The following is a 144,179-nucleotide window of genomic DNA, read 5'->3' as shown; positions in this document are numbered from 1 at the left end:
AGTCTACAATAATGCATGTCACTCTTGTGGGTAACATTTCATTATAAATCTAAGCGTGCAAATATTTGTGTCAAAGCTGTCTACGCATGCAACCAGTTGAAATGCCTTCAAGTTATGTAGCAACTGTTTTCGTTTTCTCTCAAATGGCGTTTCTGCAATTTTCTAATCTCTGCATTCTTTTGTTGTCTTTATTCTGCCCTAAAGCTTGAGCGCCTTTCTCTTCTTTGTGTAACTTCTGAGCAGTGAGAAGGATGTGTAGGAGCCATCTCTGAATTTTAATACAGATAACTAAAATTCCAATGAGTATCAAAACAGACCCTTGCAGAGCTGCTCAGCATTCCTTTTGCCTGCACAAACCCTCTCAGAGAAGCCATAATGCAGCTCTAAGAAACCATCAGTGATCCTGTAATAAGCACTCTCCTTCTAATATGTCGAGGACACAATTTGTTGTAAATGTGACAGAAGGATTGAGTTGAATTGAAGTTTGTTCTACAGCAATAGATGCAGTGTAGCTGTGTATAAAGGCTGTGCCTGGGCACTCCCACAGTGCACTTAGTGCCTGGGTGGCCAGAGCCTTCCCAGCAGAGATGGGAACAATGGGCTGATGGGAGACTATGGCCAGGCTGGAGACACAGTGGTTAAATGAACTTCTTCCTGGCCACCTCCTCCATAAAGTACTTCCAGAAGCACTTCAGAAGTCCTAAAATCCTCCCAGGCAGCCCGTGCTGGAGAACCTGGGCATTAAAGAGGCTCTCTCCAGCCATTCCTGCACCAGAAGTGACCAAACTGTGCATAGACAAGATTGTTATGAACAGTAGAATCTATAGCTGTAGAAATGGTCACAAAGGACAGTCTTTTGTACAAAGAATCACAGAATCATAGAATCACCAGGTTGGAAAAGACCCACCGGATCATCAAGTCCAACCGTTCCCATCAACCACTAACCCATGTCCCTCAGCACCTCGTCCACCCGTCCCTTAAACCCCTCCAGGGAAGGTGACTCAACCCCCTCCCTGAGCAGCCTCGGACAGGGACCAATGACCCTTTCCATGAAAATATTTACCTTTTGTCCAGCCTGAACCTCCCCTGGCGGAGCTTGAGGCCATTCCCTCTCGTCCTGTCCCCTGTCACCTGGAGAAGAGCCCAGCTCCCTCCTCTCCACAACCTCCTTTCAGGTAGTTGTAGAGAGCAATGAGGTCTCCCCTCAGCCTCCTCTTCTCCAGGCTAAACACCCCCAGCTCTCTCAGCCGCTCCTCATAAGGCCTGTTCTCCAGCCCCTTCACCAGCTTTGTTGCTCTTCCCTGGACTCGCTCCAGAGCCTCAACATCCTTCTTGTGGTGAGGGGCCCAGAACTGAACACAGGATTCGAGGAGCGGTCTCACCAGTGCCGAGTACAGAGGGAGAAGAACCTCCCTGGACCTGCTGGCCACGCCATGTCTGATCCAAGCCCAGATGCCATTGGCCTTCTTGGCCACCTGGGCCACTGCTGGCTCATGTTCAGTCGCTGTCAACCAACACCCCCAGGTCCCTCTCCTCCAGGCAGTTAAAGTAATAAGATGGTTTGCAAGTACTTTAGGATAATCAATACTAATAAATCATGGACGTGCTGGAGTGGTCACCTAGGACCACAGCCCTCCCAGTTTGGGAAGTCTCACTTGATCCAGCTAAAGATGCCATTGCAGGGTGTCTTGCAATGCAGACCAAAATTGCCATCTAGACATTTTGTTTGAGAAAGCCGGTTCCCCACATGAGTACTACTGCATACAGATAACCTAAAATATTTGGGGTTTTTGGTTGGGTGTTTTTTGCTCTTTTTAAAAACCAAACAAACCATCTATGAGCCAGTATGTAACACTACTTAAACACAGGAAGTCTGAAAAGGAGATAGCGGAAAGGAAAGCTTCTGCTAAGCATCCCTACATGAAGAAACAAATGGAAAATGTGGACTATGCTGGAATACAGGGAAAATAAATACAATATTGGCAGGACTCAAAATAAGTCCACCTGTCTAAAGATGACTTCAACTGTAAACACTTCGGGGAGCTCAGACAGTTACCACCCACAGTGAAGAGAACTGAATGAACCAAGATTAACTCATCAAAACAGACCTGACCCTGACTTACCCTTGTCCTAGCACTCCCTTTGCTTATTCTATCTTAATCCACTTACCAGTTCTTCTGGTCAGTGGCCTAAAAGGCCGTGTGACTATGGCTCATCCAACTTAACACTATTTACCCAAACACAAAGGAATAACAACAACAATAATAATAATCAGTCTTTTTTAACAAGGATCAACAGCATTCAATTACCTGAATGTTCATGTAAGATTTTTTTCTGCATGTTAAGGGAGCTTATCCAGAATAGATGACCATTGAAGGCAGAATTCTCGTCTTCTTTTTACTGGCATAAATTTGAAGGAACTCCACATACCTCCAAGGAATTAAGCCAAGTTTAGTGTTTCGAGAACAAGGTAAGAATTTGTCCCATACCATATGTAGTAACAGAAAACAAACTGACATTAAGAGGATCTGGAGCAGATATACAAAAATAAGTAAAGCATGGTCCTTAAGTGAAGATCAGTAGTTAAAGAAAGGGTCTTCTGTGATCCCACAGGAGTAGATTTGCATTCATAAATCCTTCTGTTTTGCAAAGCGATGGGCCAAATTGTATTTAGCTGCATCAGCAGCAAAGACTCACATAAGGAACAGCAGGAGCAATAAAATTCATGTGGCTAGCTTTCATACATATAAAGGTTTCTTGTAACACGTGTCACATATTCAGTTTGTAGGAATAAATATATTAACTATGTTTTTCTAACTGAAAACATTTTCCACATGCGAACAGACTTAAAAGAGCGTTTAAAAAGAAGATGCAATAATCAGATTTTAAACTTTGACTTTAAATTCAAAACAGAACTTGAAGTAAGCCTTTGGGGACATTCCTCTTTTTCAAGGAATATACAGTTCTTGTTACCTACTGCAAGCAATGATTGGCAAGACTCAGTCACAAAAATGCAACAGAACTTCTTTGGAGTGGGAAGCTATATAAAACACATTTAAATACCACGATTGTAATAGCCAGCAAGATTTGGAAAAGACTAAGGAAAAAGTGGACTTGAAATTTTAAATAATATTCTCAAATCTTTCCTTATCTACCATTACTTTTTTCCAGAGAAAATCGTATCAGTTCCCATTCTCCAGCTACCAAACAGATGGGATAGCTATTGCTGAAAATTATTTCTCTCAGAAATATAGGATCAGTTCTTTTCACCAAAGATGCAGGCAATTAGGCAACATACAGAATGAATGTTGTTGATTGGATCTCTTTGTAAGGACTGGCAGAAAACAGTATACAGTAATGGCTAAGCTGTGATCAGACAGTAAAAGAAAATAGTGGTTGTTTGTCGGTGGTGTGTCCCCAGTTTTTATTTGAGTATGTGCCCACATGGGCAAGAGAGCCAGGCAAACTGCATGAGGAAAGAATGGGAAGAAATGAAGCAAGGAGCCTTGGTGATGAGCTGCACAGCACATCTGGTTCTCCAGAGAATGCCCATACAGCCCCATCCATGCATCCCTGCTCATTTTCCTTTCATTGGGCTTACACCTTGCCAGTTTTGCTGAAATGCAGGATTTTTCAGGAAAAATCAACCTCTGCTCATAGATACATCGTGTAAAAAATATAGAGCGTGCTTTGAAGAGCAACAGATGTTAGAGAAGTAGTTACTACTGCTAGAGTAGTTCCCACTTGTAAGTAACATTTTGTTCTCCTTTGATGTGGTCTGTGTATATCCCCTGCTGCAGAAGCCGAGCTAGCAATAAAATACCCGCAGAGGTAGGTCCACGAACTGCAAAAAGACAGTAAAGGTACAAACTGAAAGGAGGTGAATGAAATCTTTTCCATCACTAGACTGTCTCGACTGGTGCCGCAGAAAGTTTAACTGCCTAGAAGTTCGAGAGGCCGTGGTATGTCTTACCTAGGAAAATGGGATGGAAGAATGAAGAGCAAACATTTCAAGGACCTTATTGTTGAGCTACCAATCAAAGCCTGCCAGCGTGCATCGATTTGCCTCTCTCTTCTCTTTACACTAAAGCAATCATGTGCTATTGGCACTTGGGAACAGTTACACACCACCTCTCACCAGTAGTGCCGGGAAGAAGAGCATCTTCTTCTCTCCTGTACCTGTATAAGAATAGTAGAAATTTCTCACACAACATTCTTCTTAGATGATATCATTAAGGGATTCTTGAGGCAGAGTTTTTATCTTCATATTGCATAGCCCTTGCTGGACTCTTTTTCCCTGAATGAACTATTCTTGATTTTTAACCTGTGTAAAATTTTTGTATTCTATGGAAATGAATCTCATGGACTGATGGTAAAGTGTTACTTTTTTCACTGATCCAACACAGTGGAAATGTTATGTCATTTATTCTGCCTTTTTTTGTCTGACAGTCATTAAAGGTGTGTTCCTGTTCATTAACCTCTAAGATAATTCAGGTTATAGGTCGAGAATTTTTAATAGGACACTCAGAAGTATTACAAGCCTTGTGGTTTCTATTTCTTCTACGCCTTTCCAAACAATACTAAAGTGAGTGAGAAAAATATCATACAGGCTTTTCATAACATAATGGAATACAAAATGTTATTATATTCTCTATCACTTCTAAAATCAGCATTAAAATAGTTTTTGCATCTTTGTTTTGTTATAACTAAACCAAACTATCGTTACAGTGGTGGGTGGTTTTGTTGGTGTTGGTTGAGGGTTTTTTTTAGCTTTTTGCTTTTTGTTTGTTATCATTATTAGATGTAGGTAATAAGCCACAACAAAAATTGCAGCTAACATTTTCTTAATGCAATTATTCGTCTTGACTTTTGAGACACTTCTTTTCAAAACCCTCTTGAACTGCATTAGCCTTAAATGCACAAAACAGGCAACCTGAATGAATACATAACGGGGGTATAGTGAAAATTAAAATAAAGAAAATGCCCTTTGGGAATACATTAATACATTCACATCACAAATAACAGCTGGCACTGGTTAATCTGGCTTTTGGCAGTCTCTTTAGCAATGTCAAAGACACAAAGTTTCAGAAACAAGGGATGAGTCAGCTGCAAAAGGTTGAGAGATTTTAGTTCAGAGAAACCTGTTTATTATATAATTAAATATTTCTGTAACATCTCATATTTGACATCCCCTAAGAACACCAGTTAACAGGCTGAGCTAATAATACCACCTATTATTTAAACTGCTGTAACATATCGCAATATCTGACCCTCTTGCCGGCTGCTTACAGGCTTGTAAATCTTTAACCATTTGGCGCTGTAATTTTCCATTTTCTGCTTTCCAATGACCCGTTTTGGGGGTTTTGGTTTCAAACTTTAAAAAGTACTGTACTTCTTTCCAAGAAAAGCTCTTTGGAGGAAAAACATTGTTTTGTTCCTGTGAAATAAGTCTTGATGAACTCTTGTTAAGGATCTCTCAATCATTGGTATTTAGAAATAGGAATTTGAAAATTGGGCTGTAGGAAAGCTTTAAGGAGGGGTTTTTGCAGCTTTCATTAATGTTTTTTCATAATAGATCCATTAAGTTTTTTGAACTTCCAGAACCAGTTTCTGACACCTGCAAGGCTTTCTTCAGCTTCACACAGACAGAAAAATATACTTGAAAGAATACAATACATTTAAAAAATATCCTCTCCTCTGAGTTTTGGAAAACAAATAAACGTAACAGTCTATGGATGGTAAAACACTCACCTGCAAAGGATTTAATAACAAAAGGGAGAAACATTGTTTCACTTTCATTATCTCTACAATAAAAATGGAAACATTTTTGGTCACATATCACATAGTAGATGCTTCATGGGCATGTTTCCTAGTCTTAGATGCTATGCCCTCTGAAAGCCATGATGCACTCTATTGCTCTGACCTCTCTACTTTGCAGCATTTTCACTGGCTAGACATTTTCAGCCCTGTTCCTAAGCTGGCAATTAAACTCTCATTTTCAGCTGTGGTTGTGAAGTTGAAGCTTCCAATGTATCATTTTTGAAAACCTGGGATTTATTTGATCTATGGAATTGTAAAATTCTGCTTTGGAGAGCGTAACAAGTACATAAAATATGAAAAATGTGTAGAAATAATTATGATCCTGTGATGAAAACTATTGCCCCACAGCAAGATGATGAAGACAAACAGTAAACATAAAGAGAGGAAGGAAAGCAGTAGTAGATTTTCCTTTTCTGGAAAGTCTGTCTCGCTAGTTCTGAGGGCATAAAATGAATTGCAGGGAAAAATTAAACTAGAGCATAAGTAAAGCTGAGAGATGAGATCATCCCCCCAAACAATCCTTCAAATTCATAGACACTTCTGGATTCATGAGGTGAAAATAACAAGCACTGAGAACTGTAAAAGTCATTTGTAGCATTTGAATTTGCTAACATGCATTTGCAAAGCTGCCTCCTTCTAGAAGAGGGAGCAGGAGATGCCCTGGAAACAAAAGGCAGAGAAAAGTAACATAGAAGACATCGCCCTGAATTGTCAGACCTCTGAATCTTAGTGAGAGTTTTCCACTAACCTCAAGCAGTTTTGGCCATCACGTTGACCCTTAAGAGCCTTTGCTGTTCTCCACTTCCTTTCTGTCTTTTCCTTAATTTTCTAGGTGGCTAATATTTGTTCTTCCTATCTGGCACCACATTTGAAAACCAGAAAACCCAAAATAAAGTAGTATTGGGACATTAAAATTCATTTGCCTTTTACACTATTGTGAAATTTTGTATGTGGAAGTTTAGGCTTTAACTTTCAGTTCTGTCACCTTGCTTTGTGAAGTAATGCTGTTTGCAAAAATGGATTTAACCACATATTGGTTGCAGAGTGTTGATATTCTCATCCTGAAGTATGAGGGATTTGTTTGTTTTCTGGTTTTGTTTTGTTTTTTTGTTTGAAAGGGAACCTTAAGCAGATTTTCATGAAACACTAATTATTTTTATGTTTTGGCATAATGCCTACAAGCATTTATAACTTGTGCAAGGAGGTTATCTATCTTAACCAGTGTAGGTCAAACATATTTACGGTGTTAATAAGATGTATTGGATCTGATATGACAGTGACAATCCTTTATCTTAATCAGCAAAGAGAGGGCTCTTTAATCTACATAATGAAGGTATAGCTTCTCCCAAATTAAATGTTACAAGTCTGGAAATTATAAAATCACAAGCACTTGTTCCAAGGCCCTAGAGATGCTGGACACTGGCTTTCTCCATAGGCTCGCACTTGTGGTAATAGGACACTGGAATTCTCCACTGTGATTATCACTAAATTATAATTGCAGTAATGGATGTGTTAAGTCACTATAGCTATACTCGTCGCCTGAATATAATCACCTAAAAAGGATATATAGTTATTTTCACTTTGACCCGATGGAAATGTTCAAAATATCCCCATGACTTTTGAAGCAGTTACATGCAATTTTTGGTACTTTCCAGAACAGTGCTGATTAACCCAGTAATAACCAGAAGTTTTTTTACATCATGTGCTTTCGGAATATGCCTCTGTGCACTGTAGTCTCTACTTATTTGCTGCCAGATGAAGGGGATTGTTTTTTTAAATATATTTTTAGAAGTAAATTCCCAGTGTTATGACAGCTGTTCTGAAATGTGTTGTGACAAAAATATCCACACTTTTTTTTAAAATAAATCTTCCAGTTATCAGGGAATAACTACTGGAGTAATTTCTTTGGGACCTGCACATTTCACGTATTAATATACATTTATTACATTTTGGTATATGCATGTTTACACTCATTAGCCCTTTGGGATAGGAAATAAACACTGCTCTCAAAAGCTCCTATCACAGCATAATCCTCTCCCAGCTTTTCCAAGATAGTCAAGAAAGCATCACAGCAAAAATCTCCCAATCACTTTTAAATGAGACATCACTCATTAAAAGGAGATGGAGACAATGGGGATTACATTAAGCCACTCCAGATGCAGACAGGTCTTCTCTTGGTCCTTCACACCTAGAGGTCCAATTCCCTGATGCCTTTGACTTGAGTTGCTTACTGCTATTACTGTTAACTTCTCTTAGTTCTACTTTATACTAGCGTGAGCCTAAAGGAGCCAGAGAAGCTGAATAGTGTTACCAAGGGCAGAAAACCATTCAACAGATGGGAAAATTATTCCACTTGGCAAGAGGCAATGTTTGGTACTTAAAAAAAGGAAAAACTGTTTGGATTTCCGCCACCAAATGCAGTCCCCAATCTTGTGCTGTGCAGAGTAATTCCCAGAGCTCAAAAATGCAATGTACTGCTGTGGATCATCCATTAAACTGTCTTTTGAAAGAGGTATAATGCTAAACAGGCTGAGGAGAGTCTATCATTCAGCCTAATGCACCTCCAATTCACAAAAACTTCAGAAATGGTTTTTGTAGGCAAGAATACTTGATGCTAAAGGAGTTTGTTTGCTGTGAGAGCCAAGATGTTAGAGCATTATAAACCCAGAAGAATATGACTATTTCTAGAGGCTGAGTCATGACACAAGTATGCAACAAAATGGAAACAGAGTAAACACTAAGAAACAAGGAAAACTTCATGAATTTCTACCTCTATAATAAAACCTTAGCAACAACATACAAAGTCTTAAAAGTGCCACAGGTTCTTGCTTTGAAGGCAGTTCTTAAAGAGGCATTTTAGTCCAGTCAGTGGCCCTCTAAGGAGCCCACTCTGGTTCTGTGAATCCTTTTGCAATCGTGTGAAATGTGTCGTCTTCAGCTGCTGTCTGGGTGCAGTTTTAAGCAGCCGCTGAATGTCTCTCTGGTGTTGTCATCACAGTAGGAACCACAATACATACAGTATCATAAAAAGTATCCCAGATGATTTTGGAGAATGTGGACTAACTTAAAAATCAAGAAAAATATCATGTAACTCAAGCTTCTTAAACATTTAGACACTGGAACTGTTTATAGAAAAACAGCCTAGCACATTGAAAAGAATATTTTTCTTCCAAAGGACTTGAACTCACTATGGTTGGAATAAAACACCATTATTCTGCTCATGCTTCAGTTTCTATATGCCATAAGTATACAAAGGATAAAACATTCATGACATGAAACAATGAATCAAGAGCTGCATTTTTCTATTATTTGCATTGCTTATGCCCCCAGAATAAAAATGTCTTAATTACTAGGTGAGTCATTTTAAATTTAAGTTTTATAGTTAAAATTTGCATATAAATACACAAAAATAATTTTGTACTTACTCTTAAGTGTTGACAGCTTGTAGGCAGGGAGCAGAGAGGAGGAGGAAGAAGGAAGGAGAATACACAGAACTCTTTATATGATGTATTTGCAGTTGCTTTTTGTTGAAAACTCAATTCTGTTCTTCTTGGTCCACAACCATGATCTGTGACCCTGTAACAGCACCGTCTTACTCCTCCATGACTTAATTACTCAATCCCTCAATGTCTTGTTGTGTCTAAAGCAGAATGGACACTGGAACATATGCCTTAAAGACTTAGACCACTTCTCTGTAGTGGACTACATCACTATAATTTATTAGAATATTATTTTATGGTTATGTTTTGAAGTGACAAACATGGGACCCAACAGTTGTGTGCATATTAATTCAACTTTTTTCTTGCTGATATTTTAGAGATACAACCAGATATGGACATATAGAGTAGCTTCCTCAGTCTCTTTGTACCTCATGAGTTTCATTCTGTTTTAGTACAAACTGAGATATCTGGATATTGGTTGTTTGTAAAATATTGAGAACAAGTGTACAGTAAGTGAACATTCTGGCCTTAGATTCCTCCCTTGAAAAACAAAATTGTTCTTTTTGGAAGATGCTGAGAAGCATTGAGACAAAAATTAGAAGAACTTTGTACCTTTGCCCTGGTTGAAGAAAATACTAACAAGACAACCTGAACCAAACATGGACATAAGCAGCCTCAGCCCCCAGTGGAGATTCACATCAAGGTCATCTGTCAAATAAGCAACAGTGAAGGGCATGTGCAGACTGTTTCTTGTGACATATGCCCTTTTCTGGCACTGAAAGCAAGTAGTCTTCATCAGATTGTGGGACAATTTGTTTTAAATTGCAGCTAAAATAGATACATTGAATTTAAAGTGAGAGGTCAAAAACAGAAAGAAAAGGTCTTACAAATATGATTTGTAGGCTTAGCGTAGTGAAAGGCTAATAGAAAGTCTTTTTCTCGACCAGCATGTGGAATCATTTACTAAGTCATTTGCTTGCAATGGTAAGTACTATCCCTCAGCTTTCTGAATTACACTCAAATAGAAAAAAAAATCCATAGAGAAAGCAACAGACAATAAATGTATAAAACATACATCTCTTCTTTCATCAACATTTAAATGCACACACCAGTGCAACAAAACAATTCCACCATTAGAGATCCAAACCAGAGCGCAAAGGTAACAAGGAATCTTTCCTGAAGCAAAGAGTTTTGCCAAAAAAACCTCATGCAGTAAGTGTAAACCAGTAATTAAAGGGCCATTTGCTTTTATACGACAATCTCCTGAAAACTGTGACTACACCCTTCTGATTCACACTCCTATCAGGCACATAACTTACCCAGCCCTGTAGGAGACACTGAGAAAAACATTCAGGTTTTGTGGTAGCATATTTCTTTCTGTAATATTACAATGATACGAACTTTAATATCGATATTTTGTCGTTGTTTCTAAATATTACATTATGAGAAACAGATCTCCAGGACTTTAACCAAGGAAGACTGAAGGAACTTTAATTTCCACTAGGAAAAAGCTTGCATAATGAAATATTTTATTATGTCTATAGAGATGTTCTTTTTATAGTGCTGCTTCTTAAGAATCTTCCTCCCAAAGACTTCAGGATTTGAAATTATTTAAACAACATTAAAGTAGTCCTTGAATTTGTAGTTCACTGGGTTCAGGCTGCATAAAGATTGCTAGTAGCTCTCCAAACAAAACAATTACCTTCTGTCTTCATTCAACACTGAGGGAAAAATTCTGATTGCTAAAAATAGGTGCCTACTGCCAGCTTAACCCTAAGATATCAAAGATATCCACACTGCAATAGCCTAGGTAGTTGAAATGTCATTAGATACCTTTGTTTAGGTACATGAATCGCTCTCCGTGTACCCAAGATCTTATCTCTACTGAAGATCCATGAAGGACACGGTATTCATAATCTGTTTATGTGTGTAGGAGACTCTGAATGGATGCCTTTCAGGGACAGAGAATTTGGGTCTGCCAAAGCAAGATGCTCCCAGAAGACTTGGGTTCACCGGTGTGAAGCAGCCACTCCTGGATCCCCATCAGAAGACAGTGTAGGAGCAACACTTCATGTCCTCCACTACATCTTCACAGAAATAGCCGGTGCTGATGGTTTGAAGTAGCACAAAGGACGTTGCCTTGGCTAGGGAGAAATCCCAGTAAAGCCTTGCAGAGCTATAGGGACAAAGGGTCTTCAGTAATATGCTGGTAAGGAACAGCTGGGGGTAGTAATATCTTAAACTGACGCAGCTTCCCGCAAAGTGTACGGTCTACAGCCTACACATCCAGTACAATAAATGGAACAAAGTAGATACCCTTTGGATGACATAAAAATGTGGTCCTTACTAGTAGATATTCTCTTAAATCTTACAAATCCTTAAGTATTTCTTGCATTGCAAATCTACAAGCTGTCATCTGCCTACTTTGTGTCATGATTCTCTGTCAAATAGGAATGGTTGGACTCGATGATCCGGTGGGTCTCTTCCAACCTGGTTATTCTATGATTCTATGGTTCAATGAAATCAAAGAGAAACAAAGGAGACGTAGAAACTCTACAGAGCCACTTGTACAGGATGTTACTTGGTAGGGATTAACACCGTTAGTGATACTGAGACACACACATATATATGGAGATATATCTTCAAGTAAGTGCTCTTAAAACTTAGCAGCCTGTGTTGTGCTGCAAAATGAAATAAACAAAGTAAATTGAATGGCTTGCTCACTTCCTAACCTTGAATTGTGGCAAGAGTTTGTGACATTAAGCTGGTGGAAAAATTCTCAAATAGTGTCATAGGCCAAGAAAAAATATCTATAAAATCAGTAGCATCTTTTGATGAATTCCACTAGGCATGACTATACTTACGATGCACAAAATTTCTGCTCCTGCAACAACACTGTGTGACCCTGTTACTGTGTGACCTCTAAGATTAATACTAGGAACTAGGCTGATTCCTTCATACAGACCCTTAGTATTATTTACAAATAATGCCTTTTGGTAGATGTTCATTAGAACTGGGGATGAAAAGGCAAAATATTTGAATATCTGATTATCAATCCCTGAATCATTGAGTATTTAAAGGATGGGTGGATGAGGTGCTGAGGGACATGGTTTAGTGATTGATGGGAATGGTTGGACTCGATGATCCTGTGGGTCTTTTCCAACCTCGTGTTTCTGTGATTCTGTGATTGCATAATAACTAATATGCAATTTTTAAGCTATTACTTCTCAGTATCATTATAACAACACCTGCCAATAAGATTTCTGTCAGAGCAATCCGTACACATTAGCCCTCACAAGAACATTGTGAAATGGTTCTTTATGGCAGACCTGGACAAAACTCCCTCATTGAAGACAGAGTTGCATGAGTTTGTGCTGCAATCAGTTAACACACAGCAAAGGTGCATCCTTCTCTCACTACCTTAACCAGTCCCATAATGTAAAGGTGCCTCTTCATTTGTCTCCTGTGATGGCAAAAGGACAACAGTTAGACAGCTTCTGTCTTTCAGACTCTTGCACACCAAACGCAGAGTGACTAAAGTCTCCTCAGCCTTCTTGATGAGGTTATGCCTCTACTAGAAGACTATAAAAGCCATTAAATATGCTCACTTAATATAATCTAATGCCAATGCATCATTATGTTAAACAGGGTGTTTAAGCTTCCTGGCACTTTGCTGAGATATGGAAAATCTAGCCTTGTATTAAAGCTGGGAACTGAAGATTGAGACAGATAGTGACCTCCTTTCAGATCGTTCAGAAAAACACTGGTGAAGCAAAAAATTACACCAGGACATCCTGTGCGCAGGTCCATTTTCTTATGCATCAAGATGTGTCAGACCAGAAGTTAGAATTGAGATCTGAAAGGTCCAAAAGCCCAAGTTCACAGGACTAGCTGCTGCTCAGAGAGAGAAATAGGTTGGTTCCATGTTTCTGATGTGTGTTATTTCTCCTGTCCTAACATGTACAAGGAGCGTTTTTCCCACTGGAGAGTATGACAGTGAAGGCACTACAGAAATGCACAGACAGCTGGTTGTGTGGCTGTGTTCTCTGAGGGGCTGTGTGTTTCTGAGCTGCAAGATAGTCTTCCTTAAAGACTCTATTAAGCTCTGATGCAGAGCAGGTTCCATGCATTTTGTCAGGATGTCTCAGTTTTATGACCCTTACTGGGTTTGTCCCACTGACTTGAGCTGGCAGAGAAGCTTTTTGTTGTGTCTTCATCTCCCAGACTCCTACCTGTCAGGGCTTTCTACTTTTCGGGGATATAAGCTCTTCAAGACTGCCCATCAGGGTCTGTGGAAAATTGGCTGAGCTCAGTCAGAGAAAGCTGCTGTCACTGCTCTGTTGTCATCTTTTCCCTGCAATGTTGCCCTTCAGAAGGGAGTGCTGTGCACTGGGAGCTTTGCTCACTATGATTTTCTTACAGAAATATCCAGCTCTCTCAAAAAATATTCAGTCATATCCTTCAGCATTACAGCTTTTTGGTTTTGTTTCACATTATTCATTGGGTATTCAGAAGGCTGAGACCACCATGAAGTTGTTTACGCTTTTGCAGAAGAAAAATCTCATAGCATGTAGTTTCTTCAGTTTGAGTTCCTGTCAACCTTGACAGGCAGGTATGGAAATAGACCTGAAGTTTGAGAGCTCTAGGGGAATTCTTGCAACTCCCTGAGCATCGTCTGAGGTTCAGGCAGCTACTCCATACAAATTTTGCTAAACCATGCAGCAGGTGCCTCCTGCAATAAATTTTTGGCTTTAGCAGTCAAAACCTGCATCCTTAGCTGACCTCCAAGGTCAGCCTTGCAGCACGGCCAGAATCAGCCTGTACAGTAAACCATGAGGAGAAGAGGGAGTGTTTGCACTGGAGAGTAAAACAGAACTGGGAAATCTATGTTTTCAAAAACAGCACTTTGGGACAAGTTACTTTGTTCCTTGCTCTTGCGTATCCCTGTGAGAAAAGTAAGGAGAAAAATTGCTTTCCCCGCAGAATACTGTGAGGTGAGGAACAAAGTCCATTATATAGTTTATGAGACGTGGACCAATAGACTTAAACCTAGGTCGATTTTAGAATAGGACTCATCCTGAAAAAGTCCCATGGGCTGGGGTCAGGAGGCCAATTCCTGGCAGGATCAAACTAAGACATTTTTCAAGGGAATCTATACTCTCTGTAAAGAAAGGCTTCAAGTACCACTGGCTTTCCTGTCAATTAATATCTGCTACACACTTCCTATGCCTTGAGGAGCCCTGCAGGGCACTGCCTTGAAAACATAAGAAATACAGAACAAAAGTTGTTATAATTCATCTCAGAAGTGACTGAACAAATCTATGCCAGGCTTTTTGTTTGAGCTCTGCAGTGACAGTTTCTTACTTGTACCATTTGGAGGAACACGTCATCAAGACCAAACCTTGTGAGGCATATCAGGATAGTGACTGGCAATTTTCTACGATAAACACCATATGATTTCTTTTTATTAGCTATGACATGAGTGTATATTAAAAAGCAAGGGCTATGGAACCACTTTGCTCTGTGTTTCCAGTCCTGTTATAGAGAAATTGTTAAACAGCTGGACCATTTTCCATCCCATATTACCCCTGCCTTATCTGTGCAGTATAACTGTCTCCAAACCTGAGACCTCCCACTGCTCATTTTTCCCCTTTTTTAAAAGTAAAAGAGACCGTCTCCTCTAGCTTCTGAGCAGACAGAATAAAAAGAAATGTTAAAAAGCCCAAAACAAACAAACAAAAATAACCCACAAGTGCTCCTGTATGGGTAGATGACAGCATAAGGAAGAAGATAGAAGTTGGCTGAATCCAGATATCAAGGTATGTTATTGTCCAGTGCTTTAGGATTTTTACTTTAAATATAATATTATGGCTGGCTGTAATGGTATTAGATAAAGATCTAAAAGGTCAGTAGGTGAAGAAAATGTTAAGTAGAGACCCTGTAAGTTTCTTTTCAGAAACACAAATATACAATGGCTCAGCATGCCACATTTTTGTCCTATTTTTTATTTGGATAATTTAGCTATTGAGGAAAACTAGTAAGTTAAGCATTTTTACCACCAAAACCCAGTATTTGTTGCGTGATAAATGTTAGCCATTGCCTAAGTTTGTTTCCCTATTTTGCACTTCAATAGTATTGACTAAGCACAGTGAGAGAACAAGCTTTGACTACCAGCCCAAGTTGTCTGAAAGTCGTTCTTGGTTTCCTAAGCATGAATTCCACAGCATTCGTTATAAAGAAAAATATTACAAGCCAGGTGGTAGGAGACACCTGGGTGGAGTGAAATTGATAGTGGGAATAGAAGTCTAACTCAACTGTAGTTGGAGTGAAAAGCTTGCCCAGAAAATACAAATGATAAGGCATTATTAGAAACTGCTCTTGAGATTCATTCCATGCGTGTGATAGTGCAGCAAGGGAGCAGCATCAGCAATGCCAACTGGCAGCAAAACAGAAAAACAGGGTATTAGAAACTGATCTGGGGAAAAAAAAAATAAGCCATTTGCAGGTGAGATAGATTAGGTGAGATTTGTACTGTGACTGCAGCTTTTCTCTGCAGGGAAAAAGACCCGAGTAGTGAAAAGAGCCTCTGAAAGCTCCAGATGCAACCGAAGGAGGATTTCCCCCGGCAACTGTGAGGAAGGGTTTTGGCTGTCTCTCTAAAAGTCGCCGGTGACCCCTGGCATCAAATAGACCCCCAGTTGAGGTGAGGACTGCAGAGGCAAACCACATGTATTACAGGCACATTGTGCAACACCGTCACCAGCTGAGCAGACAAAGCCTCTGGGCTGTGTAAATACTGCAAAAATATGAATACTACCTCGATGCTTGCAGCAGCCTGAGCTAGGGAGGGGGCAGGAATGGTCTAAACCAGCCTTTACTTTTCCCTCTCACGAGGTTAGGAGTCCTGTGCTCCTTGGCAGGAGATCCAGGCTGTCACCCCTTACCTTTTCTCACTGACACTGAGATCCATAAAGTTACCTTTAAACTTAAAGGCCGGCGTACTTTAAGAAAAGAAATGAGAATAACAAATCCAGAAGTTGCACCACAGGAGATTTATGTGAGCACATGCTTTGGTATCCCACAGGAATGTTGTAGAGTCCACCATGCATCTCCCTGCATCCCCATAAGGAGCCAAGCCACGAGAAAATGCTCCTGTTGGGGCAGGTCCTAGCACAAAGCATTCTTCTACATCGGCCATCGTCGGGACAGCACAGCCTCATGGACCTCAGAGCCTTTGGCCATAAAAAAGAAAAAGGAAAAATTTATCCACTACCTTAAAATCTCATATTTTAATACTCAGTTCATGTCAAGTCACTTCCCATGACCATAAAACAAAGCTTAAATGGAACAAGGAGAAAGAGAAATAGAGGGAAATTCCGATTCTAATGAAAAATTAGTAGGTGCATAAACCTAAAGGGGCACACGGGAAGATGTCATAAGCATTTCTTTGTTCTGATTAAATGTTTTAGCCGTAAGAGCATCAGTGAAGAAGCTGTCAGTGGATAAAAACCAAAAATCCCCGAAGTGGCCACAGCATTCAAGAAAGTATCCAAGCCTGAGTCAGCTCTTAGGTAGCTTCAAATGGGAGAAACAATTTAAAGGAAGCCCTGATTCTAGAAAAAAACATCCCATGTACTCCATTTGGCATTATGACAGATCAGCAAATATTAGATAGAAGAGAGAGAAAGAAATTAAGCAAAAGCTTTAACAGTGGTTGCCGTTGGTTTGCAGCTCATCTGGATGCTTTGGATTAATTGGTGGGATGGGTCACTCGTCAAGATGAATAAACTCTGTCCACCAAAAAAGTGGAAGGTGACAAATAAAATGGTTACCTTAATGACCATAACAATCACTGCCCCAGTGTTGCAGGAGCAGGACACAGAATCAGAGGCTATGATGGGCAATTTTGTGGTGTCAATATCATTTGAAACAAAAGTTAATAGCGAGAATGATTCTGCAGTCGTCTGATTTCCAATTCACTGCTGCTGGTGTGATCTTGGCATTCAAGTTACTGGATCAGGCAGATAAACTCCCCTGAAATACAGCTGATTTGATGGGCTCTTGCCTTCTGTGGGTTTGTATCTAATTTATTTTATTCCCATTCAATTTGTAGAACAGACTCTTGCAAGTATTTCCCAATAACTTTTAGATTTCTACAATTGCTGTGATAGTGTCTCAGACAAAGACTTATAAGGCTGAAATAAAAATAGTGAAGAGTCCAAGATGACATCATGTTTTATCAACACAAGACGTGACCACAAATAACCTACAATAACCTTTAAAATTAGTTTTTTCCTGACTTCATAAAACAATATTTTATTTGGCAGGCCCTTATTGGCAAGCACTTTGAACAGTTCTATTTGTTTTCTGTAACCAGGAAGACACAACCAGTGTTTTCACATAGGTTTCCTCAGTACTGTGGTTTTGCCATTTTCTGCCTCTTTATTACTGCCTGCTGCTGTTGAATATTTTTCTGTGGGATGTTTATTAAGAACAAGGATATGAAATAAAAAAAAAAAAACCCAAACTTTCCTTATAACTGCACTGGTGAGTTTCTCTCACTGTAATATTGCTGTATCTAAAACACAGAAATAGATCACGGTATCTAGAATGATCTGGTTGCTTTAAGTCTAAAGTTAGGTAATAACATACAGCTGGCTACATGTATATTATGGGAAACTGAAGGAAATCAGCCCATATGTCCTTTGATGCATTAACCAAGACCAAGAAATAACCATAACTTGTAACACCATATGAAATGGAGGAAGGGGCTTAGCCAGTCACTGATCTGAATGTCAAATTAAAATCTAAGTGTTCCAGTTAAATTAAATAAGAAATTAATATCACAGAGTGCAAGAAACGCTCCTGGTTTCTTAGAGGGCTTTACCTGAGATAAGTCGCTATTTTGTGTCTCTCTAACCAATTCTCCTGGTTGTGTGAGCCACAGTGAAGTGTGTTTTTCACTAGTGCCACCTGTGACCAGACGGGATTGTTCTCTGCATTTGACGCTGCTCAGGACTTTGCTGTTTCAAGTTGTGCTCTCATGGAAAAATGGATCATTTTCTCACCACATCCATAGGAGCAGTTGTGCTGCTCTGGTGCCTTAAATATGTAATTTTGGGGGTTAGTTTTTTTCAATATTCTTTTAAAAGAATCTCCATAAGATTTTTACTCAGCACCTTTTGAACTAAGAAATTTAGAATCATAGAATCATAGAATAACCAGGCTGGAAAGGACCCACCGGATCAACAAGAAACCATTCCCATCAATCACTAACCCATGTCCCTCAGCACCTCGTCCACCCGTCCCTTAAACCCCTCCAGGGAAGGGGACTCAACTACTTGGACTACAGTCCAAGTTTCACCATTCCACAAATCTCATCCACCCCAAAATGTTTTCTATGTTTGAGCGGGGGCCATGCAATTAAGATGACTTTTCAGCTTCTGTACACAGTTTAGGCTTCCCAGCAATCCTTCTTTCTTCTGTACAGTATGAAGCTTGAGTGAATAAGGAAAGTTCCAATAATTAAACTTGCTCTATTGACCTAACCAAAATTAACTGGCTCTACAACAATGTAGCTGTCCGTGTAAAAACAGGAAGGCAGATTTCCCCAAGTAACCCTTTTTCACCATGAGAAAAACAGCTGGTGCTCTCCCTTTCCATGCAAGTGTGTGGGGCATGGATAAAAGATGTATGCTTCTGATATCCTCTCTTTTAAAAGGGTGGCTGTTTTGGTTTGGTTTTTTTTTTTCAGTGGAAGTTTTCCAGCTCTCAGTTCCTGAGAGGTAGGGCCCCAAGACAGTCTGGTCAAAATAGTTAGAATTGTATCTTTGTAAGGAGAAGTCTGTGAAAATGAACAGAGAAGCCACATTAGTATAACATGAATAATCCTCCCTGACCTCCGAAGAGAAAAATAATAAAGGATTTATTACACTTTTTTTTTCTCTCCCAAAGAAAGAGAGAGGGTAGTAACAATCCTAAGAAAGAGTAATAAGATAAACCTTCTTACAACAACAATAACCACTGTTTCAGAGTCAGAGTTTTTGTGTCACTGTTTCCCAGTAGTTATGCTACATTTCTCCCAGTACACTGCTGGGATTTTTTATTTTCTATTTTGCTACGCATGCTCGCACATCTGCTCCACACGTGTGATCGGCAACTGGATTTTCTGAGCTGAATGTCCTGTTAAATGGACAGAGTGGGCAGATCATTCCTTAGAGAGCAGAGAATCTGCCTCTGGTGGATTGTCGCCAAATGCAGTGGTGTAATAAAGGAAAGAAAGCTGCTCATTCGGATTGCTCTGAAATGAACTGTGTCCTCTCCTAAAATACCATCTGGTTGGGATCCCTGGAGGCGCGGTCCAACACACCTAGGTCTGGCAGCCTGTTGGTTGTAAATGTCTCTGCGTAGGTCGGCTGGGGGAAAGCAGGATCATTAATAATTACAAGAGGCGAAACAATTGTACTCTCATTCCCTTTCACCCACCCAGACAAAACTGCACATGAGGGCTGTGGAGGTGATTGCACTCTCTGTTGCTGAAGCTGACAGCTAATCTTTTAAATAGCTGTCTTAGACTTCAACTTTCTTTGTATTGTCTAAAAGCTTTGTTTTCAGCTGGTGAAACCAGCAGCACTCTGGGCTGATCATCATTCTTCAGATTTGGCCCTCGGTACATTAATCAAGGGTTTTATAGTAAAACTGTATAAAGGAGATTGAAGTGAGCCTTGTGGTATGTGTGCAAGGAAATCCAGCTCCTAAAAATCAAATCACACCAGGGACTGATAACAGATGTACAAAGTAAGAGGAGAAATTAACAGATGCTTCCCAGTTTGGGCCATTATCACCAACGAAACCCAACTCATAGAATCTATAGGTCACTTTAAAGAGTCTATTGCAAATGAATGTGGTTCTTTCTTGATGCTGGCAAATTCATTATTGTGACTGCACAGTGCTGGATCTACCCTGAATATGAGTTGATTTTCTAAAGAACTATCAGTGCTGCTAAAAGGATCCCTCTGTGACTTTAGTAGTTAGTTCTGTAACAAGACAAACAAATACTATGACACTGGTTTAATCCATCTTTATAATGGATGTCCTGTAAAGCAGTAAACATGACGGTTCCATTCTCAACAAACCAAATATTTCATTTTTAATTTTCTTCTCAGTCTACATCTATCCTGGTGAATTAAACAGGGCTTGGGAACATTCCTGGGCACTAGAATATGATCATCTATGGTGCTAAAAAGCTAGGGAAGTCCCTAGCACCCCTAAGGATACTGCCAACTACCCTTCAAACTGCTCCCAGGCACAAATCAGAACCAGGGAGTTTCCAGAACCATTCCCAGTAGGCAATTTGCAAGCAGCCACCCAGTTTTGAAGGTTAAGAGTGTTTACTAGAGCCGAGTTGGCTGCTCTCTGCTTGTTGGCCTTGGTTCCTGGGAACACTCTGGGAATGTCTCAGCTGTCCATCCATAACCCTGGGCAATTCTCACCAGTGAGACTTTATTTTAAGCAGAGACAGAGCCTACCAATTTTTGAGGAAAAGGGATTTTTTTTCTTCTGCCTGGGGAGTACATTTGCTCTGTAAACAAGCCCAAACTATAAAACTCTGGAGCTGTTTTCAGGGCTTCCCTCTGTAGCTACCACTTGACAGGATTTTTTCTGCAATTGCCCTGAAAGCTGTTGGGCAACCAAGCCCTTCAGCAGAGTCACTGATGGGGGATCTCGCAGGCTCTCACTAATGCAATTGCTGTATCCCATTGAAACCAAGTTTTGTTTTGTTTCTCTTTTTCCAGAGGTGTTTTAAAATGGCTAGCTATTGGTTATATAGTGAGTCCCTATTGTTCTTGTTTATCCATCTGTTTGTAATTGTGCTGGGTTTGGTTCAAGACAGTTTTTTAACTAATTTGAAATCATTAATTTGATCGTTGCTTACCACCCAGCAAAGAAATGGCTAAAAAAAAAAAATGTAAGATTCTGCCTTTGCAGGACTTTTCAAGAACTTAGAATTAGCTCAAATAAAAATTAATATGCTTCAAATTTCTTTTCAGCCAGACATTTTTAAAAAATTGCATTAGAAACGATTACAGAGGGTGTATCTTAAAGAAATTACTCCTTTGACTCAAGCTGTTATTTCAGCAACTATAAAACTGAGAAAAATATCACTTTCACTAACAGCTGCACTGGCTTATCGGGTCTCAGACCAGGTATTCCAGGGAAAGTCTCTTGTTCAACTGGTACATTCTGGACTTCCCTGCATGAGGCTGCAACCTCGCAGGAATTCCTGAATGGGCCAGTTTCCAGTCCCAGGAAGGGCTTTGTCTGAGCCCAGAACTTCCAGGCTCCAAGTACCAGCTACAGGGGCACCAGGTGCAAAGAGCAGGATTAAGGGCTGGGACTGAGAGACCTTCCAGTCAGATGGAAGGAAGCCCTGATGCACAAACCTGGGAAACCAGTGGTATTCAACCTTGACTTTCCACTTCAGAGTTTCAGACTCTGACTCCACGTTCAGAGTTTCAGAAATGCAAGGCTTTTGGTGCTCAGCATTCTAGAGTCACACGAATCAGGTTTCTTCATTTAGCAGTTCCTGATATACCATTCCATTAGAAATTTCTGATAGAAATTAGCGAAGTAAACATAGGGTAGAAAAGAAAGCAGTGAATGGAGCTGTTTATTAACTAATCAATACGATTAATTAATAGAATATTTAAAAAGCTGAACTCTTAAACCCAGGTAAGGATTTTCAGTTTGGGAGTTGGAGATGTCTGGGGAGGGGGTTTAAATGTTTTCAGCCAAACATTACATGAGGTTCAGAATAAGTCAGGATGCATCCAAGGAAGTCATACTTGCAAAATAACGCTATTTAAGTAATATAAAGAGCCGTCCCAGTGCTTCAAATGCAGATCCTGTCTTGATCAGTCACTGTGTACAAAAAGATGAGTTAGTAAATAGCTAGTTGAAATGGGACAGGAGCACTTGCACTTTGTAAGACTGAAGAACTGAACACCAATGACTGCCTGTACAAAACCAGTTAATCTTAGTCTGATCATCTCACCCACCCTGGGAACTGCTCTCCTGCCCTTTGAAGACCTGGAAAGTCTTCCTGCTGCCTCAGGTGGGGGTTTGGATTTGGTTTTCCATATACCAAGCAAATAAAGCTTCATGGAATCAGACTATTCTATACTATGTAGTTCTGCTGTAATGCATTTAATAATAATTCAAATCTTAGCCACTTTATAGCATCATGTAAAGGTTGGAGAGGTATATAAAGGAAGACACAGTGCGGGGCATAGTCCTGAATGATAAGTAAGCTAGTTTAGCACATACTGTGCTACAAAGGCAGAGCTCTTCAGAGCTGTGAAATACACCATTGCAGGTATCTTCTACTCTACCAGGTATATGGCTTTCTAGATCTCACAAAGCTTAAGAAAAACAGTCAGTAACACAATTCTGTGTCATACCACACCACACCTCCTCCTTTAAGAAATACTATGACAGCATTGTGGATCGGTGAGGTAAAAAGACAACTACTGGGAAAAATTTGTTGGCCAACTTTGCCTGTTCAGTGTTTTCAAAACACTTTTTAATTGCCTCAGCAAGTTGTTGTTAGGTGAAAGATAAGAGCCTGCCAAGTCTAGAGAGTAAACATTTTGTGTTGGTCCACCCACAAAGCATTCAAAAAGGAACTGGAATTCATTCAGCGTAACTCAGGTTTAACTATCTCATTTTCAACATAGTTCACTGTTCATGGCCCTACAAATCCTGGTCTCTTCATGTTTGTTCTCAGCCCCTTGAACCTTCCTGGCTGCTTTTTCATGTTCAACATCTGGCTTGAGCAGGCTTCGGTTATCATTATATTTGTGAACACATCTGATGAAGATGCCTCTTTTATTACTCACTTGCAGTCTGGTTTTAAACGATCACATCTTAAATGTTGATAGGTTTTATTCTCATTCCCCAAACTGCATATTGTTTACACGTGTTTCTCCTAGGCATATCATGTAGATATTAAAATGCAAACAAGCATGCATATGCATATTTTTGCATCCACACAACATACATTTTATATATAGAAAGATTTATAAGTGCATACTGTATATACTGTATGTGATCTTTCTGTATGTATGTTTTAATGAGATTTGTCTCTAAAATTGAATGTTTCTTCAATTTTAAAAGCAGCTATTGATTTATCTGTAAATTTACTTATCATTATGGACTAGTGTCAACAGTAAAGCAACCCAGGAGCTCACAGCACCATGTAATTGAGGGCCCTTTCCACATGTAATTGGTAAATAAGCTGTACCAGGTGGAAGACTCTATAAAGAAAAAAAAAAAGAAGAAAATGTTTGTCTCAGATACTACAGAGCAGAGAAGGAAAAAAATTAAGAGCGTAGACAATGTTGTTCTAGGAAATAGAAGATGGAGTTTCCAGGGAAGGTTTCTGGTCTTCCATGGAAACTGAGGTTAATGAGATTTTTCAAGTCAAAGAAGATGAGGAAAAGGTAATCAGGGGTAGAAATGAGTCCTTGCATGGGGAAAGCACACCTGAAGCTCATGAAAGTATGGGGGTGGAGAAGATGTATTTGAGGCTGACAGTAGCTACCTGTGAAGGGAAGAGGAATTATGTAGCTGGTAAAGCAGAAGGTTGTTTGTCCAGCAGGATGTGCAGCTAAATCTGAGATACAATCTGGAAAGGCGAGCAGGCAACCAGGAGTCTGCAGAAGGTTTTCACCATTCTAAGAAATGTGCGTAGCTTAAGTGCTGGCAGTGGGCTCCCTGTTCTCTCCCTCCCTCATGCGTATCCCTGAAGATACTGGTCATATTTACTCCTGGATTGTGTGCAGATCTCTCAAGCATGGACATCTCTACAGTGTGGTAAGTCAAACAAAACAACCCATAAGCCTTTATCTTAAGACTTTTGCTCTTCTTATAGTGACCTGCTTAGAGATTACCGTAGCTTAGTACATGAGACTTCAATCCTGTTCCACTTTAGAAGACTGGAGTGCAATGTTTATAACAGCCACTGTGGAGCTGTACAGTTTCTTGGTCTCTCTTCTTCAGGAGAAATCTGATAAAGTATCTTGAACAATCTGTAAGAACTTCAGTTCTTGTTATCCTTTTGGATCTGAAGAACTAGCTAGAATTCAAGGGTTCTGGGCTGTTCAAAAAATCAGAAACTGGTACAGAAACCAATACTTCTCTAAAATAATTTTATACATTTACAAGAAAAGGACTGACCCTCTTTTTCTGAGGAGAAAAGCTGCAGTTATTCACCGCGTTCGCTTCTGTTGCCTACCCATGAGGACACTCTCCACATTTTCAGGGTTTTGCAACAAACTGTTGTTTTCTGCTCCTTTTCCTTCTATACCATGCAAAAGAACATTTTGCAGAGGGATCACAGGTAATAGAAGCCAGACTAATAGAAGAATCAAATTAATACAGTCATGTCAGACCTATGTAGCATGTGATCTAATAAGTTCTGCTTAAGGTAGTGCTTATAAGCACTAGCCCAGTAGAATATACAGGAAGGTAATTTGCTTTAGGGATGTTGTTTATAATTGCCACAAGACCATACCTTGCATGTCATAACCACTGTGTTACTGTGGGGATATCTAAGCACGTCTTCTTTTTACTTCCATTCATTTCTCTCATATACAACTATTAATTTGAAAAATACCTTTATCAATCCTACACTCAGACAGCTGAGATTCCTCAGTTGCTTTCAGTACGTCCTTGTGTTAGTGTGGAGACCAGTGCTGCTCCATGAACCATTCGTTTGCTTGAGTCCAGGTATTCAAAACTGCCCACTTTAGGGAGCTTCACTGGACCATCTGTGATGGAAAGTACTGGAAGGAGTTCATAGAATCATAGAATAGAGTCATAGAATCACCAGATTGGAAAAGACCCACTGGATCATCAAGTCCAACCATTCCTATCAAACACTAAACCATGTCCCTCAGTGCTTCGTCCACCTATCCCTTAAACACCTCCAGCTGCAACTTCAGCAGCTATATTCTCTTTCTCTGAATAGTAAATACAAAAAGGTAGGTATACCTTGCAGTGCTTTACCTCTATGGATTCCATGAATACTATGGATTTTAGTTGGAGTACCTGGGATCTGAACTCAGTCTTTTGTTTTTAATGCAACAGCTCACCAAATTCTTTAAATCAGAAGTCACAGACTTCTGCAGGAAAAAAGCCAATAAGCTATTATAGAGAGAAGAGGTCACAGGAGCTAATTATTGTACAGAAAAATGAGCCCAGAGGTAGCAGCAATTCTTGAGTGTATGCTCCTGTCCTGCAGGAGAGGTGTAATTGAATCATCTTGCTGTCGAGGCTGTGGGTAAATGGATGCTAAGCAATGATGCTCTCAGCAAAACTGGAGCAGCTCTCCCTATCCATTACAGGTTGCTTGCTGTCACTGTTAATGAATGTTTATAAAGTACTTGGGGATCTTCCAATGAAAAGTGTTACATATGAACCACTTATTATGCACTTGTTCAAACCGATGCTAACTGTTACTAATGGAAAACTTCAGTCTCTGTCTCAAAAAGGTCAGAATAGTTGGAAAGAGCTGACAGTCTGGGTAAAACATGTGAAATCTCAAAAAAAGCCTGTCTGAAGAGCGTGGTGTGTTTTCACAAATGGGTGGAGAAAGGGAATCTTTTTAAGTTATCAGCACTTGTACTTCATCTAATATGAGATCAAGAATACAGCAAGCTGATATGGCCAGAATATTTTCTGTGTATGTTGCACTGACAGCAGTTAGCACTTAAACTGGATGAAGTGTTTGAAAGGATCCAGTATCTACATGATATTCAAACATACTGCCTGTAAGTGGTCATTAGGGAACTTCGATTTACAGCAAAAGAGTTCAATCAACTTAATAAGAGCTATGAATCTTCTTCAAACCTGGGTGAGGCACTTGTTATCCATCCCTCTAGTACTAGGGCTTAAAACATGCGAATGCAAGAGTACAACAGAATGAAGAGGTTGGTGAAAAGTGAGAATAACACTGGCTGCAGCTTTAACATGGGACTTATATATTAACACATGCGCAGGTGCAGTCCTGAACGTGCCTTTACACACATTCAGTGTCTGCCAGACAGAGATCACAGGAGATATTGCAGTCTCTGCTGGGCCCTGGCAGCAGCTGAGTAGCTGGTAATTGTTCCCCTAAACTACGCACCAGGTGCAGCTCCCTTGGCCCTAGATCATCATCCCCAACACTCCACGGCACCCACTTGGGAAGAGCTCAAACCTGCTCACGCTATCAGAGAAAAAGGAGATAAGTGAGAACCAGAGAATAATAAATTGTGGTATTATTGTAATAGTATAATATAGTATAATATAATTGTAGTATTATTATGTAGAAAAATAAATTGTAGTATAGTATTGAATTTGTTCAATAGTATTGAACAAATAGTATTGAACAAATTGAACAATAGTATTGAACAAATACATATCCACAGCCCTTGCTGGCTCAATCTCCCGCCTCTAATATGTGATTGTATGACTTCATTTTTAAGATAATTTATTGTAAATGTAATTTTTTAAAAAAAAATCCAGGTAGGATTGGCTGAACAATATACCTACTTGTTTCAGCACACTTTAAGCCTCATGCAGCTACCTGTGAGCCTGAGCCTGACTGACCACAGCATCAGGCAGGGGTTTTAGGCTCACATTCCTCAGCTGGAACTCCGCACCCTGAACCTCGCTACATGCCAGGAGGCTGCCTTCCTTCCCCCCACTCCTATACATTCACTTCATAATATCATAAGCTACTTCACATTAGCTAAACCCATTAACTAACCTTCATCATAGACAGCATATATATCATACCTAATAGGGTTAAGCTGCTAAACAGTTCAGTGGATGAAAATGTGTGCCTTACAAATGGGAGCAAGGAGCCCCATCCCCACATTCCCGGTGTTAGACTCCCCCTGCAGGGCGAGACCGTGCCCCTTATACTCATATTTTAAAAAGTTTTATCCCTTTTCTTCAGGGATCTTGGGTGCTTCCATGGATTCTTTTCCTTCCCACCCTTTCTGTATGTCTTGGGGCAGACCCCCCTCCTCCTGCCCTCGAGCTCACGTCTCCATCGTGCCCTCTCATACTGCTCTGCCAAAAGAGCTGAAGGACAGACATAATTTTTGTTCTAGAATCATAGAATAACCAGGTTGGAAGAGACCCACCGGGTCATCGAGTCCAACCATTCCCATCAACCACTAACCCATGTCCCTCAGCACCTCGTCCACCTGTCCCTTAAACCCCTCCAGGGAAGGTGACTCAACCCCCTCCCTGGGCAGCCTCTGCCAGGGACCAATGACCCTTTCTGTGAAAAATATTTTCCTAATGTCCAGCCTAAACCTCCCCTGGCGGAGCTTGAGGCCATTCCCTCTCGTCCTGTCCCCTGTCCCTTGGGAGAAGAGCCCAGCTCCCTCCTCTCCACAACCTCCTTTCAGGGAGTTGCAGAGAGCAATGAGGTCTCCCCTCAGCCTCTTCTCCAGGCTGAACACCCCCAGAGTTTTGTTACCCGCACCCTTCACTCGCAGCTTGCTTAGAGGAGAGTCTATGCTGCATTGAATGGTTGGACTCGATGATCCGGTGGGTCTCTTCCAACCTGGTGATTCTATGATTGTGGAAGATGGTGCCCAGCTGGGTACAGCCACAGGAACAGGGATGAGGGTCTGAGCATGTTCCTTTTAGGTCTGCGTAGCCGTAAAGAAATGCAAGGCAGTGGCTTTGGTGGATTGATTTAATCCCGCATGTTTTAAGTCAGCTAAACCCCCTGAAATATTCTGATTTGATTCCATGGATCATTTCAACCTTATAGACACTGTGTTTTCTTCCAAAAAAGAAATATTTCAGGTGGAAGATCCCCAAGGGTTTTCTCCTCCAGGCAGAGTGCAGGCAGCAGTGAGGAGCGGTGTGGGGACCCTTCCCCGCCGAGAGTCATAACCGGCAGGGTTGCACGCACCCAGACAGCCCTTGCTCCCTTTGCACTGAACACAGAAGCTAGAAGGCCAGTTTCCTCTTTGAAACGCTTTCAAAAACCCACAGAACTTAATAGCATAGTATTATGTGTAAGTGACAATCCGAGGTCTGTCCAAGAGGGATTTCAGTTCAGCTCACGTTCTTGATGCTGAAGATAAAAAGGGATGAGCATTTGTAAATCTCTTGCACACGTTCAAATGAGAAACGTAGCTGGATAATTTTAATGCACTGATCAATTCTGCAATCCAAGGTCTTTGCCTGTATTTCAGGTACATGAGTAATGCCACATATTATCTCTAAAGGCACTGAAAAACGAATGCAGGCAGAGATTTCCATGGTTTGACTGGTTCCTCAAGGCTTCCCTGATACACAGAGTTATTTTCAGCTCTAATGTATCATCTCAGCAGTAATAAATTTTAAAAGGCAGCACTTTTAAGCTTATACAGTTTTCAGTTTACAAAAGGCTTCATAAATATGAATACAACCACTGTAACAAATACTGCTGTGAATTAGCCATTAGTCACATTGCACAGAAGGAGATGCTAAAATATACAGATGTTTACTAACTTCACAGTTATCATCTCTCCCTGAGCAGAACTAGTGCCCAGCTCTTCTGACTCTCTGGTTTGTAGTTTAAACCTGCAACTATGTCTCTGGTGAGAAAACAGAGCAGTGAGATATAGTAGGACCCTAAGGGGTCTCTGCAGTCTAGGATTATATTAGTTTCTTCAGAAAATATCTCAATTAGAGCAGCATCTGAGTTCAGGTGTTGTACCTACCACTGAGCATCTGCAGCAGTGGCAGCCGCAGCCCAGAGAGCTTACAGGAGGTGTTATTGTTATAATTACAGATATATTTTTTTACATATATGCCTAAATATTTTACCAGAGGAGGACCTACAAGAAAGCAATTTATGGTCCTTATTTTGATCTGAGTGACCATTTCCTCTTTCATCCAACAAAATTTTTTATGTGTTCTTGCATGTTTTTCTTCAAGTGTGAACAGGAGGGGTATGATTCACTGTAAAGTTTTGATATGTCCAACATTTAGATGTCTATTTAAAATTAGTTGTATGTAAGTGAGGTACAATCAATGGAAATAAGAGCCTTTCTCTCACCTGTTTTTATAAGCATTTTTTTGTGGGATTAATCACTTCCTAAGTTTCTATACATAAATGTGATAAGCACTCTCTGAAAATGATGCAAGAAAAAAAAGTTTTAAAGTAGTTTTGCAAGGTCATCTGTATATAACTTCCACCTGTGAGCAAAAATGCATGAAGATCCAAACCTGCATAGAGAGGGATGCATGTACTGAAGTCTAGGGTGGACCAGCAAAGGTCTCTTACAGGAATGCATTCAGCTTACTGTTTACTTCTGAGCATTCAGCTCTTGTTGATCATCTGCTTTACTGTAGCGCTTGCTAGATATGAGTTGAGTGATAAAAGCCACAACCTAGCCTACAGGCAACCCCCCTAAAATTCCAACAGTATTTACAGTTCTACAGTTTTTCATTAACCCTGGGTACTACATTCCATAATCAGGAAAAGCAGTCTGACTGCACAGACACAAAGCAGCATTTTAACTGCAGAGGGCAGGAAAGAGCTACTGAAAGAGCACAGTGTTTTACTTACAAGGCGTTATTACTTGCAACATAATTTTCTACAACTTTGATTTCTTCCAGACTATCTACAATACCACATTTTAGACCTGAAAGATCCTCTGAGGATCCATCTCATTGCTTTCTGGGGGGAAAATACAATCCTAAAGAACAAAAATTATCAGATTCGTTCTAGAGGCTATTTCTTTATGGTAATCATAGACTAGAAATCATTCTGTTGTGTTTAATGAACGTCACTTCTCAGTGCGATTTTATTTCTCATTTTACTTCATTCTCAAAACCACTTTTTTTTTTTAATTTGTATACAAGCCTGCTCATATAGGACAAGATGACATTTACCTGCTGGTCACTCAATGCCACTTTGAAAATCCTCAGCTATAAATTAATGCTTGGTGGAGGCACCGACTGCAGTGTAGTGCAGTGCAGCTATTTTATAAAACTTATCTGGTGCTTGCAAGACTTTCATCAAATTGGGCTACAGGTTCAAAAAATTAATATTAAAAAAAAAATCTGTGAGTTTCACTCAAGCACAAATTATTCAAAAAAAGCAGTTGAAGAGTGTTAATTTGAACACAGAACCTGCCCATTTGCGCTGTATTTTAGGGTTTTCCGGCAACCTGAAACAGATCTTGCTCAGGGTGTGTTTTCAGAGGAATGAAAAAGGTCTGCAAGAACCACTACCCGGAATGCAGCCTGGGGCAGGTGCCTCTTGGCAGGAGCAGCCCCAGCCGGTAACAAAGGCTTTGCTGTTCTCCACCCACACAACCCAATTAGTATGAATCCCCATTTTTCCATTAACCCGCATGCTTATCGTGTTTTCCAGCCCCCTCTTTAGGCTCGTCACATCTTTGTTATGCTCTTTGCAGTCCCTGGGGCTCCTGTGGGGCTGGTGGCTCTACAGCCCATCCTGCTCTGTATTTTCAGCCCATCTCAGCATCCCAGGTTGTCGCAGTGAGGATGGAGAGCGAAGCAGCGGCTCCAGCATCAGCAGTGCCTGGCTTTAGTCAGCTTGGGAGAGATTTTTGGTAAAATATTGAGGGACACCAGCAGAGGGTGCCTTGCTGCCACCGTAATGCCCTTTCTTACTCTCAGTGACCATCCTGGGATGGAGAAAAGCTTGGGACAAACCCCGCACCTTCCATCTCCATGGAGCTGCCTCTCAAAGGTGTGCGGTGGGTTAAATGCTGAAATCAGTGAAGCCAATTGCTCTAAAGAAAAAAGAATGGGGAAAAGAAACAACAGGGAGGAGTAACACTCCTCTGCTGTGCGCTCAAGGCATTTTGCAGCTTTTCTTGATGTGTCCATCATAGTATTTTTTTGATGTGCTGCTAGCAGACACTCCCAGAAGAGTGAGACACCTCGTTTCCTTCTTTCCTTTCCTTGTCCTGACCTACTGGTCTGGAATGCAGTTCACTTTTGAGCATTTTCAGATGTGTCATTTTCAGAGAGGCCAGAGCATGCAGCCAGGGCTTGCTTGCTTATTTATTTCACTGCTTACAAAGCCTGCGCGTGACCACCAGACAGAGGAGGCGCTTAGAATCATAGAACCATCATCAGGTTGGAAAGGACCCACTGGATCATCGTGTCCAACCATTCCCATCAACCACTAACCCATGTCCCTCAGCACCTCATCCACCCGTCCCTTAAACCCCTCCAGGGAAGGTGACTCAACCCCCTCCCTGGGCAGCCTCTGCCAGGGACCAATGACCTTTTCCATGAAAATACTTACCTTATGTCCAGCCTGACCCTCCCCTGGTGGAGCTTGAGGCCATTCCCTCTTGTCCTGTCACTTGGGAGAAGAGCCCAGCACCCTCCTCTCCACAACCTCCTTTCAGGTAGTTGGAGAGAGCAATGAGGTCTCCCCTCAGCCTCCTCTTCTCTGGGCTGCATTTGACCCTCCTGCTCTTCCCCAGCATATAAGCCCTTATCTGCAGAAGGAACATGACGATGTTAGAATAACAACCATTAACCTTGCCCTCAGCATAGCCAGGACCCAAGACTGCAAAGTTAAAAAAACTAGAATCCCAAGGGTGCAGTTGAACATCAGTTCAGGCTGCTCTGTGCCTGCATTCATAGAATCACCAGGTTGGAAGAGACCCACTGGATCATCGAGTCCAACCATTCCTATCAAACTCTAAACCATGCCCCTTAGCAGCAGCCCTACAGGCTCCAGCACATCCCTTTGCAACAGGAATCATGACGTACCCCAAAATCATCCCACCTGGTGACTCTGGTGAAAGCTTATCACTCCTTCCAGGGTTAGTTTCCAGCCAGGTAACGGTTGGTTAGATTTTCAGCTTCCTCAACTGAATCTCAGCACAGCAGCACAACCCTCAACGCTAGCGTACGGGAGAGAGGGGAACAAACACAGCATCCAGGAGATGTCAGGACTTTTTTAGCCATTTAAACCAGTTTAAACCAAGCACAAAATCGTCCTTTTGGCTCCCTGTGTTGTCACTAGATTCAGGGTGAATCCTCAAGGAGAGATTTTAAACTTTGCAAGTGCCCCTCTCACCCCACACACCGCAGGCCTTTGGGTGCTCGGGCTGGAGTCACAACTAAACTCCAGAGACACAATCGGCGTTAATCAGGACCATAATGTTTCCCCACCAAATGGCAAGGGAGCTGAGCACAGCGTAACTACACACTTTAAACTGCAGCGCAATAAAAATAATAACAATAATAATAATGAAATCCCAGCATAACCGGCATGGTTTTGTGTGAGTTAGCTGAAGACGGCTGGAGGGAGGAGATGCCGTGTGGTCTTGAGCTTGCTGCAAGGAACCTTGAGTCCCATTGGCTTCAGTGGGGATTCAACCAGGCTGTGGAAAGCTACTGCCTAACATAGCATCGCGGGGCTCCTGGGTTTTTGTCTCTGATCAATTCCTGGCAAAGCCACTGGTTAGTAAGTGAAAACACACTTTTTCCAGTTGCAAGACATACCTGGATTTGACTTTTCTTTCACTTTTTTGTTGTTTGCTGCAATTCTGACTGGGTGCTGACTCTACAAACCCAGGTCTGGGTACTGAGGGGGGTGAGAGGGAGCTGGCGCAGGAGCAGATTGTTTCCCCTTCAGTGGGATGGCTCTGTTGCAGCTTAACTGCAGCTAACAAGCATCATTCAGCCCAGCAGCTGCCGTGCAGGAGGTCTGTCCCTTCGGGCAGCGGCCGCTCAGCTGCCTGCAGCTGGCACTGACATCTGTGCTCCGTCCCAGCTGTGAGCAACGCGGAGATGCCAAAGCCCAAACGCCTCAGTTCTCGATCCAGGAGCGAGGAAGAGGTTCTGGAGCCAGACCACGGCCTGGCTTGCAGGGGAAGGGAGGGAGGGATTGTCTCCTTCAACCGCAGAGGGCTGGGAGGGATGGAGAGAGAGTGACAAATAGGGAGAGGAAGAACGAGTAACAGAGGTTGGGGAGAGGGTGGGAGAAGAGAGCAGGAGAAGCCTTTGGAACAGGCTGCCCAGGGAGGGGGTTGAGTCCCCTTCCCTGGAGGGGTTTAAAAGAGGGGTGGATGAGGTGCTCAGGGACAGGGTTCAGTGGTTGGACTCGATGATCCTGGAGGTTGTTTCCAACCTGGTGATTCTGTGAAGGCAGGAGTGGCTGAAACGGAAAGGAAACATAGAATCATAGAATAACCAGGTTGGAAGAGACCCACCGGATCATCGAGTCCAACCGTTCCTATCAAACACTGAACCATGTCCCTCAGCACCTCGTCCACCCGTGCCTTAAACAACTCCAGGGAAGGTGAATCAATCACCTCCCTTGCATTTGAAGTGACAGGGCCAGTTAGACGCAAAAAAATGTGAAAATAAAATGAAAGAGATGCAGAAGCAGCAACAAATAACTGTCTAATGGAGGTGATTATCTAAAAAGGCTGCCGAAGAGGGACAAGCCTTATTGAGCTACTACCTCAGGTGCTACTGAGCCTGGAAGGTTTTTCTGCCTGCAGCCCTTAGCACATCATGCCATTCAAAGTATCCCTCCTGAAGATTTTGCCGTCTGGAGGAGCTCTGGTATATTTTCTCTTGCCTCCTTGCTTCTACAACTTATTTAAATTCACATCACTTTTTGCTTGTCCAAGTCTCTTATTCTCTCATATATCTTTGCAACAGCTTTATAATTCAATGTTGTGGCATTTTTAACTGAGCTATAATTTTAGTTTTTGAGACAGGTATATGTGCAATCTAAAGATTGAAAAGCATTTTAAATTAACCTGGGAATAAATATATTAAGAAATACCACTTTTCTCCCTAGGTTGGTGTATGACAGACAAGTATATTCTATCATAAACATATTTTCACCGTTGGGACTGTTTCCTTGGCACAGGTACTGAAATTGTTTTCAGATCATAAAAACTTACCAGTCTGAAGCTGAAAGGGCAGGCACCAGGGCACACGCACTTGAACTCATGTTGATATTTTGCCTTGATATCTTAGTGTAGGCACCCAGAGCAGGGCATTAGTCTTCTCTCTGGGCACCATTGCAGATTATTTGAAACCAGGTGTGAAAGGTTGGATTGATGGAGCTGGGCAGGAATGATGCAAGCAGTTTCTGTTTCTCAGAATTCAGTTTTTCAAGACTGGCTTTAAATAATGTAGTTATCATTGAACTTTCTACATCAAAATTATTATTCCTATAAGATACAGAGAAGGTATGTATTTATAACTCAATATTTCATAACAGATTTTCCCAAGGGAAGCACCTAGATACTATTCTTTTTACAATTCTCAGCAGCTCTCCCTGATTCGGTGAGAATTAGTTGTGTTTCTAACAAGTGATCCTTGAAACAAACAAGAGGAAACTCCTCTGAATACCATTCTTTCAGTACCTACACAAAGAGAAAAATCTAATATCTAGTCATCTATGCATCTGAACTAATCAATCTAATATCTAAATAGGTTTTTTTCCAGTTAGACTGTGCTTAGACTGTTGGATCTATCATATAGACTAGAGAGAACAATCAAAAACCTTAAAAACGTAAGGTCAAGGGACTTCTAATACTCTGAAAAGCACAATTCATCCCATAACACAGAATTTTATCAGCTACCAGCCTTTTGTATGTCCCAGTCATCAGAGCAGTCACCCTGGGCCAAGTCATAGGTAGCTCTTGACCAGAACTCCAGCTCCTGTAGGAATCCCAAACCTTGACTGGAACAAAGGGAAGCATGCATTGTCTGCAGATCTTTGTGGATGCTTCATAAGATGAACCAGTATTTTTCAGATAGGAATTACGGATGAAGTGGAAGGAGATGTGTGATTAAGTTTTTGCATACCTGTAAGTAAATGTGCTTTTCTTCAGAAATAAACCCTGAAGAAAATGCAATGACTAGTAGCAAGCGTCTGAGACAGGGAGAGCAAAGCAAACAATGACCCTTTCTCCTCTGGTGCAGTGACCTACCAACAGGAGAAGCTGCTGTTATCATCAGAAACTGCCAGGCAGTAATTGGGAACTGTACGTGTCTTCAAAAGCTTCTGTTTGGATGGCACCTAAAGCAGCACCAGGCAGGTGATGCAGTCTGGTGTCACAGAAATACAAATCTAAATGCACCAAAAGCTTTAAGGCATCCAGACACACTTTTTGTTCTGCAGCCTAGCATGAATTATCAAGATGATCTAAAAGCTTCACCAGGATACTTTAAAGTCAACTAGAGTTATGCCACTGATAACAAGAGGGTCACAGCTCACTTAGTTTCTCTTTGCTTTTTGCTTTGGTTTTGAGGGTTTTTTGTTTTATTTTTTAGTTCCACCATCTTCTATCCATTTCATTCTTTCAGCCTTTTTAGAGGACCATCAAACCACCTCAAGCTTGATACCCTGAGAGCTAAAGAAAAAAAGTGTAACTAGAAATTCTTCTGCCAACTGCTCTAAGACAAATCAAGTAATTAATTCTCAGATTTTGCATGAAGTGGGCTGGTTTCAACATACAAATTTAATTCGTTAAAGTTAGCAGTTATGAAAAGCATTTCTAGGGCCATATTCTGTATATTCTTTTCTGATGAATGCTACGCAAGGAATAGTAATTAGAGTGCTTGAGGAGTAAGGTAAGCAAGGCTGGCAGAGTCTGAGCTTTATTTACTCGGTGTTATCTCTGTCCAAATGTTCAAAGCAGTATGGGTGGTGACTGATTCACTGGTTAAATTCAAAACAGCATGTGTGTGCAAAAGGCTGCCAAGTATCTTATGTATATTGCTGTTTGTGAGAAGCTATGCACAGACAAAAAACAATCAACCGGTTTCTTAATTTCACTTTATATCTTTATTCCCATTGTAAGTAGTAACAATTAATCGAAAGACCATTTAAATTTGGTTTGGATACACAATAGCATTAATCACAGTCCAGTTTCTTTTTTTTTTTTAACTACATTTCTAGTATTTCACAATTTGCTTTAGTAATTCTGTTGTTGGTGTATTTGCTCACAGCAAAATAGTTTTTTCAGTGGTTTTAGTTTATTCAAAAATACCGTTAAAGATAAAACAATCCATAATGCAATGACTCACAGTATGTTAATAACACTTACTAGCTTTCAGCAGAAAAAGACCTGAATTAATTGATCAACAGTTGCTGTTGGTCAACAGTCAGCTGACCGTGAGCCAGAGTGTGCACAGGTGGCCAAGGTGGCCAGCAGCATCCTGGTTCTATCAGAAATGGGGTGGCCAGCAGGACTTGGGGAAGGATTGCCCACCTGTACTGTGCTGGTGAGGCCACACCTCAAATACTGGGTTCAGTTTCGAGCCTCTCACTATTAGATGGACACTGACGTGCTGGAGCATGTACAGAGAAGGGCAACAAAGCTGGTGAAGGGGATGGAGCAAAAGTCTTGAGAGGACTAGCTGAGGAAACCGGGGCTGTTTAGGCTGGAGGAGACCTTAAAGCTCTCTACAACTACCTGAAAGGAGGCTGGAGTGAGGAGGGTGCTGGTCTCCTCTCCCAAGTGACTAGCGATAAGACAAGAGAAAGTAGACTCAAGTTGCACCAGAGGAGGTTTAGATTGGATATTAGGAATGATTTCTTTACTGAACGAGTGGTGAAGCATTAGAACAGACTGCAGGGCTGTTTCCCTAATACCCTGTTCCAGCCATGACAAGCACATAAGATATTAATGTATCCCCTTCAAAAGGTGCAGGAAGGATGGAATTCCTGAGTCTGATGTGTAGGGGAGGGACAGGTGCCTTCAGGGACAGTCCTTCCCTTGTATTGCTTTTAGCGTTTCAGATACCTGGAGATACTCCACATAATAACCATTCACCATTTTACTCTCCTGTCCCAACCTTCCACACTTGAATGTACCATATAGTTGAACTCATAACATCTATTCCTCTTCACTGCTCTTTAATACATACGTATGGTAACCAGCAAGAAATGAAAATTGTATTCTTGTACATGAGCTAAGAGAATCTCCCTATTTCTCCATTACCTATAGATAGGGTTGCAAAACATTTTTTTCAGTCTTAATCCTTTCCCCTTCCTTTCAGCATGCATATGCACATCATGCATATAGAACACAAACATGCAAACACAAAGAGCACGTGTAATACAAGGACTCAGCAGACCTACTGGAGCTGATTCAGGATGATGGCACATAGGTACTGGAAGAAGCGCAGCGCTATGGAGTGCTACAGCCAGGTACAGCAGCAATTTTTAAATAATTTCATACCAAGAAGATGAGTTGTGCTTTCGGATTATTTTATCTGAAATAAAATTAATTATAACATACACACATGGGTTAAAGATAGCTCCGCATGAATGCTTTGGTGTGTTCTAGGTACCTTTTTAAACAATCAGTACCTCACAAAAATATGTTTCAGTATCATTCCTCACAGTATGTACTCAGTGTATCTCAGAATAATTTGTATTTCATTTTACACCTTATATATAATATCAGACTTGCATTTTTTAAGTATAAAAAAAATACATTGTTAAAAAGATCTTAATAGTAAATACCATAAATCCAGAGTTTTCACCAAAGGGTAAAATTACTCAAGACCTTTTGTGACTGTATGATGAAACTGAAACACTTCCAAAAGCTACACAAAATCCATACTCTTATGCTACCAGCAGCTGGCCGACCATCTCTGGGTTTCTGTCCTTTATTAATGCCATGATAAGAGCAGCAGCAGAATTTACTCTCTCCTGAAGCAGCAAATGGTCCTGGGGGGAAAGAAAAAAAAGGAGCAGGGAAAACAATATGTTAACAAAAATGGAAAAAGTAAATATTTAAAATCAATTTTCAAGTATGCAAATTACCACATGACTGTTGAAAAAACTCCAAATATTTATTTGCATTTATTAGAAGAACTACTAAAACTTATATTTTAAAGAAAAACAATTTCATAGTAATATCCATTTTCCAATCTACATGACAATTTAAAAAGCAGAACTCTTCTTTAAAATGGAATTTATTTTCACTGCTAGAATTAATGCCACCTACCCAGAGACTGCCAAAACAAAAGCTTCAACATATCAGCTCCTTCCTAACTGATTTTTAAAGTCTAAAATATAGTCAGAATGTTGGGCTCAAAAAACTCTGGAACAAAAGGGAAGATTTAATAGAGTAGCACAGTTAAAGACCTGTAAACCTAAGCACCTGCTGAATCCCATCTATAGTCTACAAGCTAATTCAACTCTTGAAGGCATTTAAGCACTGGGACTTCATAGGCTGATCTCTGTATCAAAATTACTTTAAAAAGCAGTCTGGCTTTGATAGGCAAATATAAAGACCAACACAGGGAGAAGAAACAAAATGAGATTTTGATTCTGTGGTTCTAACAGAGCTCTCCAACTCACAACTGAGAGTCTGACTGCCAAGTTCTCATAACTGTATCGACCATAAAAAGTTAGCCTCTTACTAGCAGTAATATTTTCATTTGCATCCTGGGAAAGTATCAATAGGTATAGCCAGGCACAGACACTTCTGAAAGTGGAAGGAAAGAGGAAGGAAGAATTTCTGTGAAGCAACAGAGAAAAAGTAAGGTCTAAAAAACTCTAGGGAGAATCTAGAAAAGTTTCAAATACAGAAGAGAAGATACAAAGAGAAAGCAAGACCTGTTCTCTGTATCCCCAAGGGATAAAACTGGAAGCAACAGGCTTAATGGAACTTAAGCTGGGATATAAAGTCACAGAAGTGTTTTAACAGTAAGGACTGGTGTTCAATGGAACAGATTATTGGATAGATCACGGAAACTCCATCATTAGGGTCCTGTGACATGAGACCCACATATGTGAAAAATAGGATGCAGGCACAGGTTCCTGCCTAGAGCAGGCAGATGGGGCAGTTTGATTCCATATCTTTTCACCGCTACTTTTCTGAGACGCCACATCAAGGAATAATTTGTAGATGGTATGTTTAAGACACTCAGATTAATAGAGAAAGAGGAAACAGTTTCAACAACTTATACAATAGCATGTTAATCACTCCTTTCTAAGGAATAAGGCAACTGCTGAGGGGACCTACCTGTTCAACTACTACAAAGGAGAGCTGGAGACTAAGAAGTCGGAGTTGAAGGAAAAATTGATGAGAAAACACTGGGACACTCTAAAACATAGAATCATAGAATAACCAGGTTGGAAGAGACCCACCGGATCATCGAGTCCAACCATTCCTATCAAACACTAAACCATGTCCCTTAGCACCTCATCCACCCACACAGCATTATATTTTATAATGCTCTTTTTAACTTTGTGCTTTATGTAAATAAAAGGAAAAAATACTTCAGAAGTAAATGGATAGAATTAAAAATAGATAGTGTACACCTAATTCTTTTGTCATTCCTGGAAAAATTATATTAGCATGTGACTGGATTCTTATCCTAAAAAACTATCAAATGAGTTAAGTTCTTACCACTGGTAAACTCCCAAAAGATCGCACTCCTCTAATGTTCATGTTATACACTCTAATATGAAGCAAAATTATTCATTAGTCGTTTAAAAAAATTGTCTCAGAGTAAAAATGTTCCTGACAGCTGCGTCTTACTGCTTACTGAGTGATACCTCCCATTCGGTTAAGCAAGGAGTGGAGGAGAGACCTCGGAGGTCCTGCTCCTCCAGTACCTTTTGTCATCAGACTGAGGATGTAAAAAGGAACTTGAGTCTGGCAGGGGTTTCACTCCCTCATTTCCCACGGGTATAAATTGCTGCATAATGCAGAAGGAGAGCGGAAGTCATATGCACACACCCACGCAGACGGCAAACACTGCACTTGCTTTCAAGATCTCGCAACGCATTTCTTGATATTCAGCAGTGCCAATCTCTTTGTGCTCCTCATCGCTTTTTTTGTTCAGTTTGTCTCGCAAAGCACTTCACAATCACAGACATTGTTTCCCAATGGGCTTCCAGCCACATCTGAAGTTGGCAGGAGGTGGATATCAATTTTTTCCAATTTCACAAAAAGAAGAAAAAAAATACACCTGGCCAGGAATGCTCTTAACGTTTCTCTCAATAAATCTTTCCACATCCTCTGTTGGTTACTGGATTCAGTACACATTCCTTCGCAGTAATAAATTATTCAAGTTTTTGAACACAAAAGGAAGCAAGAGAAAGAAATTTAACTTTCACAGAAGAGATTGGAAGTGACACTGTAAGATTCCTTTAGACTGAAAAAAAATCCTTTTTTCTAAAGCTAAACCTAAGGCTTTAGTCATATTCTGAAGGAAAGACTTGTTGCAAATTATGAGTATTTGTAACACAGGCAATGTGGTACAGTAACGTGCACAGAAACCTGCATGCAGAAGCAGCCTACAAACCACAATGAAATCGACTCATGAATTGCAATTTGTTCAAAAAGAGAAACACAAAAATTAAGCAGCACAAATTAAAATGCTTTTGTCAGCTATACAATTACTTGACTTCTAATAATCTGATTATTAATACTATTATAATAAATACTCAGGAAACCTACTGGTTCCTTTCTGTCTTAGAATCAATCAACACAATGGCAGGAACAACAAACTGTCAGACAGGATCGGTCCTTGTGAGTCTGTTTTTTGGAGAATAACCAGAACTGTATTCTTTAAGTGAATATAAGTTATCTTACTTAAGATAACAAAGGTAATAGAAAATATTTTCTTAATTTTATACAGTTACTATTGATGGTTGAATGACATCATAAAGCATGTGCATGAAGCATTCAACAGCGCAATCCTTCAAAGCATTTATCATAAGGGTTACTAATTTTTAGATTGATGCTGTTAATCCTTCCTGGTAACACTGTCCTACTCTGATCTCAGGGTCACCCACTCATTGAACAGCATCCAGCAACTGGCCCCATGAGCCAGCCTCTGGCTGTAGGAGAAATCAGAGCCACAAAGGTCAAGTGTGTGCTGATTTTAGCTTGCTTTATTCCCACAGCCACAGTCTTACTGGAAAGAGATAGTAAATAATGCAAAATACTGGACTCTTCCAGGAATTTCAAAATTGCTGTATACTCCGTGTCTTACAGAGAATGGAAACTCACTCTGATGCTAAGAACCATTATTGCAATATGCAATGATCGTAGCTAATGCACAATTTATAACTTTTGTCGATCCTTTCTAGTCCTTATTATCAGAAAAAGAAATTTTAACAATTGAAAGAGAACACATTGTTCAAAGTGTAGGCATAACACTGACTGACACAATAGTTCAGTCGCATATTAAGTATAGTTTCCTCTCCTCTCATTCCTGCTGGGAATTTATTTCATTTGAGGCCACTACTGTGCACATACGTGGATATATTCAATGTGCCACAATGATACTTAACTTTTTCCTAAGTAGTTATAGGTAACTTGGATGTCAGCAGCGTTTATGACTAATTATACAAAGAATTTAAATGACAGAATTCAACAACAACTCAGGAAAGAAAAAGAATCTTGTGGGTCTTTATTAATTTAAAGTTAAACAAATAAGTGAATACGTCAAGTCCCCCGGCTATATCCTTAAAACACCCAAGTTTCTGACACTGTATTGTTATTTCTGGCAACAGCACTGATTACAGCTGATAATGCCTACAGGGAGGCTCCAACAAGGATGCCAGGACAAATGTAGTCTACCACACCTAACTCCATTGCACATACAGGTCTCTGATCCTCTTTTATATTCAATAGCATAGCACTAAATCTTTCAAAAATCTCATTATTAGCTGCAGGAAGTCAAATAATCAAGCAGAACCAGGTCTTCACATGTCTAATTGCCTGGCATGTTTGCATATATTGTAACCACGATAAAAAACAGGATTTAAGAACAGAGCAATCAATACAAATCCTTATGGAGCCCACAAGAGCTCTTGCACGTTATTGCCCACCCACTGCTCAGTGCTGCAAATTCCAAGCAGAGAACAAACTTCAGCACGCTAGTCAGGGAGAGCATATCCATGCACGCACTGGATGGATCAAACACAAATAGTTCTTCCCCTCATCCACAAAGTCCTTAAAAAAGACTGTGACCTTTAAATAAGACTCGGAGGCATTAACGACTGAGGTTCCACATGATCGACTGGTGTGCCACGATCCCCTCCAAACCATTGTGATACGCACTGTCTATTCATTCCATGCAGTTGACTTAAATGAGTCTCTTGTAAAAAAGAAAAACGAAAACCCCTAACATATCTTGGCCTTTAATAAATAGAATTTTTTATTGTTTGAACAGATGATTAACTACATTTATAAGCTAAACCCAAAACTTTTACCACTTTATATTTATGTACTTTGGAAAAGAAAGTACTCAGAAACACTGCCAACCTTATAAACCATAAATCCACAGCACTTTGATTCCAAAATAAAATATCCACTTTGTCTGTTATTAAATAGTAAAAATATTCCAACATAACCATATTGTGTTGTAACTCATATTCAGAGTTTATTTGATGCAGAGTTACTGACTGTAGGGGTTTTCTGGTCCACAGAATAAGACTGGGAATGGATACAGGGACAGAGTTAAAGTTGTGTTTGGAATATGCAATCTGATATTTAACAAATGTGCATTTATTTAAGAAATAGTGAGGATATCTGAATATTTACTGACATTCCCCTAATGATTCATATCCTTGCTTCAATCTGCTTAGGATTTTTTTTTTTTTTCCCCCCAGCTGGAACTACACATACATGCATTTCAATTTAGATATGTACTAGTTCAGTTTCAGCATAGTTTGAAAAACACATACTACAATTCTCAGATCAAAAAAAAATCAAAAAACAAAACCAAAAGCCTCTACAGGGAGGGGGTTGAGTCCCCTTCCCTGGAGGAGTTTAAGGGATAGATGGACGAGGTGCTGAGGGTCATGGTTTAGTGTTTGATGGGAATGGTTGGACTTGATGATCTGGTGGGTCTCTTCCAACCTGGTTATTCTATGATTCTATGATTCTACAGGTATTATCTCTGCCTTTTACTGCATCCCTCCAAAAGAATAAAACAGCCATAATCCATTCTCTGCACTCTCTTTTGATGTAATAGTGTGTGACTTTCCATTTAATACAGTTTTTAAAAATTATAGGACTTTAACATTAGCCCAGAGTAAAAGGCTGACGGGAAAACTCTAAACATGATTTAAAGACGCTGCTAAACTTAGGGAACATCGTTATTGATACAGTTGTGTTTGTACCAGGAGCAGAAGGAGGCTGTGCTGGGATGCCCCTGCCCTCCCTGCTCCATTGTCAGCCCGCTCCCTGGCACAGATTTGGCTCCTGCCAGCTAACTGGTTCCCAGACAATAGCTTGGCACGGCTCAGGGGGCAGCACAGGCCAGGGGCTCCTCCCAGGGGACACGCCAAATGAGGCCACCCTCTTTTGGGAAAGCGAGAACGTAGCCATATGGACGGGAGGCACGCTGTGCCTTTCAGCCCCAGGACAAGAGAAACATCCCCGGCTTGGTTTACTTGCCAGCATAGAGCCTGAGTGGTGCTGGGAACTGACCGTTGTGCCTTTCTCTCGCTGTCCAAATGCACTAAGAGTATACAGAGCAGAAAGCAAATAATCTCCCAAGAATTAGGCACAAATCCCACATAGCTACCACATAAACATAGTCATTTAAAAAAAAGATTAACTGGTGTATGGAGAGCTTTTTGACTAAAACAGAGGAGAAGAGAGGGACGAACCACACCACAAGGCAGCACTCCCGCTGTATTGCCCGTTCCTGCCACCTTACAGAGAAAAACAGGAGCACCACAAGGCACGAGTGTAAGAGAAAAAGGCTGAAAGAGCCTGCTTGTGTGCATCTTGCAAAAGACTATGTTGGCAATACAAGGGGAGCTGTTGTTAATTTAAAACTCCATGGGATGCTGCAACCTATACTAAGGCCAGACCAGGTGTCTCCAAAACTTACCTGATGTCACGTACTGACAGCGTTTTATTTGCATTCGAGAGAAACTGAGAATCTAGCCTCAAAAACTTCAATACCTGAAATTTTAATCTTCAAATGTTTCAGGTTTTTTTTTTTTTAATTTAAAAATATTATCTGTGGAGGGACTGAGGTTCTTCCAGGACTAAAAAATCAATCGTATAACACGGTTTGCTGGTTATTCTAACCTTATGATGAGGAATTCTCTCGTAGATTAATGAAGAAGCATTTTTTTCCCACTCAAGGTATGTAGTGGCATGCATTTACATATTAAAGCAACCTCCATTAATGTAACAGTACAAATTAAGCTGTCTCCTTTCTTCTTAAAATCCTTCCATACCACATTTTTTAAATCTATGTGCCAATGTATCCATTGATAAGCGACATCTCATACATAATATAATGCAGTAAGTTACCTCTATAAGAAGATAGCTATGCAGATCATGCTAAACGATAAGAAAACTATTTCTCTGAATATTTTAGCTTCCCTTTCAAGTAATACAGAAATAATTAAGGTAGCATTTGAGTTCAGACAGGTAGCTGGGTTCAAAATTACTCCAGCAGGTTCACAACTGAACCTCTGTACAAGCAGCCCCGAGTGCTCTCTGAACTAAGAAAATGCAATCAATTCCTCATTAGCGGATATTCCTCGAAAGAGAAATAATTTAGAAATTTAAGTATTCAGGATTCAATGAAGAATAAAGAAAAGAGATGAATGGTACTGGAAGAACCAAACTGTCCCTGCGTTAATGGAGCCTAGCAGATCTCCTAGCTAATGACTGATCCAAGTTAATTACCTGCAGTTAAATGGTTGTACATCCATGCTACAGTCAACCCAAACTCAGATAAATTGTGCATAAATATATGGTACTGTATCTCTCTCTCCTGTGCCATTGTTCAACCATGCCTTAAGAAAACAGAGAGCCATCAACATTGCAAATGACTGTGTGGATACACTGAGGACACACAAGCACCTTAAATCTCCTGCAGTCTGTAAGGATTATGTCCCTAATGCTATAGGGTCTATATTTTCACCTAAGATTCACAGATTTTAAACTGAAGGTAAACATCACTCTTAAAAAAAACAAACAAACAAACAAAAAAACCCAACCAAAAACCCCAAACCACAACAAAAGAGCACAAACACCAAAACAGGATTAATTCCTAAGAACAAAACAGATCGAATTTGCCTATATTAACAGTTTTAAAACTGCACCATCATCTACATATTCTGCAATATGTAAGTGACCAGGGTTTAGTTTCCTTCTTTGTGTGAGGTGGTTAATCCAGCCCCCAAGCTCACACTTTTTTGAGATTAGGTTTAAATTTCCTGTGGAGAAATACCCATTCTACACCCAGTCACTGTATCACAACAGAAAGATTACATGACTCCAGCCTAAACACTAGCCCAGATGCCTGGGGGGCAAGTGAAAGCTCTGTTCTGTAATAATTTTTGCTCCAAAAGTTTGTTCTTTTGATGTAAAACAGACAAACAGTGTTTGGAACAGACGTGAGCTCGGTGCCACTGCCTCTGACATCCTTGTTCTTTTCCTCTCCAAGTCTTTTTTGCTTTAATCCGTAAGAAACATCATTAGTGTAATCATACTGAATGATCAATAAAAATTCCTGGACCAAAAAAACTGTCTAAAGAGTTTGTTATAAAGAGCATTTTCAGTGAATTCAGTCATTGCAGCTTAAGCAAGAGTTTTCATTCAGCACTTCCCACTATCTGATTTAAGCTCTTGGCAAGAGCAAGCACGCCAGCAGTGACAGCGCAACCATCTGTCAACCACTCTTCCCCGTGCGGTGTTCAAAAAGCTACCTAATGCTTGAGTTAGCAGCCAATCCTGCCACCTGCACAGAACTGGTACAAAAATACTGGTAAAAATAGCCATTTAACAGATTGGGTTGTCTGCAAAAGTATATTGGGTGTTGGAGGTTTCTTAGAGGTGGTCTCTTAATTCACTATGTTACAAAATAAGACTATAATATGAAACGTACTCATGTCAACATATGTTACTGTATTACCTACAGGCGCTATGAGGTATCGCTCTAGTAACCTCGTAAAACACACCAGAAGGGTTTTAAGGGGAAAGGGAAAAATGTTTCTTACTATCCATATAGGAAAAGTGAAATGCTCCCAAGGCACAGGAGACTTGCCTTCTCCTCCGACAAGCAGCTCTGCAAGCTGCTGAAAATCTAAGATTTGGCTGAAGTGGAGCGAAGCTGTGTCAAATATTTCCTCTGGTCTCAGAAAGCTGTGGATCAATCAGATAGCACTGACAAATTCACATGGGAGCGGGATTTAAGCCTTCCATGCAGCAGTAGCATGCAACAGCATATTTGTGGAGGATCCTCTGCTGCCTTTTCCACTGTAAGAGTCCATAAATATTTTGATGGGCTGCGCTGTAAAGTTTTGCAGGCAGCCAGGAATACACAGTAGACCCACCACATACAAACATACAGAAAAACAACCAGGTTAAGTAGCTCTGGCCTCCTGCAAGACATAACACTCCAATCATGCAAATCATTTACAGCCTGTTGCAGTACCACCAGGCACAAGGGAGGACAGAGCAGCCACGGATCAGAATGCATTTTGCATATGGGGCTAAGGGCAGAGCAAAAGCAGTTCAGCACAGTTCTGCTGGTTTTCTTCTACCAGAAGGTGAGAAATACAGCACTTGGAAGCTCAGTTTCCCTCTATGACTAGTGTTTTAGCCCTAGTCAGCAACAAGTAGGAAGGCAAAAATGTACATGTAGGGAAGATGGAGAGAAGTAGTGAGAGAATAAGCTGGGAGAAAAGAGAAAAAAAGAAACGACAAAGTAAAAGATGAAGTACGCAGCTATCTCAATCCCCAGGATGGAAAAAGGCACGCCAGAGCTAAAGAGCAGAAGAGATTGCTGGCGATGCCAGAAGCTCTATCTGACAGGCAAACTTATGTCATATACTGCAAGTAAAAAAGACAATCTTCAAAGAACAGAGTAGGACATTTCTACCCAATGAGATCTGTGGTTATCCGTGGAATCCTCAAATTATGAGTAGGTGAGTGTCACATACTTAAACATCTCCTTTTGCTTTCAGAGCACTCTTCCATCCTTATTTAGGATCTAACAAAACCTGCCTAACAGGGACAGAGATAACATAGCACTTCTTCATGTGAACAACTAGCAAGAGAAAAAAAGTACTTATTTCATGGTACATTTAACACAGTATAGTTCGGTATTATGGGGTTTTCCTTTTTGTCCCATATTACAATGACAACATATGCTGGGTGTTGCAGTTTTCAAGAAAAATAAATAACTCCCCTGTTTGCAGACATCTACGTTGCTAACACGCAGTACAATATGGGAAAAGCTTTAGCTATTACAGGTCACAGAATTTTGTATACAAACGTGCATGACTGGCTTCATATAATTTGTGACATACAACTTGTGATTACCTGTGTTCTTATAGAAAGGCTGGACAACTTTTAATTAGTGACTGTAATAAAATGGAATGGTCTTTGGAAAGAATGAGTGATTCATTTGAATCTCCAGGGGAATGCTGAAAATCAGTACAGAGGAAACACGAGCATATTTTCCACTCTTTCAACCTAAAGCACGCTTTTATAGGTGCCAACTTCATATTGAATATTATGCATAACAGACATCCAGCTCTCCAAAATAAGAAGAGACATGCTTGCATCCATTTCAATGTAAGTGTTCAGTTATTAAAATCTTCATTATACAACTCCTACAGACTATGAATAATCTGAAATACAAGCACACGGCTGCAGTAACTAATTGATTGGAAACACTCCGCTTGATTAGAGATAATTTATTTGAGATGGTTCAGAGGAAAAACTGTATAGCCTACTGAAAAACAGAATTAAAACTTCTCCTTTTGGGAAAGAAAGAAACAAAACCCAAGAGATTCTGAAGGGCAAAGTATGCGTACACATGCACTGGGCTATTGTTCACATCCCAGTCTTGTGGCTTCCAAACTTTTACGATGATAATATCAGTTCAGTGGGGTAAAGGCCACATTCCAATCTTCGTTACAGAACTACAAACCAAAGCAACTAGAGTATTATAAGCCCACTTGCTTTGCAGTTGCAGAGACTAAAATTCAACTTTAAACTCCAGGGTTTTTTTTGCCACAGAAGACCTAGTATTTAACTGTTTTTAAACTATTTTCTTAAAAATCTCAAAAGTAATTTTAAAGTAACTCAAATGTCAGTTTTTCAAGCAGTGAAACACAGCGAGAGGGAGTGGCTGTCTAGAATCTTATGTTAAGCATTTGATACTCTTAATTGAATCTAGCTAGTTGAATGCAAGTGGCTCTTGAGTTGCATCATTTCATCTTTCTGTGAGGAGGGACTGATTGCAGAATAAATCATAAAAACTTCAAAGTTTAAGTTGCACATTGAAATCTGAAAACATCACATAACATTTAAAATTGAATGTCTATCCTACGGCTTTCATCTCAACACAGCTTCTACTTTGACCCCACTTGTGTGAAGTTCAGGCATAGTTTATTGTCTCTTCTCTGACTTCTTTTCCTGTCTACAGACTACTGGAAGGCAATGAAAATAAATTCCTTACAATTCAAGACTTTTATGTAAGGCCAAGCTAGCCTACTTTCCTCCCAAAAATAAAAATACCAGACCAATTAAGAAATGCCCAGAAATGAGTCAAAAAGTTACAAGGACATTAGGTGACATCTCTCCTTGGGGAGTAAGAGGAGAGTAGTCATCAGGGGAAAAACAAGTTACAATACAATTTATTAATAAAGATTAATTCCTACAGCAATATAATGTTCTAATACATTAATTTTGTGGTAATTCTGATTGTTCTCAACATCCTTTTGCACAGAACAAGGACTTGTTCCTTGCTCCAAAGTAGTCTTCATAGATATAATGGATGTAATAAGCATGAGAGGAACTTGCATTGCTTGCAATCATAAATAATTGTATCAGCAGAGGACCTCTAAATGCAGTCAAGGACAATCAAATATACTGAAACACACTAAAACCTGCTATGAATGGAGAATTGTATTTACCTCTATCTATTGGTGTTTTTTGCAGGTATGTTGCCTACACGGCGTTTACCTACACACTTAAGACTGGACAGTTTATCTGAGCAGCACCCTAGGGCATGAACTGAACGAAACCCTATCCAGTATGCATGAAGAAATATTCATAATTTCTAAAAGTGTTGATCCAAACACCCCATTTCTCTATTTCTTTGTCCTCCTTAGTTCATAGCCAAGAACCATTGCAAACAGAGCTCTTGCCCATGTTAAAGTTTTCAGCTAATCAATGGAGGGAGGATATAAATTCTGAAAAATTAATCCTAGAGGAAAGACAGTCCTCGAAGCACGGTTTGGGTAGAGGCACTGGGTTCAGAAAGCAGCAGCAAATAGCCCACGTCCAATCCAACACATGGGGCAGAGAAGAATCATAAAAACACCCTAAGAAACCACTGTGGCAAAGTGCTCTGTTTTCACCAAGCAGCTGAGAGAAATGTCAAGCACTGGGCACACCGTCCCTTTCCACAGCAGTGTGGATGGTAGCAACGCATAGAGAGGGCTGAGTAGCATAGTGCAGTTTTTAAAGATACAATTGAAATATCCTTAAGCCAGCTAACTTGCTAGCAGTACGACTGGTCAGTACAAAATGTCACCACTAATCACACACGCGCTTACATCCTCAGCTGTTTTCTGCAGCCCCTAGGTAGCTCGAGCTGTGATGGCTGGTCTGACTCTGAAAATCCCTTAGTAGCTTGAATAACATTGAGAAATCTCTGCTGCCACTAGCTACTGATTAAACCATCACATAGCTGGAGGGCAAATAGCCTGCTTCCAAAAAAAAAAATAAAAACCAAAACCCTTTGAGCACAAGCCCAGGAATAGGAAGGCAGAAGAGGGCCCATAACTCACCTTGTGGCTAAAACACAGCAATCAGATAAAGCAGTTGGTACCATTCCTCAGAGTTCACCAGTAAGTCATTTTTTATCCTTAGACTCAAAATTTATAACCCTTAAAATTTTAAGGGAACAGATGTGCTTGCTTTAATTCTAGTTTTCTTTTAGGCTGTGAGAATCCAGCTACGCCACAAAGATAGAGCTCACAGATGTTCCCTTACATAAAAATCAGGGTTTGCCAAGACGGGCTTCTCTTTCTTCCTGACAGCTAATATCAGCCCAAACCATGTACCACAATAGCCTGTCTACATATAAACAAAGGCATTCAAAACGAAAATACATCCAAGTGATAAAATTCTTGTAAAATAACAAAAAGCTGATTTTGTGCTTTTAGAAAAATGGCCATTTTAAAACTTTAAAAAGAAACAGAATAAAGAGAAGTAGAAAGAATAAAGAAACAAAGGAATGAGTCTTGCTTTAGCAGATGGGTTAACTGCACTCTGTAATTAAGATGTTTTATTAAAAATAAAACTGATGAAATATTTTGTTAGTTATGAACTCATTTCTCTTTATGAGATTAGCATTCAGTGTTAAGTTTATCCTTCAGGTATATTGTACCTTGAGATGCAGAACAGAAGAGCCTATGTTTCACAGCCTTTAATACTTTCAATTAAATTGTTATCAAAGTTTCCTTTCAAACCATCCTAAAACAACCTTGCATCTACTTGCAACTTTAAATATGCCTGTGACTGTCTGCAAAGGTAAGTTCAGGTCTCTCCACTATCTTCTCACAATAGGCATTTGATTAAGAAACTATAACAGGTTCCAAGGGCATGAATAAACACCACATCACATCTTCCTCACTTTAAAATCTGGGTCATTCAAAGCTAACTGATATCAACGGGCTGAGAACAAGTGACTAGGGCTATTACCATGGTGATGGGCACTTGTCTTTTCCATAAGAAAGGTTATTGCCACTCTTCCAAGACAGCAGTGGAAAAAAAATTAGCGTCTTGTAGGCTGCCTGCATGTGGAGTGTTTTTCTTTTTCAGCTCTCCCTAGAAAAGCTGAATATTGAGCTAAATTACTGTCACAAATATCTAGAAGTGATGCAAGAATCATGATAGTGGTTATTAAGTAAATACCTGTATAATTCTCTTGTGGGAACTCTGTTTTAAAATGTCAATTGCTGGTTACATTTAAAATAAAGTCAAGAATAATTCAGAGGGCTTAAGAAAATTGGTGGATTATTTTCTGAATGTAACTGTCAAAAATGATAGAAAGCAGAACACTAAGTTGTTTTCAATCTGATAGTAATTTTAACAAAAGTTAATCATTATAGATCCCACACATAAGACTACAGAAGGATTTTAAATTGATTTTTAGAAGTCATTACTTTGTCTTTAAAAACTGTATTTTAATAACATTTATGTTTAAGGAAACACAGTAGCTTAATTTTGCTGGGTTCTGGTCTTGATACCCACAACTACCGAGGAAATAAATCCCATGAAATGTACAGCTACTCAAGTGAAACCACTGGATGGCACAAATATGACTCCAAACACCCATTGTGTGAGCCCATCTATTACAGCCTAGAGAGTTCTTACATCATACATTTGTCTGGTTAAAAAGAAAAGGAACATAGCTGTTTAAGCTTCCTCCAGAATTAAAAATTAGTTTAGCTTCTGAAATAATTTGGATGTTAGTTAAAAAAAACCCTCTCTTGGTGCTTCAACTAGAAAGCACAACTTTTACTCATTCTTTGACTTCTACTCACTTTTTTTTTTCCTTCCAACCTCAAAATTTGCTTCCAAGCTCCCAGCTGCATTTAGAACTGCATGTGTCTTTTTACAGCAAAGATTTTACATTGTGCATCTCCTCAGCCTGCACTGATTAGATGAACGTGTGGTTTGGCTTTTCATGGACGTGTTTTAAAAGCATCCTCTGGACAAAAGAAGTAATCTCAAACTCCATTTCCACTAATTCCTCTCCCAACTCAATATCTCTTTTTTCTTCAGACTGTTTTCCCTTGTGCCTGCTCTTGGCCTCAGCTTTTACCCCGTATGCTCGACTTCCATAAATCTGCTGTCTATTCAATAAGCAGAACCACATCTGCAGTCCTATATACGTGCCACAGCCTCATCTCTTGACACTCTTAGATGTCTTCAGTCACAATGTCTCTCTTCACATTAACTACTGAGATTAACTTTCTGTTATTTTCTTGAAGCTTACCCATTAGGAACTTCTACACTAACTTTTCGTGCTGAATACCCTTTTATACGCAGAAAGCGAGACTCCATTCTTCAACTAAAATAAATCTACTAAGAGAGCTACAAATTCCCTTCAAGGTCCATTGAGAAAACACAGGCTGTCTTGTACTTGAGATTGCCTAAGGACTTGCTCCAGTCCAATGATGGAACATAAAAATGCTCATTCTCTCAGTTATTGTTTTCTGATTGTTTCCTACCGGTTTCCACATATCCTCTCCTTTAACCAGATCTGACACTAGCAGAAAGGATTTCCTGAATTGTTTAGCCTAACCTTCATCTGAAAAAAATATCCTTGTCTTCATGTCAAAGTTATTTTATTCTCCTTATGGCACTGATGTTGCAGCACATATTTTTTACATTAACTGAACAGCATAATAGAAACGTGTATTAGACAAAGCCTTCCTGTCTTCCACTCCCCTGAAATTTTTGAATTATTTTTCAAACTTCTGCTCTCTTCACAAATATCCTTGACAATTCAAGCAACCAGTTCAGTTTTTCCCAAGAATCCCAAACCTGCACTTTTATCTTGCTTTTATATAGACTCACTAGGTACAAACACAGCAGTGAAATCTTTCACAGCAGTAATGCATATACAACACACCAAGAGTATTATTCTGACTGATACTACAATATCTGACTTATTTTTCCAATTCTTCAATTGTTTTCAATACAATTTATAGGATTCTATTAGTCTGCTGGAAATTTGAAGTATAAATTTTATTTTCTTTGTTTCTAACTCATCTCAAAGCCTTACGAACGGACACTAAAATTAATTTCTTAAAACAAATTCAGAAGAAAAACTGTGGTTGTATAAGATGGTAATAAGTACCAGTTAGAAACGTTATTAATAATTTTGCAATGACATTTAAAATGATTAATTAGAAAGATTTTTCTTTCTAAAATTCCACCAAGTAGGAGAAAGAACACATTTTAAAACGGAATTTATAAATTAAATGTAATGAGGCCAAAATCATCTTCCCAAAATATTTCTAGATTCATGCCATGTCATTAAGGTGCATTTAGATAAGCAGTGAATTTAAAGACCTTTGTAGAGAAATCCTTGATTCTGCAGCTTTTGTCGTATTGACTATATATACATGTGGCAACTAAATTCATATTCTGCAGTCAGTAAACACCAGGAGCTCTAAAGCCAAATCATCTACAGAGGCAATATTTTAACGGGCTTAACTGATGATGTTCTGAAAAAGCTGGTATGGACCCTACAATTTTCTAAATCCTAGAGCTGGCCACCATGATGTTACTTTCTGCTGTGACTTTTGAATGTGTTTAAAGGACTCAGTACTGTATTTACATAAATTGTAATGAGTTATGACAGGCATTGTATTTCAAGACAATTATAATTAATTTTATAAGGCATGAGACTAAATACTTATTGAGTTTTACCACCCAAGAAGTACTGTTTTGGACTGAAATGCCTGGATTATATTACTGATAGAAAATAGAAAATAAACTTCAAAATAAGGAAAACAGGCTACATATTGATTCGTGAATGATCTCACTACATAACAGCCCTAAAACATTAATTTTATCAAGAACCATGAAGGTATTTATAATAATGGCAATAGCTATCAGTTTATTTTCAACTTCTTAATCTGTTAGCCAAAAAACCCAAGGTTTGGATAAAAAGAACTAGAAAAGATTCTCATAAACAGTGTTACAAAGCAGTAGTAGTGCATGACTGCAAGACTTTGCCAACATTCCCTGTAGCCGTTGTAAACAGCCCCTCCCCAGCTTTCCTGTAGCCCCTTTAGGTACTGGAAGGTCCCTATAAGGTCTCCTCGGAGCCTTCTCTTCTCCAGGCTGAACAACCCCACCTCTCACAGCCTGTCAAATTTTAAATTAGTCTTGATAAAATATGCAAAATGCCTGCTTTTGTTTCTACTATAAACATTTTCTAACGCATCTTCAAGTGCTAAATCATCAAAAGGAAACAACGTTGTGCTCACCATTTCTGCTAGTTGTCTACTCTGTTCTCTTTCTTTTTTAAACTGTGCTTGGCAACTCTGGTTTGAGAGATCACATGAAAAATAAAGAATTAAAAATAAAAGGTAGAACACTAATGTGCAGCTTAAACGGGTGAACTGTATAATCCGATCCCTTAAATAAAAGGAGGAATGAGATTCCAAAGGCAACATAAATAAAGTAAGGAATCTGGCTTCTGTAGGAGCCAGAGGTACTCTTTCATATTTTATTTAGCATAAAAGGAGTTGAAAGTAACAGTGCACTACAGCCTCCTGGGGTAAACAGTGGTTGAATGACAGCAGAATTGACTGATAAAGGTAATCTATCCATCTATGTCTACGTGATTATACACAAAACAGGTAAACAGATGAATTAATTCCTAGTAAAATAAAGATAGCTTTTGAACTCCCTTGATTTCATAAGGATTCCTTTGTTAATATTTATCCCATGTTAAGATCAGAATTTTTTGTGACAGTCTGTGAGGGAGAAGTTAAAGCACTGGAAAGCTACAGATAAAGGATTAACACTGAGTTGGTACAACATCACACATAATCCCTAACAAATCCCATGTAATAATTTGATCCAATATATATGGAAAAATGGTTTAAAATACATTTTTTTAGAAATATCCTTTTCTATAGCATAAGGAGATCTCAGTGTCTATTGTGCTCTCAGAAAAAGAGCATACCTAGTGTTTAGTTTTGACAGTAAAATCAATGTAGATATTGATACACTTCTGTTACAGCCCTGCCTGGGGAATGCAGTCCCCACTATGAGGAGGTTTCAGTAAAACTTTCAAATGATAGACAAAAACAACGTTTAAAAGGCGTTAACGGAGAAGTTTGACAAACACCTGGCCGAACACATTATTCACAGACAAGGCTTTCAAATGTTCATGGAATCAGAAAGTCATGAATCACGTGCCTATTTCATACCATGAGATGGGTTAAACATTAAAGAGAAGCAAATCATGAATTCTGAGCATCAGAATCAACAGTCTGTATAAAACTGTACACATGTTAATACCACTTGGCTTTAATTTTCAGTGCATACTTTGATAAAAAAGCTTTTTTGCTAAGTACATTCCTGTCACGCTCAATCTTAAAATATTAGCTGTTTAATAACCAAAATACTACATGACAATAATAATGCTTACTGTTCCCAAATCCTTCACATGCTCAGTGAATAAATTGCCATGAAAAAAACCCAAACCCCAGATGATGAAGTTTGGTCCTACCAAGAGAAGATGCTTACCTACATGAAATTCTCTAATGGTGAAATGAACTTCATGAAGCATTTCTCATCACAGTTGGCTTTTGGGCACATTTTATCTTTACTACCTTCAATGCTGCCTTCCTTGTTACTGCACTAGCAAGGAAAAACCCCAGACACCCACTGGGCACCTTGGGTCTGTGCAGGCCACGTGTCTCACTGTAGAGGCATGTGGACAGCAGCACGGAAACAGAACCACTCGCTCACCTTTTCATCATAATGGTCATGGGAACACCGCAGAATTCAAATTACTACATCTACTAAGTGGAGAGAGTTCACTGCACTTTGGGATATGCTAGGAAGTATTCCTAATAATCAATATTTGAGCAATACTACCTGTTTGGGCCAGCCTGCTCAGGGTGTTTGATTTTGATGAGGGACATGAACAAAACATCTGGAGGTCTTTTACATCCCTTACCCTCTTTTTCAAAAAGTTATTATCTGACTTGATGATTCACTGTTGTAATTGTTCTAGTAACTGGCAACTTTGTGTTGCCAATTACTTAAATATCAAAATAATATATTTGCCTGGAGCAATACAAAGCAATAAAAATAAGAGTCGGCGGTTACTACTTACATTATAAAAATCTTGATCCAAAGAGTTCATCCAATTAGCAAAAAAACCCCAAATTAGCTAAAAGGTACTCTATGCAAAGTGTTTAATGCCGTTTTCGTTTAGATTATACTTGTCCAAAACCAAGTAGTGAGAGAGTCAGGGATACATTTCACAGATCCTGCCATCTGGCACAGGATCTCTTGGAAGAGTCACAGAACAACTGTTTAAGCACCAGATGCTGTCAGGGGAGACAGATGCCTGTGAGAGGCACGGAGGGTATAAGAACATCCAGATGGCAGGGCTCGCTGGGCTGGGAGACGTCTTTTCCTAAGCACAGCCTCTAGACTAACAGCATTCAGGCTTTTTAGGCTTCACTTAACCAAAGCATCCGTACCGGACTGCCTGTGCTCTGTACCAGTAGTCAGAGGCACAACAGCCGAGTAGGAACTTCTGGGCTGGGGTAAGAAAGTAAGGGAAATTACTTTAGAATAAATAATAAAGGTAACAGGTAATTCCATTGCTGAATGCATTAAGGGAAAGGGAGGGTTTGCTTGCGAAAGGGATGCTGCTGCTGCAGTGAAAGTAAAGAAAATATCATTTCTTACATGTACTGAAAAGAGGAAAGGAAAGGTTGTGTGGAAATGAAGAAAGGCAGGTAGCTGTTGTAGGGAGAAGAGAAAGTTGTCTGCTGATTTCCAGCACAGGAGCCGCAGACAACCAAAGCCCAGGCATAAGAAGCCTTGGATTCATATTTTAGGAACCCAGGAAAAGAATACCTTCTTGGATTTCCTAAATTCAGGCCTCTCAAACAACTAGGGCAGTGCAATAAGAGCGGATCAATAGAACGATGCAGTCGCTGCTGAGGATCTTGCAATACACACGGCACCTTTTGGGGATTTTACTTCAGACTAGTTCAAATCTGAGCCGCGCATCAAATGTTTCCATTCCAGCAGTTCAAAGAAAAGAAATTCTATAAATATTTTGTTTCCAAAGAGCAGATATTTCAACTGGATACACTATGAAGCACTTCATCATCCTCCACCTGTCACACATGATCATGCCAGGTGGCAGGGGCAGAGACAAGCATCTCCCTTATAACGGTACCACTGGATAAAACAAATTTTGCAGTAAAGACATCCAGGAAACACCATGTACTACTCTTAAGGAATGAAGCATCTTATTTTTGAAAGTTTTAGCAAAGCTGTATGTTTTGAGGTTTTATAATGGACTTGGGTTTTATAATTTTACTTCTAAATTTTGAAGAAGTGAATAGACCTGCTGTCGCTTTATTTCACTGTTACAATCTATTACTAATGTTAACAGCATTTCATTGCAAAAGTTTCTATTTTCTTCCAAACTAAGAATTTTAGTTTTCTAACCTCAGTTTCTGCAAGTACAGCAAATTTTCTATTTTGACTATGATACGGATATACCAGCGTCATTGCAGAACTTCATTAATTGACACCAAAATTATTTTCCTCTCAGCATCTCAGATAATAATTGAGTCTCCACTGAACATCTCCATCAGTCATTGATAAATGCTTTTTAACATGCATACGCAGTGAAATATTATGAGTAGTCTGGCACAATCATTTGCATAATTGAGTAGCTGTTAGGAATTCAATTTTCTTAAACAGATGCATAAAACTGGAGGGAGTTTCCACAGTCCTCTACCTCAAACTCTTGATCCTGAGCTATCCGCAAATGAGACTGCTGAAACACTTTTGAAACACCATTACTATGGCAACACAGACTGTAATACTAACTAGAACATGATTCTCATAAGAAGCAGTGACAAGCAGACATGCAGACAAACCCTCCATTCTCCTAGAAAGGCTCCTAAGCTCCAGGCTTCTACCCAGTCAGCTTTAAATTCAGCTTTCTTGAATACAATTAACCAAACCCCACATTCTTTATATACCCACATACATACTAGAATAAGGTACCAAAATAAGTTCTGAAGTACTGCAGAATTAATTTATAAGCCACAAAGAATATATTTTAAAATAACAGTGTTTTCTTTAAGGGCCACAATTGTGGAATATCAAAAGGATGGAATAAAAAAAAAACTCAGCATGAAGTGGTAAGCTCTATTCCAAGCTTAAGATGAAAAATCCCTCACCACTTTTTCTTTCCTTCAAATCTGATCCTGTGTGTTCACTCCTCCCAAATCTTCTTACAAAAAGTGACAGACTAAGAACTGTATCTCCAGATCTGGCCAGACTCAGCATTCCCTAGAACGTCTTCCCTCACACAAAGCACAGCATCAGTGGTCTTGTCATCAATCACAGATGCAGAGAAAAGAATAGAGATATGCTTATTTCTAAACCTGATAGCTTCTTGATAGTTGAAGAGAGATAAATTACTCTATGACTATCTCATGAATAGTGTTCACTTACAATGAAAGCATTAATAATTCCAATAGTACATAAAAAGAGCTATGCAGAAGGCTATTTACCTATCCCAGGGTATGGGAAGGGAAAACTAATAGAATGAAAAGTTCAAAACTGTGAGAGGCACAATAAATTTAAAAGCTGTATAACACTGTTGGAGATCGCTAAGACACTGTGATCTTGTGAACTACAGCTGTGAATCCATGTGGATTCCTGTCCTCTGTGGATACTTGCCCCAGGCTACTCTATTTCTGAAAGAGAGTGTCTGTGTAGAGATTTACAAATTAACTTCACTTGTTTTTCAAAAAACTGCTATTCATCATTGCATCATGTTTTCAATCAGGACAGTCAAAGAAGCTAAAATGCTTCAACTGAAGCCACTAAGTATTTGCTAACTTGATACTGATGTCGATTCCAGGGTGACAAGTAGCCCAGAAATTAATGATCATGGTAGGCCAATTTCACAAGAATTTTGAAGAGAACACTATTTTTTTCTGACTTTTAAAACTTATTTCTGCTACTTGAAGTTTCACTAGACCTCTTTCTTCCTCTCAGCTTATATCAAGTTTCTTCCCCACTGAAAGATGCTGATAATATCTAGGGAGTGGGAAAGACAGAATAACTAGAACACAACCCAGATTGCTGGTACTTTTAGTTGTATCTGACAGCAAAAAAGAACAGTTTTGCAGTTGCTCCTACTTTATCCTTCATTATGCCATGATGAACGGAGACTGTTAACAATAATAAAATATTTTATCCAGCTAGGAAATACCTATAGTTTAGAAATTGAGACACTCGATCCATGTAAAAAATAATACAAACACACCGTGTTTCTTTGATATGCTGTGCACTAGTAACTCCTGTTAGGCTCTGAGTGTTCCTGCACGCATGAGCATGCGTAGGAATGTCTTGTTTCAAAATAAACATTAGAAACTTGAGTAATAAATATAGAATTATCATCTGGATAAAATCAGATGCCTAAATCTTATTGCCTCTGAGTATAATTACAGTAATAAAAGTTTGCTGACTGATGAAGCAATGTACTATTTATGCTGCAGGGATTGCAAATCAACACTTTTTTTATACCCAGCCAGTGAAAAAATACAGTCTGCAATATAAAACTTCTTTGGTATATAAAATAATTCACCTTTGGACTGTAGTGATTAATTCTTTTGGCCTTCTCCTCCTCTCTTTCCTATGATTTATATTATTGTCTTGATAATAAATTCATCAATTCAAGATAATACTTGGTCTTCACTGGATAAAACATGTTTATACAAAATTTACATCCACTGTCCTAAATCACATCTTTAAGATATCTTTCCTATATAGTAAAACTTTATCTCAGTAAATTGGAGCAAATATTTCCAAACATGTCTACATAGCACAACACTCAGAAACCTCCTATCTTATTTTAAAATCATATCTTTAATCTTATTTTGCTCACTATATCCCTGGAGTGAACATTAAAAAGAAGGCCTATTTTACAGTTGCCAAGTGGGGATATATCATCTGAACTGCAAATTTAAATTTAAATGCTTTAGATCTTCTAGAAAGATTAAAAACGCAAGTACTGTTTTCATCTATATTTATGAAGTACTCGTTGATAGAGTTTCCATATTCTGTCAGTAGGGGTAGAAAAGCCTTCTCTCATTCAGAGATGGTGTAGATACTGCAATGCCTTCCCTGTTTTCAGTGGAGGAGTTGTGGGCAGTGGTCTACATCCAGCTGAGCCAGCTCATTTTACATCAGTGACCTGATTTTACATTAGATCACTTTTTAAGAAAAATAGCAAGGAAATACACTGTTCACTATACTGTTTTCTATTCTAAGATATGAAACTTCACTCAAATGTCACCATTCCAGTAATTAAGGTTATTTTGTACCGCCTATTTCAGGATACTTTTGCATAAAGTGTTTTAACACCATTTGAAGACTCATTTTTTCATACCACAAGAGCAGTGCTGTGTGGAAACAGCAGTGATAAGTGCTGCAGACTACTAGGACTGATAAAATGATCATGGACCCCATGATCTACTCCACCTACGCCACAAAATGCTAAGTTTGTTGCTGCTGCCCTGCTCCCAGCCTTTTTTCTTCCAATCTCCTGCAATGTTCACTCCTCTTGCCCTTTTTTCTCCCTCCCCCAAGTGAAACGTATGTCTACCCCTTATCCTTTCTTCTTGACACCACGTGCCCAGGCTGAGAGGGACCAGGAGCACGTGAAAATCATTCTACCCCATCTCAACTATTACACGTTGTATAACGGCTCCAAACAGGCCTAACGAGCTGCAACATGTTCCTTGGCAAAAATATGGAGAAAACCCCCAAACAAAGTCAGTGTGGGGTCTATTCAAAGGCTTTGTGGAACTGACAGCCATGGGGAAAGCTGGAACCCAGGAGCAATAAACCATGATGAGTATAGAGCAATGTCTTCAAATTGCAGGGCTGTAACTTTCACCAGCATCAACAGCATACGTAGAAGAAGAGAATTTTTACGTAACTGCATCACTTGGCTAGATCTGGACCGATGCTTACAGGAAAACAGGAAAAGATATTCCTGAAAGAAGAATTTGAAATAAAATCTAACTTATTTACATTGCCTGCCAATCCCAGTTTAGCTCATGGCTCAGACTGGAATGGATCTCCATCAGCATCGACTCTCTATCACCCTATGAGGTGATAGGAGCTAGGACACTTCAGAGTGGTGGCATAGGAGGTGGTTATCATCTGATACATAAGAATAAATGCCTAATGAACATAAAACCTGGATTTTTCTCACTTTTCATGAAACACAGTGGTAGCACAGGGCATACGTATTTGAACACATAGCTCAAACTACACTGCACGCAGTAAATCTGCTTTCATCTGCTATGAGAACTACATAAATAAGAACATTCCATTCTTAACAGGAGTATCATCTTTATGCATAGCCAAGAGAGTTTTCCAGAGTCTACTGAAAAGCCTGCTTTAAGTGAGCTTTTGGTCAGTTTTACATTCACCCTGTACTTACCTCAGTTACCAAATAAAGTCAAATCCTAGAGATAACATAAATTTAGACTAAACACAATATGTGAGGATACCAACTCACTTACAGTGCTCACTAAAGCTTGAAGAAATAAAAATCATGCTGCCATCAATGCTAAAATCATAGTAACAAAAAGAGCCCACTGGACTAAAATCATAGCAGTGGACTAGCCAAGACTAATTAACACCAAAGTACTCAATAATAAAGCTCATGCCATAAATTAGCAATCTCAGAGTTATTCTTCCCAGTAATCCCATCCCAACTGAATCTGATCTTTCCCATCCCTAGTTATCCTGGCAAGCACTATCTTAAATACACCTATACAGCTTCTAGAAAACACTTCTCGCATCTTCTGCGGGTAGCCCCCCCGTAGTTTGAGAAACACTCATATAAGCATCCTGGATAACTCCTTGCACATTGTCTAGCATCTATATCAGATACAGAATATTGATAGAGAATCTCTGGAAAAAAAAAAAATTGATGGTTGCATCAGTGCTACTACATTTTTAGGAAAAAATCTATTTCATAATACATTTCCTTTTCCATTTTTTTCTGTGAAGAAATAGCTATCTTAGGTCCACTCTGTTGTAGCACTTTAGTCTGTGATGGACTTTGATCTGAGAGGAGAGTGAACATCATTTTCAAAAGGCAACATTAAGAAAGAGCTTGACTTACAAAATAAGATATAACTGAATGTTAGCGAGATTTGAGAAGACAACTGGAGGGGAAAACAGGTTGCTTTTCAGTAAAAACCTTGAACATTTCTCTATGCGTGTTTGAAAAGGTACTGCTCATGTACCACTTACCCAAGAATATGTAGGCACTGAGACAGTGAGCCTCCAAGTAGTTTCTCTTAATATTAATTAATACAAAATATGTTCTTGCTGAATAGAAGGGGAGACTAGCCTAATTCATTCCAGAGAGAATTAGAAGAGGAAAAATATCCAGCTAATTAGATAACATTTTTTGTCCATCAGTGAAAAGCTGAAATGGGTGGGTGTACAAAACAAACACACATTTCAGATGAGCCGTATCAAGTCACTTACACAAGATGGATGAAGGTACTAAAACCAACAGAGAAGGAGGGCAAAGGCAATAATGCTCACTTCGAGGAAAAATTTTGCATATAGAGTGCAATAAGCTGGATGATCATTTTTTTTCTGTTGCTAATTTCTGACTTTCTATGCATGAAGAAGAAACTTTACTGGCTACAGATTTTGTTCAGTGCTGAACATTCAAATCCATCTCTTTTGTAAAGAAACCAGTTTCAATCTCTTACAGGCACAGTTACAAGGAGCTGTTGGCACCTGAAATCATACCTGCTCTTTCACTAGACAAACAAGCCCTGTTAAGCACACAAGCATCACTATAGCTGACAGAACTGCCAGCCTGGATGCCTTTGCTGTTGCCGTGTCTGACACACAACCTCACTAGGAAAATCTCTATTAGAATAATTAGAGACTTTCAGCAGCTACTTCCATACACCACTGAACTTTATCCCTAGTCTCATTCTTGGGACAAACTATTTCTGCAAGAGATTATATTGTTTAGAAAAATGAATTTATCAAAGTCATAGAAAGCCATTTTTTTCAAATTCATGCCTGCAAATGTTAGCTGGCAAGGTAACCTGGAGCAAAACTTCTATCAGAGAGATGGAATTAAGGAAAATGAAGATATCACCAGAATTCACTTGTTTAATAAGCTCTAAGAAAAATACAATGAACATTTGTTGGACAATTCTAGATAATGAAATGCAGTTTTTCAACCACAGGGGAAAAGAAAATGCAATGAACTTCAAGTCGCCTAAGCAACGATAACTAATCTTCTCTAAATTCTGGATCTTTGCAAAATTTATGCAAAATTTGCGAAACTACTGTGACATTTGCCTTCTTTTCCTGTGACACGTCACTAAGAGCAGCTAATAAGTTAATAAGCAAAATCTTACATCAATTTGATTTAATAAATGCATGGTTAGCTGTTATTTAGTAACAGAAGTAATTACTTAAAATTGGCTTTGGAGTAAACTTTAATAAGTGGAATTTCAACATAAATTTAATGGCACTTCAGAAGCTCACAAAGAATGCAGTAAGTCACCCCAAAACATTTTGAAGCTTTATAAACAAAGCGCACTCATCTCCTCTCAAAAAGATTTAGAAACAGGAAATGCAGAAGACATTTCATTTTATTCTGTAAAAGAAAATAACACTTATAAAGCTTACTTTGTTTTACTGCTGTTGTTTAAGTAAAGATCATACATTATCTATGTCTCTCAGATGTTTTGCTAAAAGTTTTGCCTATAAAATTCAACACCTGGTCTGATAAATTTAAGTAAGAACACTGGAATTAAATACACAAGTGAGAGACACTTGAGGATGCATCTGCATAAGAATGGAAAAAACTAAGTCAGGGAAAAAGTTGAAGGGAGTTCTGCCAAAAATAAGCATTCATGCTGCTGCCAGTACCACACAGGTTGAATCAAACTTAAATATAAACAATCCCATTTTTTAAAAGATTCTGCTTGGTGGAAACTTCAGAGATCAAAACAGTTATAAATCAAGTAGATATATTTAAGTACATTGTAAAGCAATGGGCTCTGCCTCTCAATAGAAAGTATGACTTTTCTGAGCTGGTGGGAAATTACACTGTAATATTAAAAATATTATTTAGGAGAACTAATAAAAAATGGCTTAGGAAAACAACAGCTCAAAGAATGTTTTAAAATAAAATATAATTAGTTCAGACTGTGACTGCTGGGAAGTCTATAATGGTGACATTTTCCACCTTTTTTTAATCTAGGCATAAAACAGGAAAATAACTTTCAGAAAATTCTTCATGACAAAATTCAAATTAAAATCACTACCCATGGAGGTCTCCTATGATCCACATGTCTTTCTCTGAATGACAGTATTTTACTTATACAGTATAAAAATACCTCATTCTACCTCTTTTAGCCCTAAATTCATACGTTTCCATGTCTTAAGAGAATTTTGATAGCAAATTTTAATATAGCTTCAAACACTACGCACCTCACTGTCTTGAGATATTAGCACATCTTCCTACCCAGATGTTCCAAAACATATTTAGATGAAAGCTAGAAGAAACATTTAGATATTTAACATTAGCAAGATGGAGTTTCCAAAAGATTTGATCCTGCTGTCTTTAAACATTAGAAAGTAAATACCTCTCAGCAGCCAGAAGTCTGTCCAGGCAAGACAAAAGTAGGAAACATTTATTGAATAACAAATCCAGGGTGGGCTGCCACAATAGGAGCAGGAGGATCCACAGAAGCATAGGACAATAAAAAGAAGTAAAAGAAAAAAGATAATAGAAGAGAAACAGAACTGAAGGTTTGGTTTCCTGTTCCAGTAAATAAAAAAGAAGCAGATCAAAATATAAGAAATCTTCCAACAAGAATCAGGTAGCGCATGAAAAGCCAAGATCCTGGCTTTGGAAACAGCCAGGATCAAAAGCCAAGAAAGAGGAAGGCAGCCTCGGAGGCTGATGGAGAAAACAGAAGACAATCAATTGCAGATGAGTGAGTGGGGAAGGGAGAGTAAGGACATCAAACCATCACAAGAAGAAACAATGCTTTGTATTATATTTTGAATTTAGGATACAGATCTGTCACCGAATGGATCAAAATTAAGGAAAAGAGTCTGGATTACATATACTGAATATAAAATGACAAAGGGACAGAAATTAATAATAAAAAATAATGAAAAATTGAGGAAACTTGTTAAACAGAAAGTAAATGAGCAGCTAAAAGAATTGAATCCTCACAGGAAGTATGGAAGTTCCTAAGGGTGATCATATCAAGAGTAGAAAGCCAGGAGGCTGCCTGGAGGGCCTGGGGAGAAGGCACAAGGAAGAGCAGAAAGAGGGTGGTATGGTTAACCAGCAGGATAAGGAAAGTTGTAAGATAAACAAGGCATCCTTCAAAAATATGGAGACGTGCCCAGACAGAAAAAACAGAGAGAATCATAAATTTTGGCATAGTAAATATAAAAACACACTGAGGCAAAGAAAAAAGATTTTGAGGCACAACTAGTGAGCAGAATCAAAACCAATAACAAATCTTCCCTCATGCACATCAGAAGCAGGGAGCCTGCCAGGAACTGACAACTAATGTGTACAGTGACCACTCAGGAAAGACACGGCTATCGCAAAGAAACTAAATTAATTCTTTGAATTGGTGCGAGGAAGTTCACATGCTGGATCTCCTCTTTGTAACAGCCAAATAACCTGCAAAACTGTCATTACTGTAGCAGAGGTATGGAAGAAATTAAAGAGAGGAATTAACAAATGCTCTGGACCACATGGCATTCACCCAACAGTTCTGAACCTCAGTTCCTAACAGTGGCGTATAATCTCTAGTTTAAAAATTGCCTTAGTAAGCACAACTGGGTGCTAGTAATTGCCAATTTAAAATAAGAAAGATCTTGAAAGATACAGAGAACTACAGAATAGAAAGCGGTAGGTCTGTATTGGGCAATTTAACAAAAAATGAAATATTGGATAGTAACAGCGGACAGCAAGTTAAAGATGATGGTAGAGTCAATGTGTCTTTCTTTTGAAGTTTTACTTTGCAGTCTTACTAGGTTTCTTCAAGACAGTGTGGTTGATTGAATTTACTGGGACTTTCAAGACTTTCAACAAAATTTGTTGCCAAAGCTTTTTAAGAAAACTACGGTGCTGTGACACAAGCCAGAATTATTGACATGCTCAAAGAGACAGAGTGGAGTGTTTAGGAGTATACGAAGAGTTCTCTGAACAAAATCTGCATAGATAGTTAGATGGGATCTGGTATAGGATATATATTGTTCAATGCATTCATAAACAAACTGGAAAAATTAGTAAGCAATGATGTGATTTTCCTTACAGTACAAAGTTCATTACAATAGGGCTGACTGAAATGAAATTTAGAAAGATCATGGCAAACTGAGTAACTAGGCAATAAAAGGATAAATTATATCTAATATAGATGAATATAAAATAATGCATGTGTATTTTGCATTTTAAATGGTGGAACATCAGCAGGCTATTACTACTCAGAAGCAAGACCTTGTGATCAGGGCACTACTTGAAGAACCACCTCCCTTTCTTTGTATTCCAGTCTATGTAGTTGCTTGTTAGGGGATGCAGTGGATGCTAAAAGTTTACACAGACCTCAGGGGGCTAGACAAGAGCATGGAACAGAAATCTGTTAAAGGCTACGTGGCTCAGGAAATGTGTAAGTTAACGTTAACTGAGTATAAGGAGAAAATGAGAGACATCTAAATGCTTGCCCTGATCTGATTCTTTCCTAGGCATTTCCTTACAGCTACTGTTGTACACAAGCCCATGGCCTAGACAAACTTCTCATAGAGAAGACTATTCTAGAGTAACATACTGATCATCTATATTACCAGGCAAGTTAACACTGACTCCATAAACTCTTGTTTTCAGAGTTGTTCATTACTTCAGCTATAAAACTAAAGTTTGCATTGAAATTTATCTGAAAAAATTCAGCCCTATTGTTTGCTAAAAAATACAAAACATCACTGGTAAACTAACACAACAGTAAGCTGGTAACATTTTCAAAATGCCTCTTAAGCACACGTAACGGTCTTAGCAAGCTTCTTTTTTATTGTTGCTTCATGTATTCCCAGCTAAGCCAAGAAAAAAAAATGTAGATTCTCTACTATAGGTGAGTATTTTGGTTGCCTGCTAAATAATCTCTGGGGGACAGCATGAAAACAAGACTAATTTTTGATGCCTACCCTAGACAGTAAAAGAGTACCAGCATTGCTTTAAGTCAGGAATTGCAGCACTAACAAATCGAAGGGCAACTGTCCATAAACAGATACAATGGACTTCGCAGGTTTCTGTTAGGCAAGCTAGCAATGGAAAAAAGTTAAAAGGAGCTTGACTGCAAACAAAATTTTGTGTCAAAATCCTTTCATGTTAAATGTTTGTTTCCACTAAGAGATAGCAGGTCAACATCAAAGCTTTCATAAGACAAGCAAGTCAGAATAATTCATATTAACAGATTCGAAGATGCAACTCAGGTTTGATGCTCACAGTATTTGTTTTGTAAATGGTTACAGTTCAATGTTTATTTCTTATCACATTCAACTATCTAGCATAATTAATACATACACACCTTTCTAAATTGCTTTACTGTACATTACATATTTTCCTTTCCTCTGGAGAGCTCAGCATTTCATATTTTGAATCCACCTAGTCCTCAAAATTCAACTCTGTACTGCTAAGCTACTTTACAGTAATATATTTTCTACAATTAAAGTAACCACAAAAGAAATAACTGGCACCTTCAGTGACTAACACTGCCAGAAAGGCTGAGCTTGGCTAAAAATATCAGCATGTTTAAAAAGCACTTTATGAAGACATGACTTGTAAGATAAGACTACGTGCCTTAATCATTTTGGCTGAAAAAGTGATGGGAGAACTCTGATATCTCCAATTATAAGTTCAATAGCTGAAGTGAGTCTAAAAAGGTCACGTAAAAGGCAAGAAAAAATAATCTCAGTTTTCTGTGCATCTTGTTAAACTCCTAAAAGCTGCAAAAGCAGAGACAATAGACAAACTCTCCGACCTCTCCCGGATAAAATCGTACAGCTATTTAATGAAAACCTAAAAGGTTACCAATTACTTTTCTAACAAGCTCGTCTTCCTCAGACTGTGATTTTAGTACTGTTCTATGAAGTTAGCTTATGGAAATATTTCATTCAAGTGCCTTAGGTAAATCTGCACCATTGTAATAAATCTACTATTTATTACCTGTTTTTCCTAAGAGAGAAGAACTTGGGGAAAGGCAAAGGAGAGAGAAAAGCAGAGAGACAGAGGGAAAAAATGAGCAAGCAAATACAAGAGCATATATGCATGTATTCAAGGTAGACACACTAAAACCCTGAAAAGAATAATAATAATAATAATAATAATAATAATAATAATAATAATAATAATAATAATAATGTGTTTATCAATATGACATAGTATCAGGCTTCACAATGTCTACCAAAACCAGCAGCAGCACTTTCAACAATGGTACATGTCAAGCGAGAGAGATTTCCAGGTTTGGTGTTAAATAATGTAACACTTAAATGTTTTTAACATTAAATGTTAAATCCTTTCCTGACACAAAACCTAAAGTTTAACCAATATTTTAATAAACCTGGAATGAATATAGTAATAGAGTAATGTTCCAGAGATGGTATTTTTTAAAAACATCACTGTCATATTTAAGTATAAAACCATTAGCTATCAATGATGTGTCTAAAGATAATACGTGTGTTAGGGCCATTACAGCCCAAGTAATATTGTTACAATTATTCCATTGCTCTGAGCACAGATCACCAAATAACTACCACATGCAACTGAGGTTCCCTCCCAAATCTTATAGTTTAAATGACAAACTAATGTTTTAGAAACTAACATATTTCCAGCCCCTCATGGATGCAATGTCTTGACAGCACCTTTTCTATTCTTTGGTTTCTTAGCAATTCTTAACACTGCTTTTAAGTAAAACTTTGTTTACTTAAGAGTAACTTGGCTTCTCTTTATAACTTTTCCTCCTAATACTCAGAACTGGCTGTCCTGCATTACAGCCTACTAGATTAACTATGTTTAAAATAAAAACCTTATTCTGATATACAATAACACCATACCAGTCCTCCCTATTTTCAAGGCAAAATACTCATTAAAGCAGTTGGAATTTTAATAACATTCCCATCAATACACACCAGCTATATCTTCTATAAAACCTAGATTTTTCTCCCCATTTTTAATTCACCTTGCTTAGCACTCATTTCCTTCAACTCATCTGAATAATCCCCAAACGCTAACTCCCCATGTTCAGACTCTGGAAATTAATGAATTCTTTTACTCTCTGTGTTTTGAATATGCAAACCATTTCTAACATCATGGAAGTGTTTTAGAAAAGAAATATCTTAAAAAATATTTTCATGAGTGAAATTTAAATCAACAGTATTTTCAGGATGCAAACTAGAGCTGTTATGAAGTGGATCCAACCTTTGTATCAATACCAGTAACTTGGCATTCCATGAATGACGTTTATGACAGAAATAACTATTTGCCTATAAGTTCTGAGCATGCATTCATTTTAAGCAAATGGAAATTACAAACCAGGTCATTTACAGAATAAATTTAAGCCTTTTCCTTTTAGTGTTCCTGATCAGCTTCTCGGAATATCAAATACTTGTGGAAATGTTTTATACCTTTTTCTAAATACCAAACAAACACTGCCTTTAAGAAATAAAAATGAAGACTTAATATTTTTCTTAGGCTTTCATATCTTCTCCAGAGCTTCAAAAAATGTACTCCTAGGATCCAAAAGGATTTAACTTCCATTTCCAAAACATAAAACATATATATATAAATATATATATTTATATCTCAGAAAAATATTTATTTTAACAAATTTACTTTTCTAATGCAGAATCTTAAGAAGTGCCCCAATATTCTTTTATATCAACATATCATCACACTTACCAAATCATATAGCCTTTCTAAATGTAAAATTATTTAATCTCAGTCTTACCATGGTCAGGTACCAATAAATTCATCCTTTACATTTTATCCCTAGTTTTGAATTAGTAAAAGCGTGTTTATCAACCATGCACATCTGGTAGTGATGATACAACCTGTCAGCTAGAGAGAAGCTCTGAGAAGTAATCGGTTATCACTTTTCCTTAAAAAAACTATCTTTCAGGGACTTCTGGAAAGTGATATTGACAGAAGTTATTGCGACAACAGGCTGAGTATCCGGCATTACAGCAGCAGGTACTTTTTGTGTTTCCATTCCCTCTGGATCCCCCATCATGCCTGCATGAAATTCACCTTTCCATTCTCAAGCATGGGGTTTACCTGTAGCTTCACACATTAGCTAAGGGTTGTACTAAAAGTAAAACCTTAGTGACCCTCACATCAAGTTTGAGGAATTTAAAAGAAAAAAAAACCTTGACACATACTTCATATATATATGTGTGTGTGTGTGTATATATATATATATGAGATACTGTATAACCTATTTGGTAGTCATTTATCTAAAACACTAACAATCAGAAACTCAGGACTCATCATTGCAAGCAGGTCATGTTTTAAAACCACATTAAAACAAGATAGCTAGAAGTAATTCTCTATACTACTTTCCCCATGCTAATAGATGATGACTTTCTGCCTGCAGTCATTTTAAATAAGCATTCTAGCTTTTCAGTTTCAAGAAATAGAGGCAAGGTTCTGCTGCAATTCTCTTACCAACAAGGACCATGAATTTTAATTCAGATCTTATATTGCTGTTATACATGTCTGTTATTGATAATATGCTTTGGTGCCATTTTCACAAAGTTCTCTGAAGGTTATAAAATTTTCTGGGTTGTTTTTTTCTCCAGTCAGCTATATTAACTGTTGTTGTCAACATATGTATATTCAATCTGTTGTCACATACAATCATACATACACCTGATGAAGTTTAAGAGGAAAAAAAATTATTTATACCAAAGGTATATTTACAAAGTTAATTTCTGCCATGATAACGTGCTTGTATGAAATTATAAAGCTAAGTTTCAACAGTTATCCAAATTATTCTTTCTGAACTAAGCCTGAATTCTCCCTGGAAAAACTAGAATATGATAGTATCAGAAAAAAAGATTAAAAATAGTTATATACCCTCATGTGTTGTACAAACAATTGGCAAACTAATGCCATATACACAATACTTATATAAAATAGTTATGTTGCCATCAGAAGTCTGTAAAAGGATACACTGATAGGTATTAGAATCATAGAATCATAGAGTAACCAGGTTGGAAGAGACCCACCGGATCATCGAGTCCAACCATTCCTATCAAAATTTGATATTGATAGTTCTTAATAACACCAATAGGATTGGGGCAGGATCAAGCCTTTGACAATATATATAACTACAGCCATGATTAACCAATTACATATGAACCCAAACACCTAACTCAATCTAACAAAGATTGAGATCACATTAATTCTTCTTTATTAAAATTTCCATTGGATATTTAACTTACTTCTTCCTTCCCTGTTGAGTAAGAAAGTTATGAAGCTGCAAAATCAATATCTGCACGAGGGGCAAGGCAGCCCACTTTTCTGGTTGGCAGAGCACGTTTCCCAGGCAGAATAGCTTGTTTTAAACAGATTTTGTAAGTAAAAGGGACGCTGAAGCACTAACCCCCTTTTTGCCTCCAGCTGAGGCAATTTGCTGACATTGGAGACACGGACACTGTGTCACAACCTACATGCCGTGCTCTTTCTGTCACCTGAATACCAAATGCTGTTTTGATGGGGAACATAAAATTCTGCAGAACCACTGATCAAATGTACTTTTACTCTTTTTTTTTTTTTAAATGCCACATAAAGCAAGTTTCAAAGCAAAGAAAGGAAAAAGGAAAAAGAAAAAAGGGTCCTGACATTTTTGCATGCTTCTAAAAAATGTTTACCATGTGTTCCTCTCTAATCAAAATGCTTTCATTTTTGCCTATAACTACAGGCTCTTCTGAATTTTGAACAAGAACAGGCAAGAGGCTTCCCAAGAAGTCTTTTTCCTGTCATATGTATTTCCCTTTGATTTTGTTTTAAATGAAGACTCTATCATTAATCATAAATCACAAAAGTAAATAATTCGCACAGAGAAAGAGAATTACATACCCTATACTGAATTAGGAGACCATAAACCAGAACATTTTTCTTTTTCGCTTCCCCTGCAAATTTCTTGATCTTACTTAGTTCTTCCATCCCAATGCTGAATGAAACATTTTCTGAAAAATCCAAGTGCACCTGTAAAGGAACAAATATGGGAAAAAAATATTTTTCAGAATGTGTTATTTAAGACTGCCAGTATTTAATATATTATTTTTGTATAAAAATACAGGCTAACAAAGGTTTTTCTTAGTTAGCTTCTATTACTATTGACCTCCACTTGTATATTTAGTGACATGAAAATTATTTCTATTCAAAGCACAGTGAAACCAATATGCCAAGCACAATGTTCTAACTGCATGTTAAAAGTATTTAATTAGATCAGAATAAAAACTCAACATTTTTTTAAGTGCTAATCTATGTTTCAGATTTGTTGGGTTTTTTTTCAATCAGGATACTCAAGAAACGCAAATATTTTCTTAAGCATCATAAAGGATTTCAAACTGGAACTGCATTCTTTAAAGATTTATTTTGAATTTACTACCTTTCCAGAATAGTATATTAGTTGGCTAAATTGGATTAGTTTCAAGATAATACTTCAAGTTTAAAAAGCAGAAATTACCTCAAAAGTAGGCAGGGGTATGACTACCCTGAGCTCTTGGGCAAGGAACGGCAGGTCTCATACCCAGCAGGGATGCTGCACAAACACGGGGGGTCTGAAAGGACCTGAGCTGGTATCTCGGGGGGTACTAACCAGGTCAGGGTGCTCTGCATCCTTGCTCAAGGGTTTCACATTTACACAATTCAGATTAGCTTACATCACAAAGTTTCTATTAACTATAAAAGATCAACTACATACACACGTACATATAAAGTTTAAACATCTACTAACAGCAAAACTACCTTTTCCCTCCAAAGAAATAGAAAATCAATTTATCCTGACAGATAATAGGCTTTTACACATTTTCCTTGCAACAATTTTTAAAAACCTGTTTACTATTTAAATGCATATTTGCGAGCAATAAAGCTACTAGCTACTACCACAAAGATGAATTTTCAAACACACATTATTTGGTTATTTTTAGCACCAAACAAGGCAAAGTACTGCTCATTTCCCACCATTTACTGTATTTGAACACAGCAGGAAAGCGGAGATTAATGTTACAGGAGAAATAGAAAGTATAGAGGTAAACACGCAATGTTTTGTCTACATCAAACCTGTATCTTCTCCAATTCTGCTATAACTAGAATGATTCCCAAAACCTATGTATTTAAATATTGCTTAATATTCTGGGTCACATTTGCCTGAGATGTATTAATTTGTCCTTTTACATTAAAAAAATAAGTGTTTTACAGGACTTTCCACTAACAATGCATTCAGGTTCTAAGTTAAATGAAGCAAATAATGAAGAATAAAGCTGAGGAGAACCCTACTCATAAACCTTAGTGAAGAAGACACTTAACAGTGGATTTAATTAAAGACTGCTGAAGGAAGTTTCTATTCCCCAGCCATACCATCTGTAATGAGTTTTAGGGATAGGAAGTTTAAAGGACTTAAATAGTTCCTGGTGATTAATATGATACAATGATTTGTTTAGCTAATTCTTTAGTCATTTAAAACATCCTTTCCACTTCTCCTATTTTTTCCTTCTTGTATTTCTAAAAGACAGTGTGGTAACTCCATAAAATTTGAATGTGCAGCACAAAATGCTTTTTTATAGTCAGGGTACTTCATCTTTTTAAGATACTTCTAAAAAATATATATGTGGGGGTGTGTTTTTTAAATGTTAGCAACTGCTTCCACCTACTTATACAAGACTTTTTTCCTCCATTGTTTAGTTTAAGGAAGTTTCAAGTAGTTGTCAGGAAAAAAAATGATAGATCTGGAGAAGCAAAGGGATTAAATGTATAATTTTCACCTGAGGCTATTTTAAAAGGTGCTCATCTGAATAATTTGTGCATGCAGCAGGCTGCTCCAGCAAGTACACTGCTGTTAAAAATGGTGCACATGCCACAATGAGTTCAAGATCTAGTATCTTAGAATCAAAACTCAAATTTCCTGGTAAACCTGTGTAAGCACTATTTGCATTCATACCTATTTCTCTGGAAATATTGTCTGGATAGTTATAGGTGCAATTATTAAAACAAAGCTCTCATTCCATGTCTCACACAAAAAGCATCTAATTCAAAAGTTTAGGGTTGAAAGTAGCTATGAACCAGGCACAAAATAAGCATGCTTTGAACACTGTACTCCAACCTAGCTGATTAACAATTTTAACTTTATCTGCACACCCCTAAAATATAACAGAGAGAGACATGTTTGTTTATATTCTTGATAAGGGGCTAATGAAAACATTCACAGTCCAGAAAAGTGCATTCTAAATGTCAAGCAGCCTTGTAAATGGGCAACAGAATTGGAGGCATTTCATTAATGTGATTACCAAAGTTGAAAATAATTTATCTTTGAAAATTTAGTAGAATTAAAGCTCTACTCTGAACTTCCTTAGAAACAGGGTCAAGGAAAAGACAGCCTAGAAATAAAGTAGTAAATACTGACATTTATAGAATCACAGCAGCTTGCTCCAAGACAAGGATATAACTTTATATATTTGTGAAAGTAATTAATCTTGATGATATCTCATTTATCTGTTAGATCAGTAACGAAATTTCACTACTTAAGTTTCAGATTAAGCCTAAAATTGAGAAGTAAATCAGTTTTACCACCAGATCACTAGACTACACACTTCAGAAACTATTCAGACCCCAAGTAAAATAACTACTTATGTCTTTTTCAAGAGCTTCGTATATGGAATCAGATTTTAGAACAATGTATTGTTATTAATGGAGAGCACAATAAATACAGTCCAGAGGCACACTCCTTGGTGACATAGGGCATTAATGACACTCACCACTCAATACCTCTCATTCTTACCTATTAAGCCAGAAAACAATGACAAAATTAATTCAATCTGGTTACACTGCACAGAGACTTTCAAATCTACTCATAATTTCTCCTTTTTAACAGTCTGAGTAAAACACATGCACACCTTCAGCTGTCGTCCACATGAACCGTTAAATTATTCTGGCAGCAATATTCAAATAATGAGGATTTCAGCCAAAAATACACTTTATAACTTTTGCCACATTCTGCAATAGATTTTTCAGTCTTATATCTCAATAAGTAAAGTAGGTATTAAAGTTATATTGTTAAGTACTTCAAAGTTGGGGTCTAATACTTGGACCACAAAAGCAACAATCTTAAAACTCTGAATAAACCACACAACATAGAAAAAATAGAACCACTTAATTCCTCTCAACTGATCATTCACGCAGAGAACATCATTTGCTGCATTCCCATTAGAGATGGAGCACAACAGTAAAGCAGGAGTTAAAAGTTCAATATGACTAGCCACAGTGAGTCTTTCAAAGAACTATATAACTAATAAATTGTCCTTACTAGTGTTGGTTTATTTCCTGACAACATGTAATATATTTGCTGAAGTGCAAGTGATGCTCTTTACAGTCCAATTTACAGTTCAAATTTACGATTTTATATAGAGCTAGCAGCAGTTTAAGCCTAGTCTTACATTTAAAAAGTATTTCATTAGATGCTTTCTGCAGGAACTTACAGGAGTTACGTACCGAAATAACAACAACTGGGCATAAGAGAGGAACGTTTGATTTTTCCAACACATCCACTAGTTGCTGGGTTTCTTCAATGTCATACTTTTTATCCTAAATTAAGATAAATGTCTAGAATTACTGAAAACATCAAACAATGATTTCATAAATACAGAATTCAAAGATCTGTTATTCACTAAAAAAGATACATCACTTTTTTTGTTTTGGGGGTGTTTGGTTGGTTTGTTTTAATATATTTGTAATGCTTTTGTCTGGTAAAGTTACAGATGTTTGAAAAAAAAAAAAAAGAGATTAACAAGCTCACCCATCAGAAATATATACATATAATGGACTTAGGGGCCTCGACTGGTCTCAGATACAGTTAATCTAAAACCTTACTGTTCCCATACAAAGACCACATGCATGGTATGCATGTGTCTTAAATGGGAAACACTAATTTAGACCATGGAAGCATGACTACACATATGACATAGCTCTCCTTGAGACAATTCACTGCAATACAATATCTATGAAAGGAAATTTTAAATTACTTTCAGTTGCATCCGTCTTGTTCAAGAATTCATGGCTGGTTTAACAAGATACTGACAGAAACGCAGAACCAGAAGAGAAAGAATGGACCAGTATCTCAAACACCTAGTTTGATCCACATCAGAAACCAAAAATTGGAATGGATACACTGAGAGGACACAAATAACAAATAATTTATTATTCAAATATGTAATTACTATTTACCATTACTAATAAAATTAAATGCAAAACTAAACAAATGCATCCTTACTACTTACATTTACGGAAACGAAATTGTAGCACTCTCCTGAAAAGTTGTTTTGTAGATGGCTATCATTTTTGCTGAGAGATATTGATATAGCTTCAACCTGATTAGAAAAAATAAATATATATATATAACCATGTCACAAACTTGCCTTCAACCTTAACTATCTGCTAAAGCTTCCACCACATTTGCAGAGTTTGTTCATTCAAATGATTTAAAACTGGCAATCATTATTTCCATTATGAAAATGAAAAATTTCTCAAATTTTGAGGTGACTCAACAGTGAAACATGGAGTCCGACACCGTGCAGTCTTCTGCAAGTTTCTGCTGAAGCATAATGCCACAGGGAGACACTCTAAAAGCAGCCCTGGAACTATCAGACACCAGTGTTGCCACTTGTTTCAGGATGTTCAACTGTTCAGAGGTGAAAACACTCTTCACATGATGAGGAGACTACTTCCTTTAGACCTCCAATTCTGAGAAAATCTCTGTAATGTTCAAACACATACATACATTGTCTTCATATAACTAACAAAATAAATGAAGTATGAAGGACCAGATGCACAGGTCTTTTAAGATTCTGCATATGACAAGACTCACTTAGAATTTCTCCTGAAAAGTGTTACCTCATTGAATACTTTAAGATACTTTTCATCACAGAAATACTTATTTTGCTACCTTTAACTATAACAGCTAAGAAATTAGCTTATCCTAAATAAAATAAGTAGATTCTACTATATTATCATCTCCAGGATTGCCTTAAGTAGAGTAGCAAACCAGGCAGTAGAAGAATTTGTTCGCTAAGAGAAGAAAATACTTTTGAGGTCAATAAACAAAATAATCTAAAAAAAGGGGGGGGGGAAATACCTTCATGTTGTTTCTATTAAACCAGCAATGAGCTTTATTTCCACCCAGAAGACATACCACACATAGCAGCAAACAAAAAAGCCACTGCTGTGTTCCCTCCAAATGCCACTTCTTCCACAATCTATCAGAAATACCCAAACCAACATTTTTAAACGCTCTTTCTGTTATCCAAAGCTGTATTTGTTTATTTCTGTTTTACCTGGGGAACTAACTTGTTTGCAAAGAGGAAGGTGGTTGGAAACCCCAAAGTTGGTATTTATGCATTAAAAATTTTAGAAACATTTTGGGCTGAAAATTTGATAATGCGGCTCTAAATATTCAGCATTTAGTCTTTTAAAGAAATTTTAAAAATACACATGATCAAAAATCACAGAAAGTAAAATTCAATACTCCAGGACTCTTCAGGCTTGAACTTCTGCAGAAGTAAAACAAGAAATCCCAGTACCTTCACAACCTTTCACATACTTAGAGACAAATATATCACATGTCAGAGTCTTTTCAGAGGTAAATGGGACATGACTCAAGGGAGAAGACCTGTTTTTTTTCCTTGACATATTACAATGCTTACGTATTCCGAAAAATTTCTAAATTAATTTAGCGTATCCGGGTTTTGATTTAACCTGAACAATTAGACAAAGCAATACACTGAGCCTTTGTTTTATGCCGTATCGTCCAACAAAAATTAAATCAGATTACTCTCTTGGAAAAGTATGCTAAGCTGACAAACTAGAAGCATCAATACATCATCAATTAACTAAAACTACGTACATTTAACTTCCTCAAAACAATTATCACGCTGTACAGAATCATCTCTCTCTCACACAAGGTTACTGTGCTTCACTTGAGAAATCATAGCCTAGTAAATACACCTCCCCCATGTACTTCAAATTGAGGAATTCTGTATATTGCTAAGCTTAAAAACTAACTCTTAGAGATTTTACTGTTCAAAACCAAGAGATTGGATACATAAATAGTAGTCTTGGTGTATTTTGAACCTAAGGGTTCATAAAATGAATGATTAAGTATGTTTTTAGGAACAACACAAGACAGAGATCTTGACGGAGTTCTTTGGCAGCTGTCACTTTGCAGGAATGTTTTTGAAGTGTTGAAGAGAAATTTAACAAGAAATTTCATCAGGAGGAAAACCAAGTTGGATCAAAAAATAAAAGAATGGTGCTAGAAATAAGGAACTGGGTTTTTTTGATGGTTTCAGTCCCCCATTATTAGTAGGAATCCCTTGTTTTTAAGCTCTCATTACCTCCTCTGTGATAGTTTTATGTGTGTTTTATTCAAATGCATCATAGGTTCAGGTACCTGACCAACCCAACAGTTTACTAGTTTTGCAATGAAAATTTGGAAATATTGTAAATTTTAACTAGTTTTGGTGCCAGTCTGATTTGAAGTTGCTAAGTTTGGAGCCACAGTGTTGGGTGATCAAACATAATGCGATCATTGACTTTTCTCACTGGCTCTGAAGTGTTTCCCATGGCATGATTAACGTGGTTACATGCAAACATAACATATAGATATATATAAGTAACACTTAAAGAAGTACTTTATTCTAATATGGGTCTTCCTAGTAATTGCTGAATAGTTTAAATGGAGAAAAAAAAAAAAGGAAAATGGCAATGGATCTGGTATCAGTGAAATGGAAACAGACTTCTGCTCCATTATACAGCTATTTAGACAAGAAAAGCTCTTATCCAACTCTGCTAGTGTTTTGCACTTTTTAATGTAGATATTTAATAGATATAATGATTTTCCACACTAAATACAACATTTTTGAAGCAAAACCTGTTGTACTTACTTTTATTTGGCTTTTCAGAGATTCATGAATGAGAAAACCTACTCGTGCAACAGGTTCCTTCACATCAGTAATAACACAAACTTGTTTTGATAGGCTGTCTGCAATCAAGAACACAACGTTAGCACTTCATGCAAAGATAAATCAATCAAAATTACTAATATGCTACATATCACCCTCAGTTCATATACTGTTGTCTCTTGACAGAACCTTTTCAACAGCTGTAAATTTAATTCTAAGATTACTTATTTCAAGACACAGTTAATATAACTACATAATTAATATAAAATACATCTCAAATATAAAGTTCATATTATATTTCATATGATTCTGCACAATCTGAAAACATCACATACAGTCTCACTGCCAAAGCATATTTAAAGATGACACTTCCATGAAAAGGTATTTGTTCAGGTCCATGTTACTGACACTAGATGACAACCAATAAAATAACTTTTTGAAAACTTTATACCACTTATGATTTCAGAAGATCACTAAATGCAGCACCAACAACACTGAGAAAGCAAAAAGCACTCAGGAGACAGTATAAATCCTTCTCCCAACAATATGTACTAGATAATATCTCCTCCAAAATGTACTGAAGGGGCTGTTCAGGGAGACAGCAGAGTTCACCTCCACATCAAAAAAGTTACATAGTCAGTGACAAAGATCTCAGCATGGGAAAGTTCTTAGTGGGGAAAAAAACATAGTATCTTTTTGATATCCAGAACAATAGTTTTAAGTTATTGCCTGATCTGCTCCATAAAGCAAATACTTTAGAAAATAAGTATTTTGTCTCATTATTGACTACAGTTTCAAGATTCAATAGGCATTTCCCTTTCTTTAAGCAAACAAATAAAAATAATCCAAATCTGAAACTAATTCAAGATTTTATTCTTTAGATGTTGAATTAATACTCAGACCAAAACATAAGATTTCCTTTGGAGTAGCCATTCAATCAAGCACCTAGAAATTTCCTAAGTGTAAAGTCTAATTACATTTAAGCCAAACTTCAATGGCACTTCAAGGACAGAAATATACCAAATGCCACCACAAAATAAATTGCTAGTGAAAGATATAAAAACAATTCCTAAAAATGTGTCCTAGGTGCTCTTAAAACAAGTCTGAATATAAAGATACAAATTTGTTGCATGTAGAAAGATTTTTTTTAAATTACATACCACACAGTACGTTCAATCAGATGTATTACTCAGGTAAATAACACATTTTCTATTGTAAACTCAATGGCTTCTTTACAAAAATAGATGCACAGACCTGAAAATTAATTTTAAATCTGCTGCCAAATTAACATTACTGGAAAGTGAGTCGTGATTTTTAAACATTTTTTGATGAGCAGGTAAAGTGAATTAACCACTGAAGATCCCAAAAGATAATTACAATGACTTTATGGATCATGAGCATTTACTATGTCCAATATTTATAACATGACAATAAGAACAGTGATAGCAACTGGCTTTGTATTAAATTAGCGAGAATGGGGGGAGGAGGGAGAGAAAGAGAGAGAAGAATAAACATCTGCTGATAAACCATCACAACTAGATGAAAGCGAGAATTAAAAAAATGCACGGCCAGTTCTCATAGGACTGGAAATCACAGGATACCACAACTGTGGGAGAAATTATCTTCTCATAGATTCACTGAGCAAACAAATATACTGATCATGCATCAAAGTTGGCTTCTACTTAATCGAGAATATATTTATAGTCTAAAAAGTGGGTCAATGGAAACCATATTGAATTAATTTCTTATCAGCAGAAACCAGTATGTATACTGAAATCAGACAGCAAAAGCCACTTGAATTTAGTGCTGTACGTGGAATGTACACAGATTGCAGATACAAGATAGATGTACGTATTAAATCAGAGTGGCATATCAGATTTCAAGAACTTGGATTCTGGGGAACTAAGTAATTTAATGAAGAAAGTCAGATTGGAGCCATTACAAAAATCCACATGTGGAAGAAGGCTGTGGAATAAACAAAGGCATATAACTTACACTCAGACAGTTCTGTTTAAAAATAAGTAGGTTATCAATATAAAGTGTCAAAAGTAACCTCACAAGAGGCTGCTCAGAGACTGCAACTATGAGAGCCCATCTCCCTCCTCTCCCCAACCCGCTTAAAACTCTAACTTCTTGTAATGTAAATAAGAAAGAAGACTACCCAAGCAGCTACTAAGATTTGCAGGTTAAGTTTAAAATTGAATGAAGTGAGAAAAGATATATTTTTAATCTGGAGACAGAATGCAATGTTATATGGGAAGGTCTATTAATAAAGTAAGAAAAATAAAGTAATGATAATACACCCATTGAAAAGATGCTGCATGCTTTTAAATAATCAATAGAATTAATAAAAGAAGTCTCACAAATCATTGTTTATGAAATCATATAGCAACAGAACAGTTCTGTTCCAGTTGAAGTTTAAAACTCAGTTTAAAGGTAAAAACTACATCAGGTGGCCAAAAAGACATACATATTAATTTAAACAGTCTGCCCCTTTGCTGCACTGCAGGAAGGGAGGCTGAGCAGAGCCTTCCTCCCCAAAACTGCCTCTTTCCCACCTCTGATAAGCTGATGGAGCTCTCCTTCAGCTGATGGAGCTCTCCTTCAGCTGATGGAGCTCTCCTTCAGCTGATGGAGCTCTCCTTCAGCTGATGGAGCTCTCCTTCACTAAGTGCAATTACTCTGAACTCAGTGGAAAACCATGTCATGGCCATGTCAAAGAGCTTTAATACTCAGCTAATAAAATTCTGATTTTCATTAGACCATTGGACAATTCAGACTGGAAGAGACTCCTGGAGGTCTCCAGTACAAACCCCTGCTCAAAGCAGGATCAGACATGAGGTCAGTCCTGGTTGCTCAGCCCATGGCTCTTGAAATCCTTTGAGGGTGGAGACTGCACAGCCTCTCCAGGTAACCTGTTTGCTGCTTGATTGTCCTCACAGTGAAAGCATTTTTTTTCCTTTACAGAGCTGGAACTTCCCTGGGTTCAGTTTTTGCCTGTTACCTCTTGTCCTCTCATGATGCGTCACTGCTTCTCTTCCTTCCCTGCTTTCACATCATACCTTCCAATCAAAATCTGTTGATTCGGCTTCCTCTTCCTTTACTTTAAAAGTATTATTTCCCTGGAAACCTCCTCTACCCAATACGTCTCCCATTTACTCTCAGCTTCTTCCCAGCTGTACCTGATTACAGAATACCTCTCCTCATACTTCACCACATTTAATATCCACTCAGTGCATATTTTTGCATAAAATTAAAAATAGCCAAAATTTTACACTGCTAAATTCTGTCAGGTTAAACATTAAATTTCTCCACCGGGAAAGTGGTAGAATTTTTCATCATTACAGATAAATTAGATGTAGGATTTCAGAATTTCTTCCATGAAATCACCTTCTCTGTCCAGCAGAAAACCTACTTAGCTTTCATGTTTTCCATGCCCTTCCTGAAAGCCTTAGATCCCATTATTATTCAGTAACAACTGTTATATTCTTTATCCTAGGATCTCACCCAAAATTATAAATTAATATGTGTGCAAGTTTATGGAGCTACCTTAGATTATGTGTTAAGTGTACTCTGACTTAAAAATTTACCCTGAAAAGCATGCCACAAACAAGCAGCAATTAAAATAATACTTTATTTCAATGAAGATCATAAATATAATATCCTAGCTAATTAATGCCATAAGAATAAAAATGCATCTGAATGGCAAATAGGTCGTAGCCTAAAGACGTAGGGTTTTTTCCCTTAATTGCTCATATATGTATACATATAAACTTGTTTTTGTAAGCATATGTACATACCATGCCATTCTTGGTCTTTGATTACAATTCCTACTGTTTTGGAAGCACATCAAAATACTTTTGAAGTTTGCAGCAAATTCAAAATAGTAAATTAATTTAGTGGAATTCCATTTTCACTTTCTACACAGCAATCGCTTGACTGCTCTGGAAATTCAGTATGCCTCTCCCTGGTATTTTCAGTACCTCATCACAGAGATGTTTCTACCAATGTAAACATAAGAAAAATTAAACAATTATTGCCAAGCATTTAGTTCATTCATGCTCAACAGAATAAGTTGAAACTGTTATTGATATAACGTAGGTGACCAAAAACACCTACAAAGTTTTTGTTTATTCCTTCCATATTTCACTGTAGCTACAAAAACAAAAGCCAAATTTGACTCTGCCTCAACCAACATTAGCGTACAAGAGAGGACGATTTTGTGGTAGAAGACAAGGAAAGAGTTATTTTCACTTGACAATCCATATTCAGAAGAGGACCTCCCCACCTGTCAGCCTATTTTGTTCCCTCACAGCAGAAAATAGCCATTGCTTAATGAAAGTGCCCATGAAACTGCTGCCTACCTTGTGTAAGACCTCCAACTTTGACACACAAGGCTTATGTCGATATTTTTTCTAATAAAAAGTCATACGGATTCTTCAGCTATGACAAAACCTAGTACGTAGCTCCCAACAGTCATAAACAGTTTGAAGGCACTAAGATATTTCTCTTAGCACTTGCAAAACGTAATTGTATCTACATTAGCAGACACTTCTCTAGCCAAGTGTGAGGGCAAAGGATCCAATCTGCAAGGGCACAGTCTTGTGATAAAGTGAATGCAGAAGAAGGGCCCTTAAGAAAAGAAAAATAAGGAGGAGGAAGAGTCAAATTGTAAGTTACAAAGGTCTATGGAGAAGCATCATTTAAAGTTTACATGTCAGAACGAGAACTCAAAGAAGCCTACCCCGAGGACAGTAATCCTAATGAAAGTTTTTCAGGATGTTTTGTATTAGCCTGATCTTAACTGCATTTCTAGATGAGTCATCCTTATTGTAAGATGATGTTTTCTTACTTCAAGACTATTAAAAATAGGCATGTGCCACCTTGTCTGCATACTCTATAAGTTCATACCTGCTTGACTAAAGAAAAGCATTAAATCTACTGTTTATAAACGAAATTATGTTAGGACTCAAACTTCCTAATGCAGCTGCAAAAGTGACTTGAGGAAGTAAGTAAATTAATAAGACATGTTTTAAGAAAACAGCCTCTAAAGATAAATAACTCATTAGTCTATTGACATTAGCGAAGTGTTTCTTTGTATTGCCTTGAATATGAAAGATAGATATACATATAAATATCTAAAGTACAAAAATGTGTGTATGCATGTATGTTTTTCTTACTTCCACCTGAGACAACTTTAGCAAGCTGAATTTTGACAGTTATTATGTCTCATGAGGCCAGCAGTTAAAACTCTAGCTGTGCTTCTATGAAACATTTAGGACCTGTTACTTAGGTAGAATTACATTTGTAATATAGCTGACTAAATAAACAGTCTCATAATTATAACGATATGATTAACTGCATTTTTTCAGACATCATTTAATTGCCAAGCACATAATAGCATAATCATTTTATTATATTTAATTTGACAAGTTAAAGAATTATAGTTTAATATGAAGACAATAAACAGAAACAAGAGTACCTCAAAATACACAGAATAGCAAAATAACTTGTCAAACTGAACCACAAGGAACCTGTTCCTTAGAACAACTGTATAGAGGAAGCGTAACATGGCTTACAACTGTAATCATAATATTCTAGCATAAAAAATTTAAATATTTAAAGATCTGCTTAAGTTCATAATTCAAAGCAAAAAAAATACTATTTCAAACCAGAATGGGGACAACTGGATGAATAATTCTCATCAAAACAAGTATTTTTAATATCACTTAAATCGGTTTTCTAAATAAAACTACTGCGTTAACAGAAGTGGTATCTGTTGTTCTCTGAAGTTGAAAGAAACTAAGCTGATGCCACTAATAAATATAGCTGTGAATGACATGAAATTTGGAACCGTAGTCACAAAATTAAACGTGTATACTCAAATGTTCTTCATCACTTCTGAATTCATTGATTCAGTGATGAAATGTGCATCCAATTAAGTAAAATGGATCATTCAATAACACAGAAATCATAAGTCACCTTATATAAACCTGAAGATCCGGTATTTAAAGCTTTTTGAAGGGCACAGAATAGGTAAGGCACAACTCTCAAACTGCAGACTTGGAGCATCTATGATATCTATTCAAAACCCCATTAAAGACAGTTAATTATGTAAGATAAATCTGTTACGGGGTGTCCTAATTAGCTATGAAGGACTCTCGTCACATTCCTTGCATAAGGAGGAAAGAACACACAAGACTTTGCTCTCCTGAAATCATGCAATGCAGCAAAAAGCAAATCTGAACCTCAAGGAACTTAAGTCACAGTTTTTCACACAGACCAGGCATGATAAAAGACTATCACGGTTACTGAAGCAGATGCTTTGTGTGCTGCCATAGTAACAGAACATTAGGTAAGTAAAGAACGAGTAAGGGATTAGCCTGATTAACCACCACGCAAGGCTTCGTTTAAGCTACACAAATGTTTATCATAACCAACAGCTGGAAAAGATTGTATCGGCTTTAGAGAAAAACAAGAAAATGTGATAACATGATGAAATATACACAAAATATGTATCCACGAACAGCACTAAGAGAACGAGTGGTCATTTACAGCATTTTTGCTCCAGTTATAACAAGAAATAGCTAAGCGTAATGAATGTTCCTTTCCTTTGAATTAGTTGACCCCTCATTTTCTTCTCAAGGTGTTTTAGGTAAAGCTCTGTCAATAAGATCCTTGGAACGGATCTTATTTTTTAAATAAATTACAACTAATGCTCTTTAATGACTTATGAGATTAATGAAGCCCTTATATACACAGGAACATGGAAATTCATTTGCATGAAGGTAGCAGTATTGTTTCAGGTTTATAATTTTTTGTATGAAATAACAGTGTGTGCCACAAAATTATTGTAAAAGCATGCATACGCTCTACTAGAAGTAAGAATACAGTGAGAATTGTATAATGGGATCTATATCTAGACTGAGGAAAAAAAAGAACTTCATCTTTTTCTATAATTACTTCTGTGCTTCTCAAAGGTTGGAAGCAGTGTGGAGGAACTTTCTCCATAGAATCATAGAATAACCAGGTTGGAAGAGACCCACCGGATCATCGAGTCCAACCATTCCTATCAAACACTAAACCATGTCCCTTAGCACCTCGTCCACCCGAGCCTTAAAAATATTATCCATTAAACTATTATTCAAGGTTAAGTATCAGTTCCAATTCCTATTTATCAAAGAGAAAATCATTGCTTAATTCTGTATCATACTATACCATTAAAATCTCTCTTTTGCATATTGGTTCATTCTATTACCTATTTTTTTGTCTTATGAGTCATTTTGCTTATATGACAACCACAATAACAGTATTTGAGCTTAGGGCTTTCAACTAGCATCGACCCCTAAGGTCAGTGAGTGACTAGTAACTGGGCTTCAGCTGAACTTTACTGTTGGAGCCTGGCATGTCAGCCAGTTTTCAATCCACCTCACTGTCTACTTTTCTAGCCTGTACTTCATCAGTTTTTCAATAAGAACTCATGGGAAATAGTGTCAAAAGCCTTGCTGAAATCATACAAACTATATCCATTGCTCTCCTCTCATCCATCAAGCTAGTCATTTCGTTGTGGAAGACTATCAGCTTGGTGAGGTGTAATTTCCCCTTTGTAAATTCATGCCGACTACTTCTTGTCTTTAATATGTTTGGAAATCCTAAGCTTGAAAGCTAGAGAATCATGGAACCTCTAAGAATCCGACGCAAACCAAGATTTTCAAAATTGCCAGATCTCCAGCTACGGACAAGAGCCCAGTCCCTGTCTAAACCAGAGCTTTCAAGGTTTCCCAGCCCTACTTCGCTGATATGTGCCTGAAAAAATCAGTCAGGTAGTTCAAGAAATGCAAAATAATATACAGTATTTGTCCACTCTAATAACAAGAAACTTCAAACTTGTTGCACCTCTGGAGGTTTAGAGAAGATGTGTGCATAATACCACAGCAATATCTGAGCTCTGATCAAGCTTTCTATTTTGTCTGCAGAGACAGAGCTGAGTTCAGCGTGGTCTAAGCTTCCCAAACCAGAAGATAAAGCTGTACTGGATCTTGTAACAACACATCAACCACCAAAGTGAACAACTGGCCAATCATTCACCACGCCCTATTAGGACGTGGGCCTCACACTGTTTTTCTTAAATAGGAATCACAGCCTTTTCACTGGAAAGAAGGTTTCAATCCACAGGGGAGTCCCTTTCTCTTCATCAGCTCCTGGGCTTTTATCCATCAGTTCTCTAGAAGGAGTCAAGTAATAGCTCCCTGAATCAGTGGCTATCAGTTTACAATAACCATCAGTATGCTCATTATAAGGTAATTAAGACTTCTTCCTTCCTACATTGCTTTTAGGTTGAGTTGATCTAAATAAAGATTAAATCTAATCTTTATATTAAACTGCTATGAAATAACTGTTACCAGTACAAGAAAAGGTTAAAAACCAGTTTAAAAAAGTATTTATAAACTAATGGAATACCTCAGTACCATATAATTGCTTGCTCTATATAAAAAACTGAAGAGCCCTAAAGTGTTAATATTTAATTTTCTGTATACTACTTAGATTAGGAAGATGGAACATATTCAGAATTGAACTGGAAATGAAAGAAAAAAAATTGTTTATTCTATTCTATTTCTATTCTAAATTAATCTTTGTTTGACTCTAAGATACTCAGCTTTTTGCAAAGATCCTTGTTGTAAGAGAAGTAAATAGAAGTAAATAATGCATAATGTAAGTATTCCAGTGAACAAGCTAAACCAACTTGCTGAAGTACATTTTATTCATCATAAAACTTTTCTTAAAGACACTTAAAACTATAGCACACCAGGTTCTAAATAAGACTCAGGAATATGCAAACTGACAGCCACAAAAACAGACACATACCCTTAATAATCGACTCAGCTGCATACAGATCCCGCTTGTAGGTCACCTAAAGGACAGACAAGCCTCATTAGATTTAGCGCAGCAGGAAGGAATGTAAAACCAATAAAACAACACCCCGAAGGCAATTCGTTACATTTAAAATACCATAAACAAATAGTAGTGTCAATTTCTTAATTCTGGTAAAATTTCACTGGCAAGTCATAAAAACAGAAATGCAGAAATTACTGGAGACTCAAGAGAAACCTTTTTTTAGAATACTTAGATCTGCTTGTTACTCATTTGAAACCTAAAGTTATTTTTAACCCTTTGAAGACTCATAAAAACTTGATATTGCATCTATTCTCCCACATGCGTTTCCATAATTCCTTAAAAAACTACTTCTACTCTGTAATTTCATCGTGAAATAGATTAATTTTTATAGGGCTTGTGATCATAAAAGACAGCCAAAGAGAGACCTCATTATTTCTTTCACTAATATAGGTGCAATTTTTCAGTAGTGCAAGACAATTACTGTTAATGAGAATCCAATTTATCAGTGGGAGTCAGTGAAACTATAGCACTGGCTTTACATGAGCTTTCAGAGGATTAAAAAACATCAAGATCTTCTTGAGGGCATTAATCAGATCAAGTTAGATGGACAATAAGATGATGAATACTTGCTTAGTACTTGCAAAAAAAAAAAATCTTTCATATCTGTCTTTGTACCCTTATGACATTTGACAATTCCAGCATTAGGCTTTGCAAGTAAAATAGCAGAAAACTAAAACCAGCATTAACCTAAGACACTAACAGTCTTTGTTAGCAAGGTCTTCAAAACGACCCACAGCAACATGGACTGATACTATGACTCTTAAATATTTGCCTTTGGTTTTATTGTAACTTCCTTTTAGGCTAAATAAAATCTTACTGGATTTTCTGCATTTATTTGTCCAAAGTCTGAATAATATTTTTCTTTCCTTTCTGAAATGCACTGAATAGGATTCCAAAAGTTTTAGGGCTAGAGAGTAAATCTTACAGCAGGAACAGACCATTGACGGTATCAGCATTTTAGTCTCCAATTAACCAACTGTTACTTTGTTTGATTTTAATAGAACAATTCTTGTAAGCAGAAAGTAAGATGGTCCTCTCCATTCTTGCAACCCAGGTGAGGTACAAAAATCACAGTGGAAAAAGAATAAGCTGGAAAGATCATAGAATCACTATGCTGGAAAAGACCTTTGAGACCATCAAGCCCAATCGTACCTGTCTACTACTAAATCAAATTCCAAAGCTCTCCATCTACCCTTACTTTAAATACTTTCAATACATTGCTGTCTTAGAGTGTGCCCAGAGAAGAGCAATGAAGCTGGTGAAGGGGCTCCTCATCAAGCCAGTTTTTCACCCAGCAGAGGGGGCACCTGTCCAGGCCAATGTCAGCCAGTTTCTCAAGCAGAATACTGTGAGAAACAGTGTCAAAAGCTTTATGAAGTCCAAGTACACTATATCCACAGCCTTTCCCTCATCCATTAAGCAGGTCACCTTATCCTAGAAGGTGATCAGGTTAGTGTGTCAGAGGACACACTGGTGTTCTCTCTCAATTTGCAGAAGAGGGATCTTCTATATCTTCTATATTACCTATTTCTGTCCCTTTTATATCACGTTACTAAGCTATGGATTTATCAAATCACCATTTAATCTTCTTTTTCATGCTCTTCTCTGAACATTCTCTACTTAACAACAGCTGCACGAAGCATGAGGTCAGGTTTGACCATAATATTCTAGATGCACTTGTACTACTAGAACATCCCTTTTCTAATTTCATTTGCTTGTTTCTGTATCTGAGGTTGACATAAGGTATTTTATTGACAGTGGAAATCTGCTATACTCTCACAATTCCTACCCCACTTTCAAGGTTACTGCCTTCTTACAACAATTCTCTAAATATGGCCTATACTTTTTTCATAGAATCATAGAATAACCAGGTTGGAAGAGACCCACCGGATCATCGAGTCCGACCATTCCTATTAAAAAACTTTCTAAAAACTCTTCTTTATATTTTAGCTGCAGCAAAAGTGCACTTTTTGCTTATATCATTTGCCAAGCAATCCTCATCAATAGGTTACTTCTGATCAATCACACTTTTACTTAGAAATCCTTAAATCTTTGTGTTGTCTGCAAAATTTAACAGACGAAAGTTAAATAGGTTCAAGAAGTACTAGTTTCTGCAGAACTGCACATGGTGAGAACAGTTTTTTTGAAATATATCAGTTACCTAATTTTTAATGTATTTAATGAGCACTAGTATAATTACAGTCATCCTTTTAATTAAGATGCCATGAAGTAACAACTCAAATTTCTGCCAACCTCATATTGTATCATCACAACCATCTTAATCAGCCAAAGCTATAATCTTGTAAAAAAGGCTTGAAGTCAATTTGACAAAATATTAGTAGATTAGTAGATTCCATGTTGGTTGACATTAATTACATTAGTCTCTTAACTCTTTATTAATCTAGTTTTGCCTGTAGCACTGCATCCTTTTTTTGTTGATCAATATCGAACTCACAGACTTCTAATTACTCAGATTCTCTGTCTTCATGTAAAGTCTCAACATCATCAGACAAGGGATTGGTTGGTTGGTTTCCTATGTGCCCTTCTCGCTCAATTGTCAGACTGCAACTTTTAACTTTCCCAAAGTTACTTCTATTTAATATTTGATAACCTTCTTCAAACTGATTTAGCTTGATGAACACTTCAGATTCACAACACTGTTAAATTCAAAATTCTACTAAACACATTTTAGTTTAATGAGGTATTTCCTTCTGTTCTATTAAGTTATCATGCAGATGACCTTTGCACGGGATAATTTTGTAGTATTAGAAAATAAACTGTTGGTTTTAGAAACGGTGAGGATTTTTTGCACTGTCATCATGAAGGCTTTAAATGTGTACCAGTCTTTTAAAAATGTTCTTATGATGCAGTGTTCATCTGCATTCAACACACACGTATATATTAGACTCCAAGAACTGCATTCTTGTTACATGGGTTTATACTTTATTTAAGAGGATGCTGTCCCAGAATGTTTAAGGTCAATTTGTTTCAAGAGAAAGTGAAAATGTAGTATTGATAGTTTCATTCTGTTCCTTTTTTGACATTCTGATCCTAAGTATTTTATAAATAGTTATATAATAACTACATTTATAATAGAACTTATAAATATTTATCACACTGCAGTTAATTTGAATGTTCCTGCCTGGCTGTTGTCACTACAAAGAATTATTTTAATTTTGTAATTTGCTACCAAAAGCAAACAAAGTATCTCTTGCTTGAGCTCCACTGGTAACTTTGAACTGGTATTTTTTTCTAATGCACTGTAAATAGACAGCTCTCAGTAGAATAACTAGAGTTACTTCAAGAAGACAATACATATGCACACGTAAATAACTTCTTCCCACAGCTCTGGGTCATTTAATGTTACGTAGGTTGTGCACCTAAGAAATAAACTGAATTCTTACAAATATCGGATCTTCTCTTTATAGACTGAAGATCCCCATAGGATGAAACTGTTTACAATATTAGGACTTTCACTGTTTGGAAACTGCTCTCCACTTCTTAATTGCGGGTTTTGTTACACATCCTCTGAAGTATCAACTGAAAAATGAGATCTGAAATAAATAATCCTTGATCTGGATAGAATATCTTTTTGCCTTATTGAAAAAATAACACTGAAGCCATTGGAAGGACATCATCTATTGGAATATGAAAAATAATTTATCTCAGGCTTGAAAGCCTTACAGAAAAAAAGCAACTACATAGTGCAAATTGCAATATTATGACAGCTAAGGAAAGACAGTTCTGCTTCTGAAAGGTGATAAGTAACAATGGCTCCTAACAATTCCATAGGCAAACATCAATTGAGAAAACTGGCGGTCTTCTGCACTTCATCAAACTGCACAGACCTAGTATAACTGTTTTCTTCGTTAATGGCACTGCCCCTAATCACCCGCCAAACACCCTGGTACAGAGCGACCAACACCAGGGCACTACTCAAGCAGCAAGGAGCTAACTTCTTCTGCAGCCTTTAAGATGATTATTTACTTCAGAAACAATTTACCACTTTACACACCTTATCATTTTTATGCTTTTGACTTTGAATGTCTTCAGAAGCCACAGAAGACACCAATGACCTTGAGCTACAAAAATAAGACAGGGAATAGGCTGTGAGAAGGTATAGTTATTTTAACAACACGGCACCAGCATCCTTGTGTACATCACATGGAGCATATTCACTGCTCTGCGTTGCCTGCAGCACGGTATCTGCACACAAACTGGTGCTGTTGCTACTGTCACATGTTGCTTAATACTGTCAACACTGAGACTTTCACCTGGTCCACGGTATTTTCAGCTTTTCTACCTGAATCTCCTTCTACATTATATTCTCCTGTCTTCCACCAGATAACGAAGCTCTCTGACCAATATCCAAGCATCTACAAGGAATTCACTTTTCATGTGTTATCACCTTTTTCCATGTGTTTACAGGCCTCTTTAAAGACTAGGAATACTGTGAAGTCAACTGCACCAGGATTTTGTTTCACCAACAGTGTTGGAGCTGCACTAACACTTCAACAATTCTGTTTTAAAAGAGAAAGCTGCACAAGCTTAAGTCTGAAGTGTAATAGGGAAGGAGTTACTAGTGCTGCTCCTCAGGGGATGATATGGGGGCAAAACTGCTTATTATCTTTACTAATGACATGGGAAAGGGGAAACACCCTCGGCAAACTAGGAGATGACAACAGATGAGGAATTATTCAATAAGCTCAAGGGTACAACACTTGTTTAGAGGGATCCTGAAAGGCTGGAGAAAGGGACTGACAGCAATCTTGTGAAATACAACACACACTAACACAGCATCCTGCATTTGGGACAGAACAACCCCGTGCAGCCATCCAAAATATAGAAAACAGCTTTGCAGAAAAGGACCATTCTGACAAGCTGAACAGCAGTCAGCAGGATGCAGCACTGCAGAAAACTGACTGCACTGTATTAGTAAGGAAAGCGACTTCATTACAGGGAACACAGGGATTATTCCCCTGTATTTGGCATTTTTCAGAACACACTGGAGTATTGTTTCTAATTTTGGACTCCCCAGCATAATGCAGTGAGGAACAGGAGGAAAGACTGCACAGGGCTACTGAGATGGTGTGGGAGAATTTGGCTTCTTCAGCCTGAAGTATAGAAGATGAAGGGTGGGGAAGAACTATAATTAACAGCCACAGAGAAGAGTAAACTTTTGATTATCTTGGTAACACCTACCCAAGTCTGTCTATTAACAATAAGCTCTAAAGAAAATCTCATGATAATCCAAAAACAAATCTGAAATTTGGAGGAGGAAAGTCTAACTACGACCATTGAAAACATATCTGTATTTTTATAATAATATACAGATTTTATTAATTTTAAAAGATATATAAAAAAACAGAGGTTATTACTGCCTTTACCTTCCAGAGGTCAGCTGTTCCTTCAACAAGTTTGGCATTTGTTTTACAGTATTTCAGAGCCAGATGCAAACATTCAGTTCCATAATCCAGGTCATAGTCTGTACACTGTAGCAATTAAAAAAAGAATATTAATTTAGTCTTAAAGAAATCATACTTTAAAGCAATAACAGATTTTCTTTCATTAATTAAACCTCACATCTCAACAGTCCTGTCCAGAACAACGCATGCTGTATTAGGTAGGTTGGTTCTGTATGGATCAGAAATGAAACATTCCAAGAAGCTCATACCAAATTCCAGCCAACCCACAAAGTGTTGCAGAAGAAAATAAACCATTTATAACCACAAATTATTTCAATTTTGTGCTGCAAGTATCTTGCTACATGTTTATGCTGTTAACTAAATCAATTAGAAGTTAAATGTATAAAAAAAAATAGTCATCAGCCTCCTAGTGACAAACTTCTAGAGTATGGGAGCAAGTTAATAAATCATAGAAGCATGACACTTCTCAAATGTCTTGTCAGTTTTGGGTTTTGCAGCATCAAAAAGGATAGCAGTAACTAACTTCTGTATGCCTTACATGCTTCCCTCTACATTTTTTCTCCAGTTATCTGCACACAAAGTAGCAAAGTTGCACTGTTCCATGAGCCTTCAAAATTAAAAAAAACCAAAAAAATGTTGTCCACTTTCTAGTCCTCTAGAATAGGTGTTCTTATCTCAATACATCCTTCCCAAGCAGTTTGGCTTCTAATAGTTAGTGATGATAATAATTCTATTTATGGATTTATGGAATCAAACCATTCTACAATATTCTATAAATAATCAAGATACTAGAAAAGTCAACAGAAAATATAACAGAATATGGAACTCTAGGTCCAAAATATGTAAAATGGAGTGATCAAGTACAGAATTCCAGAGATAATGTGCCCACGAAACCAGAAGCAGCCTAGTAACTTTCAAATCTAAATACTTATTGCCAAAATGTTTCTTGTTTTGTCCTGTTTCAAAGGAACATTTTCTGGTAGAATGCAACCTACTTTCTACTCACATGAATAACATACAGATTAAAAAAAAAAAACCCAACATATTTTTCTTTTGCCTCAGATGGGAAGAGAAGATTTTAGAAAAAAACATCCGTGAAAGAATTCACTTTGAATTAAAATTAAGTTACATTTTAAAATATATGTGTAACAAATCATACTAGAACAAGACTAAGCAATTCCAACTTTTTAGCAAGGTATTAATTACAGATAATTAGTAGGGAGTGGAAAAGTTCTATAAATGGATTTAAGCATCTTGAGGGTATTTCTGGCTTCAAGGGATGAAATATGACACAAAGTAATAATTAAAAACATATTTCACTAACACTTGTACATTGTGGCATTTACCACTCTAATTATCTATAATTGTTTAAACCTAAACATATTGTCACAACGTACTCTTCTGCAAGTCTGATGCACTGATGTCAGAGGAGAACGAAGAAACAGAAGTACCAGCTCATGACCAGCTTAGTTTATGTTTTAGCTTTATGCTAAGCAGCCCCACAAGTGAAATTTCACATCCACAGTTAAAGTGCAGAACTTGAAAGCTTCCATATTGCTCTAAGAAATTCATTTAACGAATTAAGCATTATCAGGGAGTGCCTATAATAAGAAGTTGTGGAAACCTGCTGACCTAGGCATGCAAACCTTCCCATCCTAAGTCTTCTATATGTATTTCATCATACACCTAGAGACAATTCACATTACAACAATCCATCCAAAACTCTTACTGTTTTCAATTCTAATTAGTAGTTTTGGGTACTGACGTTTTGGAAGGCAGGGTTTTTTTTTGTTTTTCATGAGTGGATGTTTGAATAAAGTGCTATGGGGGGAGTGAGATCCAGATTTTACCATTACACCAATTCTTCCCCTGTCCTCTAGATTAGTTTGAAAATATTTTCATAAATAATATTACTTCCTGAGACACAAGCCATACCTTTGCTCCTTAGCTGTAAAAATGGAACCATGGGTCAGAGAAAAGAGCAACTATACTGCCCCATCTCCCTGGTACTTAGTAATAGTCCATAAGTGAACTCATTTCCAAAATAATACTTTGAACAAGTAAAACCACATAGCAGCAGCATTTAATATTAAAAACTGCTTTTACTGTTAACATGCACTGTTGTATCTACAATACACTTAGATGTATCTAAAAGATTTTGATAGGATATATGGAAACTGGTAACCATACAGCCATTTTTTGAATTTTTCATCATTACATAGTTTCATAACAAGGAAACATTTTTTTAATGTACTAACTGGAAGAAAATCTTCAGATTTGCTCCTTTACCCAGGAACCTTTAAAGCCTGTATAGAGCCAGTTTTTGACACTTCTGTAACCACTGGCTGTATAATCTTTAATATTTTTCCATTCCCTCTCCCATGTAAATCCATTCTAGAACAATATCAGAACACTTACAATTAATATGCAGAACTAATTAACAATAGCAGAGCTTTATAATTTTTCCAAATCAAGTTTCCACTGCTAAAGCATCACAGTACATCAGGAACATTCATCATCAGGATCATTTGACTAAGTAAAAAGAAGCAGACACAAGCTCTTGCTGAATCTGAATTTTTATTTTGCCGTATTGGTTATTAAAGAAACCAAAAAAATGCTGAATCTCACTAAGGATTTACAGCAAGCCATCAGATCCCCTGAATGCTTCTTGACTGCACACTGAAATATTTTTGTATTCAAGTTGCTTCTAAGTCCACTAAATACTCATTAAAGAACTTTTGCATTGGTTGGGTCCAATATCCCATGTGCTAAAAGGTGCATCGCCAAGAAAAACAGAAGATAACAGCTAATTATCCATTTCAGACAAGGAGATGAAGGCTCAAGAGCCTGAAAGGCTCAGAGGCTGCAGCCTCCTCTCAGTGAATGGCTGGATGCGCTTTTCCTTGTCTTTCAATGCACTAAACTGTCAGTAGCTATGAAATTAAAAGCTTTAGCATCACTACCTTGTTTTCTTTGCTCTCTCCAAACAAGCAGCAGATGACAATTTAGACAGGTGGCTTTCATATGCTGAATACAATGATTTTTGCTTAGTATTCAGCATTTTTTAAGCCTGTCCCAGACGTGGATACAGTACAGCTATCAGAGTAAATCCAGTAATACTTACAACAATACTCTCATAATACAGTCTGATTTCCAACTTGAATAATTGCAGTGTGTCTCCCTAACATACACCCTACAAGACAGAACGCCTTCCCGATGCTACAGAGATGCCAGGTTTCACTGCACCAAGCAGTTCCACGGGATAACACGTGAATTCACAAAGTGCTTTGAGATCCTATATGATGAAAAATGCCATAAAATGGAACTAATTATCCCATCAGCAATATTTTATTTTTTTTTCCTCATGCAAGGCATTAGAATTTCTCCAAACATTCTTGTGGCAGAAATTAATTAGGGCAAGGTGGGGATTCATACAATATCCTGGCTCTACCATTGTGCCAAGGAACTAATCAAATGCAGAACTATCTAAACTAGCACAGCTTCCTCAATAGACCACCAATCTAGCTTCAGGTTTTCAGTAAATGAAGCATTAATGACAAAATTAATTTAGAATATTTATCCTGAAAATAATTCTTTAGAATTGGGTAAGTTTTATAGATAGGGCAGGAGAAAAAAAAAATATTTATTCCTCTAAATCTCCAGATGAAACTGATGAGATAAAAAGATGCCAGATGAAGCAACCATAAAACCTCCTTGGAAAACATCTCAGAACTACAACCTAGACTGTACAAATTAGGATATTCATTTAGATGAGGCTGATAATCCTATATTTAAGCAACGGCCTGAGTGCATCAGCCTGAAGAGAACCAAATCAAAATCTTCTGTAAAACCACATTATTAAAAATTAGGTCCACTGCAATTTTGCATCAAAACCACAAAATTACCGGTTTTCAGCAGGAATGAAATGGAACAGAACTCTGCTCTTTGGCAGTTCCAAAGAAATAATTTTTAAGTTGGAATAAAATCAGACATAAAATCCAAGCCAAAATGGACCACAACAATAAAAGGGTGCTGTTAATAAAGTAAAAACTTCTCATGTAAGGAGAAATGAGATACTAGGTTTTCTTCCAACATTTGGAAGCTGCACAGAGTTCCTTGTCAAACAATCAGATCTAAAACCCTAACGAGCCACAGACAAATCAGCAGAAAGGCTTCCTTTGTTAGGTTATTTCAGATGCTTAGATTGCACATGGAAAAACTCACCGATATTCCCCATCTTGTTACTATTATACATCTAATTAAAATCTGTATTATTATAGCATCAAAGTCACTTGAGTAGGAATTTAAACAAACTGAAATAATCCACGCTACTTCACTATTTGGTCAAGTAGGTTGACTTGGACCAACCAAGTAGATAGTTGCACTAAAACTGTACTTGCCTATTACATTTTGCAGGAAGCTGGAATTATGCTGCCTTTAGGACTCCACACAAAGAAAAGCACAGGCTTGAAGTACTGTCCTCATACAAATCATATAAATACTAGCTTACTATTATTTCAGCTAGCTCTTGTCTAATTGTTGTATCACTTCTTGATTCAATATTTCAGAATACAGTTGAAAGAAAAGGAAGAAAATCTATGGACTCAAATTGGAATGCAGAATTAGGAAAAAAAATAACAGCCATGTTCCATGGCATGTATTTAGAGCATATAACTGCAAAACAAAAAAGCAAAGTGGGTGACCAAAGCTGTGGATGGTGGAAAAGGAAGTGGATCTCCACACACACACTCACACACAAAGCATATAGAAATTGAAAAAAATATTTAGAGAAGAATGAGGTAAACTGATCGTCCTTACAACATAATGCACTTAAAAGGTGTCTGCTGCTTTTTAAGAAGAAGAAAAAAACCAAACCGTTAGAGCTTCTGATAAAATAACCTACATTTTTCCATGTTAAAAACAATTACTATCTCTTTTTTAATGTTTTTAAACTACAGAAGCAAACAGCTCTGACCTATACCACCAACTCAAGATGGAATAACATCAGGCAAAAAAAATTAAATATCTTTTTTCCTTTAAGTGACTGTTTATGGGAGGTAAATATTGAGCTGTTCAGTCTTGCCATACTTACATGCCTTGGCTTGCACAAAATTTAATATTTAGTGAATGTTAAAAAAAAAGTGAGGTGCCTAGATGCCTTGAAGATCCAAATATCTTTAGTATTAGGAGGAAAGCGAGCAGGGTCTTTTTTCAGGATTCCAGCACTACGACTTAAATGCCAAAATTCTGCCTTGTGTTTTGACCCTTTGGTCCTTTCTCTGAACGCGACCCTTGCTCCCAAAGTTGCCAAGGTTTTAGTTAACAATTTGTCTGCTACTGTTCATTTAATCGCCTGTTGCTCCTGGCAATGTTAATTTGACAGACACTGATTTCTTTAACAAAGAATGAACCCACAGGAAAATCCCCAAATCAGTCTAGACATTTTGCCTCGAAGGACTTGCCTGACCTATGCCAAAATATTACTAAACTGCTACAGCTGACTCCGCTTCCCCACTACAGAGGATGCTAAAATGCTTCACACATGTTTCAAGAAGAATCCCAGTAATGTTGTGCCCTTTCAAAAAGCACATTAGAAGTTTACAGAATCCACATGGAATACACTCCCTATTATTTACATACAGAAAAGACAATACTTTGAGCAAATACTTCTACAATGGACGTAGCGTTAGCCAACTTCCTTTATTACTCTGGCAAAATTTTCCCTGAACACTCTCAGGGGTTTGTTAGACAAGAACAACTTGGGATTTCATGAGGGTTTGGGTTTTTTAAAAAGAATGTTTTCCTTTTCTTCTACTGAGGATCAAGTTGGGCAGTTGACAGAATACCTCTTTTCCCCATCTCAACTCCATCTGAGGACATCTTGTAATGATAGTTTGGGAGTGGAAGAACATCTGCCTCCCAGAATTTAGCATCAAAGTATTTGCTTGATTCTCCCTTACGCACTACTATTTTGCGTCTTGTCATTACTATGCTTATATACAGCAGCTCTTTCCTATGCTGTAACTTCCCATAAGTAAATGTGATTGCTTATTATCCAAAAAGTGGGCAATGTTGGCTATGAATATATGTATTAATTCAGAAGAGTCCCAAAAAGTATTAGTCTTTACACAGTTTCTACACGGAGTAGATCGAATCTCTAAGGTCATTCTGTTCCATGTGGCCATCTGTATGGAGGTTACAGACATGCATCAGAGAAACTTCTCTAAACATGCTGATTGTCATCCTCTTTCAATGAATATGCCTCCTTCCTGTTCCTTTTCTTTCCCTTTAAGTTTCATTGTTCGGATAAGCGAAATTTCCATGATCTACAAAAGGTCTACTATCCACAGCTGATCAAACTAAAGACATATGTAATACAAACACCCCCACAGATTTCCCAGGTACACAAGATCTTGAGGCTACTTGTAAAACAACATATAAAAAAATTACCAGGCAAAAAAAAAAGTATTATATTTATTTTTTAAAATTAAGATTGTTATTAACCTATCTTTACCATTAAATACTGAGCAGATTTTGCCATGCCATCCACATGTGAAGGATTCCTGCAGAACAGCTTCCTACTATGTCCCATCCTTTCTTCAGCTGTGAGTAGCTCTTCCCTCTTTCAAGGTCCTCGGCTTCACCAAACTGGTCACACTGGCGAACAATCCTATTATATCCCAAACATTCAGACTGACAACTCTCCAACCATCATATCATCTTCCCCAGGCTTTTTGATTACATCTCTGACACAGAAGCTAGTCAGGGTCTTCTCCACCCCACTCCTATTCAGCCTCATTTTCAGTTGTTTCTCTGCCAGACCAGGAAAGACAAAGCTTTTTAATTGCTCCCGCTGCCTTCCTCACTTTGGCAGATACATTGCAAATACCCACACTTAAACCATTCTGCATTTCAGCCTTTGCGTATTGCGGTTGTGTTGCTTCGTACACTAATGTGACATGACACAACAAGATGCTTTGTGTTAAAGACAAAAGATCTCTGTGCATTTCACAATATGTCAGAAATGGGTATTAGAGAAATCAGTCTCAATCTACTCGGATTAAAGGAAAGAGGTAGTCTACCTGACTTCCTGATACTCTAATTCCTTAAAAGATACTGCTCCAGGGAAATATTTGACTTCTAGTAAGTGAAGTGTTCCCCGCCCCTCCCAAGCTTACAGGATCATACTGCACATTTGCCCCTATTTAATTTAAAAAGCTGAACAGAAACATGAAACTACCTTAAGCCAAAATGAACAAGTTTGGTCTCAGGAATTTATCCTTTATTTGCTATCTTTGGAAAGAGTCGATTTTCAATTAATACTTAAACTTTCCTGATTTCTCTTAGGGCTGATAGGAACAGAAGAGAGACATGCATTTCCAAAGATCAGGAACTTAATTCTCATTATTCTGCCTGCAAGATACCACACACATTACAAATACAGTTCTTTCTACACTTGGAATTCTTTTTGTCTGGCACTTAGAATCACAGAATCATAGAATAACCAGGTTGGAAGAGACCCACCGGATCATCGAGTCCAACCATTCCTATCAAACACTAAACCATGCCCCTTAGCACCTCGTCCACCCGTCCCTTAAACACCTTGTCCACTTTGTGCCAAGCACACATCATACAAATAAAAACTATATTTAACAAATTAAAGGGCATGAAAGCACCATTGTACTTCATAAGAATATGAAGACTCCACTTTGCTTTCACTTCCAGTCCAACATTTCTTCTTTTTTTTTTTTTTCAACAAAGTATTTGTAATAAAGGAAATCCAAAGACAGAAAAATCACATTAAAAAGATAAAAGTTCTGGTGTTTAACCTTTGAAAAACCATGTTAAAGGAAGCCTAAACATTATATACACGACTGATGAGGAATATTTGTTTTAATGAGCTCTCAAAGTCATTGGAAAGACAACGGAGTGCATGCAGTTTTAGAGCAACAAAATTTAAAAGGTATCAACAGCACTACTATAAAGCACAGAAGTTAATAGTTATGATGTTAGAAATCTTGACATCAGAATTAAATCAGGAAGTAACATATACCTCAGCAAAGATATGTTTGGAATATGTATTTTCTAGGCAACACAGAAAAGGTAAAGAGTGAAAACTAAATTGAGATCTGGCACACAAAATAAAAAGTGTCACATAGAATCATAGAATAACCAGGTTGGAAGAGACCCACCGGATCATCGAGTCCAACCATTCCTATCAAACACTAACCCATGTCCCTCAGCACCTCGTCCACCCGTCCCTCAAACCCCTCCAGGGAAGGGGACTCAATCCCCTCCCTGGGCAGCCTCAGACAGGGACCAATGACCCTTTCTGTGAAGAATTTTTTCCTAATGTCCAGCCTGAACCTCCCCTGGTGGAGCTTGAGGCCATTCCCTCTCGTCCTGTCCCCTGTCCCTTGGGAGAAGAGCCCAGCTCCCTCCTCTCCACAACCTCCTTTCAGGGAGTTGTAGAGAGCAATGAGGTCTCCCCTCAGCCTCAGTCACAATGAAATGCAAGCAAACAACCTGATTGAACATCCTCAAATTCTGTGCTGGATTTTTGGCACCAAATATAAAGGGAATTTAGTGTACTATGCACATATTTTAAGATAATATTGCAAACCAATCTTTGGCACTTGTTATATCTACTTCAATGAACTTTATGTAGAAGGCAAGTATTTTCCCCTAAATCGTTACTATTGTTGTTTAATCAAGCAAGAAATGGAATTTTTTTCCTAAGGAAATTATTTTTAATTTGATAAAGATCATACAAAAGTATTCTTACATATTTCAACAGTGTTATAGCTTATTCCTTTCTAGTTCTAAATACATTCAAATGAGTAATAAAAGGAGAAGGACTAGTCTGCTCTGCTCAGATTAGTACCAGACAAGAGAAGAAAAAAAGACTATAGGTGGCAAACCTGTAATGATCAGAGAACTGACCTTTAATTGAATGCTGTAACTCAGTGATCAGGATACTCAGACATCTTACATTCAAGGAAAAAAAAACAGATCTGGAAGTAAACTCTCCAAATCTATCTACTCTCACCCGAGGATGCATTAAATACAGACGGAGTTTAAAAGCAGCATTCCATGTCACTCAGTGTAACTGAAAAGCCTGTTATCTGAAGCAATAACTCAAATGGACAGTTTCTTTCTAAGGAATGTATGTTTGACTGTTGCTTTTCCCCACACTGTTGTTGCATAAAGGTCACAACTGTATAAAATACGCAGGAATAGGATTACGATTCCATGCTGAGTCAGCCAAAATTAATTCCATTCCACGCTTTGTGAATGACTTGCAACATGAGTAACAAATTTTTGGTTTGCTTTATTAAACTGTGCAATGATACTTACCTACTTCACCAGGTTGCTGTGGGAACTAATGATGGGGATGTTAATATTTAGGAAGAATCACGAGCTGCCTCTGTTCCTCCAAAAATCTGTCCTACAGTAGCTTGACTAAGTTTTTCAGGACACCAATTATCTTTTCTATTTGTTTGTACAGTTCCCAGAACAATAGGGTCTTAATCCTTGACTTGGACAGCTAGGCACCATTGAAGCATAAATAATTAAGAAACAATGCGAGTTGAGAGGTTTAGCGAAGTGTTATCCTTTCCAGAGCTCCAAGGCACAGAGTATTTAAATGACCAGAATTTGGCCAATGCAAAGGGAACTGGGGACAAGGAACCGTAGCCTCGGTTGCTCGCTAACAACTTTGGTGGCTTGTTCTTGAAAGAGCAACGATACAAAAAAGACGACTGATGGAATGCATATGTGAGAAGAACACCCTACTGAGAGGGGATGGGGACTGCAAATACAGTTGCCTTTTGAGCAACGCATTGAGGGCAAAATCTGTTAAGGTATTTGCCGGCTTTACTGTACCTGAAACTACGAACAAACAAAGCAGGAAAAAATAGGGGAGTGTTTTTTGGCTGGGATTTTTTTTTTTGAGTAACAACATAAACATGCAATCTGCCAAGAGATACACATCAGCAAGAAACAGTTGTATAACTAACAGTAGCTGCTGTCTTTTGAGATGTGTACTACACACGCGTATGGTGCCTTTATCACGAGTATACACACTATATTCAAGCTAGAGTCTTTCAGCTGTGTGTTATCATAAACACCAAGAACGTCCCCGTTTCCCATCAGAAGTAAAAAGGCTGGAGCTAATCCTGTCCCTTCAGTAGCTCTTCATCTCGGACAGCCCTTCATCTTCAGCATCTGAGAACAGCTTCAACTATTAAGGGTATGACACAGAATTTCTACCAACATTTCAAAGAAACAATTACTGAACGATGCAGCCACTGTTTATTCTTCATCACCTGTCCGTGCATTCGTTCTGTTGTTGGTGACGTGTAAGCTATAGATGCTCTGAAGGTAGCTATCACTGATTTGGGCTTGTTTACTCCAGAAATCATAACCTGATGGGAAGCATGACAGTCAGCATTACTGGAGTGAAAAATAATTCCTTCCAAGCGACAAATGAAGAAAAGTCATGCTTCCAGTCACTCTGGAACATACCTGCAGGACAGGCAATTTCCACAAAGTGAGGAATGAAAAGGAAGCAGAATGATGAGACAAAAGCCCAGAATGTTTCCAGTAAACTGTGAATATAGGGTGGAGCAAACAAAAACAGCCATCAAAAGGGATAAAAGGGCTTATTACACTACCCACAATTTTTTATTTTCTTAAGTAAAGATGACATTAAAACAATATATTAGAAAAAAAATGAGAACTACAACAGAGACTATGCAAATGTTATTTTCAGCCACTAATAAAGTACATGCAATACACACATAACATGAAACAAATTGAACTCATTTACCTAGATGTAAGAAGTTAATATTATCCCAATATTTTAGAACAGCTTGTGTCCCATCATATTATTATATAAAGTCATTATTACACTCTGCATCCAAAGCTCTGTGATGCTTTCAGTCAACCACATGTACCCAATACATATCTAACTTCAAACACATCACCCCACTCATGTAAATAATCTATTTAATACATAGTAAAAATAAAGCAAATCAGTCTTTTCAATAGTTTAGATCATAGAATCATAGAATAGTTTGGGTTGGAAGGGGTCTTAAAGATCATCCAGTCCCAACCCCCCTGCCATGGGCAGGACACCTCCCACTGCATCAGGGGCTCCAAGCCCCATCCAGCCTGGCCTTGAACCCCTCCAGGGATGGGGCAGCCACAGCTTCCCTGGGCAACCTGGGCCAGGGCCTCCCCACTCTCATACTGAAGAAATTTAACTTTCCTTTTCTGATTGACATACTTGTAGAAGCCCTTCTTATTGGTCTTCAATTCCCATGCCAAGCTCAGCTCCAGCTGCGCCTTGGCCTTCCTGACCTCATCCCTACACAACCAGGCAGCGTCCCTATACACTTCCCAGGTCAGATCACTCACCCACCTTGTATCTGACCGTCTGATAATTGAAAAATTTGAATAGATCAGAATGATAAAGCAGTGTCATCAAAAGACTACAGAGAAGTAATATGCATAGTTTGATGTGACCTGAAAAAGATGCCGAATTTCTGTTTTTGAAAGAACAGAGATAGTTCTTCCTTTCATTTTTTAAATTAAGTGGAAAGAAAGTCTTAGAAAGTTTCAAAGTCTTACCTGCTGGTATGCTTGATAGATTACATCAAATAGGAAAGCCTGAGGCATTTCACTTGCTCTGTACCTGGCACGCTCCAATGAGTGGTCTAAAAAGCCATCTGGAGCAGAGGCAATAACAGTAGACACTAGAGGACGAATTGCTCCTGCTGCCTGTGGAACAAAACACAAGAAAAGGCCTAAATGTTATTAATATTCATGTATATCAGATAGCTGCAGTCAAAAAAATGTATGAGCTATTTCTGATTTATCTATTATACATCTCATAATGCAGTAGTCCTATTACTTAGCCTGTATGAGACTTTTTACATCAATATAGCAACAGAAGAGTGCACAGGAACACACTGAAGGTGAGTTTACAAAAAAATACGTCTTTGATAAATGTCTATTGCAAATACACATACAGGTCTAGCATGTCCATTTTTTCAGACTTTCTTCTACATACATACTACATGGTTTCTGTGAGGACAGTTCTAGGCGCATTCAGATATCAAACAGCAGGAGACACAGCTGGGAGGTCTTGACAATCCACAACATCTATTGTTTTCATAAATTTCAATATGACTAAACTGCTCAGAAATAATCAACAAGAAAAGTTTCAGAAAATTGTTCCTCCATGTTAAATTTACCCTGTGAAAAACTGAACATCCACACTTGTCAATGAAGTCACTAGGAATGCAGTATACACATCAGAAAGTATTCACTGTCCAGCAGGACTGTGCCCTAGAATAAATATTTAAAGGCTTGTATTTCAGTTTTGGTTTTGCTTAGATCTGAAACCAATTAAACGTGTATCTTTGATCTTTTCACCAATATGTAGTATCACAGGTCTATGGCATCTCTGAAACAGAGCTCTCCTAGATGTAATTAGTCATTTTGATACCAGAAAATTACCCACACTTTATCAGTCATTTATCAAATGCTCACAATTTCACATGGTGCTAAAGGAATTTGGAACAAGAGTTGTCCATACAATAACGAAGAAAAGGATGCAATGATAGAACATTACCAAGTCACAGGACAAAAAGCATGCTCCCTAACAACATCAACTACTGAGAATAGTGTCCTTACACTACACTGTTTATCATCTACTTTTAAGAATAATTAAAAAGAATAATTGATGTTGTGACAAAACCTTTGGAATTATCCAGCATCTTAATTCAGTATGCCTAGAAAACCACTCCTAATGGTGAGTTGTGATCCTTTTCACTGCAATCACTGTCATTGCTGATTTCATTTGTCTTCTGCTGGCAGATCCTGCCCTCATACATAGGAGACCTGCCCATTCTTACAAGACTTCTGACCTCACATAAGCAGAAGGCAGTGGCAGAATGAGACACCATAAGTGAGCCTCAAGTCTTCTTTCTCTTAGAGGAGAAAGAACTAGTTGTCCTCCCTCCCCCTCTCACACTACCAAACAATAAAACAAAGAGGAATGCAGTCTGCACGTTGAGAATTTTACAAGCTCTGAAATACAGCTTCTTAGTTCATTCTTTTACAGAATGAGGACAGAAATTTGAACTAATTTCTCATGCCCACAAAGTTCTGATAAACATGAGCTACCCAGGCAGGGAGAATGGAGAGAGAGGACTCAAAGTATTCATGTGACAGAGAAATATCTGAACTACTTTCTCAAAACCTGAAAACACTTTTTCTTTCTGATAAATGGGAAGAGATATCTATGTATAAACACTACATGGAGAAAAAAACTACCATCCAAAGGAAAAACACGGTAAAGAAAGATCAGCAAGAACTATGAAATCACAGAACTGTCTGTAAAGGTTCTCAAGACATCACCTAGTCCATCTCCCATCTCTCTGTAACAGGCAGGATCAATCTTAATTCTGTCATAGAATCACAGAATAGTTAGGGTTGGAAGGTACCTTAAACATCATCTAGTTCCAACCCCTCTGCCATGGGCAGAGACATCCCACTAGATCAGGTTACCCAAAGCCTCATCCCACCTGGCCTTGAACACCTCCAGGGATGGGGCAGCCACAGAAAAGACAGAAAGACAAACTGACAAAACCAACACCACGAAAAATTTGGTAATAGGTCAATATATTAATGAGGAGTCAAATTTAACAGATGTACTTTGAGGAAATGCTGGGCTCAAGCAGCAGTAGAGAGACTGAATTATCTGGAACTTGTCCTTTCTCTGTTTCCTATGATTCCAGGACATGGGTTATTACCTCTGTATCCCAGCTGCTGGGCATTTGGACTATGTTATTTGGCTCTGCCATTATATTTTAATTAGTCACATACATACAAAAAAATTATAAAATTAGACGGTCATGGGAAAAGAGACAGCAGTATGCTAGCCACAGCTTCTCTGTAATTAGTTAAGTCTTTTTTTTTCTTTTTTTTTTTTTTGGAACAGTGACCATTCCAGAAAAACAGTAAGCAAATGAGGACTTCTTAGGCTGATCCAGTATTTTATTATGATTTTTAACAATCATGTCATGTTACATTTTAAGCACAAAACGGACCGACAGAATACAATGTGACTTGCATAACCAAATCTCACAACTGAAACACGCACTGAGGAACAAAAAACCAAACTGCAATTCAATAAAATTGAAATGCTCAGAATTATATTCTTAAAAGAGTTCTGAAACACATTGTTTTCTTGACATCTGGTTTATTGCACAATGAAAATTCATGAATGTCTGTATCTGTATCTTTGTGACAATACTGAACCACATCTCCTGCTCTGCTGAGGCCCAGCTCTTTCAGATGATTCAGGAAGATCTAATTCTAATAAATCTAAACACGACGTTTTTTTAACCCACCCCAGTTAAGTTCTCAAGTAAATGAAAGCTTCATGGCACAAACAAAATGGCATTTTTCAAACAATTATAGTTTTGCTTTACCTTACTCTAGAAATGAGTCCGGTGTGGCAGGCTTAGCTTCCCTCCATTTCAAAAGAAATTACAAGTTGGGCAAAATAAGATGTTTTCTGCAGCAAGCTCACTCGAACTATACCTCACACTGGCTAAAAATGTGATAATTAAAAAAACCCTATATTTATGGCTGATTTCTGATCATGCCAAACCCAAGCCAGCTTACACAGACCTCCGCACTCATTCTTGTACTTCCAAAACTGGCTAATAGGTATCTCCATTCATGGCGTACACACAATATTTGGAATGTTCAAAAAGAAGAACAGAGCCGTGAATTTTATTCTTATATTCAGGACAAAGCGAGGCACTCATCTTCCAATTTCTAATAACCATGACCCAGAGCTCAAGTAGATTTGCTTGCAGAATTACACACCAAATCATAGAATCATAGAATAACCAGGCTGGAAGAGACCCACCGGATCATCGAGTCCAACCATATGCACCATGCCCTTCCCGAATGTGACACGGATGGTTAGTTAATGGATAGTTCAACTCAATTTCTTTAAATGTCCACTTTACAGCCTTCAATCCACTTCAAAGACAGTCAAGCTCTAGTTTGGGTGAACCTGGCACATCCAGGAAACGCATGAACCTCTTTCCCCTTTTTCGTATATTTTGTTAAATAAAACAAAACATCTTTGTGCAAGCTCTTAAAACCTTCTTTCATAGCATAACAGACACTGAAAACTGGAAAGTTTTCTTCTGCAGACAAAATATTAAAACAAAAAAAATTTATCATTTCCTAAAGTGCCCTGAGAACCCAGAATTCCATCATCAGTGGAAGTGACAGATCAGTACTTCTCAGAAGCAAGCCCATCCATCCATTTGCTCAAAACTGAACCAGCCTCTAGGTGCTTTTAGAAAAAAAAAAAAAAATAAAAAGGTGTCTCTTACAACTCATTTTAAACAGCACAAATCCAAAATATTTACAAGCAGGTTCTAAGTTTTGCATTCTTTTTTTTTTTTTTCCCCAAAATGGCATAAAGCATAGCACACATTCAAGATTTAAAGATTTGGTAGGAACTGAGACAATAGTAGAGCATGGAATGCAACATACAGGTCAGTATAATAGGGTAACTTAAGTATTTTCAATAGATTCAAGGTGTACTAATCCACCTTCCCACTAAACAGTAACACTATATCTTTCTCAATTTATCATACTTTCATTCTGCCAAGAAGTTGTTTAGATGGATGTATTCAGTGAATACACAACCAGGGTGTGTTTTAAGATCAGAAAACACAGGCAGTTCAAGGTGAGTAAGATCCAAGCAGTATCAACAACACACCTTCTACTACAAAATGAAGTATAAATGTTTAGGCCACAGAAACCTACACAAACACATCAACCTGGCTAACAGAATGCACTACAGCTTATTTTTACTGAATATTCATAAAACTGAAAATCCTCATTTTATTTAAAAAAAAAAAATGAACCCATCAAAATTCCAGAAAAGACTAAGTGGGCATGAGGTTATATCACAAGTAAGGAATTATACAGGTTACAAATGCTCCCAACATACGGCGTATTATTCAGCCAGGACCAACTTTCCACATCTACAACGCAACCTACCAAGAACAAAGTATCAAAGAGCCAGAAGCTCCAAAAAAGCATGAAAACCAACACACCCACATTACTGATCTGGTCATTTATGGCTGCCAGAGTTGAAATAGAACAATGCTAAATAGCTGCAAAGCTCAACAAGTTGCATGATATGAACTAGGAAGATGGGGAAAAAAAAAAGTCACAGTGACACAAAATGTCACAGTGGCACAAAAGCCTTACAAAAAATACCACAACTACAATTCCTTTTGTTTTACAACAGTGTGGTAGCAACCTCAGTTGACCACAGATCCTGCAGGCTGGCACACTAAAAAAAAGTATGCTATGTCTTTGGCACATCCCTGTCCCCAGTAGTACCCAAGAAGTAATGCAGACCCACAAAGTTCACTTACACAGCCAGTTCACAACTTTAGAGTCTATTCCTAAATGAGCAGACTCTCCCATACCTCTAGCATGACACCTTTCTACTTTTTAATTACACCAATACATTTCTTCTCCACTCATAGCCTCTCTTCCCTGAAATAAGATTTCCCTACACTTTCTATCTTCTCAGCTGTCTAGCAGCATTAAGTAAATATATACTTTCTATTTCAGTTATCCTAATTGAATTAGAGTCAGTGTTTTAAGATTACTTGGAAACAGACCTGATGTCAAACACATTCAAGCATAACTTGCCCCTATTCTCATGTTTCTTTGTAAAATAAAGCAACGGAAGAATTTCTTCCAATGCGAATTCAAGGTGTCACATAGAAATACTGCATGCTTTTTCTTACGTTTCTTTTTTTTTTTCTTTTCCTTTTCTGCATTTTGTGCCAAGCCGTTGTCTAGGGCTACATTTTATGTTTTAAATAACTAAAACTTCTAATCTAGAAGGATAACTACAACTTGGCTGTAGGTACAAAGTTTTCTAAACTGAGATGTGAGCACATGTTCAAGCCCAAACTAGTAGAACTTCCAAGCTGAACTGATTCACCCCTGCACACAGTCCACAGAGTTCGTAACCTCATTCTGTGGCCAGAACCCATCTACCTGCCCTACTGAAAGGCAAGACAGCAGTCTGGCTGTGAGGGTTCAAGTCAAACTTGTCACCATCTACCGCCATAACTCCTTCTGTTCCATGTCATGTCCTAAAACCTCCCCAATGCAATATCCCAGCTGTCTACTTCTAGAAGGATCAGATAAGGCACCCAGTCAGGACTACAGGACAGCCAGGATGACTCAGCAAAGAATAACAGACCACAACAAAGGCAGAGGTGCTCCCATTATCATGCAGAAACACAAATCTGAGTCCAGGGAACATCATACTTTCACCCACACTCACACCTGGACTCTACCATGAAGCACAGACATAAATCATGTAGCAGTGCTGGGGTGGGGACAGCATTCCTTGTACCCATTTGTTCTACTGACAAACACGTACAATCCAAAACGTGGGCCATGTATCTGTTGAGAGATTCAGGCTTAAGTCAAAAAGGTCACCTGCTTTCTGCCAGGTATTTTCCATTTTATTAAAAACAAAATAAAACTTCTTAAATTACCTTATTTTGAATTTTACTGGGGAGGGAAACCCTCAAAATTCATAGTGTCATGGGCACACCATCTTTGACTCTCCTTAGTGAGAATAAAAACTTCTTCCACACAGGCAGTATCACCGCACAGTCCAATTCCAGCTATGTTGACATATTTGAACTGGCAGCTTTAAATTGCCCAAGGACAGCACTGGTTGAAATGTTAAACAAACCTGCTATAAGACAGATATTAAACCTAATCATGAGCCAGACAAAATAAAGGTTAATTAGAACAGATGTAAGCAGTTTTGAACACTATGAAAAAAAAAGCTTGTATGCTAAACTTCACCTAATTTCCTTAAAGTCTGTTCACCCAGCTGGCTAGGAGCAACAGTTGAAGTAACTGAAATTGTGCAAGTGTTCATCTTAAACCAACACCAGGAAGGAAGAAGTTATAATTGTGCTTATTCCTAGCTGCAGAAGAAGGGAAGTATAATCACAAATTTAATATACACTTTGATCCAATGTTAATGAGCTGACACGATGCTGTACATTGAACTGACTTCAAAGACAGAGGATGCCTTAAACAAATGTAATGTATATTTATGACACAGTTTAAGAAAAAGAAAACATTTCTTCTAATGAGGTCACCTTTATCAGAACATATTATCGGAGTAATTGGTACACATACATCAAGACATGTCACAGCCCCAATTAGCTTTCCCAAAGCTAAAGATTACCAATAATAGAAACTGCTGCTTAAAAAATAAGACTGCATATGTTCTTATTTACTTTACACAATATCTGTTCTTCTGTATTTAAAGCACTTTCCTTTCCAGTATCAATAAATATTGTTTTGATCTGATCAACAGTATGGTAAATTCTAACACTACTTTGTGGGACAAAAAGTAAGAGTTCTTAAAGTAAATTAAGAAAGATTTTCCTCAAAAAGACAGGAAAATAGTAACATGCAACTGAAAAATACATATGAGGTGGAAGAAGAAAGCAGAAATAAGCATATCATAGGCTGCAATTTTTTAATGCAGAGCACTGAAAACAAGCTCAAGAACACACTGAGAGTGGAAAAGAAGCAAAACCAAGAACATGCACTAAGAAAAAACAAAGATCAGTACTGCAAACAACAATATAACTAATTAATGTGAACATTTGATTTCATATTAAAATTTTTAAAAAGCAGATTGAAAATAAATCTTAAGAATGCCATTTATGTTGCTCTTCATCATGAAGAACTGCCATACATCAGATGAACTATTTTTAATACAATAAAGAATAAAACTACAAAAGTTAGCAGGATCAAACCAAAATATACATTTTTAACAGTGTCAAGTAAATTACATAGCATTTCTTCTAGTGCATTCCTTATCTGTGCCTTTCTTGAAAGTCAAGGATAGACAAGGAAATTAGTGTTTTCCATAAATAAAATAGTACAGTACATTCAATAAAATGTATTTTATCATATGATTAGCCAAAGAAGGTTTTCTTACCTTAGTCAACATATTTAGCTTACATTTGTCACAGCACAATAATAACTGGCAATGTTTAACAACATGTTCTCATTTGATGACACACCAGACAGCTGTGCTGCCATTCAGCAAGACTTGAACAGGCTGGAAAGCTGGAACCTCATGAAGTTCAAGTAAGGCAAGTACAGAGCCCTGCACCTCGGGAGCAATAATCCCACGCACCAGTACAGGTCAGGGAGTGACCTGCTGGAAAGCAGCTCTGTGGAGAAGGACCTGGGAATGCTGGTGGACAAGTTAACTATGAGCCAGCAACGTGCCCTTGTTTATGATCCCAACCACACATAGCATCCCCCACCTGAAAGCCAACACACGCTGGTATTGTGCTTCAAGACTTTCTTACAATGCATTTTATCTTTTTAGTTGTCAACAATGGTTAGATATTATACACAACTATGATGTATTCTATAACACATAAAATCTATATTTTATTTTGACTGCATAGTATTACCTTACATTGACAAGTAACAAAACAAATCTTAAGAGTCAGCAAGCCATGTTTCATACCCCAATTATTTAGATTGCAAAAAGCTATCAGTGAGTGCACTGTGCCAAAGGGCTTTGCATATTACAGTAAGTCAGTATAAATAGAACTTAACATTTGTGTTTAGTGGACTAGAAATCTTGTAGCTACGGCCATAGGAGTTACAACTGCAGTTAAGCAGTTGTATTTTACATTTAGAAAGTCTATATCATTATAAAATCAACAATATCATGATGTGACAGCTACTGATCCACAGCTACTGATCCAGTCATTAAACACAATTTGCATCATTTCATGAAGAAAGAAGAAAAAAAATCTTGATGCGGTGTAGGAAGACTCTTGCACAATTTAAACAACCAAATGCAAACCTGCAATGTTTTATTAATAACTCTGTCCCACACAGTTCTGAGCAACAAAACCCACAGGTATTGTAATTTGTGGTCATGCAGTTCCCTAAGCAACTCTGTGACTGCTTATCAAATGCCTTCTGAATTCACTCAGCTGCTTTCCTCAGAACTGCTTACATTCTCTCCTTGCAGGAAACCTTGCACGTGAGCTTCTTTCATTTATAGTCCATTAGATACAAAACTTCAAATCACCTCTTTAAACAAGCTTCATCCAAGACCCTCTCTATTATCAAGGGCCTTGTAAAATAGATCATTATAATTTACCATGCAAATTTGGCTCAAATAGTGACTCTAATACACGTATGTATCAATTTGATACCTCATGAATCCTGTTCTACATGCTTCAGTGCTCCTTAAGGCAGTTTTAGTTCTACCTGTACCACAATCCTTTTTTGGAAACAGGAGGATAAGCACAGAACCAGTCCAGCAAACTATCACAGCATATAAAACAGGCCAAGTTTACTTTCAGAAGCTTCAACTAACCTGCAGGGCTGGGGCTGTCCTTGCTACAACCATCCAGATCACAAACTCAGCCAAAATGCAGATGGGGACATACCTGGATAAAAACTAAGATTATCTTATCAGTGCAATAGTTGGTGAAAAAAGGAAAAACTCGAGGATGTGTGCACGCCTAATTCTTATCCAAGGAGATACAGCTAAGAGTCTCTTCCAGATCTTGCCCTGTAGAAGTGGTTAGAATGACCAAGGTCTCCATTCAGCTTTTCACACATGCAGGACAAGCTGAGATTTCCCTTACATTAAGGAACTACTCTTTATTCCTTTGATCTGCTGCAGGAAGGAGAAATCAGAGTGACTAAATAGACTCTGCTAAACACTGCTTCATTTTCCAAAGTCATATTTTTGTTCAGATGAAGCATACGGATTTTAATGAGCCTGAAATCAACAGCATTGTCATATACATAGTTTCTCTAAATCTAAAGGAGTTACACCTAAAGTAAAGGAAGATATGCTCAAAAATTATTTCCAGGATAAACTATTCTTACATAACTAAAAGTAAGGTAAAAATTACTTCCAGAACCAAAAAAAGTGTGGGATTAAGTCACCTTTCTAAACGGGATTAAATACTAGTTATCTTAAGCACAGCTGGCTCTCAGCACAACACAGAAGTGCTACAAAGAAGAGAGATTATAATTTAAATTTCTTTCCATGATTTATGTATTTCAGTTGGCTGAGCTGCAGCCTTCCTAATGAATGCAATGAATCATCTAAATCACTTAAATTGAGACTGGGAAATGACCGAGTTGTTTCTCCCTTTCCTAGTGCTTTCCCACCACCAGACACTACATCTTGTTAGGACTAAGACCTAAAGTATCTGCTAACAATACATTAGTTCTCCATTCATCATAAAGAACAACTAAAAACTTGGCTGAGAAGGTTATAACTTTTTATGCCGTAACCTATGGAAACATCAGAATGAAGTGTTTTTCAACTACCTTCCATAGAGCAGCAAAACCACACTCCACTTCTCCACACATTCAGGAAAGTTTCAGGGCTACTGAATTCTAATCTCCACAATAATGTGGCTCTTCAAATGTTGTTTTCTTCTAAAAATTGCTATTAATATATTAACTTTCCTGCAACTCATGAATGTGTATTGGTACACTGACGTAAGTCAGAATCTCCTGAACTACAGAACTCATTCCATCAGTGGAATAATTACCCTCTTGACATGATTTTATGTCATCACTTCTTGATTCTGCTTTTGCACAAGTATCTGACACGACAGCAGGAGTCCCCCAAAACCATCAAGCATACAATGAAAGCAGAACCTCTGAGAATACGGGCACAGGAAGACTTCAGATCCCAGTGGATAAATATAATGCAAAAGCAGCCTGTTACTAATGCAGCCTTTACAGCCAGCTAACATCAGTCTGAGTGTAACAAAGGCAACAAAGATCATGTGTAAAATATTTCATATATGGCAAAAACAGAAGAGATGGTAAGAAAACATTAAAAGATAATTGCTTCCAAGTGAAAAAGAACAGAAAGAATTGTTCCAGCATTGCCTTCTCCATTCAAGTACACCACAGCAGATCAGCCTATTAATCAAGTCCTCCTTCACCTTCAGAGTAGAGAGGCAGGCAGGTTTTGGATTGCCACCCACCATATTTTGCTAATTCAACTCAACAACCATAGATGAAGTATTTCACTTCGCTATGTAACTGGGGGTTGAAGAACAGCATCTGTATGGGTCCATGTTTTCTGCTTCAGTCTTCCGATACAACAATAACAGCACTGAGACTGAGTAAACACAGAGACAGGAAGAGACAGAGCATAATAAGCAGTGTTTTCTGTATGGGGGCACTGTTTTGATTGACTGTGCATGCGAACAGGAGTCCAAGAGACTGAGTAGCACTGCACATCTGTGTAGGCATGTATGTGTTGTTCATATTTTTGCTAAAGCTCAGATTAAAGGAATTATGTTAGACAGCTTCCAGAAACCAGCTTTTAAGAATGCCATTTTGATTCAGTCCTTTCAAAGAAATAAACCATACTTTCATTTCTAGTTCACATTAACTACAGAAAGAGTCTATGACTGTATGTGACTCTCTTAAAAAAAATCTCAATAGCAGAACTGACAAGTCCCCCCCTCCCGCCTTCCTGATTTTTTTTTCTTGTAAGCAGTTTTCTTTTTAGTTATGTTGCTTAAAATGCAATGTTGGCGATGAGGTACTGCTAGAGGCTTTGGACAGATGCCTTCTAAAGCTTCCACTTTTCCCAACTTTTACTAGCAATAAAGAATCTGTTTCTAGAAACATGTAATTTTAATTACAAAACTACCCCAAAAACATAAATGGAATTTAATTGGTTACAAAGTAATATTTTTCACATAGTCAAGGGATTGTTTCAGGGATTTAAGGCATAATTTATTAGTTCTGGATAAGGTACACAGTTTGATTCCTACAGGCAAATAACAAACTGATTAGTAAGCATAATAAAGCAGCTTATTTGTCTGACAATTGGCAGCCAGAAGTGCAATAAGTTACTTGATCAATTGCCATGTTAAAGAACATAAAAGCTTCTCATAATTATGCTATCTATACGGTATGCAGATGAACAACAAAACAGCATTACCCCTATTACTCTAGTGATTTAATATGATGTTGCTGCCAGGTTTTGTACCTTTCTACATAATGCAAAAGGAAGTAATTACTTTTTGTACTGAAAGATTGAAGAATTGACTCCCTTTTAGATATGCAAGGAATTTGACTAAAGGAAGAATTAAATATGATAGCTTCTCTCAGTCAATTTTTTTTTGTGACATTCAAAACCACACACGTTAAGTTTTGAGAAACAGCCTTGGCTTTTCAGCCATTTAGTTCTTACAAATTCTGTAGCTGTCAAGTGAAGATAGCCACCTCACTCTGACAGGAAGATTTTTCCAATTTGTTACATAAAATGAAGTAGTTCTCATGCTCCTTAATTCAATTACTTTGTCAGGTAACACCAATACCTATGAGCCTTTCTCCAATGGTTACCCTCACTGAATTCAGTCAGTTTAAGGAAACACAGGAAAGCCAATAAATACCACGTACATTTCAGACAGACATTATACAATGGAAAAGACTATGACAAAAAGTATATGATCACCTTTTTGTGATCAAACGATATTTTAGTGATCTAAGGAAAAATTTACTAGTCAGAAGTTCACCTGAGCTAGAGTACACAGTCTACAGAAGGTCAACGGAGATTGCCTTTGTTCCTTACTGTTTTACACCCAATTAAAAAAAAAATCAGGGAAGAAACCCACATTAAAATCATACAAGTTTCAAGAAAATGTGGACAAGTTAAAAAAACTTAAACACAAATTATATACCAGAACATGCAAAGACACCTAAACACAAACACATTCAGAAACCAGTTATTCTCATTTCAACTCAACATCAGTAAAATTAATCCCATTCTTCTACTACTCTCAAAGAATCTCATTTAAAACAGATTTACAAAGGGGATCTATTTTAAAGTCCTTGGCAAAGAATTAGTTCTCAAAAGCAACTTCATACTATATGAGAATGGTCAAAAAGCTTGTTAAAACTCTAATGGAATTTAAGTTTTAATGACTGGAAACTTACGCTCTGTATCACTGAAAACCATAAAGCAGTGTTTCTATTTTACTGCCATTTCTCATTAAACCAATCTACAAAAGCACAGGCCTACTACTAAGATCAATACATTTAAATTTCTAACAGAATATTATTACATAAAATATTTATTATAAATTAACAAGTGATACAGTTCTCTTCGACAATATGAGCTTTCAAAAAAAAAGGGGGGGGGGGGAAGAGCACTAAGGAAAAACAACAATTAGTTTTTTGGACTCTTTATTCCACTGTCAAAGTTGCGAACCATCTGTCAATTAGCTTATCTTTTACCTCATTTCCTGAAGATGACAAGCAGCAGTAGACTTCCCTAGCTTTCTAATATCCAAACAATTTGCTGCCACTAATGACTTCTACCTCAAATTAACTCCTTGAAATAGGGAAGCATTCTAATATTTTATTAGCGGAGAACTGAAGTACAAAGTAAAGACAGCAAACTATACAAACAAGCCCTTATCTAAGTCACAATTTCTCACACCTCTATGTCAGTCAGCCAGTTTATCCACCAGTTCTTCTTGTTGCTAACACAGGCCTTTAATAACTCTACCATTCTACTTGCATAACATAACTTCTTCCAACTCCTCCCATTCACATATTGCTTTCTCAGAAATCTTTCCGGGTCCTATGAATATTCCCAGTCCTCAGATGCAGTGATGACCAGAAGCATCTCCAACTTATGGCTAGAGGCTGCCTGTTTCACCTTTTTTCCAGTAATCTGCGGTGTTTATAGATTCTAGAAAAAACAGCATTAATACAAAGATAACTCTCTTGCCACTTATTCGGATTTGCATTTAACTTTGAAATAAAAACACAAAGTTTGCAAGTCAGCTAATACAGTGCTCTCTTTGGCTGTTACTAGTAATCACTAACGGAACTACTCAGGCTTTAGATAAGAACTCTGCATGGAAACAAAGTTCAACTATCATTATGTAGTCTACCTTTCAGTGAACAAATTGCTGATTAATCCTACTGATTGTCTCTACAGGAATAATTATTCACCACAGCAAATACCGCCCATGGCATTTAAAAACGTCTCCCTCTTCCACCTGACCTCTCTGCATATAGGGATTCTGAATCTGTTCTGTTTAAAATACAATATAACACACTAATACAATTGCTAGAAAAATCCTTATTTATTCATCCTCATTTTATATTGTACAGTACAAAGAACATTGCAGTCGTGTTGCTGTATAGTACATACCCCATGTTCTTTAGCAGCCATAACCACTTTTGAAAGAATATCTTCTTCTACAAATGGCCTCACAGCATCATGGATAATCACTACTTCTGGTTTCTGGAGCAGCTGGTTGGAAAACTCATTTTCTGCAAATACTTTCAGTCCATTAAAAATTGACCGGTGACGAGTTATTCCACCTTTTACTATTGTAACTCTTTTGTGGCCGTATTTTTCAATTATAGACTTCATAGTTTCAATATTTTCAGGAGACACCACCACAATAATGTCAGATATCCAATTTATCCTAAAAGAAACAGTACAAAAAACAGAGAAAGTAGACATGAATGACTAAAAAAAGTACAGATATCCCCATGAAACAAAAAGAAAAGCCTTCAAACATTCAAACATTTCTTACTGCACCTTCATTCCTGACTTCAGACATAACTGCTGCAATGAATCAATCAGCTACTGAGCTACTGTTATTTTAGCTTTCATACAGTCTCAAAAAAACTGGTAAATCCTGGGACCTGGAACACTGTGTTCTACTGTGCAGTACACTGTGTAGAAGTGAATAAGAGGATGAAGAAAAACTCTGAAACTAAGATCAATATCAAAACATGCACAAGCAGTAATTGACAGATTTCTAATGAATCAAAACTGTGACACTGGATATTGACAGGAAACATCATACCTGTAGTTTGCAGAAAAATAAATAAATATACACACAGACACAAAGGTTTCTGCTCTAGGAGGCTAGGAAAATGCAAAAACAAAGCTATGCTACATAAAGCTACCATAATACGAAGAGTATATTTTTAGAGAACTTTAAGCTTCTACTGTTGGTTATCTACCTAGATCTACAACTGAGGGGTGATGTGGGAGGAAAATGACCCACACACCACGGGATTAAAACCAGCCATAACTAAAGTTAGGCTGAAGCCATGCTCATGTCAAAGGACCTAGGAAGACAAACTATAGTCACATGTGGCATACTGTACTTCAAAATAACAGAAATACCATAATTCAAATCCATCTACTGGAATGTCTTATTTACTAAATGCTACGTAGAGAGCATTGAAGAGGATTTAGAAATGGTTTATTTCTGTGTCTTCACAAATGGCAGGACAGTTTTTCAGCATGGCAGACAAGAAATTGATCAGGTGAGCAATGATTACAAAAACAATTTAGTATTTACTACAGTAAAATTACTCATGAGTAGCCTACATATCCGACTGCAAATGAAGAGAAGCAACTATGGCATACTCTCTTATCCAAAACTAGCGAAGCTATTGAAACTAATCTTGATGACAGAAGACTAACTATGGCACTAAATACTTCCAGTCAGAAAAATAAGAGTAAGAAATCCACAGTTCAGAAATATACAGACTCAAGCTATTGATTTTGTAAGAACATATGAGTAGGCATTGCCTAGGAACTATCCTTACTCCAAAAGTGAAGTCATCTGTGATACAAATCACTCCCCAAAACTATGTGGAACAACAGAACACCATCCCCCTCCTGAATTTTTTTGTAATTAATAGAACTCCATGGAAAACTATTTCAATGAATTGTAAAATAACTATTAAAAATAAAATAAATGGAATTGCTATTAGAATTCTTCACAAGAAAATATTTTTTCTTATGTTCATTTTATTATTAACAAAGGCAGAAAACACAGCCAAACCAACATATTCTCAGCACTTTTTTAGTACTGAAGTTGTTCAAATGTAAAATCTGAAGCCATGTGGTTTCAAGTTTCATTTCAACTTGTCACTTACCACAGGTTCATCAAAAAGTTTCTCAAATATCTCACATAAGTCCAGGCACAGTCTTACGTTTAGCCACAAAACTTAACACCTCTGCATGACTTCAGCTCAGAATTAGGGCAAACTAATTGGATTCATTTTACTTGTTCTTTTGGATATTGGAAGTGGATATTGGAAGTAAGACATTTAAATAAGAAAAAAATCAAGAAGAGCTATTTCACATTAAATAAGAACTCTGCACTTTTGTTTGTAGAGACTATAGCCTTGCACAGTTCCCTGAGAGCGGAGACGGTCTGCGCATCCACCAGTGGCTATGGAAGCAGAGCACTGATATTTCCCATTCTGGAGTCAAAAGAAAAAGATAAAGCAAGTATGTAGCACACGGTATCTTCCAAGGAGAAGGGAAGAGAACAGAAGCACTGGCCAGCCTACAACAAATCCCTGCACAGGGTGGGTGGAATGGCTCAAGGCCTCCAGTGGCACAATACACCAAAAAGTGACAGGATGCGGTCACAGCTCCACCCTGTGTCTGGATAAACACATTTATAAACTCGAGTATGTCCTCCTTAAACCCACAGTGGTCTAATGTTCTATAATCAGTGCCAGGATTTAGAGATACAACCTACTCGCATGAGAGTATAATGACTGATTAGATACAAGAACAGCTTAGGCTTTGAAGCCTAGCACATCCCATCAGAACCAATTTATAAACTCATGAAAAGTATTAATTCAGTGAAGTATGCTGCAAATTCTCATGAATTATAACTAAGCCCCACACAGATGCGCATTCTTTTAAAGATCTGCTTATGGAAATGTTGCAAAGTGTCTTAATGAAGTAGAAATAACATCAGTACATACTCAATCTGGCAGAAAATGGATTTTCTTTTCCTCCTTCAATTTGTCACATACTTTTCTTCAGAAAAGCTTCATAGTAAAATAATAAGCAGCTCAATAAACACTTTCCATTTTAAAATTGTAACATCAGATAAAGGTATTGCAAGCTTCAGAAAGAATCAGCACAAGGCCTTTACCTTAGTCTGTCTGCCCTCCGTAGCTTTAGCAAAATACATGTGCACATGTGCACACAGCACATTCCTCCCTAAGAAAAGGAATTGTAAAGTATCTATTCTAAACAAATATACCCAAAACAAAATTAAAACTAAGGAAGAACTCTGCTAGTCTGTACAGAAGCAAAAGGAAGGAATGCAATTCTAGTTCCGTTGAACTTTATGCAAAAGCCTTGCATAGTTCAACAAAAGCAGAAACAAATCCAATGGGAAAAACAGACACTTAAGTTCTCCAACACATTTTAATTTTACCCCCAAGGCAGGACTTGATCGTCCTATCAGCACCACTGTAGTGGCAATAAAAAACAATCATTTCTCCTCACCCTATTTTTTTCCTCACCTCCTCTTCTTAAGGGCATCATCTTTGATCATTATTGGCAGGCCAACAGTCTACATGCTGTCATCCTATGCAACAGGATGCGCTGCTCATCCATTCATGTTTGCTCTTGTCTTGTCTGCCAGTTTCTCCACATCAACACTGAAGATTCTTGCTACTTTCAGCCTAACAGTGTAAAAATATTACTCTTGATGTTTAAAAAGCACATGACAAGCAGCTGCAAATTCTTGATTTGTTCATCTATTCCTGTCTATATGTTGGTACATTTTTTCTAGATTAAAAAAAAGCTATAAAATTGCTTCAGTAGCAGAGATAACTTCTGTTGAACTGCTCACCACAGGCTCATGTGTCAATGACACATTCAATTACAGCAGGTAAACAACAGACATTTAGGTAAACGCAGAACACCTGCCACTTCCAGGTGACAAATTCTGTGACAAACTGCAGGTCCTCAATATTACATTCTTGTGCATGCATTAGCAGAAAGTAAAAACAAGGTCCCTCCTTTGACAGTTTCAAAGTCAGAAGTAAAACTGTTGAGGAGAAAGTTAAGTTTTAGAGTACATCTGCTCCTAGCTCCCCATACACAGATGTACCAGTCAACACTTCAGTTCAGTAGAAACGGTAGAAATTTCTGCCTGTGAGAGCACTGGCACCAGTTACTGCACTTCTAAAGTAAAGTGAAAGCAATAGGATGTTACAATCAACTTGGGATCATGTGCCTGGTTGGACTGTACAATTAGAATTCAACCTTTTAATTTTTTGCAGCTTTAGGACATAAATATAATACTGCTGCTCAAAGAACTCTTATTTCCCAGAGCTTATTGGCAGCAAAAGTGAAAAAAATCTCAACATTTTAAATGAATAATGTTTTATTTTCCTATGAATTTCACTTCCTTCACAAACCTCACTCTGTTGTCTTTTCCAGGTCTCCAATACTCTGAGGATATTATTCTTCTCTGTAGATTCCCATGACATTTTGGCAGAAATTAGAGCTATGACAACCCTTGGATTAGAGGTTTTGCTTACTGATGTGTTTAGCTTTGTGACTGGCTGCTGTTGAAAATTAAGTAAAGAAACCAAGCAATATTTCTTTCATAAAGTAACAAGTGACCTGAGGAAAGCCCCTCTGGGTAAGAATGGAAAAAAGAGTCCCAGTTTTGATGCTGTATAAGTTTCCATGAGTTAGGAACTTTGGGACATATTGGCAATTAGATTTCTTTTCACCACCCTCTACTACTCCCCATTCAAGCTCTCCAAAATCTAGAAGTTTGCTTTTCTACAAGTCACTGCCACACATCCTCAACCTCTCCAAAATCTAGAAGTTTGCTTTTCTACAAGTCACTGCCACACATCCAGAATACATCCGACACTCTGTTCCTACCCACAGTGTTTCAAGTGACACTAGAAACAGACTTAAAATATGTTAACATTTGACAACAACGTATTACCTGTCAGTCACATACCTAGAACTCAATTGTCTAATGAAAAGAAATTGATTGCTAAGATATCCCATTACCTAAATTGTTTGCTCCAACACAGAAAAATAAGTGTCACACATGCAGCACCTCACACCATGTGAGCTATCAGTTTCTTGCCTAGTAACTCTCTCTTAAGCAAAACCAAGGGGGCTTTGATGCTTCCTGATGAGACAAGGTATTCTACCACGGACCATTTTGGTGAAGCATCATGCAGCACTGTAGACCACGAAGTTCACCCCACTACGAAGAGCAGATCTTTCTTCAAGGTCTCTGGACACTACTAAGACCACCCCCAATAGCTGTGGCAGAAGAGATCTTTTAGCGAGGCCCTCAGATAGTGATGGCTGCCTCTGATGGCTACGGGGGGCTTGCAGCTCGCCAAAATCAGCTGATACAAAAAGTAGCTACTATTACAAAAATTGGAATATTTTGATTTAAACTAACACAGAGTTAAGTTCATCCAAGTAACTCTATTTTTTGAAAGTCAGAAAGAATGTCGCTCTGATAGCATCAAGTTTTTATAGCATGCTTTTTGTCAAACTGTTTTACCAGACATTGTTACATCTTGTGTTCAGTATGATCTACGCTGAATACATGTCCCTTCTTCTATAATCACCTCTGTTTGCAGTCTCTCACTGTTTCAAATGCAATGTCAGGCAGAGAGCTAAAGCCACCTCCAAATTAGCAAGAGATTTGACTGTTATGAAGTTCATAGTAACATTAGCCCTTGGAAAGTAAGTAGAACATGCACAAAATTTATGGGAAAATTGATATGTATGTATGTAAGTGGGAAATATATCCTGTAAGCAGCTCTTGCCTTGCTGCACAGGACTGATGGAGATCACTCCCTCACGTTGCCCAGGCCTGATCAAGGATGGTCCTTTTCTAAAACTCCAAATGAGCCTTGAAAGAGTTTATTTGCTGGCATTTTTTGGTATCACCCGACACTCTCACCTCGGGCACTCCCAGCACAGCTGCCCCTCAGAGCACCCATCTGCCTTCCTGGTGGGATCCACATCCCTCCCTGCCCAGTCAGTGTGGGCAGTGAGTACAGGAGAAGCTAGGGACACACAAACCTGGAGAGTGATTGCTCCCAGCTGTGGCCAGGGAGAGGCACTTTCCCCAGCCCAGCTCTGTCACCACCATTACCCAGCAGTTCTCCTCTCCACCCATCTCTACTAATTTCTTGAGGCTGTATTGCTTTCCACTGAAGCTGGAGATGTGTTTGAGGCCCTCAGCCTCAAAGCTCAAGGGCATCTGTAGCTACAATGGCTGTAATATAGAAAATGTCAGCAAACCATAAAACGGTTTGTGTTAGAAAGCACCTTGAAGATTACCCAGTTCCAACCCTCCTGCCATGGGCACCTCCCATTAGACCAGGCTGCTGAAAGCCTCATCCAGCCTGGCCTTGAACATTTCCAAGGATGGGGCAGCCACAACTTCCCTGGGCAACCTGTGCCAGTGCCTCACCACCCTCATCATGGAGAATTTCTTCCTAATGCCTAATCTAAGTCTTCCCCCTTACAATTTAAAGGCATTCCCCCTTGTCCTATCACTACAAGGCTCTGCAAAATGTCCCTCCACTGCTTTTCTTGTAGCCCCTTTCAGGTACTGGAAGGCTGCTATAAAGTTCTCCCCACACCGTTCTGTTCTCCAGGCTGAATAACCCCAACTCTCTCAGCCTGTCCTCATAGCAGAGGTGCTTCATTCCTCTGATCATCTTCATGACCCTCTTCTGGACTCATTCCAACAGTTCCATATGCTTCTTACATTGGGGGTTCCAGAAGTGGACACAATACTCCAGATGGGGTCTCACAAGAGCAGAGTAGAGAGGGAGAATCACATCCTCCAAACTGCTGGCCACGCTTCTTTTGATGTGGCCCAGGATACAGCTGGCTTTCTGGGCTGCGAGTGCCCACTGCTGGCTCACGTCAAGCTTCTCATTAATCAGCAGCCCTGACTCCTTCTCTGCAGGGCAGCTCTCAATCACATCATCCCCCATCCTGTACTGAAACTGGGGATTGCCTCGACCCAGGTGTAGGACCTTGTAATTGGCCTTGTTGAACCTCATGAGATTCATACAAGCCCACTTCTCCAGCTTGTCCAGGTCCTTCTGGATGTCATCCTGTCCTTCTGGTGTGTCACTTGCAAACTTGCCGAGGGTATACTCGATCTCACTGTCTGTATCACTGCTGAAACTATTAAACAGCATTGGTCCCTGTATGGACCCCTGAGGGACACTGCTTGTCACGTATAAACTCTAAGACTTGTTTTAGAGTTTTAGAAAGCAAGCATCATCCATCAGAAGTGGGCAACATGAGGGAGTGATGTCCATCAATCCTGTAGAATCATAGAATAACCAGGTTGGAAGAGACCCACCGGATCATCGAGTCCAACCATTCCTATCAAACACTAAATCATGACCCTCAGCACCTCGTCCACCCGTCCCTTAAACCCCTCCAGGGAAGGTGACTCAACAACCTCCCTGGGCAGCCTCTGCCAGTGCCCAACGAGCAAGGCAAGAACTGGTAACTTACACACACGTGTATGTTTCCACAATCCCTATGCACATTCAACTGCTTTCCAAGAACTAATTTTAATGTTACTATGAACTTCGCAAGAATCAGATTTCTTGCATATTTGGAACCAGCTCTGCCTGGCCTTGTATTTGAAATACAAGGCCAGATCTCTGCGAGCAGAGATGATTACAGAAGAGCCATCCTGGGCAACACAAGGGAGTGACCTCCATCAGCCCTGCACAGCGAGGCCAGAGCTGGTTACTGAAGACACTTTGCACTTACACAGATGGGTATAAATTTTCCCCGAGTTCTTACGCACGTTCTGTCACTCCCCAAGGACTAACGTTAATGTCACCGTGACCTTCAGCACAGCCGAATCTCTTGCTGATTTGCAGGCGGCTCCAGCTCCCCCCAACCTCGCACCTGAGACAGGGAACGGCTGCCAGCAGCGCAGAACGCGGCCTAGAACAGAATATACACTCAGAGCCAGCAGGCAGGCTCCTGGAGGGGCGTTCCGCCCGGCTTTCAAAACCAACCCGCGAGTGCTGAGAGGAGGCCGAGCTCGGGCCCGCGGCCTCGCCCCGCCGGCCGCGTTACCTCTCGAGGGCCCGCACGGCGTAGCTGACGAGCGGCCTCCCCTGCAGGGCGCAGAACTGCTTGGGGGTGGCGCCGCCCAGGCGCTCCCCGCTCCCGCCCGCCGGCAGCACGGCGGCTACCGGCCCCGCGGCGGCCGCCTCCATCCCGCCCCGACCGACCGCGAACCGAAGAAGCCGCGCTGCCCCAGGCCCCGGGCGGGCGCGCGGCCGGGCCCCTGCGGGGGCGCGCGGGGAGGGCGGAGCGGCCTTCGGCCCTTTAAATGCGCGCGGGGGGGGGGGGGGGGGGGGGCGGTTCCACCTCCGCCGCGCGCGCGCGCGCGCGCTGCCTGCGCTCCCGGGGCGGGGGGCCAGACGCGGGAGCGCGCGCGGAGGGCTGTCAGGGGCTGAGGGCTGAGGGCTGTGGGCTGAGGGCTGAGGGGGGCTTTGCACTGCCTGCTATGGGCTGAGCCCTATGGTCTGTGGGCTACAGGCTGCACACTATGGGCTGTGGGCTATGTGGGGCTCTATGGGCCGTAGGCTGTGCCATAAGGTCCAGCAGGTGACCAGCAGGTCCAGGGAGGTTCTCCTCCCTCTGTACTCGGCACTGGTGAGACCGCTCCTCGAATCCTGTGTTCAGTTCTGGGCCCCTCACCACAAGAAGGATGTTGAGGCTCTGGAGCGAGTCCAGAGAAGAGCAACGAAGCTGGTGAAAGGGCTGGAGAACAGGCCTTATGAGGAGCGGCTGAGAGAGCTGGGGGTGTTTAGCCTGGAGAAGAGGAGGCTGAGGGGAGACCTCATTGCTCTCTACAACTCCCTGAAAGGAGGTTGTGGAGAGGAGGGAGCTGGGCTCTTCTCCCAAGGGACAGGGGACAGGACGAGAGGGAATGGCCTCAAGCTCCGCCAGGGGAGGTTTAGGCTAGACGTTAGGAAAAAATTCTTTACAGAAAGGGTCATTGGTCCCTGGCAGAGGCTGCCCAGGGAGGTGGTTGAGTCACCTTCCCTGGAGGTGTTTAAGGCACGGGTGGACGAGGTGCTGAGGGACATGGTTTAGTGTTTGGTAGGAACGGTTGGACTCGGTGATCCAGTGGGTCTCTTCCAACCTGGTTATTCTGTGATTCTGTGATAAGGGCTACAGGCTTTGCACTGTGTGCTGTGGGCTGAGTACTATGGGCTGTGGGCTGTGTGGGGCTATATGGGCCCTAGGCTGTGCCCTAAGGGCTACAGGCTTTGGACTGCTTGCTGTGGGCTGAGCACTATGGGCTGTAGGCTATGTGGGGCTATATGGGCCCTAGCCTGTACCCCATGGGCTGCGGGCTTTGCGCTGCGAGCTATGGGCTGAGCACTATGGGCTGTGGGCTGTGGGCTGTGTGGGGCTATATGGGTGCTAGGCTGTACCCCGTGGGCTACGGGCTTTGCGCTGCGAGCTATGGGCTGAGCACTATGGGATGCACCCTGTGGGCTGCAGGCTGTTTCGGGCTATATGGGCCCTAGGCCCTGTGCGCTACGGGCTTTGCACTGCCTGCTACAGGCTGAGCACTATGGGCTGTGCCCTGTGGTCTGTGGGCTGAGCACCATGGGCTGTGGGCTGTGTGGGTCTGTATGGGCCCTGGGCTGTGCCCCATGGGCTACGGGCTGAGCTCTGTGGGCTGCGGGCTGTACAGGGCTTTGGGTGTGGGCGATGGGGCATGCGCTGTCGGGGATGGAACATGCCGCCGCCGGGTGAGGCAGAGGAGCCAGGGCCCCTGCACGGCTCCCCTTGGGTTCCTCGCGCAGAAAGGGAATCAAGACCTCATGTTTGCAGCCAAGGGGAAGGCGGGTCTGATACCAATAATGCCACCGAAATAAGACTCATTTTTGAGTTTTGAAAAGCAAGCATCCTTTATTACAGTGCTGGATGCTAGGGAGATAATTCCACCAATCATGCATAACGAGACAAGATCTGGTTTCAGAAAATATTTCCCATTTACGTGCATATGCATAACATTTCCCAGAAACCTCATGCATATTTTATTACTGTGTAGGGACTAATTTTAATGTTATTATGAACTTCACAACAGCCAAATCTCCACTAATTGGGACAATACCAGTTCTCTATCTGACCTTACATTCTTTAGATAAGACTATAAATACACAGAAATTATTACAGAAGAAGACAGATCTGTGCAGCATGTATTACACTTAACACAAGGCATTATTGTTTCTCAGGAGAAGAGTGTCTGCAAAAAAAGCCCCACACTATTTGAATACAAGATACCCAAAAAACTGCAGCCTTCAAAAATACAGTTATTTAAATGGGACTTGCCTGAAGTTAGAAAATTGATGAATGGAAATCACATCAGCTTCTACCATGCAGTGAAACATGAGGGCGACCAATGGCAAATGAAGGAAAACATTTTAAATGAAAACATACAGGTACACCTAGATAATAAGTTTCCAGATAATAAGTTTCAAGATAATAAGTTTCTAAAAGCTTCTGTAAGGAACAAATGGATTATTATGGGCATTGAAGGAAATGGGCATGTAAAAAGGAGGAAAACCTCTAGTTTTACAGATTGGTGAAAAGCTTCTGGAATGGAGACCCTTTTCACCAGAGAAAGCATTAGCTAGAAGTTGAAATGCCTTCCTCCCAACAAGTGTTGGCCTCATTGTCTTCAGGACTATTTATCACATGGGATTTTCTTTCAGAAACCCATTGGCTCAGAAATTGGTTTTACCTGTTTCTTTTTGTTTTCAGTGGGTCTTACATTTTCTTTTCTTGGAAAGTATTTCTCTACACCTAGTTCCTTACTGATGGCATACATTTGCCTGTTGTGTGCTTTTGGGGCTTCCAAGTTTGCCCTAACTCTTCCTTTCTGTGAAGACTCTCACACATTCAGCATCACTTCTTCATTATCAGATGTCCAAAATGAATTTTTTTCTTAAGGTAGTCACATCCAGCATCCACAATCATCTTGGATTGCGTAGGTTACATTTTTCTGACTTTTTCTTGCAGCAGGTCTATACAAACGTGTTCATGGCAGGTTGCTCTGCAACATCCCACTTTTTCGTGTTTTTTCCAGTGTGACAAACATTCTGAATTCCTGGCCCAGGAATTCATTTAAGAAACCAGACATTAATCTAGTCAACTGGAGATGGTTTTCCAGGCTTTTTTCTCATTTGAATTATAAGGAACAGAATAAGGTCTTTTTTGTTACCATGGCTCCTCCCACTGTATGGTGGTTCTGAGGGGAAGGTAAGTAGGACGTTCCCAAATGTAAATACAACCTTCAGAACTATGTTTCCCTTCCTTCTTGACGTTATAGTTTTGCACTTCTTCCCTTACTACAACAGTCTGTTGTTCCTAGTATCTTCTTTCTTGCCCAGCCAGCGTTTCCCCACTTCATTTCTTTCGTGTATATAAATTTTTCCTGTGAAGGTTTAAAAGGCAACAGAGACTGAGGGAAGACAATCACATGCCAAAACTGGTTCCGTTCTTGTTCTGAGGTCCATTTGCCTTATTATGCTAGGTAGGTGAAGCTTGATGGGAACAGAAGAAATTATATTTGATGGATTCAGACTTTAGTGTCATCAAATATGTTGCATATTTATGGTGTGATACGTTGAGCCAGCCAAACAGCACTTTGAAGCTGCTTTTGGCCGCATTTGAACATCAGATGGTTCAGAAGTTTTCATTTTTTCCACGGTCCCTATGGAGCCAAAAAGATTCTTGTCTTGTTTTGATAGCACCTGTTAGTTTTTGAAGAAGTCCATTCGTGTAGATTCCTGGGGTCTTGGTTAGCTGAGCTTGTTACTGTTATTTCTCCTATTATTTTTTGTTTTCTTAGATGATGATGCAGAAGTAAGAACATGTTTAATGTCGTTATCAGTTTATGGTGTGTCTCAGCATGAGTTAAAATCAGGATTTTCAGTTTTACATCTTTTTAATATTCATTTGTTAGTAACTGGCAATGAAATACAATAGCATTTTGTGAATACATAATTTGCTTCAATTCAATTAGATTTTACATTTTTTATTGAATCAATCTAATAATTGGGATGCTAGGCATATATGTGCATGCTCACATATACATTTGAAGTGGGGTAAAAAGGAAGTTCACACATATTGGGAGAACAATTTTACGCAGTTTTTAATTGGATAAAGAAAGGCAGAGGCAATGTTTTTTGCCTCAAAGCAAGTAAAGAGCAGGCTAATCCATCATTTCTGTGCAGGGATAGAACATCTGAAACCACAGAAGTAGTTTGCAATTATGCAGTAAACATGCCAATCATATGTTTGAAAAGGTTTCTTTTTCTTTTTTTATATTGATGAAAGAAGATATGTACAAATTGGGATCAAATTACAGAAGTGAAAATTTAACCAGTGGAGAAAAAAAATCATCTGTTTCTATGACTGAAACCTGTAAGAGTATTTCCAGAGAACAATAAGTTATTGCAGTGCTAGAAATCATAGTGGCAGTTTTTTGCGAAAAATGAGTAAAAGTAAATTTTTTTGATTAAAAATTGTAGTTGAGTTTTCTACATATGTGCTATAAATTAACAGAGAAGTTGTCTGTCCCTTTATCAAAGTCATTTCTAAGCTCTTAAAGCAGTTTGGTTTTAATACAAGCAAAATAAGATTAATTTACCTTTTTTTGATCAGCACCAAGTTTCAGTATTGTGTGTTTTAAGGGGAAATGCATACTGTCAAGGAACGTTTGACAAATGGAAGTGAATTGTAAAAGCAAAAGTACCAAAAAAAAGACAATACCTCCTAGTATGAAAGTGGAATTTCTATAAAAGACAGCATAAAGCTAAAATTACTAATGTCTTGAGTGCCATTCTTGCAGCTAATGTGGTAGCTGCAGCATTCTGAGCAGTGATGCAGACTTTTAGCCAGAAGCTTGTGTTTGCAGGATTGTATTTCACTAATTTTATCCAGATATATACTTTATTACTTCAGTGGTGGCAAGCTTTAAAATGAACATCCAGAGCTGTGTGACAGTTTTGTTTTATGCTTGTCATAATCTTTTACTTGTTGTCTGTGACTGAGACCTAATCGACCCTCCACGTAGTCCTCTTGGACTGATTTACATCTTCACTGATTCGGTATTTGTTGCACAGCAACTGCCTCAGAGTATTTGCTCTGCGGCTGCAGTGGTTCCCAAGTCAGCCTCATGTCATAGCGAACACAGCTTAGGGCAGTATAATAGGTAGTGGAATGTTGAAAAAAGCAAATCTGTTTTCCTTCCAAATCATAATAAACACCTTTGGGGAAACCTTATCTTATTAAATATTAGCCTATTTTTATGTTTGTATTTTTACAAATATGATTGCAAAGGGTTATTTCTTGCTCTGAGGTTCTTTGATGAAAGGTGCTATAAATGTGTGGAATACTTACATGAAGTGTTGTGCTGTTGATTTGCGCCTATTGCCATGTGGATCTGAGATCAAAAGAGCATGTATTCAGCAAGGGAGTTACGCACATGCTTAACTTAAATGATGTAAATAGTTGACTAGCAAATATCAAAGAGCACTGACATGCCTAATATACAGTGTGCATAGAATCACCTATAAATTATATTATGTATTGCCTTCATATGCAATTCTGCAAAATATTTCTGAGGTATGGGTTTAGTTTTTGAGAAAATAGTGTAATGAGCTGTAAATTTTAGTTAATGAAGTAGAAGTGTTCCATGTTTTTTATTTTGTTAATAGTTGAGGGCTAAATAGGGAATATGAATGCTACAAATGTAAGTGTGATGGAAAAGGAGTGTTTCTATAGTTGCATGTCATTGTAGGTTAGCATTGAACCGCATGTTGAGTTTCACCTGTATCATGTGTTTTATGTCACACCTTTGGCATTGTTTTACATTATTTTGGTTGATAAATTTCTTCTAGAGTCTATGAATGCTAAATACACAGAGGAAGCATCTTGCTTATATTCTGAGCAAGTGCTTGAGAAAAAAATTCACAGAGGTTTAATTTGATGTTTGACACATCTTTAAACTTCACCCTAAAATGCTATATTCTCCCTGGAGAGCATTTGCATTCTGTACTCCATGATCCCTTAGGCTGTTCTTTTGGGGTATGAGAGGTTAATTCAGAATTAATGAGTATTTTGTATTCACAATATAAAAATTAAAAATTTAAAGGTAAGAGAATTAAGTAAGCCCCATAGGCTCTAATCCAGTAATTCATGAGAATAAGAGTTCCTGACTGCAGCAGTTTTTGTGAAATTCAGAAAGGTTAACGACTTGAAAATAGTCTTCTACTGCTTTGGGGAGTGCTTTGGCAGGTAGGTGATGAGATGGAGGCCTTATATAATTTTTCATTAGAAATGGTTGACTGGTCTTAAACACTTGGTTCTGGGAGGGTCTTCATAGGTTCTAGGTACATTGGTGAGATGTTAAGTAAAGCCAAGGTTGGGTAAGCCTATCTTCTTGGCTTTAACATCACTATTTATTGTGCTGGTTAATAGGAATTGTGTTTGAGGGTGTTATACTGTCACAGTATATGGTGACCCTAACAAAGATTAAGACACGGAAGCTGAAGGACAGAAATCCAAGAGGCTTGTTTCCAATGTCACTGTGATTTAGCAGCCGGTACCAGCCATTAAGGACAGTGCTCTATCATCTCAGTAAAAAGAAGAAAGGTTTAAGTTACTCTTTTCTGACAGACATCACATAGAATGTGAAAAAACTCACCAAACTTAAAGTGATTGAGAGAATCAGTTAACACCAATGTAAATTTGCAGATTTGATATAAATAGGAGTTCAAGCTTTACTATTTATTACTACACTGAATGTATTTCTCCTGTGTCTCTTGTCATGTTAATAATGGTCCTTACTTTTAGAGTGCTAGAAATGTTATTTATTAGTCCCATGTCTGAAGAACGTAGATGAATTCAGTTTGCCGGAGTCCATATAGGAGGGATTCCATCCATCTAAGGTTTTGCTTAACAAACAAAGGCAGGTCCTAGCTACACCATCAGGGATTGAAATTGCAGCAGGTAAGACAAGATATTATCCAACACAAAAAATGGACTTTGTCTTCGTTGTAGATTTGTATGGTACACATTAGACAAAACAATTATGTGCAACTAGTTCATTTTTTCTTCTTCTATTGAATTTTTAGTATTACATTGTAATCTTTGGGGCAGTTTGTAAAGGAAGTGTCTCAAAATGCAGCCTGCCCTGTGGAAAGGTTTGTGAATCTTTTGTCTCTTTCTAAACAATTGATTTATAATTAGCAAAACTTGCAGGAAGACAGTCCCTAAAAACAGTCCTGTTGTAATTCTTTGACTCATCCTTTGGTGGCTTGTCCAGTTCCAGCATGAAAAGGTCAGTCCTTTTATCCTTTTCAGTTTTTAGGAAGACTGATGTTATGGATTTTTCCCAACTGCAGCCAATGTGGCTGCCTCTCTTGCAGCAATTATTGAGAGTCTCAGCCTGTTTATCATATACCACTGAGCAGCCAGTAAAGGTTAACCATTTTCCAATGTACTAATCTAGCTGGATGCAAACCAGCTACTTAATGAAAAATGCTCTGTATCCTGTTCCTGTTTTTCTGAGCAATGCAGTCCAACTCATCTTACTTTAAAAATTCTTCCTGACATTTACCTGTGCCAGTACACTTGTGTTTCCACATACATTTTCTTCACTACTGAACACTTCAGAAAGTGCATTAAGTAATGCATCCTGTTTCTGTGTGTGTTTGTGAACAGAATTGTGGTACAAGTAATGTAAGTGCTGGAAAAAAAATAAAGGGGGGGGCGGGGGGGGGTCATTCAGACATTGTGGGAAACAGGATTTAGATTTTGCCAGAGCCAGAATTTTCCAAGTGGAGGGCAGAAGCAGGCAGATTTGCAAGGGGCTGCAGTATTTGAGTAGATAGAGAGTACTGCATTCTTAAGTTAACATTTGATTAACCTGAGGAGGTTCTGTGGGCAACACTCTACCTGTATTCCTAATCGCCTTGTTCACAAAATAAGATTATTGTAATTTTATAGGGGTAACACTGAGAAGGAATCTCAGTTATGTAGGTTATTGTTATGTAGGTTGCAAGCAGGATTTTTAGCCAAATTCTTCAACAAGGAAGTCCAGGTGTGTGGTAGACTGATAACTCAAAGAAACCTGCGTGTGACCCTTTTCAGCTTAGGCACTATTCTGTCACCTCAGAGAGAGGAGGCTGTGGTCACCCACCAGAAGATATGACAATATGAGTTTTTGTGAAGATGTCAGATTCTGAAGTCTCCCTGACTTGCCCTGGTTCTTTGTGGAATGTTTGGATGGTACAGAGTCATTGAGCTGTGCATTATTCCCTTTGCATGAAAAGAGAAGGCACAGAGGCAGTCAGGAATGGTTATCTACCATGTGAATTTAGACTTGGCGGTCTATTAAATCCCAAAGGTAGCGTGTGCATTGACTAACATTTGGTCTGGCAATCTTCAGGCAGAACAAGTCTTTTGAAGTCTCATGAAAAGTTGTGATGATCAGAAGAAAATTAAGGACATACAGCATATGCTGTCCTCCATAAGTCGTCATGTTTAATTTTTTTTGATACATTTTCTCTCGTTTCTCCTCTTCTAGACCCACCCAGAATCAGACATTTCAATATCTGAAAAGAGTGCAGTGCAACGATACAACCTGTTCCCCACTGCTATAAGTTGTTCTGGCTACCGTCCTAAAAATTCCAATGAAAATGCACAAAAGCAAAAGTTTCAGCACGAGTTTTCAAGGGGAAAAAAAAAAAAAAGAGTGGTTCTTGCTAAAACCAACATTTTTGCAGCTTTACATTTTAGAAACACTCACACTTCTGTTCTCCATCCCAGCTTAATGGCCATAGGGAATCAAAAAGAGCTTTCTTCAACCCATCCCAAAAATAAATGAGTGAATAAATAAGTAAATAAATAAAATAATAATCTAACAAGCATAGCTGTTTAAACTTGCTTCAGCTGCAATTAAAACAAAGTCCTTAGACCTTCTTCCTCATCTCTCCGCTGTCTTATATGGAATAACTTTAATGAATACACTTGATTAGCCCTTCTTTAGCCCACCTCGGGACTGGACGTCACAGATTGTTTTATGCTTTTATTAGGCTTCTTTGCAATTTCCTCAGCAAGTGACTTTTCACTGGGACTGAAAAAACAACTCAAATGTAGAACTCCTAGGTCAAGTCAGAGCATGACTTTTCCTCTCAGTAGTCAAAATTTTAAAATTATGCATCCAGTCATTCTAAAAAGAGATTTAAACTATTTCTGCATCAAAAAACAAGTGTGCTCTAGTAAGTATAGTTCGAAACACTTACAATGAGACAATTGCACACTATTGTCCAACCACTAAAGCAGAGTAGGGGACAAGAAATAGACAAAGTAGTCAGCAAAACATTTTTATGTGATTTAATAATATTTTTTTACATAAGTAGATAGTAACAAATGTCACTTGTCACTTTTTGATAGCAGTTGTCTTTGAAGTTTAATAAACAAAACTATATTATTGTTGCAGTGTATTCTGACTCAGGCCTCTTTTCCAGGGAGATGATTTTTTCCTTCTCTTTTACATTCAGGAGGTATAATATTCCATAAATTAAAGTCAGTGGCCCTGATTTTCATTCATAATAAGACATCATCTGTATTTCTTTATGGTTGTATAGAGGCATTAAGAAAGCCTGAAATCCAGCTAGGTAATATTCCGCAACCTCATTCACTATAATATGTTGTCAAACCAAAGTAAGTAAATTAAATAAAAACAAAGTCCTAAAATGGAATTACAGCCCAGTATTTGTAGAGATTTTTCTCAGCAATTAGTAGAGACTAGTTATTTTCATGGCATATAGTTTGATGAGTGTTAATTAAGAATGAAGAGTATTTTCTTGTCATGGAAGTACTGTGCAAGGTAGATGTTTGAATATTAACTCAGTGGTAGGTGGTATCACCTGTAAATCACACTTCTCTAGTGTGTCAGTCCATGTAACTCACACACTGAGTGAGCTGAAAGGCTGGATGTCTTTCAGAAAGATCCATGGGCAGGCTTTTAGTTGTGAGGGTGATGTTCAGGCAAAATTAACAAATACAGTGACAGAATGTCTGCTTAACTCATAAATCTCTAGAGAATTTTCAGTTCTAGCCTGGAGCGATGTTTATATGTATGTCAATGAACTTAAAACCAAAGCCCTTGCGTGGCCTGCGGGAAAGGAAATGCATCATGAGAACAGGATACCTTCCAACACTAAGGATTCCTTATAATTTTCCACTGAACACCTCCAGGTTAATACTGTAGCAACAAGACCCTAAGGGTGGAATGTGATGAACAGTCCTTTCTTGATTAATGCCGTACTTCTTCAGGAAGAACATAAAGGTCAAGGTTAGGGGGACCACAGTGATCTACGAGTAGGAATCTGTTGGATATTTTGAAAGGTGTTATTCAAATATCTGCTTAATTTCCAAATAAATGACTGAACTTGGATTGAGTGGTTTTGATTCTGAGGCTGAGGAGAGCGCAATGGATTTGTTACTATTACTGAAAAAAAGGAACAAATAAACTTCTCAAAGTGCCTTTCTAGTCTAGTCTGCAAGTATCGTGCCCTTTTGATTTCCACAGCCAATAATGTCTTAACAACACATGCTGTCTACCACTGCCCCTATGCAGCGCGCCTCTGAGTGCTGCCGTGCTCCCAAAACAACCAGCACTTAGCTAGGTTTGTTTCTAGTGATGTTTAAGGAAAATTTATTTCTGTTCATGATAAAGCAACTTACCCCTTAGGCAGGAGCAGTTTTCACCAACTTGAATGAAATGAAATAATGATGGCAGACGAATGGGTTATTTCTAATTTATTCACTTTATTTTTTCTAACAAAGCATATATGAGAATTTCTTATTAGGTTCTTTTAAGATGTTTGAAATGTTTTTCAAGAAGCCCCTAGACCTGGTGATCAGCCCATATGATAGGATATTATTGAGAAAGTCAACTTCTATATATTCTTAATGTAATAAATCTGGACTATCTAGTGGTCTAATTTGTGTAAAAACTTATCTGATCCGCCTCTACATTGTACTTTTCCAAAACAGTTACGTGTTTCTTGTATCTATCTGGCTTAATATTTCAGGTGAAAACTAAGAAAAGTCTAGCCTGTTTGTCTTTCCTTTTTAACTCTGAAACAAACATAAGAAGATGTATCATATTTAAAATTATTTCATTTTAAGTAGTACCAGTTATTTCATTGAGTCTTTGAAAAGCTTTGGTGAGATTCTCCACTGTAGATACAAGAGCAATGGCCCGTATCCTACCCACTGCTACTTTACACGTTGGAGACTCTCCATATAGGAAAAATAGTTGGATGTACTCATAGAATGCCTTGTGTCTGGATTCTTGGATAGACTCCTGTGAGTTCACATGTAACAGGATGAAACAGAAGACAGATTGTATAGGCCAGGTTAAAGCATTCAGAGCTAGGAGATGAGTCACAGCGAGTAAGGTTATTCCTTAAAAAACTTCGAGCTTAACGTATTTCTAACACTGTTTTCCTGCAGTTCTCCCCCATAAAAGGTCAAAGTCATGTCCAAAGAAGAAATCATGGCTTACTCAGGTGAAACTTATTTTAGAGACTTAATGATGTGTGACAAAGTTAACTTGCTGCTGATGGACAAAGCTCCTACTGGCTTCCCTCATGTTCCCTCAGAAATGCCAGACGTAGAGATGGGTCCCATGGTCTTTCTCTAGCACGTCCAGCAAAATGTTCCCCTTCAGGCAGTTCTGTGTGAAAACGCAAAGTAGGCGTTATGGCTATTGCTAAATGCAAATTTCTATTAAATGTACGTATTGTTCTTAGTCAAACTTCAGTGACTGAAGAGTCCTGAGCAAGCAAAGCTGTGTGGGTTTTTTCACCATTCTTATTTCTGGGAGTCAAACAGAACAGGCAGGGCAACTTAACTGATGCGTGGTGACTATTGGCTTTGAAAATAATTTTGGTTAAATTTCCATCCATTATCTCAATCTTTTGTGCTTTTATCATCTTGAAGAAGTAGCTGGAGAACAATTTAAAAATGGATAGATGTTTGACATTTGGAAATAATCTTTCTCTCATAAAATGGATTGAATGAGACTATAATGTCTGTTAAAATAAGAAACTAGCGTATCTGGACCGGACTGATATGCCCAGGGGCAATGTCATGTCTCCTCTCTCCCTGCAACCGGCTTTATTCATTGCCTGTTCTCTTCAGCTTAAAAGAAGCACATTTAAGATCAGACAATTCAAGTATAGATGGTCTCTGACCTCATCATTCTGATATTTTCACAATCGCAGAGCCAAACTTGAAACAACTAGTTCATTAGTGCAATGTTATCTAACTGCACTGCTATGAACATCACATAAAAATGAAAAATATATATATGTGTATGTCTTTCTTACTTATAGCAGGTATTAAAGAGAAATGTGAAATTAGCTTTAAGGAGAAATCACTAAGTTTGGTCGATAAAATTTGGGATTCAGTAAGTTGAGCAGTAGCAGTGGTTTTCAAGCAGTTCTACATTAAGGACCAAGAAACATCTCTGCCAGGGACTTCATGATGGATCTTATGGAATTAAGGTGCAGAGCAGAATGATTTAAGGAGACGGTCAAAGAGAACATATGTGAGACCTTATCAGGAAAGACTTTTCATTACTCTCTTCTTGTGAAATCTTTTCTTTGGGTGCAAATGGGTTATAAAAGTTAATGATTTAAGAACAGCAGAATCCCATGATCAAATCTTGCCCATAGTATTTCAATAGAAAGATTAAGAACAGGTGAGTCAGGGACTGTGTTGAAGGCTAGATAGCTTAATATATATTTCCTGATACGTTCTATAAGATTTGTGGATAATGTGCAGGAATTTATTGGCTTTATGGGAAAGATGAAAACTGCATGTTATTCTTAGCATTAGTCCTTGACTTGATCATCTCTAATGAAAAGAAAAAGAAAAAATTGTAGTGTCTTACTAGCTTGTAAAACTTCCCAAAATACACCACTTCTGAAATGTACAATTTGAGATTTGTTAAATAAGAACCTGACTTGGGCCACTAATAAGCACCATCTGTTAAATGGCCATATAAGATTTTTTCATCCAAAAGGAATCCACAGAAAGATTGTTTTAATGCCAAATATCATGGATAGATTTTTTTATACCAAATATTGTGCTCCCACTTTTTAAGATTAAGTGTTGCAACTGATTAAATGTTGTGCATCTTCATACATGGTGCCAGACAATACAGTTTTTAGCAGTGTTTATTTTTTTTTAAAAAAAAAACAACAAACCTTTTGAAAGGAATTCACCATATCTGTCTTTTGATTGCACACCTTTCAACAAAAATTATACAGAGTGGAGAATGAAAAAAAAAAACCAACAATTTTTATGTTGCTACTTGAAAATAACACCTAAGTCTATGAATGTTCAAAATGAAAATATATTTATCAAGAATGCTAACATGTCTATTTTACATTATCTACAAAATGTATGTTCTAATCCAGCCACAAATCATAGGAAAATACTTTGATACATGAGAAAGGCTATAAACATAAGAACATTTGGGAGGGAAATAACACACGTAAAAGCTCATTAAATAATTACAACAACAAATAAATAGTTTGTTCAGCTTTACTTTTTGATTGCTGCCATGCATATTTTAATTTTTGGTATACTGAGATGTGAGAAAGGTCAGCATGCAAGGCATTTTTTTAGAATGAATCTGAAAGCAGGTAGTAGGTGTACTTTTAAGCTGTTGTCAGAATTCATAAAGCATGATATAGAAGGCAATAGATGTGATAACTGTTTTCATGAAAACACACAGCAAAGCATCTTTTTACAAAATAGACTTCAGTGAAAGTTCGTGGCAAACTTTCTTTGCCTCCATGGCTGGAGAAAATGTAAAAGTTCATCATGTGGGTTTGGAAGGCTTGTGTTGTTCCCCATCTTGAGCATTAGGAAAATCACCCCAAAGGTCCATATGCTGAGAATGCCCCTTTTGAATCTGGCCAAAGCAAGAAGCATGTGGTGTCAGCTGAGAACACAGCAGTGGCAGACTTGTCTTTAAGCAGTCAGAATGGTAAAGCAGATGGTTACAGGTGAGTTCAATTTTGGCACAAGGAGAGGGAGACGAGAGAGGAAAGGGTGTCTGACTTCTAACTTGTACTGTGTTTGCTGGCTTTACTGGCTCTTTTCCTCTCTTTGTGGTGCTGGATAGGTTTTGCTTGAGAGGTTCCCTCAAAGTTGTGGCTGGACTCATTGTGCTGCCTGGTGTATCTCTTGCACTTGCAGGCTGTGACCACAGTTATTTTGTAGGTTCTTATACTTCCATCTTGGCACTGAAGCTGGATCCTTTGGGTGCGAGTTTTGTCATTGACACATCTCCACTCTTGCGAGCTCCGCCTGCTCCAGTACTTGGTTCCGTAACCTCCTCCAATCCAGTTGGGGAGCAGCGGCAGAGGGAGGCACTCACCAGCACACACCAGTTCCTTCAGTGGGTTGATGCTGGTGCACTGGCCGTCTGAAATGTACTTGGTGGATCTCAGTTCCCGGCAGCCGACTTGAACACGATCTGCAGAAGGCACGGAACAATATACACTGAATTTCAGAATGGAGAGATTCCCTTAGCCAGTCATGTTCACGTTAACAAGCTGTGTTTTGCAGAAGTTAAAAGTAATCTTTACAGGACATCTCTTTACTGTTGTGTCCCCCGACACAAGGGCCTCAAGCACTGATGGTATCTCTGGGAATTACCGCAGCATAAAGAAATCATAATGATATGCACTTCAGCAGTTGTGGTAGAAGCAGCAATTTTTTTCTCTATCCTTCTTCTCAGGGACATACCTTTTAGAAGAGAAAAAATGCCCCAAGGGAAGAAATGTTTCCTGCTTGTTCTCAGTCTAGGGAATCTGCCCTGTGATGATTACAACAATTATGTTGGATCATTAGCAAGGGGGAAAGTAGTGCTTTGGAAACTGTTTATAAGCTTTGAAATGAATTTCAAATACTATGTTCCTTCTCATTTCACAGTTACAGTGGACCAAGTCTTGCACGAGTGCTGCTGCTCTGAACACAGATACTGCAGAAGCGATAACAACTGAAGTTACCAAGGAATGGAGCTCTGCACACAGAGTTTGAATGATTAGCAGTAACAATTCCAGAGTGGTCGTTTACCCTCGGGGAAACAGCATCTTTGTATCTGTAGAAGTCTTTTATAATATAACTAACAGAGAGGATCATGCAAATTCTCTCAGGCAACTGACACAGAATCAACAGGCAGAGCTTCTCACACAGGCGTGTTTGTACCCGTCTGTATGTGCAGCTCTGCTCCCTGCAATAAACACAACTGTTTATTTCAGTAATTACACTTTGAAATAAACGCCCACAGTGCGCTTAATTTTAATAAGCAATCTTTCCTGGCTATGCTTTCCCTCTTTCTGAAGGACAATTACGGCGCAGATTCTACACACAAAGCAATTAACTAACGCCTTTAAAATAGAAGTAATTACTAGAAACATTTCAGAGTGAATCATAAAAGGCTTTGAAGGTACATCTACATATCACAGCTACAGGCTGCTTCTCTTTCTTCTTGGATTTTTGGACGGCAGTTCTGAACAGGGGCACGGACGGGATGATTTCACCCTGCGCCCAGTGTCTCAGGGTGTCAGAGGGACTAAATCTGCAGAGCGACCCGAGGGGCTGTTCACAGGGTTGTTCTCCTGCCGAATGGACCTGGAGGCAGCTGGTCACAGATTTGATTTTGTCTCCCGTTTTTTATGCCTTTCCTGCCTTTCTCCAGTGACAGCTCACTGACGACGAAGCCTACTGGGCTGCTCCAGCCAGTCATCTCATCATGATGAGATGTTTCCTGAGCACTTAAACCTTTAGAATCATAGAACAACCAGGTTGGAAGAGACCCACTGGATCATCGCATCCAACCGTTCCCATCAATCGCTAACCCATGTCCCTCAGCACCTCGTCCCCCTGTGCCTTAAACCCCTCCAGGGAAGGGGACTCAACCCCCTCCCTGGGCAGCCTCGGACAGGGACCAATGACCCTTTCTGTGAACAATTTTTTCCTAATGTCCAGCCTGACCCTCCCCTGGCGGAGCTTGAGGCCGTTCCCTCTCGTCACTCACAGGAGCTGCCACACCTGGCTTAGCCCAGAGGTGCCGGTGTCGCTTTCTGCCTGCGCTTCCCAGGGCTGGTGCTGGTTTTATCGGGGCACGGTGGGTTGGGGTGCTGCGTGCGCCTCTGCTTGGATTTCTTTCGTTTGCGGGAGGCGGGCAGGGCAGGGAGCGGGTACCTGCAGCCCGCAGGCGCTTCCCAGAGCCCCGGGCATCCCACGACACCCCCGGGAGAGGCTGGGTGCGGACAGGCAGGTTAGAGCAGAGATCACAGGGAAACGACGAGCTGGTCTGTTTACTTTTGCTGGAGGTGCTCAGCAGGTAAGCGCTACAACAGGAAGGAAAACTAAAAGAGCAGGAGCCCAGCGCCGAGGGGGGTTTTATTGCGCCTGAGAGGCGTCCCGGCGCCTCCCCTGCCCGCCCGCTCCCCGCGGCCCCGGGCGCCACTCACCGAGCCGGTCGGGGCCGCGGTGCCGCCCCCCGTGCCGGGCCTGGTTCAAGGAGCTGTTGCTGCTCGGGACGGCGGCTCCGGGCTTCCCCACGTGCGAATAGAGGATCTCCGTGGCGTCGTTCTTGAAGGCCGAGCCGCTCCGGGCGAGGATGCCGGCGAGGAGGACGCCGCAGAGCGGGATGGAGGCGAGCGGGATGGAGGCGAGCGCCATGGCCGCTTCGCTCCCCGCGTCCCTGCGGCTCGGGGCGAGCGCTTCGCTGCGGCTGGGCAGCTCCGGGTTTGCTCGGCGGCGTTTGCTTTATATACTCGGCGAGGCTTGGCAGTCATTCAGGTGTAAAGTTGGGGAATAGCTTCAGAATGAAAACCCACAGCGGGGGTGGGAGCCCTCCGTGAGGCCTCTGGCCAATGGGCGAGGGCGCCGCGGCGGGGCGGGGCCACAGGCCGCCCTGAGGGAGCCCGGCGGGGGGCTGGCGGCGGGCCGGCCGCCCTCGGGCTCCGCGGAGCCGCCTTCGGGCTCCGCTCTAGCGCGCTGCAGGGTCCGGGGTTCGTGTGACTTGACCGACACGGAGTCACAACCGCCCTCGTCGCTCCTCTTGAGCAAAGTCACCCCCCTTCCTCACAAACGGAGCGTCGGGAGAGCCTGTCAGCCCTGCGGGAGTGGATGGAACTCGCAGGAGGCTGCTGCGTGCACGAACAACGCCTGCTCTGTGCCAAGATCGCTTTAAAAAACTATAGAATCACAGAATCACCAGGTTGGAAGAGACCCACCGGATCATCGAGTCCAACCATTCCCATCAATC

At 38.7% G+C, this 144,179-nt stretch overlaps 2 protein-coding genes across 7 annotated transcripts; both read right to left on the bottom strand.

The window, feature by feature from the left end:
- Nucleotides 1-37,535: 37,535 nt before the first annotated feature.
- On the bottom strand, nt 37,536-126,993 carry CRPPA (CDP-L-ribitol pyrophosphorylase A). 6 transcript variants are annotated; one of them, XM_069860349.1, is made up of 11 exons: nt 126,851-126,927; nt 126,536-126,715; nt 119,108-119,387; nt 105,385-105,534; nt 93,712-93,816; nt 88,235-88,280; nt 79,352-79,449; nt 76,691-76,780; nt 75,906-75,998; nt 72,273-72,401; nt 37,536-38,019 (listed from the first exon to the last, which is right to left on the bottom strand). In XM_069860349.1, the coding sequence occupies exons 3-11, from the start codon at nt 119,330-119,332 to the stop codon at nt 37,915-37,917; spliced, it is 1,041 nt and encodes a 346-aa protein (XP_069716450.1). In that variant the 5' UTR covers nt 119,333-119,387; nt 126,536-126,715; nt 126,851-126,927; the 3' UTR covers nt 37,536-37,914. The 6 variants fall into 6 exon arrangements, with proteins under 6 accessions (XP_069716450.1, XP_069716452.1, XP_069716449.1 ...); XM_069860351.1 differs by having other exon boundaries at nt 126,573-126,715; XM_069860348.1 differs by lacking the exons at nt 126,536-126,715; nt 126,851-126,927 and adding exons at nt 122,257-122,418; nt 123,160-123,452.
- Nucleotides 126,994-140,048: 13,055 nt separating this feature from the next.
- On the bottom strand, nt 140,049-143,603 carry SOSTDC1 (sclerostin domain containing 1). Its single transcript, XM_069859088.1, has 2 exons — nt 143,380-143,603; nt 140,049-141,374 (listed from the first exon to the last, which is right to left on the bottom strand). The coding sequence occupies exons 1-2, from the start codon at nt 143,588-143,590 to the stop codon at nt 140,959-140,961; spliced, it is 627 nt and encodes a 208-aa protein (XP_069715189.1). The 5' UTR covers nt 143,591-143,603; the 3' UTR covers nt 140,049-140,958.
- Between the last annotated feature and the right edge of the window lie 576 nt (nt 143,604-144,179).

The sequence above is a fragment of the Phaenicophaeus curvirostris genome, chromosome 6 (assembly GCF_032191515.1).
Source record: "Phaenicophaeus curvirostris isolate KB17595 chromosome 6, BPBGC_Pcur_1.0, whole genome shotgun sequence".
In the NCBI taxonomy this organism is placed as follows: Eukaryota; Metazoa; Chordata; class Aves; order Cuculiformes; family Cuculidae; genus Phaenicophaeus; species Phaenicophaeus curvirostris.
The sequence above is the reverse complement of the archived record's forward strand: the minus strand, read 5'-3'. Positions and strand labels throughout refer to the sequence as shown.

Coding starts and splice junctions, on each gene's coding strand:
- CRPPA (XM_069860347.1), bottom strand. CDS start 126,993: ATGGAGGCGGCCGCCGCGGGGCCGGTAGCCGCCGTGCTGCCGGCGGGC. Junction 75,999..76,690: donor ACAATTTCGTTTCCGTAAAT/GTAAGTAGTAAG, acceptor ATCTTAATTTAG/GATAAAAAGTATGACATTGA. Junction 38,020..72,272: donor GTCTCCTAATTCAGTATAGG/GTATGTAATTCT, acceptor CTTTCCCCCCAG/GACCATTTGCTGCTTCAGGA.
- SOSTDC1 (XM_069859088.1), bottom strand. CDS start 143,590: ATGGCGCTCGCCTCCATCCCGCTCGCCTCCATCCCGCTCTGCGGCGTC. Junction 141,375..143,379: donor CCGCGGCCCCGACCGGCTCG/GTGAGTGGCGCC, acceptor TGCCTTCTGCAG/ATCGTGTTCAAGTCGGCTGC.